The sequence below is a fragment of the Strigops habroptila genome, chromosome 9, assembly GCF_004027225.2.
Source record: "Strigops habroptila isolate Jane chromosome 9, bStrHab1.2.pri, whole genome shotgun sequence".
In the NCBI taxonomy this organism is placed as follows: domain Eukaryota; kingdom Metazoa; phylum Chordata; class Aves; order Psittaciformes; family Psittacidae; genus Strigops; species Strigops habroptila.
The window spans coordinates 8,285,965-8,426,172 of record NC_044285.2 but is presented as its reverse complement, the minus strand read 5'-3'; the positions used below and the strand labels follow the sequence as shown (position 1 = coordinate 8,426,172).

The 140,208-nt window shown below is 50.6% G+C and overlaps 4 protein-coding genes and 1 non-coding gene across 11 annotated transcripts; 2 read left to right on the top strand and 3 right to left on the bottom strand.

The window, feature by feature from the left end:
* Positions 1-43,585: 43,585 nt before the first annotated feature.
* On the bottom strand, positions 43,586-43,658 carry TRNAR-UCG. Its single transcript has one exon. It is a non-coding gene; the product is annotated as a tRNA-Arg (tRNA).
* Positions 43,659-43,754: 96 nt separating this feature from the next.
* POLG (DNA polymerase gamma, catalytic subunit) lies at positions 43,755-55,998 on the top strand. Its single transcript, XM_030497112.1, has 23 exons — positions 43,755-43,843; positions 44,917-45,541; positions 46,106-46,301; positions 46,710-46,877; positions 47,126-47,272; positions 47,876-47,955; positions 48,397-48,579; positions 48,689-48,852; positions 49,033-49,153; positions 49,225-49,449; positions 49,575-49,689; positions 49,879-49,950; positions 50,061-50,195; positions 50,433-50,593; positions 50,704-50,757; positions 50,855-50,972; positions 51,416-51,551; positions 51,636-51,882; positions 51,979-52,101; positions 52,392-52,563; positions 52,797-53,005; positions 54,050-54,210; positions 55,213-55,998. The coding sequence occupies exons 2-23, from the start codon at positions 44,958-44,960 to the stop codon at positions 55,272-55,274; spliced, it is 3,633 nt and encodes a 1,210-aa protein (XP_030352972.1). The 5' UTR covers positions 43,755-43,843; positions 44,917-44,957; the 3' UTR covers positions 55,275-55,998.
* Positions 47,042-80,999, bottom strand: FANCI (FA complementation group I). 4 transcript variants are annotated; one of them, XM_030497108.1, is made up of 38 exons: positions 80,841-80,999; positions 80,659-80,731; positions 78,975-79,105; positions 78,445-78,601; positions 78,309-78,366; positions 77,825-77,866; positions 77,219-77,342; positions 76,194-76,279; positions 75,615-75,747; positions 75,291-75,383; positions 74,672-74,808; positions 73,684-73,864; positions 73,042-73,129; positions 71,759-71,889; positions 71,035-71,105; positions 70,029-70,143; positions 69,241-69,363; positions 68,093-68,161; positions 66,741-66,842; positions 65,754-65,936; positions 65,538-65,659; positions 65,010-65,174; positions 64,315-64,494; positions 62,820-62,983; positions 62,341-62,417; positions 61,775-61,891; positions 60,743-60,794; positions 60,033-60,160; positions 59,831-59,899; positions 59,614-59,701; positions 59,132-59,316; positions 58,441-58,497; positions 58,297-58,356; positions 57,538-57,624; positions 57,125-57,220; positions 56,475-56,600; positions 55,616-55,689; positions 47,042-47,062 (listed from the first exon to the last, which is right to left on the bottom strand). In XM_030497108.1, exons 1-37 carry the CDS (start codon positions 80,922-80,924, stop codon positions 55,624-55,626), a joined length of 4,020 nt encoding a protein of 1,339 aa, XP_030352968.1. In that variant the 5' UTR covers positions 80,925-80,999; the 3' UTR covers positions 47,042-47,062; positions 55,616-55,623. The 4 variants fall into 4 exon arrangements, with proteins under 4 accessions (XP_030352968.1, XP_030352967.1, XP_030352969.1 ...); XM_030497107.1 differs by lacking the exon at positions 47,042-47,062 and having other exon boundaries at positions 54,786-55,689; XM_030497109.1 differs by lacking the exons at positions 47,042-47,062; positions 78,445-78,601; positions 80,659-80,731; positions 80,841-80,999 and having other exon boundaries at positions 54,786-55,689; positions 78,975-79,061.
* A 2,218-nt stretch (positions 81,000-83,217) lies between these two features.
* On the top strand, positions 83,218-88,184 carry RLBP1 (retinaldehyde binding protein 1). Its single transcript, XM_030497420.2, has 8 exons — positions 83,218-83,530; positions 84,367-84,410; positions 84,686-84,814; positions 85,036-85,237; positions 86,158-86,336; positions 87,015-87,173; positions 87,525-87,635; positions 87,731-88,184. The coding sequence occupies exons 2-8, from the start codon at positions 84,399-84,401 to the stop codon at positions 87,887-87,889; spliced, it is 951 nt and encodes a 316-aa protein (XP_030353280.1). The 5' UTR covers positions 83,218-83,530; positions 84,367-84,398; the 3' UTR covers positions 87,890-88,184.
* Positions 88,185-90,190: 2,006 nt separating this feature from the next.
* On the bottom strand, positions 90,191-129,558 carry ABHD2 (abhydrolase domain containing 2, acylglycerol lipase). Of its 4 annotated transcripts, XM_030497297.1 has the most exons (12): positions 129,471-129,505; positions 125,626-125,786; positions 119,748-119,834; positions 118,681-118,881; positions 108,386-108,561; positions 106,741-106,908; positions 103,755-103,938; positions 100,259-100,351; positions 98,480-98,590; positions 97,151-97,220; positions 96,234-96,318; positions 90,191-95,226 (listed from the first exon to the last, which is right to left on the bottom strand). In XM_030497297.1, exons 4-12 carry the CDS (start codon positions 118,872-118,874, stop codon positions 95,030-95,032), a joined length of 1,278 nt encoding a protein of 425 aa, XP_030353157.1. In that variant the 5' UTR covers positions 118,875-118,881; positions 119,748-119,834; positions 125,626-125,786; positions 129,471-129,505; the 3' UTR covers positions 90,191-95,029. The 4 variants fall into 4 exon arrangements, with proteins under 4 accessions (XP_030353157.1, XP_030353156.1, XP_030353159.1 ...); XM_030497296.1 differs by lacking the exon at positions 125,626-125,786 and having other exon boundaries at positions 129,471-129,558; XM_030497299.1 differs by lacking the exons at positions 125,626-125,786; positions 129,471-129,505 and adding an exon at positions 123,741-124,401.
* Between the last annotated feature and the right edge of the window lie 10,650 nt (positions 129,559-140,208).

The window sequence follows — 140,208 nt, the reverse complement described above, 5'->3', positions numbered from 1 at the left end:
TGCTGGAGGTCGCACCGCGACGTTCCCGGCCTGCGACTGCAATGAACCACCGTAACTCTTTGAACTGTGCAAATACTCTGCACTCTGGGGTCCAGGCTGCAATTTTCCTGGGTATTTTTGCTCTCTCTTAAAAATAGATCTTCTGTAACCCCTTTATTGCAATATTCATAAAGCACTTGATGGAAATCCAAGGAAAATCCCTTCCCTTTCGCAACTTTGAAGCGAGCCTTCAACTGAAGAGAGGGAGAAGCCAAATCCACCCCACGTGCATGGGTTTGGGGAACGACCATAGCCTGTCTTTGGAGAATTAGGGTGCTGGGAGGACGGAGGGGAGACCCTGGCTGCACGAAGCCAAGCTCAGCAGAGCTTTATCCTATGTGACATTAGGAATCCCCCCCAGTGCTGGCAAGGAAGTTGAGGTCAGGGCGGATGAGAGCTGAATGGTGGTGGGTGCTTTCGCAAGCACAGGAGAGGAGGAGGAGGCTGAATCCTTGTGTTTGTCATGGAAAACCCTTGCAGGTCAAGCCCCCTGCCCTCTGCCGGGGCAGGCTGAGCTTGCTGCCATCTACACTCTCATCTGTGGTGCATATAGAGAGGATGCTCATGGGTACAAGCCAACAACCTGCCCTGGAAGTTATGTCCTGCTCGCATGGTGGGTTTGCACCTTCTGGTCTTTAGGGGCAGGAAAGGCTGGACTGACCCAACTGGTTGCACATCAGCTTCAAGAAAGCCCAAACCTCCTGCAGCGCTTTCTCTGTGGGCAAAGCTCAGCCTAACACAGGGCTCCACCAGGACCCGATGCCAACCCAACGCTGCCTTCCCTCCTGGTGCCCTGCACAGGGATAACATCCCACAAGCAGCATATGGGTTCATTATCCCTCTCTTTTTTAAAAGATGCACAACTAACTGCAATCACAGCCCAGCCTCTGCCCCAGCGCTTGCTCCCGTGCCTCCCCGTGCCCTCCCAAAGCCCGCGCTGAGGTTTACAGGCTGACAAACTGCCCCGCCAGAGCAATTCAGGGCGGTGGGAAGGGCAAAAAAACCCCCTCGAATAATGGCAAATGGATGCAGGACGCGCTGCCTAATCAGATTCCTATCCCCTATTGAGGCCGGGAAGGAGGGACCCCGCTCCTCCCCTGCCCTCAGCCCAGCCTCCGCTTCACCGGCTCACACAGAGAAACTTTCTGGACAATTTAATCTCGCCGGGGTGTTACTTAGAAAAACCTTTTTCACTGTCAATTTTTTTTTTTCCTCCTTCCCCCTCCCTTCCCCCTCCTCCCCCTTTTTTTTCCCCCTTCTTCTCCTTCCCTCCCAGCCCTGATTGAATTTTGCAAGCCCCTGATATCTTTCTTTTTTGTAGGGATGCACGCTGCTTATGCAAATACCAGCCTTTCATACCGCCTCCCTGGCTCAAGCCCTCCAACTTGAATGTGACCAAAAGCTGTGCTCTCCCCTGCTAACTCCTTAGCACAATTACACCTCCATTCTGCTCCAGGGGCCCGGGGAGGGGGGGAAGAAAAATCATTTTAAACTAATAACACGTGCTGTTTGCTTTGGATAATTACAAGGGAGCTTCGGCTTCTAAGAGCTATGAAATACGCTGGTCGGTGGGGCGGGAGGGAGGCTCCATGTTATGCCTACACTGCAAGTTGTATCTCCTGGAGGAGATGCTCTCGAGGCTCCCTTCATCTCACACTCCTCCCGTGCACCTGGGCAAGCATTTACATTTCCTCCCGAGGAACTTCGCGGTGCTTTGGGCTACGGGAGAGTGGAGAAGGCGGCTGACATTTTCCTTATCTCAAGTCACAATTTCCTGCAAGCATCAAGATAATAAAACATTTGCAGAGGGGAAGATGAGTGAAATGGATGTGTCGGGTGGCTCTGCCGTGGCAGAGCAGGGAGGACCGGGCAGAAAGGACACCCGCGGGATGCGGCTGCTCCGCCGGCTCTCGTTTGCATCGTGGCCCTGCTGTTATTGTCCTCCCGCCTTGTCTGCTGGGGAAGTTTATGTGGAGGGCTTGTGGTGGGGTGAGGAGCAGGAGAAGGAGGAGGGGAGTTTTCCCCAAAAGCACCCAGGAATCTGTCAAAAGAGGGACAGAAAAGAGAAGAAGAAGAAGAAGGGAGACAGAGAGTGGGAACGTCAAGGACCCCTGACTAATGAATAGCAAGTTTGCCCTTGAACCTCCCTGGGCTTTGCCATTCCCAGGCTCCAAACAAGGGCTGATGCATGCTTGGGCCCAGCTGCAGGGGGACCGGGCTATGGTTCATCTCAGACACTTTGACAGCCCGGGCCTTTTCCCCGCATAGCTCAGACTCGCCTAACTACTCCCCTGGCAACAGCTCAGTGCAGGAACCTGCGCTGAGGCCCTGCCTGCTGCATACAGAAGGACGAGGAGGAGGGGAGCCGCTGGGAGAAATTAGCTGGAGACCGGCTTAACCCATCAAATGCTGGGCAGGCGCTGCCAGCCCTGGCACCCTCTGCTCCAGCCCTGGCTCAGCACTTGCTGGGAAGTGTCCATGGAGGAGCAGGAGAGGGGCAGTGGTGGGTTAGACCTGCCGAGTCGACGCGTATCGCAAATCCCATGACCTGCTGCTTCGCCAAGACCCAGTGCCTTGGAGCTGCTGGGGCTGAAGGTGCCAGGGATGTAGGAGGGGGCTGAAAGAGCTGGATAGGGAAAAGACCACTGGACATTGAGCGGGAAGGGCATGGTGCAGCAGGGACAGGGCATCCCTCTCTGCCAGCCAAATCCAGGGCTCGAGCTGGACAAGAGAGGCACAAACTTGCCCCGGCCGCTCTTTCTGCATTGCAGATCAAAGGCAGGGGACAAGCTGGCCTTAGGGGTCTGCGCTGAATGGCTGGAGAGAACAGGCACGAGCACCCGGCGGCTCTAAAGCACGACCCAGAAACGTTCCCACATCCCAGCCCCATATAAATCAAGGGGGAGAAAAGGAAAGGGGGGGTGGGGGGGCCTCTGTCCCGGCCTCTGTTTTTACAGAGCATCTTTCATGTGCAGCCCCTCAGAGAGACGGCTTTGCCGAGCTTGTTAAGGACAGCTCCTGCGCCAGGCAGAGAGGGGGACGCACCATATGGAGAGGAGAAAAAGAAAAGGGGACACTGAAAATGGAAAATTATGCAAAGCAGGAGGAGAGGCGCTAGGGGAAAAGGGGGAGGGAGGCAGCGAGGTGGTGGGGGATGGGGAGACGGGAGGCTGGGAAGCAAGCCTGGACTTGGGGGACACCGGCGAGCTGGCACCAGGGCAGCAGGAGCCACAGAAGTTCCCCATGAGCAGGCATAGGACAGCCCTTGGCACCCTTGGGTGCTGTCACCAGAGGGTAGCTCTCCAGTCTGGCCTTCCCTGAGTGTGCCAGGGCAATGCCTGGCTGGATGCATCCTGCATCCAGAGCTGTGCCATGCTGGAGATGCAGCGAAACGGGGCCCGCGGTGACCTACTTCAGAGGTGTCTTCAGGACCTCAGTTACTATGGCAATGAGGTTGCAAGCAAACATTATGGGGTTTTTTGGTCAAGGGTTTTGCTTTTAATCAACCACAGAAATCAGACTCATGTACCGAGGTGCCGGGGGCCTTGTAAGAAACGGCCCTGAACAACAGTAAGAGGAGCAAGGGCCTGAATTGCCCCTGGGTCTCGCTGCCCGTGCAGGGATGGCAAAGAGAATCTGAACACAGATAGCAGAGCTCTTCCCCTTGGTCCCTGCAGGGTCCCGGTGCCACAGGGGGGCTGCAGCCCCTGCGTGGCTCAAGGATGCTGTGCAGGCACAGGATGGAGAATGAACTTCCCAGGCCCTTGCACATGGTGCTGTCCTGTGCTCAAACTCCAGCATCTGGCCTAATGTGGTGCTTGGAGCAATGGCTTGGCTCTTCCCAACACAACCGTGGAGCTCGTTCTCTCTCCTGGAAACCTTGGTCACATCCCAGCTTCTGGGCTCAGCTCACCCTGGCTCTCTGACAGCTCCTCCATCCCAAAGCCACCCTGTGCCTCTGACTTGCAGGAATCTGTGTTGGCTCCCGGTCCATGGGCCAGGACCACCTTGTACATCCTCATTGGGTGCAAGCCCCCTTCTCCAGCCCACCTTTCACCCTAGCATGGACAGCCTCCCACTTGGTCCTCCAAAAACCCCGAGCTTGGTGCTCACTGCTCTGTGACCCCTGTTTGGTCCCCTCCATATCCCGTCTCGATAGCTTTTGTCCAGAGCAGCTGGTGCTTTTCCTTCACTCTCCTCAGCATCACCCAGCACCCAGAAACACAAGCTGCTCCTGGCTGCCATCCTTCCTTCCTCCCTTCCTTCCTCTCAGCCCTGGCACAGCCTTTGATCTCACACTCGTCTCTACCGCACCGCTTCCTTTTTTAGCTCCTTCTCCTGCGTGTTGCATCAGGAAACCTTCCCTTGCTGCACCCCAAATGAATCTCTCCCTTCAGCCCTTCTACCACGCTTTCCTCCATGGACCATCAGCCCTCATGGTCACCCTACAGCCCCAAACCCATGTTTGAGGCAGGTATGGGGCAGATTCACATAGAGTGAGTGCATGGTGATGGGCTGGCACATGGGCAGGAGTGGGACTGTGCCTGCAGAGATGGGCACGCTTGCCCCAGCATACACGTGTTCCTGCCTGCACATGCCAACACCTACATGTTCCTGCCCACGTTCCCGCTGCCGGATCCGTGGCTGTGGGATCTTGAGGGGAGCTCTTGTTTTCCCCCGGGGCACAGGCATTACCTACACAACACGGCTGCAGGCTGAGATTTGGGCCTTATAGTCACTAGATGAAGAAGATGCTGTGTCCATCTTCTAGTTTCTTCAAGAGCCATGCTGGAGTAAGGCTACGTGTGTTGGCCAGATCCTCAGTAAAGCCCTGGAATTAGCTGTAGGCACTGAAAAGGATTCATCTAAGCAGCACACAAAGAAAAATAGCAAGAAATAGAGTTCACGGGGGCACAAGGAAAGCAGAGCTTCCACCCACAGAGCAGCTGTGTGGGGCTCCGGGGATGGGCAGGCCACACGGGAGGTGTTTCAGAGCTTGCTCTCAAGACGATGCATTTGCAGCAACTTCCTTTCTGCAACCAGTGGAGGTAAGCAGAGCTACCTGTGCTGCAGACACACGTTTGAATCTGTGTGTCTTCAGGTATATGTCCTGGGCTCCTTTAAGGCTGCCAAGCCACGGCGGCAGAATGCTGCAGAAATGAGCTATGCCTTCATGGAGAGGAAGAAGAGAGATGTCTTCTACCCCTCAGTACCCTAACACAGGCAAGCAACTGCCTCTCCATGAACAATCCAGGCGAAGGGGCTGTTTGGTGTTCTCACTGCCAATTCCCACCCGCTGAAAATGGGTGTTGTGGGGTGAGCACACGGGATTCAGGGTGTCCTCTGGATCAGCCTGGCCTCAGCTGCCCTGCTGGAAGCTGAACCGCTTCCAAGGAGGATACGGCAAGAACAGTGAGTCCTGCCCGAGCGACGGTCCAAAGCTTTGGCACTTCGTCCTGATTCAACCTCGCCCCAGATTCCTGCCCCTGGCATGCATCCAGGTTTCTTTCTCCTTGACCCACCTCCGTCAAAAGAAGTGCTGTTACAAGTCCCTGCTCTCAGTTTATAGGCTACAAATAGAAGCAAAGCAGCGCCTGCTCCAGAGCTGAACATTTCCACTAACCCCTATTTTAATGCCTGTCCCAGCAAAAGGATTCTTTGGGGACCATGCCCCTTTGATGAGATGTTAAATATTTCAGCCTCCAGCAATACAAGACACCAACACAACATTCAACTATACAATTGCTGTATGTCCTTCATCCCCACCCTGGCTGCGGAGATGCCCCACGAGGGCCCATCGCCAGCAAACACTCCTCTGGATGGGGACAGGGAGCGCTGGGGCAGGATGTGTTTATGGGGCAGCAGAGCTGGCTCTGCCATCTCGCCTGGGGAAGCTGTGCCATGGGAGCTGATAAAACAGCATTTCATTTCCAAACGGGCCCCCAGAGACCTCTTGTGTGAGGGGCTCAACAGAACGAGCCAGGGGGAGAGCAGAACAAGGAGACATGACCCCAGGCTAAAAATAAGCCAGACCTCAAGGTTGTTGGACCTTATTGCTCTGCACCAGGGCTCAGGCTGGTCTGTCCCCTTGCATCAGCGCATCTCTCCTATGTCACCACCAATGGGGAAATGGAGAATTGGGATTTTTTCATCTCCCTCTTCCCCCCATTCCCCTCCCTTAAGTCCTTTTCCGCATCATAAGCAAAGTCCTAATAAAGCTCCCATCCCCACTGCCAGCCCTGCACCATGCTCCCAGCAGAAAAGAGATGCAAAGCCACGCTTGGAATCTGATTCCCCGGCTTTAAACGCTGCTCTGCCAGCAAAGTGCGACTTGAAAGCTCCCCTGTCACAGTTACAAAGCTCCGAACAGCCCTTCCTCGGATAATCACGCTTATCTCCAGATTAAGAAAGAGAGACCTGCAGCTGAGGCTGGTCACATGGGCTGGGATGTGGGCAAATCTCTTTTAAACAATCCCCATATAGCTGTGACCTCCACCGCAGCCCAAATACGCTGTCCCTCCCGTCCCACTCGACAAAACAGCTCTGGAGACATGACAGAGCGTGTGAGGAGACCACGCTCCAGGGGGAGGAGTGAGAAAGCGATGGAGAAGAGGAGGATGAGAAAGACGGAAGAAGAAATAAGTAAAGGGAGGATGTGGGAGAGGAATAGGATGTGGTGGAGGAGGAGGAAGAGTGCGTGGATGGAGGGGGAGGATGATGAAGGACAGGGAGGTCTCTGCTGCTCTTCCTGCTGGGGATTAGTTGTCCCTGCACTGTCCTCGGTTTAACTCTTCCCGCTCTGTCCCCGGCTGGCAGCCCAGCCCGATTACGTGACTCCAGCTGTGCCAAGCAGTCTTGGCAGGGTGAGCACGCTACCTACTTTGCTGCCACGGATTCATTAAGAGGCTTTGCTTGTGTGGGAATAGTCATCCCAATGGGGAAAGGGAAATGAAACCACCCTTCTGCAGATCAACCTGGCAAGGAGCTCTGACAAAGCGGTTTCCACAGCCCTGCCCAGAGCTCGGGAGCAGAATTAAGGAGAGGCAAGCATGTGCAAATGGGAGAGGAGGGCAGACAGGTGGCAGATCAGCTGGAAGGGGTCCCCAGCATGTCCCCTGCTCAGGGATGAATTGCCAGCCCTTTGCATGATGCTGGTGCCTGGTTCTTCTTTGTGATTAAAGGCCACCTTGCATCTGGGTCAGGCCTGGATGACACATTCATCCTGTGAGCAAATGAAAGATCCAAACAACCACAGAGTGACTTTTCCCAATGGCAGGTTCCCCTTTTACCTCTGTGTGGGATTAACACAATTACTTGGCAACGGAGGAGTCTGAAGGGCTCTGAGATGGGCACAGCTGCGGAGCACTGGGATGGACCTCTCTGAGGATGCCCATGATCTGCTGGCACCGGCTGGGGGTTTCCATAGACGGGGCTCAGCCAGCGGCTCAGCTCGCCGGAGGGACCGCAGTGCTGCTGCTCATTATTCACCCTGCACAATTAGGCACCGTTGATAAGTCACACGGAATTGCCTTTGTTCTCCAACTGGATGACCTGCGTGTCACAGGAGTCCCTTTCTCCTGCACATTACTCATGAGTTGCCCGCCGTACCTCCTGATGGATTCGGGGACACTCTTTGGGCTGGCTACAAATGCTCCCTGGCAGATGCCCTGTGCAGGTCCATGGGGAGGTGCAGCCTGGCCCTGGCTGCCTTCCTGGGCTTCTCTAAGCACAGAGGAGAGCTGCTCCTGCTGCAGCACACCCCAGGGGCTCAGCTCTCCCCCAGGCAGGTGGCTGTGTCGCTCCCTGGCTACCTTACCATCTCTTTGTGCCACCTCCCAGCAGCAGAGGAAAGCCCAGTGTAGCTGCAGAGACAGTGGGGAAAGAGGTGTCAGCCCTTGCCCAACTCAAGCCTTGCTGATGCCAATGGCCACCTTACCTCGTTCATCAGGGCCTTCCCTTTCGCCCCTAGTCAGCCCATCAGAAGGAGTCAACCCCCTGCTCTGCTGCCCTGACCAAGCTATCTCCTCCCCAGGCTCCCTACAGGACCAGCCCTGCACCACGGTGTATCTGCTTCCGCTCTCCATCCCTTCACCATCAGCACCAGGACCAAGTATGGAAGAGAAGGTAAAGTGGATGGGAACCAGCATGACAAGCCGTGCTGCAGCAAAACTTCCCCAAATGACCTCTGCTTCAGAGCAACCTTCCACCATGTAATTCCCTGCTCTTTTGGCATCCAGCAGCTGCTCGGAAGCAGACAGGAGCACAGGGAGAAAAGGCATGTTGTCCCATTCTAGAGCTTATTCCCAGTCTGCTCGAGAAATGTATGTGGGCTCTTAAGTCTTATTGATTTAAAGGAAAGGATGCAAAATTAATTTAGACAGGAAATTAATTAGATGTGAATTGGTGTTTACAATCCTGCATGTGCAATGAATTCTTGTGTGAACCCACAGAATGCAGATGGATGGATGGATGGATGGATGGATGGATGGATGGATGGATGGATGGATGGATGATAACAGTACTCTAGGAATGACATTATGAGCTGGTCCATACGCTGGGGATGTAGAAAGACTTTTCTCTGCATTGGTAATTAATAACTCTATCCTGAGCAAATGTTGATAAATCCTTTCTAGCACACGTTATCTCTGTCTCTCCAACTCCTGTTCTGCATTTCCATTTGCCTCTTTCCACTGCTCCACCCCTGGCACCCACACGCTTCACTTCCCCCCCATATTTTGTAACTGGTAGCGAATTTGACTCCCTTTCTGGAGAAGCAAGCGGAGGTTTTGTTGCTGGGGCTTTGTGTGAGTGATTGCATGTGTATATACAAAGATGGATACAAATCCACTGGCAATAAACACCTTTTAGGGGACCTGAGAGAGAGACACAGGGCACTAGAGAAGAAAGAGCCTGCAGACCGTCTGCCAGACAATCAGCAAAGATGAAGCGAAAGACCCAGTGAACCAAAAAAGGCCTCAGTTCTCTTTTAAACTCCACATTATTTGCAGCCAAAGCAGCAGATCCCAACGCCGGGAAGCCCAGCTCTGCCGATGCACCAGAACTCACAGCAACCCTCACCTCGCACAGCTCAATTACCCCCGGCCGCCAGGCTGCACCCCCCCAGCGCCCCGCATGTCCCCCGTCGCCCAGACAGCTCTCGCCGGTGGAAGGAGTACAAATATATTCATTGGCACCTTATCAGACATGCATGCAAAACTAATTAACATGGGGAGACATGCAAGCTGCCACCCAGCCACAAATACACACCCACGAGCATGCACACACACACGCACGCATGCACAAGGCAACCCTTGTCTAGGGGGGACATTCAAAAGGCTTTGTCACTAATTTAGGCATCTGTCTCAGTCTGGTCTGGTCCTCCTGGCTAGGCTGGAGTTGTGGGTTTTTTTTTTTCCCACTCTGTTTGACAATGCTGGGAACATGCCCGGAGACCCCTCATTCAAATCACCCCTTGACAATGGTCTCATTGTGTGAGCATATAGAAAAGGGAAAGGATGGGGGAGAAGATGTGGAAGGGGGGGAAAGGAATTAGAATGTGAACCCAAGGAAGTGTTTACTAACACAAGGCTCGCAGCTGCCCCGTCTCTCCTCCCCCCCCTTCTTCCGCCCCTGGCCACTCCAATGGCCCAGCTTGTCCTGTGCGAGGCAGGCAGCGGGATGGTGGGACAGTGGGACAGCGGAGCTGGAGCAGGAGCAGGGCTGCACAGAGAGATGGCAGAATACAGGGATGAAGCCTCAGGGCATTCGAGTCATCATCATCAGGGAGCAGGTATGAGTTTGGGAAGAGAATATGGAGCCAGAGATGCCTTGGAGAGGATTAGTGATTTAAAATGCCCTGGGAAGGACATCTTCATAGAGGAGCAAGGGATTTATTGATATAACCACTCCAAGGCTTTCCAGGCAGGGGCAAAAAGTGTTTAAACTTGGCCTTGTGGATTAGAGCAAGCGAGCAGGCTCGCCATGTGGTTTGGACTGCTCTCTTTGGTGCTGCTGCCAGGCACGCTACAGTGTGAGAGGAAAGGCAGGGAGCAGCAGGGTGTCAGGGCTGGGGGCTCCCTTCAGGACCTGCCTATTGCTAGTTATTGAATATTGGGAGAAAAAAACATAGGAAAAAATGCCCCCAATGCCCCAATCGCCCCCAGCCCCACCTGGGGAAGGAACCAGGGAAGGTGCAGATGGGGTGTTAGGCCCCAGCCCCACCGCGCTTGGCTGGCCTCGGCAAGCACCGTTCAGCTGGAAATGCCCAACGAGTCGGCAGAGAAAAGGGAACAGAAGCTGGGGAGGGGGAGAAGATGATGACAACGCTTTCCATATATGCAAATGCATCCACACAAGATACCCAGAGGGAGACAAAACAAAGAGACCTCGAAGAGGCTGGCTCCGAGACCTGCACAAAGCCAGATACCTCCGTACACCTCCAGTGTCTGCACGTGAAGACCTGCACAATGCAACATGCAGAGGTTCCCCCCATCTGAGCAAATATCAGCCCAAAGAAAGCCTGGTTGAGGAGCCCAGTAAAAGCTGCAAACACAAATGCCACAATCCCACGTCCTCCTACACAAACAGATGCACCTTAGGAGTAGGAAGCTATTCCTGTCCATCAGCTTAGTCAGAGAAGAAAAAAGCTGTGATGCAAACCCAAAAGAGCCCTGCCTCAGCTCCCCCGACATTGCTCCTGCAGCCAGATCCAGCACCTGGACCTTTGTTTGTTTTCCATAAGAGCAAAACGAAGAGATATCCGGACATAAACAAGGCATAAACATATATACAAGGCAGGACAACGTATAAACAAGGCAGGGCAAAACATTACACAGAAAGCCAAGCACATGCATGATGCGAAACGTTTCCTTCCCACAACCACTGCGACAAAACCAAAGTCACCTGTACAAACATATCTGCTTTGAAAAGGGAAGGTACTGCCAAGTAAGCAAATCTGTGCTTTTTATCCAAACAAGTGGTTGTGAGCAGTTTTATTGCCACATTCCTCTGCCCCAATACACAGGGATAAGCACTTGACATACAGTGACATGTAGGGACTCGGGGACGGAGCTGTGGTTTTAATAGGGCAATGCAGACACCGAATGAAATAAAACCCTACAGAGATCCACTTGCCAGGACTCAAGGCTGAGAAAAGCTATTCAATAGCAAAGAGGAACAAGGACACTCACAATTCTGCTCTCATTTCCATGCTGTATATTTGGGAAGCTTTTAGTGAATGCAATTAAATCCTCACTCAGGATTTAACCCAGTGAAGCTGAGGGCAGAGCTCAGTACAAGACCAGCCTCTGGGCTCTTCCCTCCAACTTGCTCTGCAGAGGTCAGCAGTGAAGTTGAGGGAAGGAGCAGGGGGATTCGTAGCTCCCAGCCAGTGTGGCCACTTCAAAACCCTCTCTAGCTCTGCCTTGGCTGTTCTTGCCCTCACCAGTGATTTGCCACTTTGCTCCCGAAGCCTTGGCTGCAGGGGAAGGACAGTACTGGCCTCAGAAGCACAGAGACTCAAAGGTGTTTGGGCAGTCCTTTCTCTGTAATGGGAGCTGAAGACCTCAGCAATCCTTCAATACATTGATTCCCTGCCTCTGGGGGCTGATCCTTCCTTTCCGGTACCCCAAGGGTCCCAGTGTGGATCCTGTGCAAGACCATTGCAAGAAACCACGCAAGACCCTCTGGTATTAACACTTATATGAGTACTCTTTTAATCTGACTTTATCCTAAGACAGTGCATGTCAAAGGCTCTTTTGCTCCTCAGCACAGTTCAACACACTGGGTTTCACAAGCAACAAGTGATAAAACTCCTCACCTACTTGCACCACACAGGTAAGGCCACACCTCTGGGCTATGGCCTTAAATCTATCCATGCTTTTCCCCTCAGATGCTGAGAGGTGTAAATCTCTACATCTCATTAAACAGCTCTGCAGATCACTGAGAAGCGACTGCCTCCCAACATAACTTTTCAGCTGGTCACTACCCACGAAAGGATGATTTTACATGACATTTATTCATGCAAATTGCAGGAGCTGAAGTCTGGTTACCCAGCAAGAGCGTAAAAAATTACAGTTTAGATGCATAAACGCTGGCATCATCACAGAAAGCACGACGAGACTGGAAACACATCCCTGGGTTTCAAATGCAGCACAACAACACTTCGAGCATCCTCGTCAGATGGGGGTTCATCAGGAATGACCCCCCCCCAAAATGACCCAGGGGAGGCGGAGAAGGGGACATGCAAGGCTGCAGAGGCTACAGAGAAATGAACTTCTCCTGCTTGCATGTGCAGGAACCTGCCATGGGGAGAGCACACACGACATTTTACGTCACTCACAAAGCCTACTCTGTCCAATAAAGTGTGGAAGTAAAACAAAGCATGAAATCCAGGCATAAATTAGCATCCCTCTAGTCTAGCTTTATTTGTGCTGCTGCTGCTGTGGATTAGCATCTAGCTGGCTGACAGGCTGATAGGCAGGCAGGAACAAGGAGAAATAAAAAAATGATAAGCAGTGGGTGTCTTTTTTTCCCCTATGGTTCCTGGGATGTCTGCTGGCAAAGTGCAGGCAGGGCTCATCCCTTTAGGATCTGAATTTTTCCATCTTCCTGGGAGAGCAATAGGCTCTGCAGGAAAGCAGATCCCCCGAAGAGGTTTGTGCCTGCACCCTGTGAAGCTGGCACCCAGCATCTGAGTGCAAACCCATCACATCCTCAGCCAGCATCCCTCCAGCATTCACAGTTTCACTCTGGCAGCGTTTATAGAGAGCCACAGAGCCCCTGGAGCAGCTAGTGCAGGGCTGGGAGACCTTGAGGATGGCACCTCACTGCAGGCACGTGCAGGGAGCAGACGCTGCGGGATTAGCTCTGGATCATGTTCACCAGTGCTCGGGGCAGCTGCTTCCTTCACTGCTTGCTGGGTTTGGTACCTGATCCCAGATGACATGACCGGGATCTCACACCGGCATCTCCTCTCAGTTCGTGTCAGAAACGTGTCAGCGCCAGCTCCTCGGGCAGGGGGACCTGCAGAGAGCTCCCATCGGGCTGTCACGCAGCATCCTGCTCCTCGGGGCTGCATGGCAAAGTGAGTGGTCGTCACTGGAGACATCCCCTTTCCCCAGGCTCGGCGGCCTCGTGCCCACCCGCCCCTTCCAAGCACAGCCACGAAGGGACAGCACTAAAGAGGTGCCAGTCCTGATGGCCACCAGCCTAGTTCTTCCCAAACCAGGCATCTCTGCCAAAGGACATGTTGCTGCCCTAGCAGCAGAGAGGAGCTGGGATGCTTAAGGAGGATGACACTAATGTAGGACTTGTGCCCAAACTAGGGGAGCAACAGCAGCAAATAACAGCAGATCACAGGAGATCTCTCGTCCCTGCCTGTCACTTAAGGAGACAAACACAGAGCTCGGGTTTGAGGCTACAGAAAGCAAATTTTCAGCCGTGTTCAAAGGTGGCCTAGAAAACACAGACTCATCCTGCATAGCCATAAAGAGAGTCCCTCAGGAGCACAGCACACAGTTCAAACACGCCGGTGTCCCTCTGCCTGCCAGCGTGACACTGACTGGGTCTGATCAGAGGACATAGGTGTGAAAATTCCACAGGATGTAGAGAATCTCTCCTCGGCAGAGCCCATGCACCTCCCAGCCCCGCAGCCAAGCTCTGCTTTTGCAGCATGGAGCAGGCAAAGCCTTGCTTGCAGCAGGCATCTGTGGCCAGCTCTGTATGCCCCGTGCCCAAATAGGTCCACACAGGCAGCTCTTCCCCAAGGGAAGGGTACTCCGCAGGGCTTTGAGACAGCTGCAGCTGGGAATAGCAACAAGCAGAGGGGATGTATCCCTGTTCTTCCAACCATGCCTCCCCCAGCGTGCATGACCGTAGGCTGGAATAAAGCACATCATCACCATCCTCATCCCACTGCACACAGCAAGACAGTCCCCTCCACATCCATGCACCCACAGAGGCATCTGTGGAAACATCCCGTGGTATCACCAGGGTGGCTTCTTCTAGGGGCTGGGAGGGAAGGGAAGAAGGATGAAGGCAGTGCGGAATCCTAAGCCTTTGTTCCCAGCACTCAGCCACATTGCATGCTGTCAATTCGGTAGCAGAAACCAGTCACTTCCCACCATATCCTCAAGCTCTTGCAGCAATAGCAGGCATTCCTTTAACCTCTGGCATTTGGGGATTGGAAGGAGGCAGAACTCGGTCAAAGCCTACAGAAATGCAACCAGATGAAGGAAAGACCTTCCCTCTGCAAGGGAACAGTCCCCTAATGGGCTTCCCAACCAGCACTTCTCTATGTGAACCATTTGTTTCCTCCCCAGGCTCTCAGCTTGCTCTCTCACATCACCCATCCACCTGATGCTAGCAAAATGAGTCTGATGGGTGCCAGCCTAGCACCCACTCATGGGCCCTTTGTATCTCTATGCTGCTTCTCAGTGCCACACCACCAGGAAGCCCAGCCTGGGGACAGTGCAGGGCCACAGTGCCTCAAATGCTTGTACAAGACCAGACTATTGCATGCAGTTTGCCCTTCGTTTTGGAGTGCTCCAGTACACTTCTGCATGAGATGTATTCAAACTTACACTGGTTATAGCACATTCAAGCGGGCACGGGGTGATGTCTATGAAATGTGTCACAAATGGACTGAAAAGAGCACACTGAGACACTGGTCTCAGTGGCAACTTGGGACAAGTCTCCAGCAACCTGGGGAGATCCAGTACAGTCCCCTGAGGACACCACAGAGTCTCTTAAGCAGAGCCTGCCACAGTGCTGCACACAGCACATGAACTCTCAGCCAAAGAAGGGACCAAACCATTTCAAATGACATTATTTCCCTGGAGTCCTGGCAGTGGAGAACTCAAATGCTGTTTGCAGGCTGTCCCCGAGCGAGACAGACCCATGTCTGCCCACAGGCACAGCCAGTCTGTGTCCGTACAGCCTTGTCCCCACTGCCTCCACAAGCACGTGCACAGATGTGCATCCCTCACTTGATCTTGCAGAATAGTGTGCCAGCGACCAACTTCACCAGTTGTTACCTTCCAGAGGCTGAAGCACACACCACACACCTTTGTTTCCAAGTTTCTCTGTGCCCAGGGCTGTATGACAGTGGCTGGGACCACTCCTGAGAGTCATCGTTATGTCTAGTGGCTTTAACAGGACCTAAGGCAGCACCATCCAACCCAATGCGATCCATGACACTTGGGGCTGGCAGGCTCTCTTTCACTCCCTGTTCAGTGTCACACAGCATCCTAGACTGTCAGCCTTAAGCTTTGAATACCAAGAGTCTGGATCCCCAAAATTGCAAAGTCTGATTCCAAAACCCCAAATATTTGGAGGGATTTTTTTCAGACTGGTGATGCCTAAGCCCTGTGAGGTCTTTGACTTGTTTCCAGAGTTTTCCCTGCAATGATGATGTCTGTAATGATATTTCTTGTTAGAATCATTTTATTACTTTCAAGTGAGAACTGAGACTTTCAAACAGCCCTTGGTTACAGTAGCTGGGGGTTTGCAACAGACACCCCAAACCTCAAGTTTTGCACTAAAACCTCTGTGAATCATTCTGATCCAGTCTTGCCAGCTGCTCTTCTACCCAAAAGGCTCCTGCCCTTGAAAGCAGGACAGTAGAAGGGAGGAAAGCTGGAAAAGCACCCTTTCTGGGACTACAAATTAAATCAGGAGGAACAGCCTCAAAACTCTCTCCTAACCTTGGTCACCAGCAGCAGCTACTCCTGAAACTCCCATCAAATTTGTTCAAACGAGTGCCAGTGGAAGAGACACATTGCTCCTGCCCTGCTAGATTTTCTGCCAAGCTTGTCAGCAAGGCACACTCAGATGTTGCTGCTCAGTATAAGCAAACCTGACCTGACATGCATGGCTTTCTGGACACCCTCCTCTGCCTCCCACTGCCATCCCTAAATCACAAAGCCAGCAGCATCACTTGCAAGGTGCACGCCATGCCAGAAGGAGCAAAGGTGTGCTCCTTGCAGCCTCCCAGCCCCAGGCCTGCTGCCAACACCATCCCAACATGGGGCACGCAGGCAAAAGAGCTGCTGGAGGAATCCACGCCAAGCAGCGCTAAGCACGACCTTTCTGCTTTACAATGGTAACCTGAATCCTAAATACTGGATTTCTAGGCACGCATTAAAGCCATGAGACAATGGAGATGGCGAGGCTGGGGCTGGCTGCAAGCCAGCTCTGTGCCGGCCCCACCAGCACCCGATGTTTCCTATTTCCTTCTTTTTTCGCCCTAAGCCAGGAGGCAGGTGCACGCACAAGCTCGCCCTTGACCTGGGGACTGTGCTTGGCTTGTGCCCCATGGAAAGTGGATGCCCGAGAAGACCCAGAGAGGTGGTTGTCTTCCTCTCCCACTCACTCTCTCTGATGAGCATTGCTTCTCCTTTAATTGGTTTCATTGATGGTGGCCCTTTGCGAGATATAATTATGCCAGGCTCTCTCCATCTGGCTGTGCTCAGGAAGAGCCATCGCTCTCAGTGGTTTTATTTTCAATCTTTATTTCTGCATTAATCCCCCCTCTGCAGCTCACATGCACAATGTCCAGGACCTCCTGAGCACATACAGGCACCAAATGAAGAACAGGGTTTGTCCCTGGGTTTCTCTTGGATAAGGATGATTGTTTTCCACAGGAAAATCCTCATACCTCAGTCTCTTTCTGTAACCACCTCCCTCTCCCAACAATACCTGCACAAGCCAGTCTTGTTGCAGATACTCAAGAGGTCATAGCTTGATTTTGCCTGCACCCACAGACACAAAGATATCTCTGCCCTGTCTTCCCAAGCCCAGTATCTAAAGGTAGCAAGATGTCTGCTCAAGTTGACATGGGCTGCTTTTCTCATGAAGACAGCATTCAATCCTACACAAACCAACGTGCTAATTTTCCTACCCAGGAACGCAGTCAGGGTGAACACGATTGAGCACAGGGATTAACACACCTCAGCTCTGCAAGGGCAGCTCATTGCTGCATGGCTGAGGCCGCAGAGCGCCCAATGCACCCAGAAGCATTTCATCCCTTGGGGTACATTACTGAGGTCCTTACACCTTCCTCAGCCAGGGGTAGGTAGATCTTGGGAGGAAAACACAATGCTAAAGGAGCTGTTGGCTTATTGAGAGACCAAACCCAGAGACACAGACCCTGGGCAACCAAGCACCATCTGGTGACCGCCGGCTCCCAACACAATAGCCCACGTTGGCATGTTTATGATAGAGACCAGAGGCGGATTCCCATTATCCCCATCAGATCCTGTGATGCGGTTTCAAGAGAAGGACCACGAGAAGCAGATGGGATGGCAGAAGAGAAAAGGACGCAGCGAGACAGACAGACAGGAAAGATTTATATGAAGCTAAAGCACATACCCATAAACATGGGATAAGTAAATAGCATGTAAGTATGAAATTAAATGCGGGGAATCCATGGCATCCAGTAATCAGTCAAATATCTCCCTTCACCTCTTTTTTCAGTTTAGCATCGGCATTTTAAAACGAGATATTTATGCCAATAAGTAACCCTGTTGTATATTGTAACCCTGCAAATATTGGCTGGGATCTGAGAGATTCGTCCCGACAGACAATTCATTTTTACAGTTATTTTTGGACTCCCAGCTTTCGTGGAACACTGGCTCTCTGTGTTGGATTTTATGCCCCTGAAATGTATTTACAATGCATGGCATCTGTATTGTGCATTACACACTTAAATCATTGCTTTTCATTCATTGCTTATAAAAAAATATATTGCAATATCCTGAAGCTCCAAATACTCAAATTCAAAATATTCCTGCTGCATTTTTTGGAGTAGTACTATAAAATAACGTTGTGGGTTTTTAGATAAAGGAGGGAAAAACTGATCATGAGGAACACGGATTCCCAAGATCTGAGGAGAAGGGGAGTTTGGATTTCACGCCACGATAAAATGAAAAGAATAAATACGAATAAAAGCTGAAAACCCCACAAAGGTTTATTTTCTAAACAAGAACATAGCAATATTTTGTCACTTAAACAAAGGGAGGAGGGCGGGGGGAGGCTCCACATCCCCGGCTTGCTCTCTGCAACGGACAAATACTATCAGAAACAAAAAGCATGGCATAGTTAGCAGCAGCGGAGCTCGGCGCTTTACATTTAATGATATGTATTTAAGTTCCTTTTAGGGGAAGCCTTCCACAATCATTGCGGGGGGGGGGGGGGAGAGGAGAAAAAAAACCAACCCCACAACATGGTTTTTAAAGGCTTCTGTCATTGTTGCCTACGAGCCGAAGAGAAAGGCGCTTTCTTTGTCATCCGGGGGTTTATGGCAACACCTTAACGTGTCGTTTCCATAGGTGAAGCAAAGGCGCACAAAGCAGCCGCGTGCCAACGCGTCCCCCCCCTTCTCCCTCCGCCACCACCGGCAAAATAAATAGATGGAGGAACGCGGGGACCGTCATAATCCCCCGGCAAAGCGGCGCGGATGGTGCGGCGGGGTAAATATCGCACGTCTCCTGCCAAACCCCGCGTGGGCTATTGTCCCGCCACCCCTTTTAGATGTCATTAAGGATTTTTCGCATACAACCAAACGAGCAGAGGAGGGGAAAAAGAGGAGGGGGGGGAGGAAAAAACTGAACGTTGCTCGTTTTTCTTCCCCAACCAGTTGGAGAAGCCATGACGAGGCGGCGCGGGGGAAAAACATGGGGTAAATTAAGGAAGTATGTTAATTCGGTTAATATCACAGAGGGGATGGCGGGCGGCACGGGGAAAGGAGGGGGGGGGGAAAGAGGGAGGTGTGCACGCTGATTTTCCGCCCGAGGAAGGAGGTGGCAGAGAAAGAACTGGGGCATGCCAGCTCCCGTTATTGTTCTGCCTTCATCGGTAATTAGCAAGATAAGGAGGGGACGGCGTGAGGGAGGCAGCGTGGCGAGGACAAGGCAGCGCTGCACCCTACTTCATGCCCATGCGGCCATCTTACAGGCGGCGCTTGCCTCCCGCAAAATGGCCGCCAGGGCCCACGCTGCCTCGTGCCAGTGGCCAGGCTCCCCTCCGCCTGGCTGAGGCGGCTGGCGCCCAGCGGCGGGCAGCGGCGGCAGGCATCCCGCTGGCCCGCGGGGAAAGGGGGGCGCTGGGACTCAGGGTGTCGCCATGGCGGGAGAGCGGCCATCTTAGCCCGAGCCCCGCTCATGGCGCCAAGGCGCTGGCTGTGCAGCACTGCCGCAGCATTCCTGACTGCAACGACCATGATACGCTTCTGCTTCGCTAGGCGATATCGCCCAGGGCCAGTGCCCTGGCTGTGGTGTTCCCCTCGGGCATAAGCGGTGTGGGAGCAAAGGCGGGGTTAGCCTCACTTTTGGGGTAAAATGTGTCCCAGTGAGTCCCGAAAGCTGCCGGACGCGGTCTGGATAGGTACAGTGAGATGGGTACAGAGAGCTACGAGGGGAAACATCGCCTGCCCGGGCACTGGGGAGCGAGTTAGGGGCAAGTTCTGTCTTTCTGTGGCCAAACCAAAATCAATCCCAAACTGAAACTGCAGAGATACCAGTAAAGATGTGAGCTTCCTAAATCTTAATTTAAACCAGGATCAGTTATAAAGAAAAGGCACAGTTACACAGACAACATAGACAAAGCTACACCGGCATTTCCCACTCCATGGGAGCTTTACAGTGTTGTTCCATTCTCCACATCAGCAACTCCAAATACCAACCAAAGAACCCTCCTCCTCGATCTGGGGCTGTCCTCAGAACACTTAGAGCAATTACTGACATTAAAGCAGTATTTGGGAAGCGTTTCAGGCATCTTTAGCCACGACGGGGCTATCTCACACCGTGCGATAGGCACACAACGCACACTGGAAGTTCGGCATCTGCTCCGGCACTGTGCGGAGAACCAGAGCATGAGGGTGATTGCAACCGCACGCGGACAGAGCCGTGTTATACATCTCGGTGAGACAGTGAAACATAAGGATGGCAGGCTAGCTGCTCCGCTCCGGGGTTGTCTACACGGAAAACCACGCCATTATAATGACAGCACTATAGGTCAACTGCTACTGCTCCTCACCACGCTGGTGCACATCTCCCCTCTTATATCAGCGTCCTCCAGTTTAGCTTAAACTGCTTCCAGCATGACATAACTGGTATACGAGAGAGTCCTGCCTTCTGCCAAAGTAAATATCCATGGAGATTGTGCACGTACAGCTCCTTGCTTTAAAATCCACCCCCCAACTGTACGTCTGTAGCTAGACCTGCCCCTCGGCTAACCTTTCTGTACTCCGCACACTTCTGGGCTGTTCACACTGCCCGTGAAACACTATTACACCCTGCTTCCCTTGGGTGCTAATCCTGCTTGTCAACCCAAAGGCAGAAGCAGACGGTGGCTTGGCATTTTGATTACGTTGTGATCTGTTTGAACCTTCCAGACTCTTTTGATGTCTGTGTAAATTTGAAAGGGGGAGCCTTCATCCTCCACAATGAAACTCCGCTATCGCATGGTGAAAACATCTCGGGACTCCTGCGTCCGTAGCCATGGCTAGATTTGAAGCAGGGAGGGGAGTTATAGCTCCTCCAGGAAGAGCCTGAATTTCAGACTAACCAGTTCTGGCCCTGAGTGGAGAACACCACTGGGACAGCGTGTTGCTCTTCAAACAAATGCATGCGTAAGGGCAGTGTGCGCATGCACAGAGACACCAGATTTATACAAATAGATGCATTCATAGGAAAATGCAAATAGCATCCTCTTCCGTCCCAGGCTCCCTTCGAGCTCCTGACATCCCAAGGTTTCAGAGGAGTACAACCGAGCCTCAGATCAAACATTAGCCCTGCGGGGGTTCCCTCAGGGAAGCAGCCGTGCACCGGGGTCTTTTCCCCGCTTCCATGCGAGGTTTCCCGACCCGGCCTTCCTTGGGTGCTGTGCTCTGACACGCGTACGACACACGCGCGCACATGCAGAGCCTTGCTAAAAGGCGCTCCGGGAATTGAGCTCTGCTTCCTCCTCCTTCTAAATCAATTGTTATAAACCAGCTTTTGTTTTATTTTTAACCAAGCGACAGAAATAACCTCCATGCGGAGCCCTCGCCACTCCCTCAGCCCTATCCTTTGGCACTAAAAGCTGCCCAGGGCCCCCGAGGCCATGGGCATGGGTAGACAGCGGGGAAAGAAAGACCAGGAGAGGCTGCTTTCTGGTGCACAGAAATCCGCTCCTCCTCTCTTGAGCCCATTGCTTGGCAGGCAGTGGGATGGGAAGGGGGCTGGATGGTGGGTAAGGCATTCCCAACCTCCCCAACCCAACCTTTGGCTGGCGCCTTCATCCCCAGCCCATTGAGGTGCTCACTTTCAACCTGCTTTTTAGCTTGTGCTCTTCAAACCACGGTTTCTCTTGCTCTTTGGTACCAGCAAGAGGTGAACCCCACAGCACCACTGCAGCAATCGATGGGCTGGTGTGCAACTTGTGACAGCCCGAGCTCTGCCTGCCTGTGGCACACCCCTGCTCCTAGCCAAGGACCTGTCTGTCCTCCTCCCATCCCACTCTCCCAAGTCCAGGACTCAAGACATATGGAGACATTTCTTGATGAAACCTATCAGTGGGTGAGTGGCAGCTGAGCAGGTACCGAGCAAGACGTGGGGCCAGACAGCAGCCAGGGGGGAAGGCAGCGGGTGGAGGGAACGTGCCTCGGGAGGAATACTCACAAAGGGCTGCTTTCATTAATAAAACATTCCCCCCTCGGTCGCCTTTTGATTTGGGTGTAAGAATTAACCCCATCTGCCCAACAGCACGCTACCTACCAAGTCATATCTGCTGAGGAAGGCTGTCTGGTGTGACGTGCTAAGCTTCTCCCTGCCTGAGCTCCTCGGCTCTCCAGGCCCCCTCCAAAGAGCTCACCAGCCTCGCTGGGTCTGCCTTATTGAAGAGATCCTCTTCCCACAACATAGATTAGACCCAGTGAAAATAGGCTTAGTGAAAATACCATTTCACTATTAACTCCCCCCCCCCCCTTCCTGCCCGCCTTCACACTCTCTCACACCCAGAAAGATTATAACAAATCCCAGTCACCTTTTGCCCCTGCTAACTACTGCTCCAGTCTTTGCACTGCATGCCTTCTACTGCAAGCACAGAGCTGGGCACAGGGTGGTACTTATATATATACACACACACATAAATACCTAGTCATCATTGGAGGTGTTCAGCCGCGGAACACAGATCTCCCTGCACAGCACCTCGCCTTGGCACGACACCCCAGCCAGCCCCTCTCCTCTGTGATTGCAACGCCTGCTCCTTGGGCACCAGCTGAAAGTTGCAGCAAATCCTGCCTTGGTTTAAGCACGATCTGTCCATTCGAAATTGGTGGGGGGGTTGCTTTTACATCACTGAGACATTTCTATTCTCTTTCTGTTTCAAGTAAAACCGAGATGCAGAGATGCCTTCGAACAGACAGCCCCTTCATTTTTCCAGAGGTGTGTTTTAATGAGTGACTCGCCTTCCAAAAAGGGGCCGGCGGAGGGGAAGGACGGCAGATTCTCCGCACAAATTCAATAGCTGGTAGGTTGCCATGGGCTTAAGCATTTCTTTGCACACATGAAGGGAAGGGACTCCAGAGCACTAAGGGTTTTGCCTCCCATGAGTTATAGCTCTACCCTTCAAGAGCGGAATAAATGCTTTATCCCATTGCAGCCTGCGATGTATTCTACATAGATGGATTGATTTCCCCTATTGTTCTTAATAAATCCTGGCGCATGAAGAAACTCGCTGCACAGCCATTTTTCCTGCCTTGTTCTACCTTGCAGAAGTAATAAGGGTCAGATGTGACTGCGGTGGGAAGCAAAGGCCGTACATGAGGCAGTACTTTGCTGGATGCAGTGGGTGTGCTTGCAGGGGCTCTGTGGGTACAAAGCAACACTCTTTTTCTCTGTTTATTCCCCCTTCTTCCAGTCTAAGCTGAGGAAAAGGGGATCCATGGCTGGGTACCGCAGCATCGGCGTGGCTCCGAGGGGAGCAGCCACTCTACAAGCTGAGCCTGCACAAGCTCCCCTGCTCTCCACGGGGAAAGGCAAAGCTTCGGTCCTCTCCAACGGGAGATCTCACTATGATAAATACAAGGCTGAGCCTTGCACTGCCATAGAGCATCCCTGGGCACACCCTGCTCCTTGCCATGGACCTTGCAGGTCCATCAGACCTGCCCTTGCCTGCACCCCAGCTGAGAGAAGCCCATACTGGCTCCCATACTGGGGGCTCCTCTGGTTTTTAAAAGCAAAAAAGCCCACCCAAAACACCAAACCACCCCGCTGATCAATGACCCCAACTGCACAATTCAGACCCCCCGGTTGTGGTTGAAAGGCTCTCTCCCTCCCTACCTCCTTTTGTACTCGCAAGGCTGACACCCATCCTCTTTCCCTGCTCCAGGATGGTGATTGCTGGCCACAGCTTCGTTGGTGCCCAGCAAGGAAGCGCTGCTGGGCTCCAGGAAGCAGGTGGCTTTGCACTGACCTGCCTCCAGCTCCTTCCAGGCTCCCTGGATTATCACTGCTGGCCTTCTGTAGCAGCAGCTAACAACTGGCCCTGTTTCAAGCGCCTGGCTGGGAAATTTGGCTGCGGGAAGGGAGGCAGGGATCAGGTAAAAGAGCTGGTCTCCCATGCATCAGTTGGACTCGATCCTTCAGCAAGACTCCCAGGGACTCACCTCTCCTTGCTCAGGTGGAGACGTCCCAGCCCTTCCCAAGGCATCCCACTCCACGAACTCACAGTCATGTCTGATTAAGGAAAAGAGAATTTGTCTCAATTAGAAAGAGGCTCCCATATGCATGGATAGATGTCAAGTAATTACCGCATGTCACTCACGGCTGGAAGAGAGACCTTAAATTTGGGACTGTGTAAAGTCGCACACACAATTGCGAGTGAGTTACGGACCTTGGCATGCTTCAGAGCATACCTTGTGCTTTCAAGCCCATCTCCACAGCTGAAATACACCCAGCCACGTAAAATACACCCAGCCACGTAAAGTACACCCAGCACGTAAAATACAGCCAGACACGTAAAATACAGCCAAACACCACCCTGTTCTCTAATAAGGAAATAAAGCCGAGTGGACCTGCGTTGCCAGAGCCCAGAGAGCAACACTGTCTCTTTAATTTTCTCCCTGGCTATCTCATCCTTTACACAAACTCTTTCCTCCCCGTGGCTTCTTCCAGCCTGGTGGGCAAAGTGGGAAAACATCATTAGGGAGGAAAAATAATTTAGTTTGTTAATCAGTATCCAGTGGTGGGAAACAAGAAAGACAGAGAGCAGGGCTGGCGGTTAGGGCTTAGGAAGGGCCAGCACAAAGCCCACCATTCATGACATCTGGGGCTGGGATTCTCATTGAATTAAACAGACACAAAGAGCAGAGGCATTTCATGCTCTCTTCACAAGAATTATCATATCTCCCTGGCACTAGGAAACCTTCAGCACAGGAGAGGGGGAGAGAGAGAGAGACAGAGGGGAAAGCGGGCAGGCTGGGTAGAAATATGGGGCAGGGTAGAAGAGGCTTTGTTCCAGGGTTGGATTTATGGATGGGATGCGGCGCGTTGCTTTGCGGGGAGAGACAAGGCCCTGGCGCGCTGGGTCTAATAAGAATCAGCAAATGTGAAACAGGGGGCCCCTGTGTACCATGAAGCAGGGAAACCCGCGTGTGACAAGCCAACAGAATAACCGCTCGCGTCTCAGGGCTGTGAAAGGATGCTGACGTTCCTACGGGATGTGTCGTCTTGTGTGTGTGTCAGCGAGGAGGGGGGAGCAGGGGAGCGCCGAGGAGTATAAACAAGAGACCAGGCAGCATCGTTCAGTCATGAAAATTAATTAGCTAATGTGCAAACCATGGCTGCCTCTTCCCACTGCCCTGCGAGCGTTCCTCATAAAGCCATGGTGTGTGCGGAGCCTGTGACTGGGAATGACAGGGGCAGATTAAGCAGCTCCTTGGGACACAAGAAACCCATGGCCTGTGCAAAAAAAGCGAGGAGGGGACATTTAGGGTCCTTGGAGAAGGGGCAGAGCCCAGAGACCAGGAGAAGGAAAAATGGGAGAGACCGGGCACCAAGCCGAGACCAGGCACCATGTTGCTGCAGCAGCATGAATTGGGGTGGATCTCAAAACCCAGCTATTAACAGGGTCTGGTGGACAGGAAAATCATGTAGGGTTTAGACCATGAGCTCTCTGGGGTCAGACCTGTCATGTCCTGCAGGCTCACACCATGGAGGCCCATCCTACTTAATCTCTGGGCATCACCAGAGGTTCTACTTTAAATACTAATTGCTCCATGACCAAGACCTATGAGCTGCTGGGACCTTCCCCACAGCATTACCTCTGGGAAGAGGGGACAGATCTCTGACCTCACATCCTCAGGGAAATTTGACCTCATGTACCAGTGCCACAAGCAGATATTGAAACCCAGTGATGAAGACTGGGTATCAACTGCATGTGTCCCAACCCCAAGCTTTCCGATCCCACTATAGTATCATGCTTATTCTTTGCTGGGAACAACCACAGGAGAATGAGGGTACATGCAGCAATTACCCAGGGAAAAAGGGCACAAAAAGGGAACGAGGAGATGCAGAAAACGATTGGTAGGGAGAAAAATAAAGAAAGGAGCCTCTTCAATGTGGGATGTGCGTGGTGAACAAGGAACGTGCTGGAAACAAAGGGATGCAAGGAGAGAGGAGAGGCTGGGATGGGCATCTTGGTAGACATGTAGGTAAAAGTTGAAAAGGAAGCACTAATTAGCACCCAGACCATCACTTTCCATTAATAGCTTGTCACCGTTTCCTTGATGTTGCTGAGAGCAGGGAAGTTGGTATGTGTGATGCTTACCTGTCTCTATCTCATTAACAGAAGTCAGGGTGAGAACAGATGTTTATTGCCTGCATCCAGACAGACAGGCCCTTTGCTGAACCGAGATGCAGGAGAGAGGGGGAAAGTTATCAAAAAGATGCTTGTGAAACACAAGCCCATACCCACACGATGGAAACCCAAACATAGGACACTTAGATACCACTTAGATACGATGCAGGAACAGCCCCAGGCAGGTATCAGGCTCCAGGAGTCCACAAGGCAAAAACACTAGGTCAAATCATTATAACCCAGGACAAATACACTGCTGGCTGGAGGGAAATACTCCGATATCAGCACAAGGTATGTGCAAGGGGCCATGACTGCATTAAACCCAGGAAAGTAAAACAAAAGACTGCTTAATTCCCCAGACAAATTTGCTCAACCAGAGCCCACTCTGCTAAAAAACACACAGCCAAATGTCTTGCTGAAAGCCAGGATGGAGAAACCCCCCAGTCAACAAGGAAAAAAGCAAGCCACAAAAAGCCATTTCAAGCAAAGATAAATCTGCATTGCATGCAATCACCTCCGGAGTAATTCTTCCAGCAGTTAAAAAAAAAAGAGATTAGATATCCCATGTAATAAACAAAGGCCTCTCTTTTCCCTCCAACATGTGCAACAGCTCCTGTCAGCGACACCGGCAAGAGGGAGTGTGCAAAGCAAGGCAAGGATGCCAGTCAGCAAGTATCTGTGAGCTGGTAGCACACGCCTGCTGGTGCATGTGCACATTCCTAGGGACACCCTCGCTTCCACAAGCACACAAATTCACTCGTCAAGCCTCAGGTTCCTCAAGAGCAGGAGACCAAACCTCCCAAGGAGTGAAGGAGGCAAAACCAAAGGCAAAGAAAACATCAAGGCCAGGGCTGAAGGAACAAAGGCTTCCCTCTCTCAGCTTGGAGACATCTTCTTGGCCATTTAGCTCAGATCAAGTGTAGGCTCTGTTGACTCCCCCATCTATTCAAACAAGCACTTTCAATAGTCTGATAGGTCTTTTCTGCTCTACGGCTTCCCTACCCCGGTATTTGCCGTCCCCGACCAACGCAGTTAATGCCACATGCAGAAATACTGCCCTGAAGAGCCCTCGTTTAGATTGCATGGTCAAGCACTTGCAAGTTAGGAAGTATCCAATTTATGGCTGTCCGTGCAACCTTAATTCCACCTCGCTGTGCAGCCACCCTGCCCAGGGAAATAGGGAGCGAGCTAAAAATAGGCTGTGACTGTGTCATTACAGCCTCGTAAGGGCACAGGCAGGGAGAGGCAGAATTCACATCTCATGGCGAAACTGAAAGCGGGTACCCCCCGACTTGCCAAGCGCTTGCTTTGGTGCCTTCAGAACCATGTTCATTTTTAATATACAGAAATCACGTGCGTTCTAAACATACAGAAAAATGCATTATTTATAGCTAATAAATAATAGATTGTTTATATAAGCAAAAAGAAAAACAATTGTAGGCAAGTGTAGCAAATTCCCCTCCCTCCACCCCGCACCCATCCCTGCCTTCGTCCTGCATGGGCACAGCGATTTCAAGCCCTGAGCCTCGGCACAGATTTCTGCCACTATGAAATCCAGGACTAATGTTATCTGGCAGCAGCAGAAGGCTGCTCTCCCGGGGCTGGTGGAGAAAGGAGACCACTGGGGCTGGCAGTGCCCAGGCCAATGCACTCACACCCCAATACACTTGCTCCTTCCAACGCGTGGACCCAGAGGAGTTTTCTCCCAGGAGATGGGGCCGTGCTGGAAGAATAGTGGAAGGGAGTCATGGAGTTGGCCGTAAGTGTCCTCCCACCTTCCCTGGATGGTCCAGAGCTCTGCAATCCAGTGGTGGGAGTCCAGAGCTTCACCCTCCTCATGGTTTGCTATTATTATTCCAGGAAAACAATAAATTTCAATTTTTTCTTTCTTTCCCCCCCCCACCCAAGAGGCAAGCGAAAGGAAATCACGATTGCGAACAATTCATAATTCAGCTAAACCTGAAAGGAATTTAAGGGACAAAGAATAGGCATTTCTCGAGCTGAAGAGCTTCCCCTGGCCGAATTTCAAGGGCCCGCAGCAAACAATGGGAGTGTCAGAGGTGCTCCAAAGGGAAAAAAAGTTCAAGAATCTTTACAATAAAAAGTGTTAGGCAACACAGAGGTCAGAGCCAGCTCCTCCTATAATAAATAGCACGACTACCCTACATTAACTATAGGAGACATTTTAATGCAGTGCCTCGGCTTCGTGCTAATTATACTTTTTTCACCGTATTTTGAACCTAAGGAAAAAAATGTCATCAGTTAATTATAACAGATGAGGGAGTGTGAAGACTTCCTCAATAAATAATGCCTTGATATCTCATATCCAACAAGCTGCGTGCTCTGCTCTGAAGGTGCCCAGAAATATGTCCTCTCAGGAAATATGTCAAGAAATGATGGTCCCATAAGCTGGCTTTGTTTCCAAGCCTTGATTTTCGGCCCAATAATTAAGTGATTTTTATGGATTGGGGAGAGTAAAGGTCGTGGGACTGCTGGAATGGCGCCAGACAGAGTCAATGTTGAAAAATAAATAAATCCCTAAATCAAAATGAGATACAAGAGACCTCAGCAAATCCCCCCCCCCCCACACGGCTGCACAGGCGAGCACACAGAAGCGATTCAGTTTCTGGACCCAGGTCCCATCCTTCCTTCTCTCTCAGCATCTCCACGGGAGCCTGGCATGCACATAAAGAGCCTGGTTTGAATGAAACCAAGCCACTGCTGCCAGCGTGCCACCAGGAGCCAGCCACCACCATCCACCTGCCCCGAGGAGGAGAGACCCCGTCCCCCTGCTGCCGTGCCACCCTGGGCGCAGCCCCCCATTGCACCCCAGTGAGGCTGGTGGGTGCCTGGGTCGTTATGTAGGTTCCTCAAGCAAACCATCTTTCTTTCAGCTCCCTTCCCCACCCGGCACCCCTCACTTCCCCCTCTGAAGAGCCGGGATTTGGCGTGGGAAAGATGTCTTTGGGCTTTTCACAAATCCAGTATCCCCTTGAACCAAAACCAATTAGCCTGGCCCAAGGTCCTGCCATTGAAGGACTGTCCCTTCTTTTCAAACCCCCGCGGGCTCAATTGCTCTAAGGAGCCTGGATGTGAATGAGCAAAGCCCACTTAAAGTGGTACTTAAGGCCAGACCAGGGTGAAGGAGAAGAGAAAGCCTCTATAGGAACAGCAAGCCGAGTTTCCAAGAGACAGCTAACTGCCGGAGATTGTGTTCTTTTGCTCCCCTCCATTTTCTTTTTTTTACCCCCACTCCTGAGCTTTCGAGGCAAACGCTCCAAACCAAACCCGAGCCCCTGAATAAATAGGAGACGGCACCTGAAAACCTGAAAGCCAGAGCCCGTCCCAACTCCTTGCGGATGCCGGGAGCCCGGCCATGGGCTGCGTGATGGCTCAGCCTTTTACCGGCACAAGCTCTGGTCCTGAACACATGCACCCGGAGGGATGGAGAGAGGGAGGGTGAGCAGCCTGAGATGATGCTTTTCCAACTGGGATCTTGGCAAATGTCTTCCCAGGCTCATGGGCATGAAACACCAAAATCCCCAACCTAGAAAAGGCAATTCCCGGCACCATGTGGCGAGGAAGCCAACGGGGCAGCCACGCAGCCATCTTATGCTCGCAGCACTTGAGGCCTTCCAGAAGCTTAGGGAGACCAAGGGGCCTTGATGTGGCAGCACCAGAGGCCCCTTAGTTACACACGGCACCCACAGCATGAATGGTGTTAATGAACGGCCATGTGCCAAGCACCAGCACCTCAGCACTTGCACCTAGGAGAAACACCATCACCTCCATAGGTGCCAAATTAGCCCCTTCCCTCCACCTAGACATGAGAAAGCATGTTTCCAGAACAAGCATCACCCATCCGCAGCCACAGGTGGGATGCATCCTCCAAGCCCCTGAGCTCTGCCCCTTCTCCGGTGGCACAGACAAAGCCAGGGCAGAGCAGCAGGTAAAGGAAGGCACCATGTGCCTCCAACAAGGATGTGGGGAGGGAGTGGGAGCCAAGGGAGAGAAAAGAAATGGCCGAGCCCGGCCTCGAGCATCGAACCCGCCATTGCCAGGCGATTCCGCAAAAATGCCCATTGATGGGATTTCATCCATAACCAAGCAGGAGGGCTCGTCCTAAGGTGGCTCCTCCAAACGGCAGGGACCCAACTTTTTCACCTACCCTCTGTACCCAGGTACAAAGCCACCTTCACCTCATGCCGTGAGCCCAACCCACTGCACAGTGGCCAAGTTTTAGGAAAACATGGGAAATCATGAGTTGGAGCACGCAATGTCCCAGTGTATTGTTTCCCTGGAGTGAACCCACAAATGATGTTTTCCATTTATCCCCGCAATGGCACACACCAATTCTTCCATTTCTGGCTCCCTCTGCCCATCCCCTGCTCTGCCTGAAGAACAAAGACAGCACGGCCCAGCTCCAGAAACCTCACCCATGCCTGGCCTACGCTGCATCCTATCGCTCTGCTGGGAGTCCCACCAAGAAGAGAAAGCCACTGGAAAGGGTTGGGAATGCCATGACCTGGGTTCTCCTCCCAGCACAGCCAAAAAAGACACCTTCCCTTCTGGGTTTGGGCTGCGCAGGGGAAAAGATCCATTCAAAGCCAACAGCTACGCAAACAGGGCAAAGAGCTAAGCCACAAAGGGACCCGTGTGTAGCCAAAATCCATCCCTGGCCCAAAGACGGACCCTTGGGGACCTTCCTTCCACCACGACACTTAAAATAGAAGACAGAAAGCAGAGACCTGGCGATGGGCTGCCAGGGAGCCTCCAACTGCAGCGGGTACCTCACAAGCAGGGATTTACTGAGGGGCTTTATCTGCTTCCTCGCCCCCCACCCATGGATGCAGGAGCCGGGGATGCTCGTACCACCGTCACCCATCACTCGCTGCCACCTTCCTTGTTAATTGAGGGGGGGTGGCCTCCAGCTTCCCCCAACACTGCGGGTTCACACCAACAATGGGGGTGAAAACGAAGCATTTAAGCACCCATAAAAATCCAACCGCGGTTCCTCTCTCCTGGAAACTAAAGACCAAATGGCTCCGTCCCTGCCTCAATCCCTTTCGGGGGGATCTGCTCCGGGATGAGCGAACCAGAAACGGGCTGAAAACCACTGGAAAAATCAGCTCAGAACAGGCGATTTTGGGGAGATAAAGAATTGCGAGGAGTCAAGGGTGGTTCCTGAGCAGCTGATGGAACAGCAAGGTGAAAGAGCTTGCATGGATCCTTTGTAAGAGTTCACATGTAGACACGGATTTCCACACTTCCATTTTATTTCATAAAATTATATATATATGTATTTATATACACACACACAAAGACATTTATTACATGTGTGTGTATGATTTTTTTTTTTTTCCCCTTGGATCCTCTTATTATATTTTCACCTTTTGCAATTACAAAAGGCAGGGATAGAAATACCTCCTGGGTTGTGCCAGTGCAGAAACACTCCCACCAAACAGATTGTCTCTACCACGCTGGTCGAATGATTCCTCCTGAATTATATTCATTAGGAATTTGAATGTTTCTTCCCTCCATCCCCCATCAAATCATTACTCCGGAATAAATGCATTCATCAACCACCTTGCTCAGTTCCCCCCCTGCTTTGTTCAGTCGAGTTTTAAAGCATCTCCACTGAAACCGTTTGCACCTGACTCGATGCTAACGTATGTAAGGGGAAGGGAAGGCGGGGGGGAAATAAATAGGAGAAGAATTGAAGTGCCACTCGCAATATGGTGGAAATAACTGGGAAATTATCCCTTAAAAATAAGCGACATAATTAAGAAGGGAAAGGGCTACATTCCCTCCTCCCCACCTCCGATCTCTTCCACAATTTCTGGGATTGCATCGAGCATACATATTCCAGATGGGCTGGAGAGAAGGAGGTTGGTTCTTAATGACACGTCTTTCGCTGCCTTTGGAATGAATGATTCATTCGGATCTCGCCGAGACTCGGTGCCACAGTTGAGTTACATTTCTAGAAAATCCGTATCTTTAATTCTGGCGCTGCGTGTGGGACCCAGCAAATCATGGAATTACTGCTGTAACTTCGGATTAGTAACGCTTTCTAAATGATAGTCTAATTCCAGGCCTTCATGCTTTTCAGCGTTCACACTCACACAGCCTTTTCCCTGGGAGGCTTCCTGCGGAATTAGTGCTGGCATCTTCGTCTTTCTCTGCCCTTTTTAATTTCTCCAATGACTTCTCATTAGAATATATAATAACAACAGCTCCTCAGAACTTTTCTTTCGCCCGGTATAGCCAAATTCAGGCTGAGATCCTTTTTCCTTACTGTGGTTATGGCGGTGCTTTGCTGGCCCTGGAAGGGTGCACAGGCATGTTTAGCTTGGCGGGCCTACGTGGCATCTGACGCCATTCCCCTGTGCAAGGGAAGGTGGAAAACCTGCCTCGGAGGGGCACAGGGCTCCCACCTCTCATTGTGGGTGCAGGGAAGCTCAGCCCTAAGGTGCTACCCTCATTCCCCAGCGAGGAATGCCCAGCTTCAGGGAAAAGGCTGGAGCAGGGCACCCGCAACCCACCTCTAGCGTGCTGGGAGCGCGGCAGCATCTCTCCCAGCCCTCCCCATCTCCCGCAGCATCTCCCGGGGGGCAGAGAGCCCGCAAACACCCCACTCCAGACCCCAGACACGGGAAGCTTTTCCTCCGCAGCCTCCCCGGCGCTGTCACGGCCCCGTGTGGGTTCGTGGCAGCGCAGGGATGATCCCTGCGGGATGGAACCACCAGCGCCGGGCGAGGGGCCAGTGGCAGTGCCCCACGGGCTACCCCGGGGTGCCGGGGGGCCCGGGGGAGCCCGGCCACGGCCACGGGCGCTCGCCCCACGCCAGCGGGGAAACGTGCGGGGAGGCTGGCGGCGAGCGCGGTGCTTTGTGTCGCCATGGGAACGGAATGCAGATGTGCCAATTGCTTTTTTTTCCCCTTTCTTTTCTTTCTTTTTTCTTTCTTTCTTTCTTTCTTTCTTTCCTTCCTTTCTGCCTTCCTTTTTCTTTTCTTTTTCCTTTTCTTTTTTTTTTTTTAAATAATTATTTGCCACCCATTGCAACACATTTTCTGTCTCAACTTCTGGGGCTTGCAGCGGAGGGTGAACGGAGGCTTTGTGCCTTGCCAACCGCTCGGCTCCCAAAAGAAGCCCCCGGCCGGGCGGCTGGACGCCGGAGGGGTGCACCCAGCAGCGGTACCCCTGCCCTGGGCATCCCCCTCCCCGGAGAACATCCACTCCCCCCTTCCCCAGCTACGGACAAAAGCAAGAGCCACCGCACAGGAAAAGTGATCACATTATCACCAACTTGACCTTCCGCAGGGAGGCCGGGATCAAACCCGAAGCCGAAAAAAAGAGAGAGGAATGGAGAGAGGAGAGAAGGGAAAACAGCCAAAAGCCGGGGGGAAGTCGAGATCTGGGACGGGAGGGTGATTTATTTAGGGAGGGCGCTCGCTCCCTCCGTCCTCCCCGAGCCGCGCACCCCGCAGCCAAGGAGCGCATGTCGAGGTGTGTTTAAGCGAGGGTTAACCCCCGGGTTTCTCTGGCAGTGAAAGCATCCGCGCAGGGCTCGCCTCCCTGCCCCTGTCCCCGGCCCTCCCGCCCGCGGAGCCCCCCGCTGCCGCTGCCCAGAGCGGTCCGACGGGGCGGGCGCGGAGCCGCAGTCCTTACCTGGAGCCCCGCGGGCGGTGGGTCGGGCCGTCTCTGCTCCGCCGGTCCCGGTGCGGCCGCTTCCCCCGGGCGAGCAGGTCTGGAAGTCATTTCTACTTTCGGTTATCTAGCTTTATGATGGCTCCACAACACTCATACAGCTAGATAACCAAAGACAGAAACATCCCTCCGTCGGGGATGCCGGCCATCCGTCCGTCCGTCCGCTCCAGGGTGCGGGCACGGCCGGGGCAGGGCGGCCGGGGGCTGCCACCGGGAACCACACACACACACAGAAAGAGAGAGAAAACAGAGGAAGGGAGGGGGAAAAAAATAGAGGAAAAAAAAGATAAATAGGAGCGGAGAGGACGAGCCGGGGCAGAGCCACGGCACCGCCAGCTGCGGGGCGGGCTGAGCAGAGCCGGGCCGGGCGGTGCGGGGCTGAGCGGGGCTGAGCCGAGCCGAGCCGTGCCAAGCCCGCCCCGGTACCGACCCGGGCGAGCGGCGCCCGCGCTCCCGCCCCGCTGCCCAACTTCTACTCCCCTCGCATGGTAATCGCCCCCTTTGGGAAGTGACGTCACGCCGCGCACAGCCAATCCCCGACCCCGCATTTAAATCAGCGCCCCCTTTCCCGCGCTTTCCAGCCAGCCCCGGCCCGATCGGGATTGCGGTGGGTCGCGCCGCGGCTGGACGGCGCGGGCCGGCACGGAACGGCTCGGCACCGGGCGGCACCGGGAGGGACCGGCCCTTCCCCCGCCGTGCCTCCCCTCCCGGCCTGCGCCGAAGGGGCTGCGCCGCGGGGCGCTCTGCTCCCCCCCCCACTCCTGCCCCGCCGTGCCCCTGCGGCAGCTCCGCTGGGCCGGCAGCTATGGGGAGAGGCGGCGGCAGCCCCGCACGGCCCGGACCCACCTGCAGTAACTTCCCTCTGCCTACCCTCGACGCTCCTCTCTGCCTTTGCCCTCTCCCCTTCCCTCTCTCCCTTTTCATGGCCTTTCCTTTTTCCCTTCCTTTTCCCTTTCCGTCCATTTTCCTTCCCTTTTCCTGTCCCCTTTCCTTCAGCCTTTCCCCGCCCCTCACCCCGCGATACCCCCCCCCAACTCGCCGCTCCCCTCTCACACCTTCTCCTCCCCCAGCAGCGCCCGCCCCGTCCGGCCTCTGCACCGGGGCGCCGTGCGGGGCCCTTTCCCCGCAGCCAGACGCGGGGCTGGGGACGCGCCGAGATCCTGTCCGGATCCTCCCTGCTCCCCTTTTCCCCCTCGTTTTAATTATTTCCCCTCCAGGTTCTGCTATTTCCCGCACAGTTTCTTAACGCCATATGCGTGTAGGGGCGAATCCGGTATGTACAAATGCTAAGAGCGATAATAATAACGAAATGCCAGGAGGTGAATGTGATTATCTGGGGTCCTTCCTGACCTATTCCTCGCTAGAAAGAAAATATAAATAATAAAAATAAGAATTGTGAACCCTGGCTGATTCTAAGCTTCGCCTTCCTTTAAATCCGAGGCGAGGGGGAAACGTGACCGGCTGCAAAACGAGGGATCCGCGAAACGAAGCGATCGCGGCGGGCGCAGCCGCGGCGGAGCTCAGCCCTCCGGTCCCGCCGGTTCCCGGCGAGCTCCGCTCGGGTTATTTATTTCCTGCTCTCCTCGCCTCCCCCTCCCGCCGTATCCTTAAAGGAAAATTTAAAAATGTAATAAATAAAATCTATCGGCTCAATTAGGCTGAAAGCTGCAGGACCGGCGCTGCCAGCCCCGCTGCTCCCGCCGCTGCTCCCGCCACCCGGGCGAGCCCGGCCGCTGCCCGGCTCCCGGGAACCGCCGCTTCCCTGCCGCCTCCTGCCTAACGAGAAACGGGCCCGGGGGTCCCCCGGCCGCCCCGACGGGGCTAGGGAAGGTGGGGAGAAATCTTTGCTCTGTCCCCAGCCCCCCGGCGCCTTGCCCAGAGCAGCTCGGGAGGGCGCTTGGCGCGGGTTTATTTTAATCTGCCCCGGAAAAAGGGGGGTAAAAAAACCTGCCACGGGTCTGATCTCCTTCATTTTCTGGCCCTGTATTTTCTCCTAATTTATCGCTGTTGCTGTTGGGGTGATCGCTGCCCGTACGCTCCCGGCCGGGCTGAGGAAGGCGCCTGCCCGCCCCGCCGCCTCCACGGGGCAGCCCGGGGGTGCGGGGCCGGCGGGGCTGAGCGGTTATGGTGGGATTCGCCTGGGCTACGGCTCGGCCTTGGCTTCTCCCCACGGGGGAAGGCCCCGTTACTAACCGGGGGGAGCAGCGTGGGGCACCGCCGGCAGCTTCACCCGTTCCCGGGGCCGCTCATGCGGCGACTCGGTCCCACTCCGGCCCCGCCGTCCCTGCGGCGGCAGCGGAAGGGCCCAGGTGGGCAGAGCCAGCCCCGCCGAGCCGCAGCTCTGCCCGGCTGCCGCCGTGCGAGGTCTCCTGCCAGCAGCACCGAGCCCCCGGGCCGCCGTGCTGCTCGGGTGAGGATGCTGCGGGTGAAGCACCGCATCTCGCCGGGCTGCTCGGGGCTGGGATCCCGCCTCTCTGCTGCTCAGAGGAGGCCGTTTTCTTGGCAGAAATGGATATAACATTGGGTTTTTTCCCCTGCTCCTTTTCGGCAAAGCCTGGCTCTGCTCGGAGCCCTCGCCCCAACCCGCTCGGTGCAGGCAGAGCCCCCGCACCTGGGAGAAAATCGCACCTTGCGCTTGGGGTATTTTGGGGGCATTTTTTAGGCTTTGGGGATTTTTTGTTATTTTGGGGTTTTTTTGGGGGGGTGTTTGGTTTGGTGGGATTATTTCTAGTCATATTTTAGGCGCAATTTGCGCAGGATACGTACAAAATGGCTCCTTGGCACAGAGCAGAGCACCAGCGAGCAGCCCAGGGAGGGATCGGCAGGGGCTGCCCGGGCTCCGGAGGCGTCCCACGGGAGACACGGGACCGTCCTTCCTCTGCACGAACCCACGAGATTAAACGACCCGCGGCTGCGGGCGGCCCGACGGGACGGGGAGGGGCGGCTGTGCCGGAGCGGCTCTGGCCATGGTGCTGCACCGGCCCCGGCGCTCCCGCGGGCCTTCCGCGCCCACCCGCGGGTGGCCCGGCCTCCGCTGCCAGCGTCCTCAGTGGGTGAAGCGGGGCCGGCCGCAGCTCGGCGAGCCCCGCGGCCCCGCGTCCGCCCGGGCACCGGGCAGCCCCGGGATTATTTAACGTGATCGCCCAGTACCGAGTCCGCTGCCTTCCCCTCTTCTACGTCCTGCGCGTCTGACGTCACTTTTCTTTAATTAGGAGAAGTTATTTTTAGCCAACCTGGAGTAACCCCCGCGCCTCCCCGCGCCGAGCCGCAGCTTCTCTTAATTGTACTTGTGTGTGTTATGGGGGTTTGCGGGTTTGGGGTTGGGGTTATTTTGCTTTGCCACCCGCAAAATCGGGGCTTCGCACAGAAGCGGCAGCTCCCGACGGGCGTGAAGGAAACGCGTCGCTTTGTTTAGCAATTAAAAGCCGCCTCTGAGCAAGCCCCGGCGCTGAAAAGGCAAAGCGGCGACGGCCCGGCCCCCGCTGCTCTTTTTACTCGCCGGCCGTCGAGGGACGGGACCCAGGCGGGGCCGGTCCCGGAGCCTCCCGGCTCGGCGGGGCGAGGGACTGCCCGGCCGGGACCGGGGTGGAGGCACGTCGAGGGGATCCGGCCAAGTGCAAGCTCTTGGGCCACCTGCACTGCTATGATTCGGGTTTCCTAAAGGCTGAGGCCTAAAATGGGTTTCACTTGCAGGGAGATGCGGGGGGAGGGAAAAGAAAAAAGGATAAAAAAGGAAAAAAAAAAAAAAAAAAAAGAAAGGGAAAAAAAAAAAAGAAAAAATAAAAAAAAAAAAAAGAAAACCCCAAAAGATAAAACCAACCTCAACAAAACCAAGCCCCAAGGAAAAAAGCGTTTCCGGGAAGGAAAGGAAAAGAAGGGAAGAATGAATGGGAGAAAAAAAAAAAAGGGAAAATGAAAAAAATAAAACAAAACAAAAATAAATGAATTAAAAATTGGGGGGAGAAGGATGAAATAAAATAAAATAATGATAATAATTTTTAAAAAAGGCAAATAAAAGAGACACAGCAGGTGAAAAATCAAAGAAATCCTCCAGCAGCAGAAGCCGGTGGCAGATCAGGGCACTGGCAGCGGCGGCCCCGCTGCTGCTCCTCGGCGGTAAATCCGAGCAGGGGAGCGGGGCGCCCCGGTGACCCCCCACCCCCCTCCGCGAAACGGGGCCCCGCAGCAGCACCCGCTGCACCGGGAGGAAGAACTTCGCCGGGAGCCCGGGATTTCTCCCGCGGCCTAAAGCCTGGGTGCCCCGGGAGGCTCGGCCTCGTCCAGGCGTTTTGCCCGGTGCCGCCTCTCCTGGGATCGTTCGGGGGCAACTCGGTAGCGCTCGGTCCCCGCCGCCCCGTCGGGGCTCAGCCCGTCCCACGTCCCGCCGCCGAGCTGCATCGTCCCGGGCAGCCGGGGGGAGGCTGCCGGAGCGAACGCGGCTCCGGCAGCCAAAGGTCCCCCGTGTCTCCCGTTCGTCCCCCGTGACGGGTGGGCCGGGGCCGGGGTGCGGCGCGGGGCGGTGCCGGTGCTGGTCCCGGTCCCGCGAGGTGCCGGCACCTGGAGGCGCCCAACTTCCCGGTGGGGACCGGCCCAACTTCATCTCCCCTCCTCATTCCTCCCCTCCCTCCTTCCCTCCTTGCTTCCCTCCTCCCCACCGGCAGCCGGTGTATCCCCCTCGGGGGGACAAGTCCCCCCGCGCCCTCCCGCCTCACCCGGGGCCTCCCCGCCGAGTCGGCGATGCCCGGCCGCGACACTCACTCTTGCTGCCGTGCCGAGGGCAGGACGGAGGTCCCCGGGCGAAGCGGGCGGTGGGAGCCACCCCCCCTACACAGAGCGGGCGTGCGGGCAGCGGGGCGGGCAGGGCTGCCCCGGCCGGGCAGCGGCCCCAGCCCCGGGGCGGCGGCGGCGGCTCTGCCCGGGCTCCTCGCGTCTTCCCGGCGGCTGCCGGTGCCGGCTCTGGTCGGTGTCCAGGAGCTGCCGCCGCCGGCAGGCTCTGCCCGCACTGACGTCAGCCCGGCAGCCTCCTATTCACTCCAACCATGGCGGAGAGGAGGAGGAGGAGGGAGAGGGGGAGGGGAGGAGGCGGGAGGAGGGAGGGGGAGAGGAGGAGGACGGGAGGAAGGCGGCGGTGGCGGCGGGGGTTGGTGGCTGCCAGGCTCCGCCGAGCAGAAAGCGCAGCCCCTTCGCCTCACCCCGTAATTACCCCCCGAGGATGGGGCTGAAGGGGGGGTTGGGGGTTGGGGGGGAGAAGAAGAGGGGCCGTGTCCCCACCCTCGCCCCCCCCCACCGTGAGACCCGCTCCCCCGGGGCCGCCGCTCACCTGCGCGCACGCCGGGATCCCTGCTCTGCCCCCCGGCCCGGGGAGCGGTTTTCCGGGTGGAGAACCGGGGTGTGTGCGTCCCCCCTTCATCCCTGGAACCCCCGTTCCCCTGAGGACACCCCCATCCCCGCCACAATGAGCAGGGAGCGGGCTGCAGCCGCCGCCTGCCCTCCTCTGCCCGGGCAGCGCCGCGCCGCGCTCCCCGGCCCGGCCCGGCCCGGCCCCGCTCCGCTGTCCAAATGCTGAACGGCCCCGCAGCTGCTGGCACGGCCCGGCCCGCCCGCAGCCGTCGGGCAGAGCCCGGGCACCGGCTGCTCCCCGGAGGTGTGGGTCCCCCCCGGAGCCGTGCCGGGCCGTGCCGAGCCATCCCCGCCCCGACGGACAGGCCGAGCCCCGCAGACGGCTTCACCCCAACAGCCGCAGCGCGCTGGAACGGGGGCACGGGGGTGCCTCCGTCCGCCGCTACCTTCCTCACCTCTTCCTCACCTTCCTCACAGAATCACACACGTATCGCATCGCCTGCAGCCTCGGCAGTGAGGCAGAAAAAGCTCCCAAACCCCTCCAGCACACCTTTACTTCTTCTCCGACCTACCCTTCTTTTCCTCCCTGCCTTTAACCGCGCTCCTATATTTTATCTCCGATTCACTCCACCGATGCCCCGGAGCGGCTCTGGGGAGCCTCTCGCCGCCCCGATGAACGAGCAGGGATCCCCGCACAGGTTTTCTATGTAGGGAAAAAAACCAGAAACCGATCGAGCCTGGGAGATGTGCGAGAGCCGAACACGCCGCCTCGCCTCTACATCCCTGCCTTTAAATTCCCCCGTTATTTTCCTTTTTGCATCTGCGACTTGCCACGAAAGGAAACATAACCCCAAATGCCACCGCCAGCAGAAACCGGAGCTCGTTGCCAAATTCCGTAGTATTTTATTTTAAAAGCGATTGACACCATTTAAAGAAAAATAATAATGATAATAATAAAGAAAGAAAAGGAATAAAAATAGCGTCTTCTCCTCTTCGCGGGGAGGGTGAGAAATCCTTTCGCTCACCCAGAGTCGCAAACCCGATGGCATTGTCGTTAAACACGAAAAGGAGAATATTAAGAAATTGCAACACTCCCTCCCGAGCGCTCCCCCCTCCCCACCTCCCCCCTCCCCAGTTTATTTGCGCTAATAATTAATTCACAAGAGCTTAACTCCGGTGTAACCCCGCGGTCTTTTCACTATAAAATCCCCGCGTTTCCTATTGAATTAGCTCTGCTCCATTGTCGCTGAAATGAAGACGCCAAACCAACTTTTACCCTGAGCATTTTCTCACCAGCCCAAAGAAAAGTCTCTCTCCTTTTGCTTTGCTCCGATTTTTTTTTTTCTTCTTTCTCCCCCCCCCCCCCCCCCCATTTTCCCCCTCCCCCTTTTTTGCTTTAATTCAAGCACCCAGCCTGGACGTGTCCTGCAATTTAACTACTTTCAAATTCTTTGTTCGGGTCCCACCGGGGCTCTATTGTCACCCTATTGAGAGAGCTTATTGCCAAGTCAAGCCTGAGCGAATTGAGACACGCACGGGAGGAGCCCCGGCGGCCGGGACCGGGCTCCGTGGGCCGCTCGCCCCGGGGGGACCCCGGCCCAGCCCCGAGGGCGCGGGCAGAGCTGCCTGCAGCTCCCGGCCCGCCATAACCGGCACCCATCTCCCCCGGAGCCGCAGCCGTCAAAGCAGCCCCGGCCCCTCAGCGCTCGCAGGACCCGGCCCCCGGCCTGGTACCCCCCCGGATCGGGATCCATTGCCCCTCCAGAAGCATCCTCCCCACCCCGCAGCGTCGGCACCGCCCGTGCCAGCAGCGCCCGGGCTCCGGTACCACCGGAGGGGGACTTACCTCGGATGCCCGCGGTGCCGCCAGCCTCCCTCCCTCGCCGTTTCTCCCTTAATCCCGAAAAGGACGATCCCCCATGTCCCCCCCCATCTCCATCCCACCTCCGACCCCTCCACCTCGGAGCCGGCGCCCGCCCGCCTCCCCTCGCCCTCTCCATCGCTCACTTCGGGAGCTCCGGGGTTCGTCTCCCGAGCAGGAAAATAGCGGGATATTGGGAGCTGCTTTTCTTTTCTCTTTTCCTTCTTCGTCTCCCACACCCCCAGCTTGGAAAAGGGGGTGCAAGCGGGAAAAGGGGGTTACGAGCTGCAGGGAAGGGTTATTTCAGGAGAAAAAAAAAAAAGCTGGAAGAGCGGTGCTGGGCACGGATTCCCACGTAAGCCCGTACGTCACCTATAAAAATTGCCCGTTTCTCCCGTTTCTTGGCTCCCGGGCGGGCGGCTGAGATACCTCTGCCTGCGGAGAAGGGGTAAAACCCCGTTAAAACCGGCCCCCCGTTAAAAACGTCTTGCTCCAGCCGGGAAAGAAGGCAGACCTGGGGGATGCTGGAGGGCAGGGGCCGCTTTCCGCATCTCCCCCCTGCCTCGGGCTGATGCTTGGCCGCCCCTTGCTCCCCTCAAAAGACCCACCCGGAGCCCGCCTTAGCGTCTCGATGTCGGGGAGCGATGGGGGTTCACGGGGTCCCACGCTGGTCGCACCGGGAGGGCCGCGGTGGGGAGAAGGGGAGCAGCGGCCGCCGCCCGTTCCCTCCCCGCCGCGGTCCTCCCGTTGCGAGCGGCGGCCTCTCCGCCGTGCCCCAGGGGGAAGAGGAAGCCCTTGACCCCTGGCCCCGGGGGCAACGGGGTTAAACAAAGTCCCACCGCCCCATTATCCGACCGACAGCACCGAGCCTCCGGCGGGGAGTGGGGTCTCTAAGGCGGGGGGTGTGTGTGTGAATATCGCATCTCCCACCGCTTGTACCAGAGCCCGACGGGGCGCACCGGGATGGGGATGCTTCCCCGATAGACAGAAAGACAAAGAACCTAGGGGGAAAAAAATAGAAGACCTTACGCACCTCATCCCTGCTTAAGCATTGTAACCAGCCCTGATGAAACAGCGGCTTTTTGGGGTTATTTCGGGTTTTTTTAAGGTGGTGGCTTATTGTTTTTTTGCCTTGCCGAACCTCCCTGCCCGCACTCGGGTGAGGAACAGGCAGCCCCGGCCCGGGCCTGCTGCAGGCAAGACAACGGGCTCGTTGTCATCAACATCAACCTGAATAATTTCAGGGTGGATTATTATTTTCTTTTTCTTTTTTCTTTTCTTTTCTTCTTTTTTTTTTTTTTCCCCCCCCAGCTTGAAGGGGAGATTTTTTATTTTTTTATTTTATTTTTTTTGTGGGGCTGCTGTGTGTATATTTTTATTATTTAATTTTTTTGAGACCACGCTAAAAATAAATAGATCAAAGACCCCAAATGAGAGGCGATCAGCGTTAACGTAACGTGTCGAAGGGAAGAAAAAGTCCTCCGCAACCGGCTCCTTCCCCAGAGCCAGCCCGGAGCGGGGGGTCCCCAAACCCTTCCCCAGCAGCTCACGGCTCTTTCCTTCCCACCCCCGAGCACCCCCAGCCCCGGAACATCCCTCCCCGCCGGCTTCGCACCCTCAGCTCCCTGCCGCGGGACCCGGAAACGTTAAGCCACCGGGATGGGGGAGCTGAGCATACCCCGTAGGCCTGGATCCCCCAAGGCTCAGGCAGCGGGTACCTTCTGCTGCTGCGGGAAACAGGGTGAAGCCCTGTCCCCACAATGGAATCCGCGGCTGGGGGGCAGCGGGTATTTTGGGAGACCCCGAGAGGCTGTGAAATGCATTCGAAGCCGCAGAAAACAGCATCGCGGCATGTGTGTGTGCGTCCCTCACCACCCCCCCACGCTGGTGCTGCCTGTCCAGAAAGGAGGGGATAGAGCTGCCCCTCCAACCCTGTACCCCGAGGGACGGGAGCGGAGTGGATTTAGGGGTCCCAGCCCGGGTTTGGAGTTCTGCAGGGACCAGAAGGGGCGAGGCGGGGGTCGTAGGCCCCGGTGCCCCCTGCCCGGTGCCCAGCGGGAGGGCGCGGGGCGGGATGGGGTCGGAGCGGTACCCGCGCCCCGACGGCCCCGGCGGAACCGGCCCGTCCCGTCCCGCACCGGCGGGCCCGCAGCGCCACCTGGCGGCTCGGCACGGCGCGGAACGGCTCGGCCTGGCACGGCTCGGCACCCCGCAATGCCAGGGGCAGGTTGGGCTCTGACAGGAGCCACCTTCCCGGGCACAAGAGTCCCTGCGGAGGGCAGGGAGCCCGCACCCACCGTGCCGACCCAGGTGGTTCCCTCCCCTTCGCCCTGCGGCCCCTTCCCTGCACCTGAGGTCCTGCCACCCGCCCCCTATGGCCTGTCACCCGCACCCCGCGGCCACCTTTCGCTCTCCAGCCAGCACCGAGTTGTCCTCACCAGTGCCTCTCGGCCGCTGCTGTCCCCACGCACCCCGGGCAAGGGGACCCTGCATCCCATCGCTTGCACCGACCCGTGAGGCCTCGGAGCTTGAAGGGTGGCAGAGACTGAACCCCGCACTGCCGGTCCCCACGGCTGTGACCGCCCCACTAGTGTCACAAGCGCGATCGGTCCCCGGCTCCACGTACTCAGCCGCACTCCTCCTTTTCTTCTCTCCAGTTAAACACAAAGCAAAACACAATCGGTGCGTACGGTGACGCCGGTAGCGGGAACCAGCAGCCCCGCACCGCCGCCGGTTCCCGCCCCGAGGCCACAAGCACGGGGGGAGCAAAACAGGCGGCAGAGTCACTGCACTCTAGCTCGACCGCGGCAGGACTCGAACCTGCAATCTTCTGATCCGAAGTCAGACGCCTTATCCATTAGGCCACGCGGCCGCCCCTCTATCGGGCTTTCCGCTCGCCATACTCAGCCGAGGGCCGGCGGACTGTACCATGAGCGCGGCCGGGGAGGGGGGGGACGACGGGACGGGACGGGACGTCAGCGCGGCCGGAAGCTCCCACGGGCGCCGCGGCTTGGATCCGCTTCCCGGGCCGGGCACGGGCAGCGTGAGCCGGGGCAGGTACGAGCGTGCGGGCACGGGCGGGTAGCGGGGGTACAGGTGGGTAACGGGGTGTATGGCTGAGTATGGGGGTGCTCGGCTGTGTAAAGGGGGGGTACGGGTGGGTGAAGGGGTGCGTGGCTGAGAAGAGGCTGCTCGGCTGAGCAAGGGGTGTGCGCAGCTGAGTAAGGGGGGTATGGTTGTGTAAAGGGTGCTCGGCAGTGTAAAGGGGGGTATGTCTGTGTAAAGGGGGTGCTCGGCTGAGTAAGGGGGGTATGGCTGTGTAAAGGGGGCGCTTAGCTGAGTAAGGGGGGGTATGGCTGTGTAGAGGGGGTGCTCTGCTGAGTAAGGGGGGTATGTCTGTAAAGGGTGCTCGGCTGAATAAGGGGGGTATGGCTGTGTAAAGGGGGTGCTTGGCTGAGTAAGGGGGGTATGGCTGTGTAAAGGTGGTGCTCGGCTGAGTAAGGGGGGTATGGCTGTGTAAAGGTGGTGCTCGGCTGAGTAAGGGGGGTATGGCTGTGTAAAGGTGGTGCTCGGCTGTATAAGGGGTGTGCATGGCTGAGTGTGAGGGTGCTCGGCTGTGCAAGGGGTGTGTGTGGCTGAGCAATGGGTGTACACAGGTGTGTAAAGGGGCGCATGGGTCAGAAGGGGTTGCTCGGCTGTATAAAGAGGTGCTCGGCTGAGTATGGGCGTGCTTGGCTGTGTGGGGGGGTGCATGGCTGAGTAAGGGGATGCTCAGACGTGTAAGGGGGTGCTCGGCTATATAAAGGGGTGCTCAGCTGAGTGTGGGAGTTCTTGGCTGTGTAATGGGGTGCATGGCTTAGTATGGCTGTGCTTGGCTTTATAAAGGGGTGCTCAGCTGTATAAAGGGGTGCTCGGCTGTATAAAGGGGTGCTCAGCTGTGTGAGGGTGTGCATGGCTGAGCAGGGGGTGCTTGGCTGTGTAAGGAGGGGTATCTCTGTGTAAGGGGCGGCTCAGCTGTAAGGAAGGGGTGTGCATGCAGGGGCTTGTTGCACAGTGTGGGTGCCCTGGGGGGGTGCAGGACAGCCTGGCAGCAGCACTGAGCTCACCCCTCGCTGTTGCCCTCCCTGCAGCTCCAGTCCGTGCTGGGGGCACATCCCCAGGGCCGGGCAGGATGAGGCGCTTGCTGTGGAGGCGCTCAGTGCGGGGCTGTGCCGCCAAGCCCCGGCGATGCACCTCCAGCTCCTCTGCCAGCCGCCCGCTGCCGGAGGACACCCCGAGCCAGAAGCCTGCCAACGACCAGCGGCGCATGAACCCCCTCAACATCCAGATGCTGTCCAGGACCCTCCACGAGCAGATCTTCCGTGGGGCCCAAGTGCACTACTCAGCGACGGACATCCAGAGGAGCGTGGAGCACCTGCAGCGCCACGACCTGTGGGGCAAGGAGACCTCCACGCTGCCCGACGTGGACCTGCAGCTGCCCCGCATGTATGGGAACAACATCGACGAGCACTTTCGCCTCCTGGCGCAGAAGCAGAGCCTGCCCTACCTGGAGGCGGCCAACGAGCTGCTGCGGTGCGAGCTGCCCCCTGTGCCCACGCAGTGGGCATGGCGGCTCGGCTGGACCCGCTACGGCCCTGATGGGCAAATGGAAGCTGTTGACTTCCCCAAGGAGCGGGCGGTGGTGTTGGACGTGGAGGTGTGCGTGGCGGATGGACACTGCCCGACGCTGGCCGTGGCGGTCTCGCCGCACGCATGGTGAGATGTGGGGCAGTGGTGATGCTGGGGGGGCACACAGATTTGGGAAGACCTCAGAGCAGCCTTCCAATATCTGAAGGGGGCCTACAGTGATGCCACAGAGGGACACTTCATCAGGGACTGTAGCAATAGGACAAGGGGTGATGGGTTTAAACTTAAACAGGGGAAGTTCAGGTTAGATATAAGGAAGAAGTTCTTTACCGTGAGGGTGGTGAGGCACTGGAATAGGTTGCTCACAGAAGTGGTAAATGCTCCATCAAGAACAGGATGGACAGAGCCTTGGGCGACATGATCTAAAGTGAGGTGTCTCTGCCCGTGGCAGGGGGCTGGAACTGGGTGATCTTAAGGTCCTTTCCAACCCAAACCATTCTATGATTCCTGCAAACTATAGCTGACTTGTGGCAATAACGAAGCCCTAAAGTGTGGCTCTGGAGTGTGTGATGTGTGTCCATGGGTCAATCACCTCCCTCCTCTAGGTGGGATCCTGCTCTCAGCGGGTGCTTTTGGTCCAGGGAGCTCCTGCTTTATTTCTTTCAGCTGTGGGATGCAATCTGTGCTCCGCAGGTACTCGTGGTGCAGCCGGCGCCTGCTGGAGCAGCGCTACTCCTGGTCCAGCCACCTCACCCTGGCTGATCTCATTCCCCTGGAGAGCCCGGCAGGCGCTGGCTGTGCTGGCAAGCAGGACTGGCCAGAGAGAGTGGTGGTGGGGCACAACGTGGCCTTTGACCGGGCGTTCATCAAGGAGCAGTACCTCATCCAGGTAACCCTGATGTTTAGCTGCAGCTCATTACCCAGATGATTGCTTGCATTGGTTCCTTGGGGTTATTTTGTTCTGCACAGGTACCCCAGGGTTGTGCTTACCTTGTCCTGCAGAGCAGGCTGAGGTCGGGTCCCTTTACAGGGAGATATTGTTGCACCCCATAAGGTTGCTGGAGGCTGCAGGCTTGCAGATGGGGATATGGCAGGAGCCTTTCTGCAGCTGGCAGCCTGCACTGGGGGTGCTCTTGGCTGTCAAAAGAGGGGTGCCTTGGTGAAGAGCTTTGTGATGAAAGCAGGGACTTGCAGCTCTGTAACACAGGTGTTGCTGGCAGCTGCAGGACGTTTGGCAGCACGTTTCTGTTCCAGCATCTCCCAAACCATCTCTCTCTTCTCTCTGGTGCATTCCCAGGGCTCCCGGGTGCGCTTCCTGGACACCATGAGCATGCACATGGCCATCTCGGGGCTGACGGGCTTCCAGCGCAGCCTCTGGATGGCCGCCAAGCATGGCAAGAGGAAGGGACTGCAGCAGGTCAGGCAGCACATCAAGAAAACACAAAGCAAAATGGAGGGGCCAACTGTGAGTAAGGGAGCTGAGCCGCTGGCAGAGGGTGGCAGGGGACTGCTTGATCCTGTAACAGGACCTTCTGCTCCTGTACTGGCAAATTAGGAGCTGTTGGAGCAGCTCTGCTGGGCGAAGCTCTCACAGTGCATTCCAGATGAGGAGGTCTTGGTTTAAAACAGGGCAGCAGCAGCAGCAGCATCCTTTGCCTCTCCTGATCTCATCTCATCCTTGTCCTTCACTGCCTGACGCCTCGTTGTTCACAGATCACTTCGTGGGACTGGGTGCACGTCAGCAGCATCAACAACCTGGCAGATGTGCATGCACTCTATGTCGGGGGGGAGCCGCTGGAGAAGGAGGCGCGGGAGCTGTTTGTGAAGGGGACCATGGCTGACATCAGGACTCACTTCCAGGTGGGGTGACCATAGAATCACAGAATGGTTTGGGTTGGAAAAGACCTTAAGATCATCCAGTTCCAGCCCCCTGCCATGGGAAGGGACACCTCACACTAGACCATGTCACCCAAGGCTCTGTCCAACCTGGCCTTGAACACTGCCAGGGATGGAGCAGCCACAGCTTCTCTGGGCACCCTGTGCCAGCGCCTCAGCACTCTCACATGGAAGAATTTCTTCCTTATATCTAACCTGAACTTCCCCTGTTTAAGTTTGAACCCATCACCCCTTGTCCTATCACTACAGTCCCTGATGAAGGTCCCTCCCCAGCATCCTTGTAGCCCCTTTCAGACACTGGCAGCTGCTGTGAGGTCTCCACGCAGCTTCTCTTCTCCAGGCTGAACAGCCCCAGTGTTCTCAGCCTGTCTCCATATGGGAGGTTCTCCATCCCAACATCCCGATGGGCAGCAGGAGCCGGAGATGGGAGTGGGGCGGGAGCAGCTGGTGGGGTCATTCCCATTTTGTTGCCCTTTCTGTGTGTGGTGCTGTGATATCCCGCAGCGCTTTGCCCTGCACTGGCAGAGGGGTGTCTGCTTTCCCTGCCCTCACTGCCTGTGCCCACAGGAGCTGATGTCGTACTGTGCCCGTGATGTCCAGGCCACCCATGAGGTGTTTCAGGAGCAGCTGCCGCTCTTCATGGAGAGGTGAGAGCCACTGAGCTCTTGGCCACTGAGTTGGCCAAGGGGCTGCAGGGGGATCCCTCTGGGGGTGGGATACAGCTCCTCTGATCCTTGGAGTGGTGGCAGGAAACTGGGAGACTCCTGAACCCCTTTTCAGGAGGGACTTCAGCCCCCTGTGTTGTAGGTGAGGAGGAATAAACAGCAGCACAGCGTGGCTGGAGGAGGCGAGCAGATGTAATGAGGTCGATTGGAGTGATACAGCTTTGGGGTGATTGCACAGGGTGGTTGTTAGGGCAGCAATTGATGTGCAGGGCAGGCAGGAGATACAGGGATCCTTATGGGTTTAAGAGAAGAGCGTCGAGGGTTGCGTGGGGCTGGGGAACTCCAGGTGAAGACACGTTCATGTCTGTCATAGGGCAAATCCCCTCCAGCAGACATCTAATTTCTCGCTGCTTTGGGCTCTAGGTGCCCCCACCCCGTGACATTTGCAGGGATGCTGGAGATGGGGGTGTCCTACCTGCCGGTCAATGGGAACTGGAAGAGGTACCTGGGTGATGCTCAGGGCACCTATGAGGAGCTGCAGAAGGAGATGAAGAAGTCCTTGATGAACCTGGCCAACGATGCCTGCCAGCTGCTGCATGAGGACAGGTACCATGGGCTGAGGGTGCAGGTCTCACAGGATGGAGACCAGGGGGGGCTATGGGATTGGTGCTGGGGATGGGAGCAAAGCTGCAGTGTGACTGTGGTGTGTCGGCAGGTACAAGGATGACCCCTGGCTCTGGGATCTCGAGTGGGACACGCAGGAGTTTAAGCAGAAGAAGAATCCAGGGAAGATGAAGAAGAAGAAGGATCAGGACGGCAACAGCAAAACCCCCCTGGCAGCGACGGGCACAGAGGAGTCCACACAGGAGTGGCAGGAAGGTGAGCACGGGTCCCTGGGGATGAGGGATGCTCCAGGGATGCTTAAGGGACACCTTCCCATCAGTGCTCAGATGAAGAGACATGGTTTGCTGGTGCTGGTAGTGTGAAGCATCACTGGCTGGGCCACATAGCAGGGTGGCACAGCGGACTCTTTGCCAGCTCTTCCTCCTTGCCCACCAGACCCTGGTCCCCCTGGTGAGGATGAGGAGCTGAAGGCTGCGAGCCAGGTCTGCCTGGAGCGCCTGAAGGAGACGGTCGCACTGCAACCCAAGAGGCTCCAGCACCTGCCGGGCCACCCGGGGTGAGTTGGGGACCATGGGTGCCCCCAAGGGCTTGCCCTGCACGCTCTGACCCATCCTTGCTGCTCCCCAGCTGGTACCGCAAGCTGTGCCTGCGCCTGGGGGAGCCGGGGTGGGTGCCGGGACCCAGCCTCATCAGCCTGCAGATGAGGGTGACCCCGAAGCTGATGCGCCTGGTCTGGGATGGGTTCCCCCTCCATTACTCGGACAAGCACGGATGGGGCTACCTGGTGCCAGGGAGGAGGGACAACTTGACAGCAGCCCCCTCGGAAGAGGAGGGTCCTTCCTGCCCGCACAGGTAAGGGGGATGATGTAGTGGGGTGTTGAGGTGGGGCTGCCCCATGGAGGGGTTTGGGAGCTCCCTGGGTGCTGCCCCGGAGCTTTGGGACCTCTGTGTGCAAACCCTGCCCTTTCCCGTGCCAGGGTGATTGAGTACCTGTACAGGCAGCACTGTCTGGAGAAAGGCAAGGAGCAGCCCCTGGGGGTTGCTGTGGAGGACAAGTTGCCGGTGATGGATGACAGCATGATATGGCAGAAGGTGAAGGAAGGGATGGATGGAGGGTCGCTCGGTGGGAGGGTGATGTGGGGCTGCCCTTCTGCCTGTCTGTGCATGTGAAAACCAGCCCCGTGTGTGGCTCCAGGGGCTGGAATAGATTTGCTTTACTAAGTGTTAAATCACCAGAGAGCTGGTGTTTGACTCGGCTTCCCCATGGTCTGTCTGCTGCAGGTGGAGGAGCTGAGCCAGCTGGAGGTGGATGTGGAGGAGAAAATGGGTAGAGCAGACCAGAGCCTGGAGCAGGTAAAGGAGGTTTCCTGTGGGATGGGGTGGCGGATTGGTCCCTCTTTCCTCTATTTCCCCCTCCTGCCATGCCTGATGCTCCTGGCATCACCTCGCATCGCTGGCTGCAGGAGGAGATGCAGGAGGAGATGCACGAGCCGTGCGAGCCGGTGAAGCCAAGGAGCCAGCCCTCATTCCACCACGGCAATGGTCCCTACAACGATGTCAACATCCCTGGGTGCTGGTTCTTCAAGCTGCCTCACAAGGCAAGTTGGGTGCTCCTGGAGCTCTTCCCAGCCACCCTGCACCCCACCTTCCCTGGTCCTGCTGCACAGCCGCATCCCCTTGCCTGTCACTGCAGCACTCCTGGGACCCCTGTGGTCTTGTCCCATGGGACTGGGAGGTGGAAATACATCTCTGTAGCTGGGGCAGGAGGATGCACAGACCGTTATTGATCAGGACTGATGGAATGCTGAGCCCTGACACCTCTTTTGCTGCTAAAGGACGGGAACGAAAACAACGTGGGAAGCCCTTTTGCCAAGGATTTCCTGCCCCAGATGGAGGACGGCACTCTGCGGGCTGCTGTGGGCCGCACGCACGGGACCAGAGCCCTCGAGATCAACAAAATGATCTCGTTCTGGAGGAACGCTCACAAGCGGATCAGGTGAGAGCTGCCTTCAGCCGGATCACAGCATCCCTATAGATGGAGGCTGTGTTGTGGCCAGGGGAGGTCGTGTGGGGCTCAGCATCTCACCTTCCCTGTGTCCCCCCAAGTTCCCAGATGGTGGTGTGGCTGAAGAAAGGGGATCTGCCTCGCGTCGTGACCAGGTATGGGGAGGGACAGCCCCGGCTGGGACCATGGTCCGCTATGTGCTGCTCCGGGAGGGCTGTCGCAGGGTGATGCTCACCCTCACCTCTGTGCCAGGCATCCCGACTACAACGACGAGGATGATTATGGAGCCATCCTGCCGCAGGTGGTGACTGCAGGGACCATCACGCGCCGGGCGGTGGAGCCCACGTGGCTGACAGCCAGCAACGCACGGGTACAGCTTGGGTCCTTGCGGGGTGGTTTGGGGCTCTCTGTGTGTGTTTGGGGCACCCTCTGTGTGTGTTGCACTGGTGGGAAATAGGAGCTGGGGCTGGATGCTGGGGTTTGAGGCGCTGGGGCCCTTCTCTTGCTGATGTGCTTTGGTTTTGGGAGAGGGGAAGGAGTCAGCAGAGGCTCCCGAGCTTCACCGTTTGGTGAAAGGAGAAGAAAACACCAAAGCACTGGTTTCTGTCTTTTCCCAACCTCCTCTTCTTCCATGCTGGAGAAGCCCAGGGGGCATAACCAAGTGGGTGATGCCCCTTGTGTGTGTTAAAGCCGGTTTTGACTTTGGGAGCACTTTTGGGCATGCTGATCAGGCAGAAGGAATTCCGGTCCTGTGCTGCCGAGGAGGACAGGACCATGCAGGGGTTGTGCTGAGCCGGGTGCCGTGTCCCACAGGCTGACCGGGTGGGCAGCGAGCTCAAAGCCATGGTCCAGGTGCCTCCCGGCTACTCCCTGGTGGGCGCAGACGTGGATTCTCAGGAGCTGTGGATCGCTGCTGTGCTGGGCGAGGCGCACTTCGCCGGCATGCACGGTGAGATGGGGCTGGTGATGGTAATGCTGTGACCCCCCGAGCCCCGTCCCATTCAGTGCCCAACCCCTGCTCCGCTCCCAACAGGCTGCACGGCCTTCGGGTGGATGACTCTGCAGGGGAAGAAGAGCAACGCCACAGACCTGCACAGCAAAACAGCCGCCACGGTGGGCATCAGCCGGGAGCACGCCAAGGTCTTCAACTACGGGCGCATCTACGGGGCCGGGCAGCCCTTCGCCGAGCGGCTGCTGATGCAGTTCAACCATCGGCTCACGCAGCAGCAGGCGCGGGAGAAGGCTCAGCAGATGTATGCAGTCACCAAGGGTGTCCGGAGGTGGGTGCTGCCCCCGGAGAGGCAGAGGGTGAGCAGGGATGGGGATGGTGGTGGTGGTGTTCCCATAGGACACCATGGGGCACTCTCGCCCTCCAGGTTTCATCTCTCTGAGGATGGGGAGTGGCTAGTGAATAAGCTGGAGCTGGCCGTGGACAGGGCAGAGGATGGGTCAGTGTCGGCACAGGATGTCCAGCGCATCCAGAAAGAAGCCACGAACGGGTGAGATGCTGTGGTCGTGCATGGCTGTGACGGCATTGGGGTGTGAGGCGGAGAGAGCTGCAGCCCCGTGGGCAGAGGAGGGAGATGGGTCTGGATAGTCCTGATCCTCTCTCCCTGCTCCCCCAGGGCAGAGCAGAGCAGGTTTGATCTGGGGCTCTCGGTTTCTCCAACGAGCAATGAGCCGCAGGGGCTCATCCGGCTGCCCCAAATGGGGGGAGTGTTTGAGGTTCTCAAACGGCGCCTGCCGCCTCCTGCCGTGCTTCCAGCACCGCTCCCCTCTGCCCTGCCAGGTCCCGGAGGAGGAAGAAGTGGAACTTGGTGGAACAGCGGGTGTGGGCTGGAGGCACCGAGTCAGAGATGTTCAACAAGCTGGAGAGCATCGCCTTATCGCCCTCGCCACAGACCCCGGTGCTGGGCTGTCACATCAGCAGGGCCTTGGAGCCCGCTGTGGCCAAGGGGGAGGTAAGGATGCTGAGCTCTCAGCTTTGCTTCTCTTCTCCAAAACGGCAACCCTACGTTTAGCCCTTCTTAAGTGCTGGAGACCCAGTAGGCCCTCAGAGCCATGCAGGAACCCCGTTGTCCCTTTTGTCTGCATGCCACCCAACAACCCTGAGGTTAACAGACTTCTCCCCGGAGCAATCCTATATCTGGACCCCAATGCTCTCTCAGCACCCATCCGTGTTTCCTTTCACCAGTTTCTGACCAGCAGAGTGAACTGGGTGGTGCAGAGCTCGGCTGTTGACTACCTGCACCTCATGCTGGTTGCCATGAAGTGGCTCTTTGAGGAGTTCGACATCAATGGGCGCTTCTGCATCAGCATCCACGACGAGGTGCGCTACCTGGTGCAGCAGCAGGATCGGTACCGGGCAGCCCTGGCCCTGCAGATCACCAACCTCCTCACGAGGTGAGATGTGACGCTGTGGTGTCTCCTGGGGACAAGCACCGGGGTGGGACAGGGACTGGGGTGGCAGCAGAGGTGTTGGCTGTGCCTCTGCAGCAGGCCTGGTGCAGGGCAGCTTGCTTCTGCTTAAGGGATGTTGGCAGCACTGCAGGTTGTAATTCCTTCGTGCGTGATGCAGGTGGCTATAAATGGAGCTCGGCTTCCTTTTCCAGGGATAATGTGCTGGCAGGAGGGGGATAGCGTCAGCTTTTGGCTCCTGCAGGGATGGGGTCTATCATTCCGCTCTGCTGGGATGCGAGCGCATCACCTCCTGCTCCTGTCAGGTCTGTGGCTGTTGCGTGGCAGCAGCTCTTGGCCTTGACTGAACTGCCGGGAGCCTGAAACTGTCCCCATCCCTCTCCTCCCATCCCTTGTCTCCCCCTGGCCTTCAAGCAATGGCTTGTCTCTGCTGTGAGCATCAGCACTGTTACCCCTTCCACAGTATGGGGTGTTCCTGCTGCTTCCCTGCCCCATGCAAAGATAAGCTCAACCTGGAAAGCTCCTGACCTCAAAGGACTCTCTTCAGTCTGCTTCCAGCACAGCCAAATCCCCTTCCTGGCACTGTGGGGTGTTTGGTTATATGGGAGCTGGCCAAAGCCTGGCTGTTTTCTCCTGCGCTGAGGCAGGGATAGAGCAAACAGCCTTCCTGTGCCAGTGCAGCGGGCACAGCGGGGCAGGCACCCCGAGGTTCCTGCCTTTGTGCCGGCTCCTGTGAGCACAGGGCTTCCTGCTGGGAAAATCCAGCATCTGCTCTGCCTGGAGGATTAGCCAGCAGCGAAGGGCTGGGCTCTTCCTTCTCTCTGAGGAGGCCCAAAGTGCAGTTACTCCGTTCCTCTCACATCCACTTTAGCACTACTTGACCCTCCTGCTACCCAGTGCTTAAAAGCACCTTGTCCTCCAGCTCCTGAGTGACGTGGGTGCACAGTAACCTGCTCAGTGAAGCTGTGGCTGCTCAGAGCTGGGTGTCACAAGGCTCAGGGTGATGTGTTGGGTCTCTTGTTCTTCCAGGTGCATGTTTGCCTACAAACTGGGCCTCCAGGACCTGCCACAGTCGGTGGCTTTCTTCAGCGCGGTGGATATTGACCAGTGCTTAAGGAAAGAGGTGACCATGAGCTGCACGACGCCATCAAATCCAACCGGGATGGAGAAGAAGTACGGCATCCCCCAAGGTGAGGGATACTTGTGCAAGCCAACCTCTCTGTAATCCCTTGTGCACAACCCTCCTCAGCTCATGCCTTGCTTCTTACCCCATGGGCCGCAGCCCACCACCCTGCCACCAGCCCCTTCCTTTCTCAATCCTTGAGTAGTTTGTGCTGCTGCTTCCAGCTGTTCTTGGTAGTGGTGAGCTGAGCCTGGCTCTGTTATCCCACACACTGTTGCTTTGTGCCCGTCGGAAAGGAGCCCTCCTGTGCCCTTGTAACAGCCTGAGATTGAATTGTTCCCTCTCTGAAATGAGGCACCTCAACAACCTTTATTTTGCCCTCAGTGCTTTCTCTCCTTCCCCACTGCCCTTTAGCCCAGCACAACTCTGTTCAGAGAATGGCCTTGGCGTTGCCAACCATCCCAAGGCCTGGAGTTATCCCTATCTGCCCTCACTATAACCCCCCAAGTGCTGCAAGCAAACATTTAACTGTTGGTTTGGAGCTGCTTTAACCAGCTCCTCCTCAATGTGTGTCCCCTTTATACCAGCCAGGGACAAGCCCCTGCCCTCAGATTTATTCTCTATCATTGAACACATCAGCCATTCCACCTTAGGTAAACTTTATTAGGAGCCTTACAGGCAAAGGGTGCTTTTAGAAACAGAATTTGTGTTATGTGGGCAAAAAGGGCACTTCTCACCAAGAACAAAGCAAATTAAACAAGTGCATCAAATAAAGGGCAACAAAAGCCTAACAGCAAAACCAGCTTTGCCTGAGGACGCTGTCTCCTCTCTGCTTCTTGGAGAGGTGACAGCAGCAACTTCAACTCCAAGGCAGGACAGTTTGTGGTTCCAGCTTCCTACTGGTGCTGGTTCCTGCGTTCACACCACCACCAAAACAAGTTTGAATAAATTGAGGGCTTTTTGTGCTACATGCACCAAACTAAAGCAAATCGTGACAGTCGCTGTCATGTTACACGGGCTCTGAGTGTGCTGCAGCACGCAGGGAACTGATTGTCCTGTTGTCTTCCAGGAGAAGCTCTGGATATCTATCAGCTAATTGAAATTACCAAAGGTTCACTGGAGAAGAAGTGATGACGCCAGAATGACAAGTGTCCAGCCTGTGCGCCAGAGCCTGGCTGGCCTTCAGGATTTGATCTTTGGCAGGGACTGATCCTGGTCACCCTGTTTCCTTTTTGCTGTAAGAAGGGATGCTCCTGGGGAGGATGATGTTGATAGCAGCGCATTGGAAGAGCAGAGGCACTTCTGAGGGCAGCAGCCAGCTGTAAAACCTGAGACAGGGGCCAGAGTCGCTGCTTGCACAGCCATGAAGGAAGAAGGGGTAAGTATTTGGTAAGAGAAACAACAACCCATCCTCTCCATACAAGTGGTTCTCCAAGACCAGACCAAGTGCTGTGGGAGAAGGCAGCAGCCACCCCAAGCTTCATTTTCTTCGCTGTCTCTTCTTTTTGGGTTCCTGGTTCTCATCTGTCTGCTCTCCTGTGCTGCTCTGGACAGGGGAAGGAGAGAGTAGAAATAACAGACTGTGATTGTTTGTGTGTGATATAGACTAAGGGAAGTTTACCTAAAGCAAGAAACTGGATGTGCAGAGCAGGATTTAGCTCTTTTTCCTCCTAACATATATGGCCTGAATATGGGATTCCTCTCACCCACTGGGACTTTCCTCAATTCATGCTGGAACTTAGACCACAGTTATCAGCGGCACAGGACAGGGACTGTTTGTGCTGGGTTTTGGCTTGTTGAAACACTCAGGAAAATATGGACAAAACCACCAATAAAAACCTGGACAATCAGCAAAGTGCTTATTTTCTTTTAAGCTGCACAGGTTGTGTTACCTTCACCAGCACTATCTCAGTAGAGATGGGTCTGAGGATTATGGTGCCTTGCAGAGTTTGTCCTGCCAGCTGCTTATCTACAAAAGTCAACCTGGATGCAAAACCACTTTGCATCATGCACAAACATTTGATCCTGACCAGCCAGTAGGTCCTCAGAGGTAACACTGACACCTCTCTGCTTGCTGGGGCATTAAGGACAGTCTCACTTCTCTAAGCCCAAAGATAGAGACAACTGGTGCATGGAAAAAAAGGTCACTCAAGGCAGAGGGCTGTAGTGTCGGGGATCATAGCCACACTGTTCGCTCCTTTGTCTTCCCTGGCTTAGCTCTCACTTTAATACTAAGCTGATACAAATGTCCTGATTTTACATGTACCTGGAGACAGTTGGCCTTAGAAGAGGGGTAAAGCTGTTGGTAAAAGCAGCTAAATGAGTTCTGACCTGGTCATTGTCAGGCTCGTTTTCAGCATCCTCTGTGCTGTGCTCCTGCAGCGTGCTGTTTAGCATGGATGCATTGATGCGGAAGTCCCGGGAGGTGCTTAGCTTCATATATTGCATCAAGTTCACCTGCAACAACCAAGGTGAAATCAGGGAGAGGATGTTATGCCAGCAGCATCTTCATTTAGTTTTCTACCCTGCCTAGCCCTTTGCACAGCACTGGGACTGAGTCCATCACAGCAATAACACAGGATTGAAGCAAAAGGTAGGTGAAAACCCACCTGCTCCCGTGTGATACAGTGGCCCATTTGTTTTCCCAAAAGCCAAGTGATTACCAGTTCCTTTTATATAGTACCTCATCATGGTATGTTTCCTGCTTATAAACAGGCTGGGGAAAAGGGATGAGGAAAGCTGTGGAAGTTTCTGCTCAACCAGAAACCATCTGGTGCCAGGTCACAGGCACTATTGCCATTGACAGTGTGGCAGCAATTCAGTGGGGTTGGGCCAGGAGCTTGGGCAAAGGCTGAAAGAGGTGTGAGGACCTTGAGCATTAATAGATGCTTTAGAAGGTGGCCCAGCAGTACCCCCCACCCTGCCACTGATCCCACTGTGCCACTGAGGTCCGGTCACGGAAAAGCTCTGCTTTACCTTACCTTTGATTTCTTGGAGAGATGGATAAGGAACTTCTCATATTGCTCTATTGCAAAAATCAGGTTTGGGATTGGCTTGGTCTCCCGAAGCACCTTAGCCTGAAATGCAGAAAGGAGAGGGATAGGTCAGATTTGGAAGTGAACAATGAACATAAGAATTGACCTTGTTTCATGTCTGTGAGCTTTTAGGCTGCATTTAGTGAAGGTGGCTTTGTTGTTGTTGTGGTTGGTTTTGCTTGGGTTTTTTTAGACTTCTCTCTGAAGTTAAGGCAGATTCAATCTGGTTTTTAAATAAAGGCCCAGATGACAATTTGTCATTGGTGATCTATAAGAAGCCACCAGGTAACACACACCTTGAGGTATGATGCCAGGTTCAACTGCAGCCCATGGGCTAGTGGAGAGTAAGTCCATCTTACCATGACTGTGGAGATTGCAGCAGATTCAGCCTCTTTCTTCTTCTTTTTCTTCTCTTCTGCAAAGCTTAAACTCTCATTGTGGATGTTCTGAGGGAGGATGCCAAAAGATGTGGCATTAGAAGGTAAGCAGGGAAGAAAGGCCAGCCAGGTAAGGCCAGAGAAGTCTTTGCTCTGACCAGCTAACAGCATTATCAGCTAGACGAGAGAAAGGTGGTGATACAAGAAAGATGGAATTGGGAATCTCAAAATGGAATCTCAAAAAAAGAAGGAAAGAAAAGCTAATTTCATGTTTTATATATTCAGAAATACACGTGTGTGAGAAGACACAGCTTCCCCAACATGCCTTTTGTACAGTTCCTGTGGTCCTCACTCATGTACCCAATTCCTCTTCAAGCAGCTAAATCCAATCTTCAGCACTGCAGTCCTTGGCACCCACGTTACCTTACACTGTGATGACTGCAGTGTTCTTGACCTTTATTTGCCATTGAGGTTAAAAGCAGTATTAATCTCATCAAAAAAACTCCCACCAACTAAACCCCAGCTCCTCAAACACTCTTCCTTCCCTGCTCAAGCAGAAATCAGCATGCTCAGTCCCAATGGTGCTGAAATGTCTCATACTATTATTTGACACAGTAAAGCTTGAACTATAAGAAACTCAAGTCATGTCAAGAAGATTAATAATCCCCAAAGGTGCCCATGCACCGCAGCTGATACATCAGACAGACTGACTGTGATTTTGCCTGTTAATTTAGGCCTTACCTGTACATAAGTAATGAATGAGTAACACTGTGGGGTCAAATGGGAACCTGAGAGCTTCACCTGTGAAGAAGGAAGCAGAGAGGTCTGTTTTACTCCTTACTCAAGGCAATGAGCCATTTCCTCCAGCAATTGGCTCACACTCACCAGCTTTTCCAGCCTTCCTGGAATCGTGTTTGAGGTGCTGCGGCAAGCTTGGATATACTGCAAGAAAAACACGAGAGAGATTCTTCTAGGGATGCTGTTCCCATCCTGCAACCTGTATTTCCAGCCTGGGCTCAAAGCAGCTCACCCAATGGCACAGTGGGGAGGGCAGGATTTGCAAGAACTATCCTCCCCAGTTGCTTGCTATACCCCAAATGCCATGTTTGTGTTCCAGAGCTAGATGGTATTCACCACCTTGTCTCAAACCAGCTCCACTGGCCTGGTGTCATGGCCCAGTTCCCCCCACATCCAATGCTTCAAGCCTTAGGTGGGAATGAGAGGCAGGGGCAGGATTGCTGAGCACTGTGAGAACACCACTAGTGCCCTCAGCATGGCACACAGCTGCGTGCAGAGGAACCCACAAGATACACTGGAATTTAGCTATGCATGGCCAAATTCAGCTGGAGAGCAGCTCTCCTTTATCTCCACCAATACAACTATTGCTGCTCAGAAAGGTCATGAAATTGAGGGCATGAAAGCCAATGGAATAAAGACTCAACTCCTGGAAGAGCTGAGACTCAACAGCCCAGTCCTGAGCATAGCTGCTGCCAGGGGTCACTCTGAGCTTGCTGCAACAGAAAGGGAAGAAGTTTTTAGATCCTAGCCAGCCCACTGTCAGCAGAGCAGCACTCACATGTTTGATGAGGGAGGTGAGAATTGCATATGTCTTGCTGAGGCTTCTCAGCAGCGTGTCCACACAGCTCCCTGCAGGCAGTGCTGTCTGTACCAGCTCGTGATAAACTGTCAGCAGAGTTCCCAGCTGCAGAATGACACCTTTCTCCAGAGCCTGGGTTTGGTTCGATGCTTGAGAAGACTCTTCTAGAAGAAAGAGATGAATTCCTCGTGAATGTGTGTCTAATGAATCCGGTTATGCAGGTGGGAGGCACAAAAGACCACCTTTGTGTCTGGTGCACAAAGCGCCAGTGTGGAACACAGAAAGTAACCACTGGAGGACTTCGTGACAACACTCTCTTACATTGTTCATGTGGAACCAGCTCAAGGGAGTTTAACCTGCCCTCAGATGATGCTACCTCAAAATCCCCACAGCTTTTTGCTCTTTGTCTTCATCTGGTTTTGACAGAGGTGTAACAGTAAGAAGTGAAACACTTTTATTACCTGATGTGTCCGATCCCAGACTGGTGAGTTTCTTGATAAGCCAATCCACCTCTTCAAGGACTTTATCTGCTTGACCCAGAATCAGCAGCTAAAGACAGAAACACCAATAACAAAATAGGTTTTTGGAGGAGTTTGGCACAACAGGCATCTACAAGCTGCTTGTGGCAGAGCAGCCCTGGACACTACAGGCTGTTCCATACATACTACTTTGACTTACACAGACAGTAGGGGCTGCGGTCTTGGCGTTCACTATGGCAAAGTGGGACTGACTCTCCAATTCTATGTCCTGGTTGGAAGAGAGAAAACAAATTCTGGTGAGTAAAACTTCAGTTGCTGTCACACAGTTTGCCCCAGAGATGCACTCAATTCTGCCCTGACAGCTCTAAGTGATGAGGAGTTAGGCTGCTTCTGCATCATACCTGATCTATGTCTCCCAGGCAAGCGTGGATGTCTTGTGCGAGCTCACGCAGCAGACTGACAGGACTCTTGTACTGAACATGGAGGCTGAAGAGCAGAGACAACAAACCCTTGCAGCAAGAGATATCCTCTGTGGGGAAGGGAACACAACCCGTTACCAGGCGCAGAGCTCCCCATGCTATTTAGGAACATCAGACATCCAGTGAGGGAACGCCTCAGATTCATTGTGGATTTAACAGGCTGCATTCCCAGAAACAACACCCAGGAGGTGAAAATCCCATCAAAACACCACAGTTACAAAAGCAGAGTTTACAACATTGGGCATCCCATATAACACTGCAAGGGGAAGTGTGGCACGCTGAAACCCTCAGCTCATAGAAAAATGATGACCAGAAGCACAATACAAACTCTGGCAAGAGGAGTATCTTTCCAGAGTATGGACCTGTTGATTTGAGTAACAGAGGTGCTAAATAACAAGGGAGAAAACTGAAGTAAGTGGCTTCTCTTTCTTCAGCAACACTACTATTTATAGAGATGGAGTTTCTTCCTTAAGACTTGTGCTAATAACTACAGTGTCATGGCAATCTGCCACGGGATGAGACCTGAATGTATCAGTAACAAAGAGGTAAAAACAGGACAGACAACAACAGAGCATCTAAGGGTCTGATATCTGACACATCACATCTAAACACGCTCCCCAAAGCTTACTTACCAAGAGCATTTTCTTTGCAAATTTTGACTGTCCAAGTCAGGAATTGAAGGAACTGTAGAAGGGGAGAAAATTGGTCATGGCTTTGAAACAGAATTCAAAGCACAAAACTAAAGCTAAAACTAAGAGTAAATCAAAACAATGAACCACAGCAAAGAAAGATGAGAAGCGTCTCCTCCTGGCAGAAAGGCACCAAGGCATGCTCTGTGAAGTTCCACAAGGGGCATTTAACCTGCTAACAAGTGAAAAGCTGAGATCCAGGACAGAGGAATGGCTATACATTCCCTTGCACAGAGTAACAGCTCCATTTAATTTAAGGTAAATGATGACTCCAGACTTCTGGCACACTTTTAGTGCAGTCCCTATCTTGTAAAATTGGGGCACATTTAGAAAATGCCTCCTTGCATGGAAGGCATGAGGCACCCAGCCAGTTTGGACTGGTCACACGTCTGCTGGCCTTGTTTGCCTCTATTCCCATGCGGAAGCTCTGCCAAAGCCAGGCTCTGTTAGCAGTCCCTGCTCAAGCAAACAAACAAGTCATTCAGACTCCAGGAGTCCAAAGAGAGAATCAGAACATGCAGGAGTGGGATAGGAAAACAAAGTGTTCTTAACTGTCTGTGTGTGTGACAGGAGAATCATAGAATCTCAGACTGGTTTGGGTTGAAGGGACCTTAAAGCTCATCCAGCTCCAACCCCCTGCCACGGGCAGGGACACCTTCCACTAGAGCAGGTTGCTCCAAGCCCCTGTGTCCAACCTGGCCTTGAACACTGCCAGGGATGGGGCAGCCACAGCTTCTCTGGGCACCCTCACCTGAAGCCAGCGCCTCAGCACCCTCATAGTAAAGAATTTCTTCCTAATGCCTAAATGCTTGGCAATGTAATAAAACTGCCCCTTTCCCATGGTGTGCTTTGCAGGAGAAGGCAGAACACGCGCACATGTCAGAGCCCTTAGATGTCAGCCTAATCTGATCATCTTCTTCCCACATCCGTGGCCACAACACCCATCCCTGCCACCCCACGAAGGCTGTCAAGTACCTGCTGAGAGGCCGGATCCAGGAGTTTGGACAAAGTGGAGAGAACCGTGATGAGCGACTGCGTTTCCTTGGAGTTGAAGTCATCTTCAGCACTGCTGAACTGGTTCACCAGGGACCTCTGATCATGGGAAGGAAAGGCAGAGGCCCTGAGTGTGCATGCTTGTTGCAGGGCCATTTTAAGAAGCAAATAACCAGAAGCTGCAGCAGATAAAAGAATCAGCAACAAGGAGAATGACAAAGAATGTAAAAAGAGGACTGTTCTAAAGAGCGAGTGCTGGGGTTTGGTATGAGTTCTTACACATATGACTCAGTGTGACTTTGTACAATACTCAGGTTAGTTTAAGCTGCACTGAAGGACCCTTTAAATACATGTGCACTTCAATCCAGCCCTGCACAGCACCCTGAAGAAGCCTTCCTTAGGGATGGGAAGCTTCTGAACTGCCAGTGAATCAGTGTCACATTTGCTGCCACACACTCAAGCCTGTGGTCAAGCAGCAGAGAGCAAGCAGTGTTTTCTGCCAGAATCACCAGTGCTTTGGAACACTCACGGCACACAGTGGTACTCACCTGAAACTGTCGGATCTGGAAGGCAGCTTTCTCTGTGACATTAATATCCGTTTCTTCTGCGTCACCATCAGTAATATCTGGCAGAGACAGAGAGGTGCAGAAAAAAGCTAAATGCCAAGCGCAGAACACAGGATTTATTTCCAAAAGTGGCAAAAGACTGCAACTGCTCACAGCTAGAGGAGGAATACAGACTGCAGAACCGTGCTGAGCACAGAAATGTGTTAAAGGCAAACTTCAAATAGACAAGTGCTATATCAGAACCCAGCTCTCCTCTGCTGACTGGGAGCTCTCTAAAAGCAGGTAAAGAGACGGTCTGGAACTTGCCTCTGGTGTGAAAATCAATGCTACTAAACCCACCTTGTTACTGACAGACAAGGAGCAGACCCTTCTCTCTCTAGTTATGGATAAAGGGTCCCCACCTACCCACACACGGGCTGGAACATGAAGGCTAGAAACCAGAGTTTGTACCATGTGCCTACCCAGGGCTTGCAGAAACTGGGGGATCCTGGCAGCGTAGAGCTGCTGCACTGTGTTGAAGATCCGCAGCAAACCTTCCAAGCACAGAAGCGAAATGCTTTTGCCCTTCTTCTTCCCTGACTCTTCAACAACAGTGGGAATTGAAGTGTACCTCCAAAGCAGAACCCTATAGGATGGGAGATGAGTTAGCATCACACGCTCCAGTAAAGCTGGCTGCACAGTGCCAGAGCTAGAACAGGGCTAATCACAGATTCTACTCCTCAGATCGTATTTTTGCTATAACTAAATTGGAATGTCTTTTTCCTATAGGAAAGTGGAGGGAGAAGAAATCAATTTTTAAGAAGATTTTGTTTCAATGTCAGCAAAACAGCTACTGCATTCTTCCTGCACAGCTAAATAATTTAATTCTTCCCAGGTACCAAGGGACCTTCCAATCCCATTTCAAATCCATCTTTATACACTCATTTCTTCCACCTGGCTTTTCCTTCTGTCTCCGACTATCCAAACACTGACCACTGGTGTCAAATCTGTCAGTGACAAAAAGCTTTTCTCTTGGCAGTTTGAATCTTGTGAAATGTCAGCTATCACTATAGGGCTCTCCAGTAATAAAACCAGAAAGGTAAAGGCAGGCAAAGCAAAGTGAAAAGCTTTGAAGCAAGCAAAATTGTTTGGCCCAAAGGAGACTTTTCTATTTGTAGGCAAACATCTTTTTTTCTGCTCCCCTAAGCCCACTTCTTCCCTTTTTTGTTCCCTCTCCTTTCTTCTCATTAGTTCTGTCTCCTGCACGGATGATCTTATTCTATTTCAACGTCCAATCACACAAAACATGTAGCTCACATGTAGTCCTAATGACTGCAACAAAAATAGCCTCTATTATTTGGGGCGAGACACAAAACGGGCATTATTCATGGCAGGGGTAATTTGCATTTTGCGCTCTCTGCTGACTGGGATCTGAAAAGACCCCATGCAGATATGACCTAGATCCCAAAAGACATTTACATGGTTAACATTCTTGGCTTTCCAAAGGATTAGATGCAGGATTGTCTTCAAGCATCTTGCAAAAGTCCTAAACAAACGTTTTCTAAAGCTTGTGTCTCTCTTACATCTGTTTTGTACTTTAGCTAGAAGTGAATTTTAACTTTATTGCATCCCAGAGGCCTCAAGAATCCAGCCTGTAACAATCCTACCTCCTCTGTGACAGTGAGCGATGAACCAAAAGTCACAAAGAGGCTGAAAATGAGAGTTTGATGGTGTTTGGTTCTTCCAGGCCAAGTACCATTATTAGAGCTGTATCACTCACTCTGGCACAGCAACTGTACTGCCTCCACTTGATTTCTCAGGAGCAAAGAAAGGCAATGATCTCAACCCAGTAATAATAACTGTTTGAAACAGTTACAGACTGCATTCTTCTTTCCAAACCCTACTTGAGAATCAGAAATCCTCAAAATGCATTGCTGCTTTTTAGTGCTGATGCCTCCACGTGCCACAGCGACTCACTGCGTGACTTTGCAGAGGTTCTGAAACATCTTGTCAGGATTCTGTCCGTCTGGTCCATCCGTTTGTCCCGTCTCCTCCAGCTGCTGCACCTTCTGCAGAGCTACACTGACCGCATAGCGCAGGAACTCCGTGCTGGAGCGCAGGACTGCCAGGCTCTCCTCATGGCTTTGGGCATTGTCCCTGGAGAATCGAGAGCACTGTCAGAGAACTGAGCATGCACCCAAAAAGCAAAGAGCTTCAGAATCTAAATATGCATTAACAGATAAAATCATTAGCTGGATTCAGGGTGGAAAAGACCCTTTGTTTTGGTAGCTTGTAGTGAACACTCGGAGGATAGAGTTCCACCAGCCTTTCCAAATATACAGCCGTGGTTTGAATTGATGTCTGGCTCTCTTCGCAGAGCTCAACCACTGGAGTTTGTTGTCTGGGGAACAGCCCAGGACTGGAAGAGCAGAGACTCTCAGAAGTCTTGCAAGTCTCAAGCAAGGCCCAAGAAAGCTGGTTTGTCAAGACCAGCTCTGGCTCCTGCCTGGACTATGATGTTCTCCAGAAAAGAGCTGTTACCATGCACGCTTTGTGCAGAAATCACAATGCCTGTACCCTGTATGCAGTGCAGAAGACAGCCAGCATGCAGGCACCACGAAAGCAGCTTGTGAATAGGCCTTAAAGCTACTCCAGATGTGACAGCTTCTCACCTGAACAGAGCTGTGAGCAGAGTAGATACAAAACCCATGGACAGGAAGCTCCGGGGAGTTTTGTTGCCCAAGGTAGATTTGTTCTTTCCAGCTTTCTCCTTGAGGATTTCAGAAAGCTTGTTGTAACATGTAAACAGGCCTAGGACATCCTCAAACTTGTTCTTACTGCAAAACAGTAGTAGAAAGCATTAATGGAGAAAATACAGTCTTATAGTTTCCCATTTGAAGCTTCAGTTACCAAATTACACAGTGGCACTTTCTAAGCCATAAAACCATAACATACAACATCTCCCCACCTCCCTAACAGCATGTACCTCATCCCTTCCTCCTTAACCTGCTCCTCTACAAAATGTCACATCCCATCTTCCACAGCACAAGACACTCCTCAAGGTTCTGTGCATGTCTGAGGCACTCACACTCAGAAAACATCCTGATTCTGCGCTGCCACTGTTACCCTGTGCTTGCGATGAGGCTGTACTCCAAAGAACAGGCACAGCTAGCGCTGGAGGGCAAGATTTGATGTTTTACCTGAAATTCCCTATGTTGAAATTGTACTCAATCAGGACCTCACAAATTCCCATCACCTGAATGGCATAGATGTTATTCTTTACACCGACACCAGAAGACAGAGAAAAATCTGCCGATTTATCCTAAGAGGTAAAGGAAACAAGTGAAAGATCTTCTCAAAACCTGACAAGAACTCAGCGTCTTCTTCCACTGAGTCAAACTGAGAATCAGATTTACCAGTTCAAAGTCTTCCAACTCGCTCTTGATCATTCGTCGTGTGACAGATTCTAACATGTCTTCAAAGTTTTGCTCAAATCCCACATCCTCCTCCTCCTCATCGTCATCTTCAGCTCCTTGGCAGAGATTCACGGTGCTCTTATACCAGGCAAGACAGTGCTGGATACAGCAGAGCAGATGGGCCTGAAGGAAGCAGCCACACAGTCACACTCAGCCTTCTAGCTGGAGGTCACTGGCATGGAGGGATACAGGCCAGACTATTATAGTTGGAGGCAAAAAGCTGCCTTCAGGGGTTCATGTGAGTCCCAGGAATATGCCTCATTCTGGGAACAAGGGTATCTGTAATCCTACACACAGCTACCCTGCCCTAGCTTCAGTGTCTGCCTCAGCTTGGCTATACAGGATGCAGAGACTTAAATCCCACTGCTCCCTCAACCCAGCTACCTCAACTGCTGAAGGAGATGGAAAAGGAATTCCAAAAGGGCTCTCGCTCTAGCTGAGGTGGGTGCTCTCTTCCTGGGTGTGCTACTGCAGCACAGCACGGAAGCTTCCTAGGGGAAAACATAGTGACTAATTTGAATTTGTTCCCTTGGAAATCCAAGGAATTGTTGAGGTCTCATCTCCAACAACTTCAAAGGAGCAAAACCAAAGGGCAGATTCTTCCCCCTGTTACGCACACACACCGCAGGACTATTTTATGTGGAATTAAGTTGAAGGAGGGACAAAAAGCCCAGGGTGAGTTCAAGAGAGAGTAAAAGAACTACACTATTTCTAGAGCATTTTTCACACAGGTCACCTAAACCACTGTGCTAGTGGAGCTCTAATAGATAGCCTGAGGCAGGGGTGAGATGCCCAGCTCTATTGTCATTAAACGAATTGCTTCAGGCTAGAAAAAGCTGAAGAAACACAAGGTATTCAGCTCATGTAGTAGCACAGCTAAAATGCTACAGAACAGATGAGCTTGCAGCTGTGGCCTGTAGCTCTTACCAGTGGTTCTTGCAGAAAGATTTGATCTCCTTGAGCCATAATACATCCTTCAAGTTTCAATGGAGGCAGGAGGTCTGGCTGGGGCAAGTAATATTGCTTTATCTGTCACGGAAAACAAGAAATAAAGATAACCAGTTACTTGGTAACTGAGCCTCTCAGGTTGTTTGAAAACAGAAGACAATAATCTTTGCGCTCCATTTCACAGAGCAAAAACTGGCACTGTAATAAAGAGACTGTACATGTACATGAGCCACGTCAGGTGCTCCATTAGTGATTAAAAAGTTGCTTATGTACCTCTCAGCCCTAAACCAAGTTTACCTGACCACTTGCTGTCGTGTTGCCTCCACATGCAACACCACTTGCACTTCACCTGTAACGCTACTCATGCTTTACACTGCTGCCTGTCACCTGCACTGAATGCTTGGCCCTGTTATGGCATCCAGCTTCCTGGCCTAAGGGTGCAGACAGCTATGGAGGCTACACTTGGCACTAGAACAAATCCATCAGAGACCATGCTTGCATCAAAACCTGTCTATACCCAAGTACTGATATCCTATATCAATACTTGGAGGATATCCCCTTCCTTTGGCACACCACAGGAAGGAGGTATCCTCCAAGTACTGATATAGGATCAGAACCAAACAGGGAAAGTTATATATACAATAATGCTATAAAATTTTATACATTTACACCAACTTCTCCTTAAGTGCCCTCTGCTACCCAAAAGCTGCCTTGTCTCTGTTCATGTTCCTTTCTCAGACCCTCTACTGTCATGGAAGAGCTGGAATTAGTCAGCATGAACTCTATGGATGATTAAAGGGAAGAAAATTACTTGTCTCAAAGGAAGCACAGCCTGTCCAATGGATTGAGGAAATGTGATTGTCTTGTTGCCATGAGCAACACTGTTGGGGGATGAGTTAATCCTCCCAGATCCTACGTGGACTTGGGTATTCTCCCGATGGGAGGACAGCAATAATAATTACTGTGTCAGCACACATCCTCGGGGAAGTATGGGAGGGTAAGTGCCATGCACTGCTAAGGAACAGGCAGTGCACAAAGCACTTCTCTGGGCTCACACTTCTCACAGCATCTCAGAAGTGAAGGGTTGGAAAAGACTCCAAGAGATCCTTTCTCTTCCATCCTGCGAGAGGATATGAACCAGTCTCCAGACGTTTCCCCAGTCTGCTCTCTCAACATAGCAGGGATTTGAACACCTCCTTAGAGAAGTGCCACACACTTAAACATGTTTCCAGTCTAAGGGAGAACTATTTCCCCAATATTTAACCTGATTTGTTTGCTAGACTGGTTGCAGTGCAGAATTCTTAGTCTCTACAGCCACAGCATTACCTTACCTGGGACAAGAGTGTTTCCATTATAGAGCTGGCCAGCTGGGAGTTCCTGCGAAGGACGTCATAGAAACCCTGGAGACAGGAAGGAAGGACAAGTTGGCTTCCATGGCAAAGAAAATGGACCAGATATAAACCAACAAGAAGTTGGTGTCACAAGACACCAGTGACCATTTGGCACTGCAAGGAACCCTGAGGAAGTAACAATGTGCTCAGTGTAAAACCCCATACCTGGCAAAGCAAAGGCACCATAGAAAGAAGGTATGAATCAGAAAGAGTATGAATTTCCTCACAGGGGCCCTCCTACAAGCTGTATCTCCCTAGCAGCGGTGGCATCAAGCCCAGAGTGACTTTCACTGCTATTTAACACTAGCACTAGATCCAACTTCAAACTGTGAAATCCTGCTTCAAAGGCAAAACAAGCCAGTGGGGAAACTGTAGGAGGCAAAAAAATCCTTCAGACTGAGAAAACTCAGTGGATGGATAAAGCAAGCGCAAGTCTTACAGCAACAGTGATGAACACACCCAAAACTTGCAGCTCACCAAAGGTCAGTCCAACCAAGCAAAGAAAGAAACAAAATCTCTCTGACCTGAATAGGTTTTTTCCTCAGGATGGTACTCCATGGTTACCTCAGGAGCTAAGATACACACCCAAAAATGGCCCTTTGTATTAGGCCACTTGTTACAAGAAATGTAAAGGACAGACAAGTCTTTATAGAAACTTGCAAAAGGAGGAGGAGAAAAGGCTGATCCCTGATGCAGCTCTCTTGGAGCTCACCATTAACTCCCAGCAACTCTGCATCCATCTGATGCCTGTTACAACACTCCTCCTCACTGGGCATCAACCATGCTTCCCATACCCTAGGCCATACCACAGAAAGAGACTTTGATGCGTTTTTCCCCTTAAGCAATGCAGGAGATGAGGAAGACACATCAATGTGTGTTTGGGTTTATAGTGATCCAAAATGAAAAGCAGCAGGAGGATTGAAAAAATAAATATAGTCCTTGGTACCTGCATCCGTTGAAGAAGATAACTGAGATGGTAGGTTGTTTTTGCACAATAATGTGATCATTACTTACCTGGGGCTACAGTAGAACCAGACTACAGAAGAGAGAGTGGCTGTTTAAAAGGAGATTGAAGGAACCATGTTTACCTCGTATAACATGAGCCGAACATCCGCCTGCTGGCTCAGACACCGCCTCAGGCTGCCCAGGATTTCAAGGCAGAAGGCCTCATTAGCTGCAGAATTATAGCAGGCATGAACATCTGCCTGGACCTGGGAGGGAATATTAGTCACGTTATAGTGGTTACAGTTCTCAAATTATCACAATACAGAAGCAAGGTGATAAGGGTCCTGGCCCCTAAACAATCACTGAAACAGTCCTTAGCGTGCTGCCATGCTCTTCATCATCATCATGGAGCAGTGTGAATGCTCCCTAGAACACTGGTGCTGTAAGAGAGAATGAGAAGCAACATCCTTAGGCCAGCTTCTCATTGCATTTCCCAAAGCTTTCCTTCCAGGACTAATCCTTACTGAAGTTTTATTTCCATTTTGGGAAACACTCCACTCCTAAATTGTTTCAAACAGGGACTCTTCATTAGTGACTGTAGCGATAGGACAAGGAGTGATGGGTTCAAACTGAAGCAGGGGAAGTTCAGGTTAAATACAAGGAAGAAGCTCTTCCCTGTGAAGGTGGTGAGGCACTGGAATAGGTTGCCCAGAGAAGTGGTAAGTGCCCCATCCCTGGCAGTGTTCAAGGCCAGGTTGGACACAGGGGCTTGGAGCAACCTGCTCTAGTGGAAGGTGTCCCTGCCTGTGGCAGAGGGTTGGAACTGGGTGATCTTAAGGTCCTTTCCAACCCAAACCATTCTATGATTCTATGACATTAGACATGAGACTGTCTCATCTGTCCACCCCAGGGACTGCAGAACAGCACTTACCTGAGTGGCACCAATGGCCTGGCTGCACTGGGAAGAGGCCAGGCTGCCCAGAATCTTAAAGTTTCTTAACAGAAGCAAAAAGCCAGCAACTGCAGCTTTCCGAGCATCGAGCTGCCTGTGAGGCAGGGGGAGAAAAGAGAAGCATGAGGAAAAACTGGAGCAAGAAGCTCAGAAGTAAATACAAGACCAACTCAGCAATGAGAAAGAGTCCACAAATACAGAGTGATTGGGCCCAATGGAACTGTATTCCCCAAGAGGGCAGCACAGTCGCAGGGAGTTGAGAGCTTGGCAGTTTGCTGGGAACTCCCTTGCTCTACACTCTCACAACATTCAAGTTCCTTTCTGTCCTAGCAGAGGACAAGACCCAAGCATTAAATGTCCCCTGAAAACTGGAATGGGAGAGTCTCACAGAGCTCAGAGTTGGAAAACTCTTCAAAAAGCTGGTGTTTTGCTTTGCTCACAGAAACTCAGGGTCTTTCCCAAAAGCAAGTCCCTTGCCTTGAATAATAATCCTAAATTATGAATTCTGTATTCACAACCAGACAGCCACTGCCAAACAAATCCAGTCTACGATCGCAGCATTATGAAGACAACAGGATGATTTGCTCAAAGCATTACCAAGACAACAAGCCTGCTTCTCTACCACCTTGTAAGGGATCAGAGGGAAGGTGGTAGCTCAGCATTCCACACTCTCCCAAGCATCTGGATGTACTCAGCAGTGTAGACACATGTTGGAATTGGTTTTAGTTTTGCCTACTTATTTGGAGTTCCCAACAGCTTTCTGAATTCCCAAAGCCCATTTAGCTGGGGTTTGGGATTTGTGTCTCATTTCAGCAAGCTGTGACTGTATTACATCCCTAGGCTAAAGAGTTAGGAGATGTCTCCATCTAGTTATGGGAAGAACATAGTAAGAAGAGACTCATCCAAAACAAACAAAACATACTTCCACTCCAAAACCATAAATGAGCAGTGGAAATCTTTTCAATGGCTCCCCTTCCCAGCTTACCTGGAAAAGATAGCTTTCTGGAGAACAAGTATCAGGGAGTCCCTCACTGACATGCTGACTTTGAGCAGAGGCTGGAAAGGAAAAGAGACTTTGGAGAGAAAAGCACTAAGGCATGCCAAGCCCTTGGGGCATATGAGCTCATCTTCCTCAGGCCCATCTGGCCCTGCATTTCCAATACTGTCATCAGTACAGTAGGAAAACCAAGCCATTTTAAGCCAATATAAAATTAAACCTAGAGAGCTGTAGCAGTGAGACACCTCACGGGTTAGTGAGGACACGGTGCAAGGGTTTGGGAAAAACACAGTTATCCCCAGATTGGACAAAGCAGGTACAGATTTAATACCAGGGCAATATCTCAGCCTGGACAAAGAGAAACACTGACATGAAGCCTGGAAGGAGAAAAATCAATATGACAGCTCCAGCTGTTCAGCTAAACACTGTATACTTAGTTTTGTACAGTGTGCAGCATCTGGGCATCTTCCAGATGAAAGGTCAGCACAGAGCAGTTTTGGTACCATGCCAGCCCACACCATATGCTTTTTGTTAGAGGGCACATGCAAATCCATGCTTGAAGAACAGTTCCATGCTACACCAAACAACCTACAGCAGAGCATGAAGGTTTATTTTACAAGAAGGGTTATTAGATCATGCATATAACTGTGGCCTAGTGCTGCCACTGGAACTAAACTAGCAAGGATATTCATGGAGAAATGCAAAGCTTTACCTGTACTGCCCGGAGGAGCCCTTGCACTGTGTCGATGGGCAGAAAGGACAAATTGTCAAAGGTCTCTGTGACTTTGGAGGATGAATTCTGAAGCACAAGAGGAGCAGACACAACAATACTGGACAGCAAGTCTGAAAAACAAAAGGACAAATGGAGCAGCTGCTGCCAAGGGGTAAGAAACATCTGAGCAAAAGATGTCTATAGAGCTAACGACTACAGAATACCAAAGCTCTTCCATCATACAGAGAGGTTGGGATAGGATGAGCATTGAAAATCTGAGCTCTGCTGCAGACACACGGTGTAAAATGCTCACAACCCAGCTGAAGGGCCTCACCCCACCAGAGGGCACTGAGGTATAAGAGAAGAGGCTGCAGCAGAGGCATTTTGGCAGCCCCAGTGACTCCCAAACACCTGCCCAAGGATAAGGAGGAAGGCAAGGCTAAGGAACATGGAACAAATTGCTGACTGATGGATACCAACTTTCTGTGCGTCAGCTGTGCCATGGCAACTGCCTGCAAACATATACTTTACTTGTGGTGAATACAAGGTAATCTGATGCAGCTGAAACCTTAGTAAGAGGGGAAGGAATAAGTGATTTTCTTGGCTTCAGGTCACTTCAGCAGGAACTTCAGCAAGCCAACTGTATGCTGGGCTGCATCCAAAGCAGCATGGCCAGCAGGTCAAGGGAGGGGATTCTTCCCCTCTACTCCGCTCTGGTGAGACCCCACCTGGAGCGCTGCATCCAGCTCTGGAGTCCTCAGCACAGGAAAGACATGGACCTGTCAGAGCAGATCCAGAGGAAGACCACAGAAATGATCAGAGGATGGAACACCTCTCCTAAGAATAAAGGCTGAGAGTTGGGGTTGTTCAGCCTGGAGAAGACTCTGGGGAGACGTTATTGCAGCCTTTCAATACTTAAAGGGGGCTCATAAGAAAGATGGGGACAAACATTTTTGTAGGGCCTATTGCAATAAGACAAGGGGTGATGATTTTAAACTAAAAGAAAGCAATTTTACACTGATATAAGGAAGAGTTTTTACAATGAAGGTGGTGAAACACTGGCACAGGTTACCCAGAGAGGTGGGAGATGCCCCATCCCTGGAAACACTCAAGGTCAGGCTGGACGGGGCTCTGAGCAATCTGATCTAGTGAAAGATGTCCCTGCTCATTGCAAGGGGATTGGACTAAATGATCTTTAAAGGTCCCTCCCAACCAAAACTTGTTTTGAGAAGCTATGTCCTGAGTGTCCACAGAGCAGGACACATTTCTCTCTTTCCTGTTACCTATGAAGTGGCTGACAGGAGATCCTGCTTTTGTGAGGACTCTGTTCAGGACCTGCTCAAGAATATTGCTTCTGATGGGCTCATGAACCTGAAATGAGACAGAACAATACATAAAAATCAAAACCTACAAAACCTGAAGATATTTCTGTACCTCCCAGCACAGGCATCATGTAGTACAAGGCAAATCCAGATCTGACAGGTAAGCTGGGACTGGCTGCCTGAAGTCCCCTTCAGCTAAATTCACACAGATGGATTCAGATTCCACCCCAGGCCAATCAGAACCAGCACATCAGAGGCACACACTTGAAACATACTGAGTGACATCAGTGGTGGGATGCAAATTTCCCACTTCAGTGAAGATGTTGGTTTCAATCCCACCTCTGACAGGTTTCCTTTGTCCCTCTGAATTTCTCTACCTTCTTTGCCGTGTTTTGGAAACTCTAATAGGGATTACACAAGTATCATGGTAACTGGAACAGATGAGGATAGTCTCTTCCAGTTGGACAGGGGCAAATAGGGAGGCTGAATCTGGTACTAGTTGTAACACACTCATAATGGATATGGCAAGCAGAGTTCTGACCCCATTTACCAACAGAGTTCTCTCCCCCACCAAAAAAAAACCCTCTCCAAAACATACAGTACCTTAAATGTTTCCAGCAGGATACTTGCTCCCAGTCTGCAAGCCTGCTGAGCTGGCATTTTTGAAAGGCCATAACTGGCATCAGCAGCTTTTCCTCCAAAGGGCTTTTTTGGTTCATATGATTCCATTAGGCTGAAGCCAAGATCCACCAGGCCCTGTGTAACATGGTCCCAGCCAAAGGCACTGAGGAAAACATTAAGCAGACCAAGAAAGAAACAACTTAGTCACAGAAAAGGTTTAGATTAGAGCAGTTTAAAGTAAAATTTTCTGCAGTCATTCCAGGGTCCAAAGCAGCAATGAGAGATGCTTGATCACATCACGGAAGATGACATCCCTCACAAGCCCATGATGGTCTTTATGCTGAGGGACAGGTGCTCAGCTCAACACAAATCCTGCCATCCAGACTTCCTTTCCAAAGGTTTCCTCACTATGGGGAATGATGTGCACTCAGGTCTGATCTGAACTGTGATAGGCTACAGCTATCCTACTGATAGCTGAGATCAGTATCCACAAATATCCTACTGATCCTGAGATCTTCAAGTCAGAGAGGAAGACAGAACAGGAATGCCTCACATCAAACTGAAGGACAACTGGTGACAGATCAGAGCTATCCCACAGGATGTTTAAAGGACTCATCATGTGGGGGAAGAAAACAGTGAACCTATCACTCATTCCTTGATCAGAACACAAACTACAGCCAGCAGCATGACTCACACCATCAGCTGCTTCACCAGTAAGACACAGATGGAGGGTCCTGATCAGTTTAGTCCTTTGTACCACCAGATGCTGAGATTTGAAGGAGAGGAGGCAGATTCATGCATTTTGTTGCCTTTCTTTTTAATTCACCGATATAAAACTGGGATAAAAACCTGAATTTCGACACTGTTTCCTGGCCAGCAGTATTTAGCATCCCAGAGCATTCTAGTGAGGCTGAAACTGTCCCCCTCCAAAAGCCCACCGAGTGTTCTGCAGCATGTGGCAACAACTCACCTGTTTTCCACCACTTCCAGAATTACAGCAGTTACATCATATTGTTGAGGAAACAAATCCTGCAGGAACTTGGAGGCCTGAAGGAACTGCAGGTCCTTGCAGCTTCTTGTGATTGATGTTTTCAAGAAATCAAATATCTGGAACATAAAATCATTGAGTGAGAGGAAATGATCTTTGAAATGGGACCTGTATAGTCTTGGGTATGTTCCAGTAAGAGCACAAGTTCCAGTAAAGCCTGCCAAAAGCTTTAACTCATTTCTTTCTCAGGACAAATACACCAACCTCATTAAGTGCCTCAAGGAGGGCAACCTGCTGACAGATGCTCTTCAGGTGGCCACCACAGAGCCAAAGCATTACAAAAAGAAGACTTTGCTTCTCATCCTATAACACCAAACCCCAGGAATCACAACTCTGGAAAATTCTGATATTGCTCTGGGGTCTTTTATAGTGTTCAGTAAACTACAGGGTACTAATGATCTAACTGCCTCCCCACAAGCATCATGGAACCATTTTAAGACTAATTCTGATGGGACTATGACCTAACCATGTTTCCTTTCCTTTCCAAGAAGTGCCGTGTACATCCCCATGGAAGTTCTCTGCAAGCTGATCACCCACATACCTGCTCTTGCTGTCTGTGTTTTACTGCAACCGATAGCAAAAGAGCCACGCTGAAGGGACACAGGGCTCTACCAGGGTCCTTCTGCTGCTCAGTCTAGAAAATGGCAAGCAACAGTCAGAAAGCTTGTTATCTTCAACTGCAGCATCCCACAGGCTCAGGAAAGCTATAAGGCACATGTGCCTTCAAACATATCAAGGCATTTTTACAAGTGAACATGACTGCAAACATAAAAATCATTAAATCCCTTCTACAGATAACCCGTTAAGTTTTAAAAGCCCTGCTTCAGCATCGTCAGCAGCAGTGCCTGCTCCTTCTGTGTCCTACCTTTAGATGTCTGATTAGTTCCTCGCCGAGGTCCTGATCCAGGTTGATAACAGAAACAATATGGAGAATAACGGTGCCTTCCACGTGGCGGAGTTGGTCCAGGGGTGTTGTGGCTACCTCCAGGTCCCCTGATCTGTAAGTTTCAAAACCAAGCCATCCAAAACCATGGATCATTTGTGTATCAAGGCGGACGTACTTGTACGAGGTTTAACAATATGAATTCAAGGAGTCCTGGGCAGGACCAGGGTGACTACAAATAGCATCACAGAACCTACTAGGTTGGAAAAGATCTTCAAGATCATGAAGTCCAACCTTTACCCCGGCACTGCCAAGGCCACCACTAAACCATGTCACTAAGGGCACCATCTACACGGCTTTTGAACTTCCCTGGGCTGCCTGTTCCAATGCCTGACCACCCTTTTGGTGGATATTTTCCTAATATCCAGTCTAAACCTCCCCTGGCACAGCTTGAGGCTGTTTCCTCTTGTCCTGTCGCTTGTTACTCGGGAGAAGAGACCAGCCACTCCTATACCTTTACCCAGGCAGTAAGAAAAGGGGATGACAGAGAAAAGAACTTACTGTGGAACCTTCTGTTCTTCCTTTTGTCTCTTATCCAACTGATTGAAAAAACTGATGATTCCTTCTAAAACAGTCTTCTTACTGCCCTGCAAGGGAGGACATTACATTAAGCCACTGCAGGGCCTGCAGTCTCCTAGAGAACTACACTCTATTCCCACACTGATTACAAATGTCATGATATCCTTCGTTTCCCTTCACCAATCCCTGAGGTGGAAGAGGGCTCCTGTACAGCTCATTTCCAAATGAAGCCACTCTGGTTTAGTTTGTGTATTTCTTTTGACTGTATTTATTAAAGAGTTGGAAGAAGCTGAAGCTTTCAGATGTTCTCAGGGGTTTTTTAAGTTGTCACTAATTAGAAAGGATCCTTTATGTTATAATCAATTGAGAAGGCTTTCAAACTCCTAGCCTTCAATATATGTGTATATATATATATATTTTGGCCAGTGGACCTGAAACCAGGTGGAAACCAGGAAAATCTCCTAAACCACACATATCATTTGTCTTTGACAGAATCATTTTTGGAATTGACTCAGTCACAAATGAAGCACAAGAGCCAGATCACCCTGTCAAAGGGCAGAGATGTCCTTGGCAGCCTCTGCTTGCAGGAAATGCCCAGGGAATGACACGTTTGCAGCACAAGTCAGACTACAACCCAGAAGACAGTCACACTGCATGAGCTATTATTATAGTGTGCAGACCACAGAGTGAGGAAAACCACACTTAAGAACACTGAGAAAACCCAATCCTCTCTGCTGTCTGCTAGGTCTGTGTCCATCCCTTATTTCCCAAAGGTTTCCTTCCTTCCCTACAAGGAATATCAAGGTTGTATCTATGTCTGAGCAGTCAGTTTCTTGAGGCTTGAGAGAGCTGGAGAAATAAACCTACTGATGTCCTGCTGTGTCCTGCTCCCCAAAGCACACTTTGGGAACAACCAGAATTCCTGCCAAAATCCAGCCTAGAGCTCAGTCTGTACATCTTTTTTTCTCATGGTACATACTTAGGGGGAGTCTCCCGTGAGCTTTTACCTTTGCAGAGAGCAGCAGCAGCTGATAGACCAGAGGGGGAATTTCCTGTAGGTCTAATTTGGAGAACATCCTGAGGACCTTTTCCACCACAAACTGCAGTTCCTCTCCCGACAGTGGAATATCCCTGTTGAATCAAAGATGCAGCCTCATCATTTCCACTGATTTCCTTCAGAATCCCACAGCAGATTCAACCCATAACTAGACAAAAGGTTCTAATGCACAGACAGGCAGCAAGTGCTCCCAGTCCTCACCAGAAGCAGTTGCCACAGATTCCTCAATACCCTACCCCTGTTCCAGGATACTCTTCAACTTTTCTGTGCTTACATCTCCTCCACATGATGTTCATTAATGTATTGTTAATTTGCCAAGGCTCACTCACACACAGGATAAAAGCCATGGTGCCCTGCACAGTCTTTGAGCCATCCCTGCCCAAAGCTGTGTTTTGTGTCCAAATGGATCCAACATGGATGTTCATTGACCAACCATTCATGTGGCTGTGCCTGGTATGGTCAGACCTATTCGTACTTGCCCCAAATTACACACGAAATAGGGCACAGACACAACAAAGCACATGGAAGTGTTGATGCTGAAGGGAAAAAGAATTACCTGAACATGTTGGCAAGATGTATTACACTCTGAGGATCCCACCTGGTACAACAAAACTATGTCAGAAAATTGGGAGCAAGAAGGATTACCACTTAGCCCTTCCCTCCTCAAACACAATTATTCAATGTCACCATTTCCCTGTTATTTTCTGATATTAAGATTAGAAGCCAGGTTTCCACCAGAAATCACCACCACCACCCAGACTGATAATGGTTCTGAGGTGCCCCAGCCCTCACAATAACAAATACCAAGAAAGGAATGAAAACAAGCACATCATTAGACCAGTTCATGCAATGCTATTACAAGATCTGGGAACAGGGTGTTCCCTGGCCATCCCAGCCAGAGAAGACACTGTCACGGAGGGCACAGATTCAAAGATGATAGAACAGGACACGGTGACATCCAGCTCATCATGATGCCTTTTTCAAAGCACAAGATGAAGCTGTTTTGCCATGTAACCCAGAGCTAGCAGAGATGTACGTACTTGCTGGAGCAGAGGGTATTTATCAGCTGTTTCTTAAACTCGTCCCCATTCAGTTCACCTGAAAAAACACGTGTCTTTTAGGAGCTGATTCCAGAGGAAGGGAGCACAGGCTGTAGAGAAGGAACTTTTTCATTACCTTTCCCATAAGCCAGGCTCTCCTTTGAACTGGCCAGTGCGGTCAGAACAGTGGAAAACAACTCCAAGGATTTCCCATTAGACAGGCTGCCACCTTTGATAACATCCACAAACAGGGTGGCAAGTTCAGCCAGCGCAGCGCCTGGCAGCTGGCGAGCCTGGGAGAACATACGGCACTTGAAAAGCCTGAGGCACTGCATGGAAATCCACATATACATCCAAACCATCACCAAAACCCAGCAAAGGATAACATTTCCTACTGGTATTCCCCTAAAAGGGGAATTCGGCCCTGAGATCTCTATTTTGTATAGAACAGAGCAGTGTATCAAGATGATGTAATTACAGGTTTGGAGTTAGGAGTCTAAATATCCAAAGATAATCACATTTACACAACACAGCAAATTCCAACACCTGCTAACTTAGTCCAGGGTGGATCCATGGAAAGGACACAACTCATCTTCCTCAGTGGCCTATTGAAGTATCTTAATCAACACACAAAGTGATACCCAGGAAAGCCAAAGGAGTCTCTACCTCCAGCATCAGCAGTCCTATGATTTCAGACACCTTGGCCAGATGCAGGTCCCCTGACTCCACCAGCGGGATGCAGTGCTTGTAAACCTGGAGCCTCCTGAGAACACCACTCTGCTGGGAACAGGGGGAGCCTTTTAAGGAAGAAATAAAGAAAACAAAGAATGGACAAAAAAAGTTATGCGAGTAACAACATGTTGCTAAACAACAGGAAATTAGGAGGGCTGAACTATCACCTGCCTGCAACTCCCTGCTTTATCTATCTGACACAACAGACAAAAAACCCCAGAGCACAGGAAATGAGAATCTCTTGGATAAAACACCTGAAGCACTCAACCCTGCTATCACACCCTGTGCTTCACTCAACCTGCTGCCAGAGAGCAGGAAGTGTCAAAATGCTGGGAAGAATCAGGTTGGCAATTAAGTCCCAGCTGGATCAGCTCTACTCCAAGGTGCCTGTGCTGTCCAAAGAGTGGATTTGTACCCAGTGTGCAACAAATCCATATGCTCAGGAGATATTGTGTTTAGTCAGGCCTGGGTGGGCTGTTGCACAAATCAAGCATACCACCAGCAAGTTTCAGGGCTCTTTTAGACACAAAAATCATGGATTGCATACTGCTTGGTTATTAATTAACATATGACTACGTATTCATTGATATAACTATGCATGCTCAGGGGAAGGGTCTTCACCTGGGTCAAGGCCTTTTGGATCTGTAGGTGTGATAATTAATACTATAATAAAGGCAGTTCACTTCAGAATGCCTTAAAGATTGGTTTCATTGCCAACTTGGTTAATTGGAAAGTCACTTTGCCCAGCTGGAAATAACATCCTCAATCCCAGACATTCTCCTTTGATCTTTAAAACAGAACCGGGTCCTGGTTTTACTCATTAATTCCTTTTGTTAATGAAGGTCATCTCGACCCAGGTTCAAGATCCTAATACGTACAGTAACTATGACTGCCATCAGCAGATGTAAAATGTACCACCTAAAGGGTGGCAAAAGTAAAGACCACTTACAACAGGCTCATTAAAGATGTGTCAGTCCAGTCTCCTATTTCCCTGTACCTATTTTCGGATGCTGTGCTTCCCTGTGGCAGCCCTGACTAAATGATTTTCATAGAATCACAGACTGGTCTGGGTTGGAAAGGACCTTAAGATCATCCAGTTCCAACCCCCTGCCACGGGCAGGGACACCTTCCACTAGAGCAGGTTGCTCCAAGCCCTGTTTAACCTGGCCCTGAACACTGCCAGGGATGGGGCAGCCACAGCTTCTCTGGGCACCCTGTGCCAGCACCTCAGCATCCTCATAATAAAGAGCTTCTTCCTTATATCTAATCTAAATCTCCCCTGTTTCAGTTTGAACCCATCACCCCTTGCCCTATCGCTACAGTCCGTGATGAAGAGCCCCTCCCCAGCACCCTTGTAGCCCCCTTTCAGACACTGGAAGCTGCTCTGAGGTCTCCACGCAGCTTCTCTTCTCCAGGCTGAACAGCCCCAACCTTCTCGTCCTGTCTCCATACAGGAGGTGCTCCAGCCCCTGATCATCCTCATGGCCTCCTCTGGACCTACTCCAACAGCTCCATGTCCTTCTTACGTTTGTTTCCACCAAAAGTGACCGATGACCACTCACCCCACCAACCACCAGCGCCCTCCCTCCCACCCCGGCGCACATCAGCGCTCACCCACCTCTGAAGATGCCCCTCAGCAAAGCTGCCGTCTCCCTGCCGTTCAGGGCCTGCCTTGTCACCATATCGCCCAGCTGCAAGGGAAGGGGACGCCATGAGCTGCGCCGCACCGAGGTTAACCCGCCTCCCCGCGCCCATCACCGCGCACCCGCCCCGCACCCCGGCCGCGGGGTACCCGCGCACCTCGCTCTCCCCCAGGCTCTGCAGGGCCTCCTGGAGCCGCTCGGGAGCCTCGTCGGCCGCCAGCGCCAGGATGCGCTGGGCCATGGTGCCGGGACACGAACACGGCGCCCCGCTCCCGGCTCCGCCGCCCCGAAATTCCCGCCCGGAAGAGCCCGCCCGTCGCCCGGGCAACAGTCCCGCCCGCGGCGCTCACTTCCCTTCCCCGCCGGCCCCGGCTGCACCGGAGACCTGGGTTCGAGTCCGAGTCCCGGCGGTGCGGGCGGGTGGGGTGCGGGTACATGGCAGGTACTGGGGCACTCAGCATAAAGTGCCCGTTAGCAAATGTTATTAGTTTGCTTGGTCGCCACTTTCAGAGTCTAAAAGCAGGTACTGTCATGTTAATGTAACCCAAAAACTGGGCTGAAGCATAAGAATTGCTCAGCCCCCATTTCAGCATTCAGTAGTTTCATCTCTTCAGACTTCTCTGGCAAAGCAGACTCTTCTGTCTTATGAAGACAGGATGAGAGTTGGGCTTATTCAGCCTGGAGAAAAGAAAGTTCCCGGGAGACCTTAGGGCAGCTTCCAGTGCCTAAAAGGGCCGACAGGAAATCTGGAGAGGGGCTTTTTTCAAGGCCATGTAATGATAGGACAAGAGAGAATGGCTTTAAGCTAAAAGAGGGGAGATTTAGATTAGGTGTAAGGAAGAAGTTCTTCCCTGTGAGGGTGCTGAGGTGCTGGCACAGGGTGTCCAGAGAAGCTAGCTGTGGCTGCCCCATCCCTATTAACATTCAAGGCCAGGTTGGACGGGGCTTGGAGCAACCTGCTCTAGTGGAAGGTGTCAAGGGGGTTTGGATGAGGTGAGCTTTAAAGTCCCTTCCAGCCCAAACCATTCTATGATTCAGGGCCACCCCACAGCAGCAGCAGCGCCCGGCCCCTTTGAGAGCCACCCGCATGGGGTGTGGACAGCTTCAAGTAAACCCCTTAATTCCAGGGGGATGAGGGGTGGCCTTGGGCACACGAGGAGGTTTAGCCCGTGTTTAAGCAGCGGGATTTATCCAGAGGATCTGGCCCCAGCACAGCGTGGGAGCTTTCACAAGCCCTGTGCTCACGGGGAGTGGGTTCACCCCAGGCCAAGGGCTATGGGGATGGGGATAACTGGACCTGGCTGACAGCTCTCCTAAGGGCTATGGCCACAATACTTTGGGGTGGGTTGTCCTTGGGGCTGCCAACCATCCCAAGACTCCTTTTCCCAGGACAAAGCGCCATGATGCTACACTGTCTGCAGAAGTATTCCATCTGTGATGAGCATGATGGCCAGGATGCCCCTGTGGCCAAGGGAGCATAGGTCCCTCTGCCATTCCCATACAGGGCTGTTGGGGAAGAACCAGACTGATGATGTCCCCCTGTCACACACTGTCTTGCTCTGCAGACAAAGGTCCAAAGAGCTCTAGGAGCTGAGCCTTACACTGGGGCTGGCATGGGAATGGGACAGGGAAGCTGGGGGTCCCACTGACGAGCAGCATGCAGTGCCTCTGGCCACAGCAGCATTGCTCGGGGTCTTGGCACAGGTCCGAGTTTTCCCTCCCTGCTCCCCCCTGCCCTTCATCTGGAGTCTCGTGCCTTCCTCCTCCTCCTCCTGCCTCGCAGCGGGGTCTCAGCTCTGTTTGCAGGGCAGCCCCGTGGAAACCAAATCCGTAAATCCCAGTGGCATTACAAAACGTGCCTTGTGTAAGCCCCTTCAGTCCTGCGCCGGTGCTTAGACTGGCCCCACCACCTCCCCAAAATCCCTATTGTGGTAAGAGCCTGGCTGAGCTCCGGTACTGGGCTTGGGAAAAGAGCCGTGCACAGCCCCATCCTCACCATGTCCTCACCCAGCTGCCACATCCATGGGCCCAAAGAGTTAAGGCTGCAAGGGCTGCCCTTCCCCATGTGGTGTCATCATGCTGCGGTAGCCCCAAAACACTTGTTTTGCCATCTCTCTGCACCCATACATGTGCTCAGCACCACCCCTGCCGCATCCTGGGCTCCCGTCACTCATGGCTTCACCCTGTGGATGGACAGGGTTCCAGTTCCCAAAGCTCCAAGCAGGAAATATCACTTGGAGCATTGTAAAACCATATTGATCTGCTCGTGCTTTTTCATTCTAAAAGCTGAAAGGGGCCCCATATGAATGCTGGTTTGGGAGGAGTTGGAGACCCCTGGGGCGGACCAGCCCTTGGAGCATCCTTTGCCATGGACTGTCCCTGGAGCTAGACCTTGCCAAGCCTTTTGGGGCAGAAGCTATGGAATAGCCCTGACCCGCTCTCCCCAGGGGAGCAGGCAGGGATGGCAGCCTGCCCCCCGCCTGCCCCTGCCCCGTGCTAATGAGCGAGTTACACAACAAGAAGCTTTTATACTTGGTTAATCGGGTCCGGCATCCCCGCTCGCCCCTCCACGCACGCTCGGGCTGGCCGGCGCAGCCCCAGCGCCCTCCTTCCCTCTCCTCAGCTGCCTTTTGTAATGTTTTAATGGGGTTTCTTGCCGGGGCTGTGCTGACTTAATTACAAAGCTGCAGTGAGTTGATGCCTTGTGACGGTCTAATCCCAACCCGGTGACTCTACAAAGCTTTTGCCTGGCTATCTCCCTGCTCCACTTCGGCCTTGCCGTCTGTGCATCCGTTTCGGTCCCCGTGTACTGACTCTTTGTGGACTGTTCAGCTTTTCCTCTCCCTGGTGAGTATCCAGGGCTTTTCCCACCTGAAATAACTGCATTGGAGACTGTCATCCATCCCTTAATGTGGCACTGCTGGGGTTGGGATTGGTTTTAGTGCCTGGGAAAAGGGGATGCTCAGCCATTCCCTGGGAGCTGGTGGGGAAGAGGATGTCCTTGGGAAGTAGTTGAGCTGGAGCCAAGCATCGCTTGCACTGTCTGGGCTTGGAATCACTGCAAAGGGCAGGGGCAGGGCTAGTGCTGGAGGTAGGATGAAGGCAGCCCTCCTCCTCCTCCTCGCAGGGCATAGGAACAAGGTGTTTCACCCAGTTTGTGATGGAAAGATGCCGCGAGGCTTGTGGTCCAGACTTGCAGCTGGTGATGGGCTCTGTGCTGGAGCAGTGGGGCTCGAGGGTTTGAGGAACACTTTGGGGATAGCAGGGTAGTAAAAATAAGAGGCAATAAAAGCACGAGCAGGCTGCCTGCCTGGCCAAAGCTGGGCACCCACCTCTGCCCATGTGAAGGTGGTCTGAGACAAACAGCGCTGGGTGAGCTCATGGGGCTGGGGGTCCCTATGAGGTGCCCCCAGCAGAAAGGCAGAGCCAGAAGAAGGATGAAGGTGTCAGATGATCAATACCCACATCTTTAAGCTGCTTTTGCAAACATCCCTTGTGTTTTTTAAGGCTGCTGCCAGGCAGAGATGCAGGCAGTGCTTGATGGAGCTGAGGAGGGTTGGGGGTGTCCTCTGGGCACTCATCTCCACCCTTGTCTGAGCAAAAGGGGCAGGGGATGGGGCATAGGAGGGATACAGAAGCCATCAGGATCCCCATCACTGCTGATTCCTCCTTCCCTCTCCCAGTGTCCTGCAGCTGACAAAGGACAGAGGACGACATGTCTGCGGTTGTGAGTACTGCCCCTGCGCTGCCCTGTCCCCTGGGCTCTGAGCATCCCCTCCCTGCAGTGCTGGCATGGGGTGCACCCCACACACCCCTTACCCCCCGGATGCTCTCAGCACACAGCCCATCCCCATCCCATCGCACCCCCTTGGGTGCATGCATGGAGGCTCTGCCCTTCCCCATAGCTCCCTACCCCAGGAAGGAGACCTGCAGTGGGGCAGGGAGCCGGGGGGGGGGGGGGGTGCTGTCTGTGGAGACCCCACATGTTCTCCTCACCCCCAGACGGGCACCTTCCGCATCGTCTCGGAGGAGGAGCAGGCCCTGCGCTCCAAGCTGGAGCGCCTCACCACCAAGGACCACGGCCCCGTCTTTGGAAGGTGCGAGAAGATCCCCCCACACACCCTGCAGAAGGTGAGGGCAGATATGGGGAACAGGGGGGCAGGCACAGCCTGGGGCTCCTGCTCCTTCTGGGGGGCCAGAGGAGACCCTCAACAGGCTCTTGCATTGGGTGGGATGCACTTACACCCAGGTAGGGTGACCCTGCCCTTCCTGCGCTAGGATGCTGCAAGGAGCATCACTGCATCCCCCAGCTTTCGGGAACCTAAATGGGGTGTTCTGGGGTGTGTTTCCAGGCGAAGGACGAGCTGAACGAGACGGAGGAGCAGAGGGAGGTGGCGGTGAAGGCGCTGCGGGAGCTGGTGCGGGAGCGGGCGGGCGGCGAGGAGGTGTGCCAGGCCGTGGCCGAGAAGGTGCAGGGCAAGGATGACTCCTTCCTGCTCCGCTTCATCCGCGCCCGCAAGTTCGATGTGCACAGAGCCTATGACCTGCTGAAAGGTGGGAGAGGTCCTGGGCTGGGAGGCTAGGTGAGGACAGGGGTACACATGCACCAGTAGCTTCCAGTCCTGTGCTTCCATCCCATGGCATGGGATGAGGATAGAGGATAAATAGAAGGCGGCAGGGCTGGGGAGCTTGTGATGCAGGGGAAAGAGTTGGGATGGGGAAGAAAATCAATGAAGGTGATACCAGGCATCCCACAATGCCAGGGCAGTCCCATTCCTTGCTGATTTACTGGACAAAATAGGGGGAAAAAAGCATTTGTCGGTGTTTCGTTTGTGCAGCAATCCCAGCTGGTTTGGGCTGCATACCCTGGGGATGCCCGTGTCCTTCCTATACATGCCACTTTGTGCCTCTGTAAGGAGCTGCTCCTGCATCCACCCTGATGCTTCTGTGCACGGTGCCTGGTGGGCTCAGCACCCCTGGAACCTTGCAAGGGCTGAGGGCAGATTGAGGGGCTTTGTCATCCCCTCCCCACGCTGGGAATGACCCATATGGATGGAGGTGGAGCAGGAGGGCAGCCCGGGGAGGTGGCTGCCTGCAGGGACCTGCCTGGCTCCGGCTCCACTCTTTGTGTCAGCTGGGGCGATAATGAGTTGTAATTATCAGCGCTGGCTCCCATTGGAGCTGTTTTGTTTGCCTGCATTTTCCCAGGAGGAGATTCCTTATTTCACGCCCGCAGGGAGCCAAGGGAGGGGAGCAAGGGGAAAGGGAAACGAGGAGGAAAACGTGCGTGTTGAGGTGTTGGAGAGGAGCCTGGTGCAGGATAACATGGGGAGAGTAACACTGAGCATGCTGGAGCTGGTGTGCTGCTGACCCGTGTGGACCCCAGGCACGGGGCTCAGGATGGATGTCCCCCCATCGCCAGTGCTCTGGTGGCTCCCAGCCTCGTTGTCCTGCTGATTCCTGCCTCTCTCCAGGCTACGTGGGCTTCCGCCAGCAGTACCCGGAGCTCTTCGACAACCTGAGCCCCGAGGCCGTGCGCAGCACCATTGAGGCCGGCTACCCCGGCATCCTGTCCAGCAGGGACAAGTACGGCCGGGTCGTGATGCTCTTCAACATCGAGAACTGGGACTACGAGGAGATCACCTTCGATGAGGTCAGCCCAGCAGAGCAGTCCCAATCCCGCCCCTTGGCACGTCTGAGCACAACATCCCTATGGACACATAGGCATGTGTCCACACACAGCCTCCAGCCACCCTGGTTGAAGCAAATCTGTAACCCTTTGCATTTATGCTTTGAGGGATCCTGGGAGAGCATGGTCCATCCCAAAGGGTTCCCTTCTGTGGTCCATCCAAAAGGGTTCCCTCCTTCCCCCTGATGTGGTGCAAGGTGCAGGCCAGATTTGGGGTGTGCATCCCCCAGCCCAGGTAACAGGGGGTGAAGAAAGTCTCCACACCATTGAATCAAGGTTATTTAGAAAGGAGGGACCAGCAGGGCCGAGGAGGAAACTGAGGCACAGGGCACAGAAAGGCCCTGTTGGCAAAGAGGTCTCCAGGCGTGTAACTCACAACTTCTCTTAGCTCTGTTTTCTGCTCAGCTCTGAATTTGACCACGACGTATCATTGATCCAGATCTGACTTGAAAGGGGAATGTGGTGGTTGTTGAGCATCCCCTGAGATGCCCTCCCTGCTCTGAAGCCCTGGGGCTGGCTGTGACAAGCAGGCTGGAGCCAAGCAGACCCTGGCTAATGCTCCATGGGACCCTTCCTGGGAATCTCCTGGGGTCTACAGGAGGGGAGACCTAACACCAGACCCTGCTGTCTCCTCTCCATCAGATCCTTCGTGCCTATTGCATTATCTTGGAGAAGCTACTGGAAAACGAAGAGACCCAGATCAATGGGTTCTGCATCATTGAGAACTTCAAGGGCTTCACCATGCAGCAGGCATCAGGGATCAAACCCTCTGAGCTCAAGAAGATGGTGGACATGCTGCAGGTGAGGGCAAACAGAGGGCCCTGGGGGAGCAGAGAGCTGAGGGAAGGGAGGCAGCAGGACTGGCAGGGTTTGGACCAGAGGCCAAAGGCACTTGGCTCTCCCCTGCGAAGGAGGACAGCAGAGATGTGGCCATGCTCATGGAGTAGGAGCTATGACCCATATGGAAGGCTCTTTAGCTTTCCTGGGGCTGGGATACCTGATCCTCCGGATCAGAACACAGAGGCCATCAAAGAGACAAAAGGAGATGGGGCGAGGAGAGCCGCGGCAGTGCCAGGGTGTCTATCGCTGCCTGCCCAGCTCCACACAGACACCACCATCTGTAACCGTCTGTGTCTGGGTTTGGCATCCCAGGACTCCTTCCCAGCACGGTTCAAGGCCGTCCACTTCATCCACCAGCCCTGGTACTTCACCACCACCTACAACGTGGTCAAACCATTCCTGAAGAGCAAACTGCTGGAGAGGGTGAGTGTGGGAAAGGGAACCCCGAGGCTGAGGCATGTCCCTGGGTGAGACAGCAGCTGGGAAGCTCTGCCCTGGTCGCTCCCATCTCCCTCCAGGTCTTTGTGCATGGGGAGGAGCTGGAGTCCTTCTACCAGGAGATTGATGCTGACATCCTGCCAGCAGACTTTGGTGGCACCCTGCCCAAGTACGACGGCAAAGCAACTGCAGAGAAGCTCTTTGGGCCACGCATCGAGGCTGAAGACACGGCTCTCTAACCCAGCACAACAGGCTCAGAGGTGGCTCTCTAACCCCAGCCACCTCCTTCCCGTAGCATTGGTTGGATGACTGCTTGTGATGAGGTTGCTCCATGCCTGTCCTTCCTCTTCCCTGCCCCAGACCAGGCAGCGGGCTGCCCGGTGGCTCTGTCTCTCACAGGCAGAGCATCCTTCCCTCAGGAGCCAGCACAGGAAGGAGGACACCAGCCCTGGAGCTGCAGTTGGGGGACAGGAGAGCGTCTGCTCTGGGAAGGGAGGGCTACAGCGAGGCAGAAATAAAGTGTTGAACAGCAGAGCTCTGGGGTCGCTTATGGCATGCGGCAAGGACCAGGGGTGCAGGTACACCAGCTGTGCTGCTGGTTCTGAGGAGGCCAGCAGTGTCAGTGCTTGGTAGCAGACCTCTGTCACCCCATCACTGACAGTCCTTTGGCACAGGGGCCAAGGAACCAGTGGTCTCCACCCTCCCTCCATCCCAGAATGAGCATCACCCCTGCCTGCACAAGGCCCCCCAGTTCCCAGGCATCTGCTCTAACCAGGAAAGAGAAAACAGCCCAAAAGATGCAAGACCCCAGGCTCTAATTCCTGCTCAGCCAGGCAGGGAAAAGGAACAGAGGCTGCAGCAGCCACCAAGACTAGGAGATGGATTTAACCACAGGAGAGCAAAGGACAAGCAGAACATACCCTCCTGCATCCTTCAGAAGCCTCAGCACGGCTGTTTCTCATAGCACTGTGCTGTGGGAGGGAGTTCAGCCAGGGGAGCCCTACCAAAAGCCACCCTGGAGGATCCTTGCCTGGAAAACCAGTTGTGCTGATGCTAAAGCCAATTAGCCCTTGCTCATGTGGAGCCAGCAGCACTGGGCTGGGGAGGAGGGAGGCAGAAGTAGCTGTGTCCCAGGCAAGGAGGTCTGTGGTGGTTCATGAGGCAGGCATCTCCACCAAGGAGCTGTTCCAGACCACCTCCTCCCTCGGCCAGCAGCGGGGCTTGCAGAGGAGCAAGCTGCTGGTCTCTGCCCAGGTTACCTTCTGTGTCACCCTGGTCCTGCAGCATGCCCTGTCCCGCTCCCTCCCAGCTCCACACGGGCACCTTTCACCAAGCAGAAGCCCAGACCCAAAGGCAGCCGGGCTGTTGGGTGCTGACAAGAGCCGCATTCATCAGGGCACTGGCTGCAGCTCAAACCAAACAGGACGTGGGCTCCGAAGCTGCGGGGAGGATGGGGCATGTCTGGGCAGAGGCAGTGGGGTTAAATGTGTGCGAAAGGCACCTCTCTGCTGCGTTTGGCTCCTCGCTGTGCAGGGCCGGGAAGCAGCTGGAGCCATCCCAAGGAAAGCATGCGTGACAGCTCTACAAGCGTCAGGCCAGAGCAAACACAACAGCACAGCTTGCTTGGGAGACAGAGCAACTGCAGCGCGCTTGTAAAAACAGAAGACAAAGGCCCATAGGCACAGAGGGGAACAGCACAGCGCTGCCTCTGGGATTTGGACGGGGATAGGCGCAGCTCTTGGGAGGTCCCTGTGGTTGCTTAACACTGCTGGGACAAGTTGTGAGCCGGGAGTTTGCTTTGATGGGGAGACAGGGAAACAGCATAGCAAAGAGAGCAGGGAGCATCATCCACGCATGCCTTGGCTTCCCCCCACAGTGACTCTGAAGTAGATCTAACAGCTAAATTACAATGGCCAATAAACTGGAGATGGAGCCCAAAACACTGCCTCCCACAGAGCAGTTCTCCTTACAGGGAGGAGCAGCAATGGTCCTGGTCCAGCCTGGCCACCCCAACAGCTCACCAGGCCCAGTGACTCTCCACATCTGTCTCACTGGAGCTGTAGGTAAAAAACTTGGTGAGCTCTTACAGCCCCTCGAGAGGTGCTTTTGGCAGGGCTTCTTCCTGGGCTCAGAGATGCCATTGTCCTGGCCTGAGCTGCTGCTGTTGTGTGTTTCTTCTGCCAGCAGCTGAGAGATTAGGAAATCCACCCTCTCTTAAGTAGGGAAGAATAATACATGGTGATTGCTGCAGAAACATGAGCCCAAAGCTTTGCCACATCCTCCAGGGAAGCTGTCATCCCAGAGGAGTCCTTCTGTGCACTGCAGGAACCGCTGGGCTAAAGGGTGCCTCTTGTTCCTCCTTCAGCTAAATCAGATCTCACGACAGAGGGAACATGTTCAGTTGCCCAGTTGCATTTGAATCACGATGTATTCCCCCATGAAATGATCCTCTCCCCACTGCAAAGGGAGCAAGTGAGAAGGCACGGCCTAAGAGCGACAGACTCCATCACCCCATAACACTGCACACAGTCACTACATGGAGCACTGGCTTCAATAAGTCCTTTATTTTTAAATAAAGAAATCCCACTGAATCAAAAGATAACAAAATCACATTTTGCTTTGCACTGATCTCCATTTTACACCACACAGAGAACAAAAAATCAAAGAGAAAAAAAATCAGACATTGTTTTATATATATTTATATATCTCATTTGAAAGGTAAACATCAGCAGATATAGAAAAATTGCATTGCTAGTTGCAAATCATCTCCCCTGCAGCCGTCAGCTCCAGAGAATCCGACTCAGAACATGGCAGCAGGGAGGGTGTCTCAGGATATGAAGCTGTTTCAGGGCAGCATTTAGGGATGGTTGCAGAGTATAGTTTTGCCAATTGGAAAGTATTTTGATAGCAAACTGCTCACCAAGAACATCAGAAGCCACTCGGCTGTTCCAACACAGCTGCATGGGCAGAACAAGGGCACAGGTCTGTTCCTTCCTGAGCTCTCTCCACACCTCTTTGGCTTGGGAGTTTTGGAGGCAGAGGTTATGCTTTCTCAAGAAGAATGTCTAGTGATCTGTCACTGGGAATTATAGTCAAGCTGATGAGTTACACAATGAGAAAACATGCTCTTTCGGGAAGCTGCTGACTTGGGCTGAGCAGTAGGGTTTGGTTATATCAAATACAAGTGGGATTTGTTTGGCCTTTTAAAGACTTCCCAGTTGGCAGGAGCCGTTGGAAGGGTCAAAATCCCAGGAGAACTATAGCAGAGACCCTAGAAGAAAGTTCTGTATCTAATCAAAGCTCTTGCATGACCAGAGACAGACAATGCGAGCTTGTCATTCAGACAGAAGCAAGAAGGTTTTGTGTAGAGCTACCTTATGGGATCAGACTCCTTACTGGCATAAAAACTACCTGGGTTAGGCAACGCTACTGGGTGAGGAGGAAAGAAAAGCCTTTATCCACAAGTGATGCAGGGTTGGAGCTTCTGGAGAGTGTTAGAGAGACTTGAAAAAGGCTGTTCAATCAGCAGAGCCAACCCGACAAACGCTGCCCTGGATTGCAGTGTTTGTGTCCATTGATTAACCAGCAAACCCAGGAGTAGACATGTTCAGAACACAACAGTGCAGGATAACCCTAGAAACCCTGCCACCACAGCATGGAAAAGCTGGCAGCTGCTTTGATTCATTGATGGCACTTAAGCTCCCCCACCAGCTGAGAAAGTTCAGGTCAGTGTAACACACATTCCCAGTGATAAAGGGGTTACAACAGTCACAAGGCACCCCTCCCTTGGGCTGCTGTTGCTCTGAGGCATTCTAAGCCTGCAGAAGGTCCTCACACCAAGAGGGGTTGTTTGCTCTTCACCTAGATACTGCTTTGAGTCACTGTGGCTCTGGGACCTACTCAACCAGCAGACCCACCTAAGGAATAAGGACACACGGGGCATGACTCAAGCCAGAAACAAGATGATGCTCTTCGCAACAAATGACTTATACACGCAGCACAAGGCAAGGGCCTTTTCTGGTCTCCTGGAAAAAGGCTGAGAAGAATTTCAATAAGCTCCAGGCAGGCATAATATTTCTAGAAAAACTTGGAAGGAATCCAGGTGACTAAACTGTTTGGCAATTAGATCCTCGAGTTGCTACTCTCTGCTCTTTCTTTTGAAGCAGTCACTTAGGCAACCTACCTCCAGCTACACTGCTGGAGAGTTAATAGACACAAGAACTTTGGGATTGTAAAGTAACAAATCACATGTTAAGCAAAGCAAACCCTCCTTCTATGACTCACTCCCTACTGCTAGAGGAGCAGAGAGCTGAAAGCGACCCACTGCTTACAGACACTGTTATTTTAAGCCTTCAAATAGATGGTAGCTAGTCATAGGCTGCCCACAAAGGTCGTTTAAGTCAAGACTCACTTGTACAGTGCACATTGCCAGAGGCGTCTCACATCCTAGTGTCTGAAAATTCATTTACTAAAAAGCAAAGCCCCCAAAGCTCTGAGAGAGCTGTTACTGAAGTCTCTAGATATGCTGATGCCAAGGGAGGAGGAAGGAAAGGGCAAGGCACCACATGCCAAAGGGCTGGGGTCTGAGAACTTGTGACAGACCCAGGACAGATGACACAGGTAGCTTGGCTAAATTCAGTACTGGAGCTAATAGTTCCCAACATCTTTGCTTAATGCCCTTTGTAACCTGCATCTTCACAAACAGGAACTGCAGGAAAACACTCAGGAAAACAACTGCAGGGAAGTTCATGTTTGCCTTTACAGCGCAACTACAACACTGCCAGACCCATCTGAAAACACCTTCAATTCAGAAGGGACCATTAAAAATGCTGGCAGACCTGATGTAGTGGAAACTGCAAGCACCCTGTGTTCTGTAAAGGGACTTGGCCAAAAAGCAAAGGCAAAACACTTGCTTTACTCAGCATTAACCTTCCCAGCCAGGCCTCACCCTCCTTTCATGCTCTGGGCCAGCCAGCTGAACTGTTCTGCCAGTCTGGGGTCCTGGGGAGTAACACAGAGCTTCAGCCACTTGGCGAGCTGAGCAGAGCATCCCTCCTTTTGACAAGGCTCTCAAGTTGAGGACAGCAGATACTTTGCTCTCAAAGGAGCTCAGGTGCACACTGATCTTTCTTTCATAGGTATCCACATGCTGGGTTATATGATGGGCTCTTCACCTCAACAGCAGTATCAGTACTAAGGACTCTTCCTCTAGAGCTGTCCCAAGTCGATACTTAGCACAGCAAAGCTGTATTGGGGAAGGACACATGAAGGATGGGAAGGGCAGCTTTGCTTCCTCAAGGCAGACAGCCACAACCTGCGTAAGCTACAGCTGTAGGATATGATGAGAGTTGAAACACTTCTGAAGTTGTAACCCACTGGAGGTAAAAATCACGTCCCTCTACACACCTAAATTTATACCGTATCTATTTGATGTGTACAAGTGTTGTTTACACTTCACTTCTTGCAAGCAAGAAGGTATTTAAGTCCTATCCAAAGAATATTACATGAACAGCTACTTAAGCAAAAACCTGAAGTGTCTTATGACAGATTTTAGCCATGTACAGATGCAGTATGAATAAGAGGGTAACAACATAGAGACCAGATATCCATCAGCTAAGAACATCCTTGCTAACTGATGCCTTCAAATAGTTCTTAAGGAATAGCCACAAGAAAGGCCAAGTCTTGCTATAGCTTTACTTGGCCACATCTTTTCTTTGAATCAAAAAGGAAACCTGATTTACTAACAAGATATCCACAGTTCATTGTAACAGGCCAAGGTGTCTGGCCTAAGGCAAATTAAAGGAATTTCCTGATATGATAATGCACCTTTGCTACAATAGTTCATTATTGCTTTATTAAAACCCACCTCTCCAACCTACTGAAGTTCAGGGACAGGGCAGTCCAGAAAGCTTGTTTCCCTATATTACCAGACTGATGTCTTACAGCTTGTTTCACCCTTAAGCTATAAACTAAAGTGCCTGGAACATAGACCAAGTCTGAAGCAATAAAGTGCTAACGGATGTGGGAAGTGTGACAGGAGAAGAACTTTACTGACACTGTGATAAAGCAGTCCTAAAGATGGATTAATGAGACTACAATATTGACAGAATAAACAGTAAAAAAAGATCTTTACCACAAAGTTGCAGTCTCCAGATTGTCATGGGACAACTTTCCTTCCAGGGGATAGACTAGAGTCATTAATAGCCATCTTGGCACAGACTATAACACCACTTGAGGGGAAAAGCACAAGTGAGTAGGCATCTTTCCTGCCAACAGCTTTAACACTTCACACATTAAAACTAGAAGAGGATGTCTGGTTGTGAAAAAGGAATCAAGTGAGGAAGAGCCCAATGTCTTACTGGAGCCAGCAATCCTACAGCCTTTACATAGATATGGAAGTAGTTAGCCATGCAGAGATACCATTTTAGTTGCACAGGGCTAGAAAAACCAGTTACCCACCAATTGTAAGGCAAGTCATGTGTCTGAAAACCATTTGAGAGTACTTAATTCTCTATGAAATATGCTTAAAGACAGACTGAGCTCATGGAAAGATCCTCCAGATTCTTGATCACTGGTTTCCATTTGGAAGCCAAAGCCAGCTTTAAAAAGCCCTGGGTGAAAGAAAAATCCAGTACAAAAAAGATGATTACGTTTAAAAAGAGGCAAAGGTGACTGACCTAGTCTTGGTGTGAGAACATGTTTACATAGAAACATTAAATGGTATTACCAGCCTGCGGCTTTGATTCTCAGAGTTCCAGCATAAAGACACCCCAATCCACAGACAGCTGAAGCATGGAAAAGTTAAGTATTGTTAAACTGATTCACTTGTGTAAGTGCATTCCTAGGAACTAAAAGGCTTCCCCTTGAGATGGTGCAAGGCTGGAACTCCATTTGCAGTCAAGCATCTGTTTTTCCAAGCCACATTTTAGTGGCTTAGAGACTGAACAACACTCTGGCCTGTGGCTTGGTACAGGGTTTTTCCAGCACCAGGACAGAACAGAGCCATAGTTACCCTGTCATCTACACCTAAACAAATGCTGCAGATCAAGGTTTTGACCAGCAGGAGAAGAGATTTTGCTATTTGACACTTCTGCTATATTAAAGCAAGCAGTGTTGGGCTCAATAACCCTGTAACAAGTCACAGACAGCAACCTCATTTTTCAGACAGAGCAGTAAATTACAAACCCAAGTGACTCTATATGCAAAAATGCTCTGACCAGATATTAACCGTTGCTTTAGCTCCACTTTGCAAGAAAAGATTGCGATCAAACCCCAGCCATAGGATATCAAGGAGAATGGTAACCTGAAGCAGCAAGTGAGGGAACAAGATGTTCCCAAAGGGGGAGATATACTGAAGTGATCTAGAGTCTTTGGGCCAATTACTCCGGGCCAGATACAGCCTGCTCTGTGTCTGAGCAGTGAGACTTTGTCTTCTCCCACTGGCAGATGGCATTGGCATACTGTACCACCAGCTTATCCATCCAGGTAAGAGGTTCTGGGAACAGTACAGACCCCTCAAAAAATCCCAGGTGACCTCCATGAAGGGGCAGCACATGCATGACATTTTCTCTTTTCTCTGTAAAACAAGAGGAAGCAGACAGTTCCAGAAATTTAACATCTTGGAGCTGAGAATGAAACCATCTTAAGTTGCAATAAATCAATTTGACCCTTAGCATAGCATCTGAACCAAAATCACTTGTAGGAAGCAGAAATGCAGAAAGGTCACAGCCACTTTGAAGTTGAAAGCACATAACATTACTGCTTCATGGAACAGGGCAGTCTGCAAGAGCAGATCCCAGTTAGTACAGAGGGTGTCTGAACAATGTCCTTATTTCCATAAGAATACTCATTCTTTAACAAATTAACATCTTTAACTCACATACACTGGAACTAGAACTGTTAACATCATGTCAAGCTGCACTAAGCTCTCATAGGACATCAGCCACCTTGTTCAATGTATAGTGAGAAAATCCCTGTGCTTGCTTCTATCTGGAAGCAGCTATGGATGAATTCTACACTCACGGCTTTCAACTTGGAAAAGAATGAACCCTGCTTCCCTCCCTGTGCACCCACTACTTGTGTGATGAAGCAGCAGCCAGCTCCCTCTTCTGAGCTTCTAGAGATAATTTGCCCTTTTTTCCTTGGCTGAAAATAGACAGCTCACAGAAGTCTTTTCAAGTTCAGTACTAAATAACACAGCCCCCCTGCTTTTTCAGCAAAGGGGGCTGTCCATTCATACCTGATCAGGAATAACACTGTAATTACCCACCTTTCTACTAAATCCCAGAGAGGAATGAAGACATGAGGAAGCATTTTTCTATTAGAGAATGTAACCTGAAGATAACCTGCTGGCTATCAACACCAGCCAAACCAGCAGAAAGCGCCTAAAAGGACTCAAGTTCCTCCTGATCAAGGTGAGCCTTGTTAGTTCTACAACTGGTGATTTAAAGAGGCTTAGTACACCTCACAGGATTACAGGTGTAAGGAGGCACATTAAGCTGCTTTGAAATCATAGATCATGATGTGGTAAGGAAGCTGCAGGTATACAAATATGCATAGCTAGAGGAGACTGTTTCAACATACCTGAAAGACCTCTTGGAATTGACAGAAGACTCTCATGCACAAGAGGGTCATCAGCAGCATTAACCAACAGAAGAGGAACACAGATCTGCATCAAGAAACATGGCAGAAAAGGAAAAAATCATTAAGGGATTGGTATTTCAATTTCAGTCTGCCTACTGTAAGAGCATCTTAGCTTAACTCAATTTAGACATCTTATTTCAGAGCTGCTCTGTACCTGGGGAAGCATCAGAAGAGCAGAAAAAGTCAGAAGACTGGTGGCTTTTCACCAATGCAGCACTTTTAAAACTCAATAATAACAAAGGAGCAGGGGTGCATCTGAACAAACACAGATTGATTCACAGATCTTCCCCATTCTCAGAATTCAAATAGCTACACCCTTTTCCACTCTGCACATCAGGCAGCTAGCACCAGCTCTGTTATGGACTCCTTGGTTAAAGTCCAGGAAACTCCCTTGGAACACCTCCATCCTCTGGCTCAGTAGACCAAGGAGGCATTAATCTTCCAGTTCCACTTCTGCAAAATTTTGGTCTGCTAAACATCTGCCTGCCAGACAGCATCCTGAGCCTCCTCCACAGTATCCAGAGTAAGCCCTTCTTCCTTGAAGCTGCAGGCTCTATGCCACCACCTATTTCCCACCTTATCCTCATACACTCAGAGCAGTTCAGCTGAATGAACAGCTTTATCTAGATCACTCGGGTGCCACTACTTGTCGGAGTTACAAGCTCTTAAGAGCCCAGAGCATTTAGGCCCAGTATTAGAGGTAACAAGAACTGAAATCCCACTATACTGTACCTGTTTATTTCTGAAAATCCCAGCTCAGACAGCTGGGTGTAGGTATTGACAACAGAAACCATGGAGCGCTTTCTCTGCAATAGGAAAATGAAGGTACAAGAGCAGTCTCTACTGCAAGAGCTTACCCTGTGCAAGTAACGCAGGCAGCTTTCTTCTTCATAGTATTCCTTCAGGGAATTGTAGCCATGGAACTTCCTGAAATAGAGAAGACTCTCATTGCAAACACCTGCCTCTGGTACCCATGTGACACTTAGTTCCAAGTGAGGACATACATGCAGGAATAGGAACGATGCCTCAACTTCACAGACAATGGGTTTTTTCACCCAGTGTCTCTGCAGAATTCACCTCTGGCAGCACGTGCCTTTGTGCTTTCTGTGCTTATTCAAACATTCTGTTAGCATGGGCAAGTTAAACATGCAGGTTGAAATCTAGCAGTATTCAGGGCATTTCTTTTAAAGTATCCCACTTATTTGTACATATGAAAGCAAAGTTAATCTTGTTCGTCTTTACCCAAAAGCCTTCTCAAACACAAACCCACCAGTTTATGAACCTTAAACATACTGGACAAAAAGGCCTGCCTATAAGCCACCCAGAATTCAATGTGGTTCCAGTTCTTTGTCAAATCTTTTGCACTCCATCCCAACCCAAGAATTCAGTAAACCTATATTCAAATGTTTGTGGTGATGCTTTTTGTTTTGCACTTTTGGGGGCTTTTTTTGACATAGGAAACAACAGAGCTGTTGGCCCAAACTAGAAAGGCCTCAGGGATGAGGGGACAAGGAGGGAGACTTTCCTAGGAATGGCTTTTATAAAGCAGCCAGTAACATTCCCAGTCTGCCAAAAGTGTTATAGCCATATAGCTGAGAGTTTACAGCTTCATCTTGGGAAGGTGTCAATGCCTGATACAGAACATGCCATGGTATGAACACTGCCACTGAAGAAAGCACTATGTTGTTTTCCAGGACACAGGCACTAACAGTCTATTGCTTAAAGCAAGGTGTTAGAATGACGAGTAAAAAAAGCTGCATTATCTCAGCCAACCCTAATGCTTACTGAGCAGGCAGTGCTGGTGTTTGGGGAGAAGGGTTTGTTTCCAAAGTTGAAGCAGGGCTAAGGACATTCATGAGCAGTTCTGAGCTGCTTTCCACATTCCGCACTGATTTTTGACAGAGGTTGCAGCCAGAGCTGGCCACTTCCTGCATTACTGGAGGCTGCAGGTTCAGATGTTGCTGATAACTAAATGCCTCCTGGAGGATTCCTCAGAAGCTGTGACTGTCAATAGCAAGTTTTTTTGTGGTAAGTTTTATTCAGCATGAAGGCAAGGAAGAATGTGAGGTTGTCAGCATTGTATTTCAGCAGATTCCTACAGGCACAGCAAGGGGCATGCAAGAGCAACACTTAAAGAGAAGGTGCTTTCAGAGTTCTACAGAGGATCAGAGAATTGCCCTTCATACCTCATAACGTTATCATCAATCTGCATAAGGGATGTTGCTGTATAGAGTTTGCTCAGATCAGCATCTGACAGGCTCTGTGGCTTCTTCGGGTTATCTCCAAAAAGAACTTGCCTGAAAGAGTAACATCAACAAAAACATCCAAATTACATGACAAGGGCAGGAAAGCCATGACCCATTCAAGGACAAGCGAGTTTACCAAGTGTGACAAGACAAGACTAGAAGTGAGCTACATACACATGAGGCTTTCTTGGGAACAAGCACAGCTTATTTATCCAATTCCCTTTGCAGCAAGGCATAACAGAAACCCTAACAGCCTCTTCATAGAGGAAAGTTTTCCTGTTATACTGAAAAGCTGCATGAGGGGCGTCTAAAAAGAATCTTCCCAGAATAGACAGCACTAGGGCATTTGGAACAGAGGCGGCATGTTAGAGGGAGGGTCCTTTGGCTTCAGACCAAACCTGTGGGTGGCTTGGGTGAGAGCATTAGGAGTCATGGGCATAGCACCTCCTTCACCATCTGGCCTAAAGTCTCCCCAGCACAGATATTAGGTTAGCTCACACAGCAGAAACTACTTGGGGCATTACCTTAGCAGAAAGCTATTTACTATGGACACTTGTCATGATTAGTTATTGCTCTCAGGAGATGATGTGTTTCTTTACCAGAACAAACTGCTCCCTTAACAGAGAACAAAAGCCACAAGTTGGAAAGGGGTTTGATTCCCTTTCAGAGGCAGCTGCAGGGCAGAGCAGGAGGGAGGTTAGGTTTGATTTGGGGGAGTTGCCTTAGAGCAGAAGAGATTGTGGAAAAAAAGTTTAAGAGACTTGCCTTCAAGCCAGCACTGGGTTTTTCTGAGTTATGAATTTAGGTACTTTTAATAGGGGCTTACCTAACTTCACATGTTCAATTTGGTCAAGTTGTCTAAATATTTGTCAATCTGGAATGAATTATGTGGCTCATCCTACACGTCAGCTGCCCTAATTCCTTCTACAGGTGTTCCATACTGCACAGGAGTGTAAATAGTGGAACAAAAGTTTGCGAGTGACACATGCTCTTAATTGAAATGGGTCTTTTCCTTTGAGTTAGGCAACTTCAAATATACATAGATGAGGTACTTACACATTTACGGCCCTAGAAAGAAGTACCCAGAGAACTTCTGATGGAGGAAACAACAACATTGAGCATGTCACCTATTTAACACACACATTCCTTTATGTTGAGAGCCACAGATCACAACAGCAGCACAGGGATCCTACAAGGGCACTTGCACTCCAGGAACAGCAACACTAAGTATTTTGCTGGCTACATGCTCTTTCTAGAGGAACAGCTAGAAGCCAGAGCTACAGTTTGACTATTTGCTTATTTGATAAACAGCAGATCTTGAAGGTTAGTCCTACCTCAAGTAGGTGGCAGAACAAGAAGCTCCTTGAATAGGGAATTCTTTGGCTAGGAGTGAAACAGATGCAGAACGCTCCACTTTGAAGTTTAATTGCAATGTTCTCCTGTGCGTATCTTGTTTATTCATTAAGCAAGTTTCCTCAGAAGGCACTAAAACAAAGCCTGCTTTCTTCTAACAAGATCATCAAAGCTTATTTATATATTTTACAGTATATGCATGAGATTGATACAGGTTCCCCTTCTCTGTTGATTGATCTAAAGACTACCAAACAAGGAACTGGTGCATAAACTTTCAGAAGCCCTGTTTTAAAGGGCTAAGATGACAAATGCAATATAGCAACTGACCCAATCAACACTATCAGCATAAGTGATGTCCTGCAGTACCTGTGAGAAAGGATGATCTTCTTCATGTTGTCTGCCATGAGGAAGTTATAAAATCTTCTACACTGATCCCACTGCATGAAGGTTTCCTGTGCCCTAGAAGAAAAAATACACATTGCACAACAATCAAAGCTGTTAATGGAGAGATCTTGAAAGATCAGATTAATCCAGTGTAGCATCCTATGGCAGCCTAGAGGCTATGTAAACAAACCTCCAGGCCTTCCCTGCCACAGCTTAACCTTTGCCAGGAAATGACTCCCACTTTGATGAAGTTTGTTAGTATCAGATACACAGAACCACGGTCTCATTTTGCACAATGCAATTAGCAGTTTGGATCAGAGCATTTAAAGAGCCATCAATCAAGATCTGCAACACTGACAAAAGGATTCTGGTATCCCTTTGCACAAGTTGAATGTAGTTTACTTAATGGTACTACCAAGGAAAGGACTAAAACCTGTTGCTGAACAAAGTGTTGTCTGTTGTGTAGATAGCTCTGCAGAGGAAACCAATGTGTGCAGATGTTTCCAATATGCGCAGACACTTATTGTTCTAGCTTCATTGGCAGGAGCTGTAGGAATAAATACTAGTTGCAGCTGCAAGTGGCATTTGAGTTGAAGTCTTTACCTACTCTCAAAGCAGAATAGCACTTCACAGCTTATCTGTTGTTAAAACAGAATTAAAGTCATCCAGACCTGTGAGCTCTGCCAGATACCAGCACTCCTTTGCTATGCGGGGTCATGGGCAGGTTATAGCTTTACACTTAGCAGGGTTTGCTGTTACTGAGGAAACACACTATCATTTACTGAGCAACTTAAGAATGCTGAGAGCAGTTTCACCTACTCAAGTACTCCTACCATTTAAACATTAACGTACCATGAGAGCTACAGCAGATTTAGCAGGACCTCCCAAGCCACAACCTTCAAGCCCCCTACAAGGGCAAAAGCAAGCTGTATCCATGTACATCTTCCATATCTTTATTTGTCTAGCCAGACTTATACCCACCACGTTTATAACCAGGGTGGGGGAATGAAAGCAGACAGGAAGATGCACATTTCTTTCTCCACAAAAAAGATTTTCCAAGCAAACCTAGTAAGTTATTACAAGTTCCTGTGGTGTACAGTGGTATTCCTAACATGAGGAGCTGCAAGCACTGGAAAAAAAGCAGCTTCCAGTATGTTGAGGGCTGCACAGGTTTCAAAAGCTGAAATCTCTCCCCACAGCCGTAGCTATGGGGAAGATGCATTCCACAAGATCAAGAAGCAGAATCAAGCCTGTGCAAGCAGAGATTAAGGAATAAGGAGATGTGTCCCCATTTAGCCTCAGGGAACACATTCCCCAGATTCTGTTAATTCATTAAACTAAGAGTCTTTCATTCTTCTGGCAGATCCTACTATTCCTGCTATTTTATTATGCCCAGCTACGGGACTCGTGCTTAATGCTCTGGAAAGGCTTTCATTTTTGTGATCCCTGGTTCACCTTGCTCACCACCACTTTTTTCCTTCACTTCCTAAAGTTATTTGAGGAATAAAGGCTGTACAAGCTAATATAAAAAGAAAATGGAATTGTAAACTAACTGGTCACGTATAACAGGATAATCCACTGTCGTGTAGCCCAGAGGGATGAGGCCAGTTATTTTAACCTACACACCAAGCCCAGGAAGGCTTAAACATTCCACCTTGAGGTGCTTTGTACCTCCTCCCTCCCACTTTTATAACCAGGGCACAAAGCCTTCCCTCTCCTGTGTTTTGCTTAGTAGTTATTTACTGATGTTGCTTTCCCATAGCTGTTCAGCTAATCAGCTGAATTAAAGCAGAAATAGACATGAGGTGGGGAGACAGAAGATCTCAAACGCCTTCCTGCTGACTGCCCAGTAATACACAGCAGATGCTTTGTGACTGGAGATCTGCTGCTAGGAGATGTTCACCCAGCAGGTGGAGTGCAGAGCTCACTAATCCACACAACCCACTGAAGACTCGCATGAAATTCAAGCAGCTGTAACTCTTCCACACGAACATCCAAGTATTGTTAAACAGGTTGTCCTTGTCTTGCTATTCTACCAGCACAACATGACACACTGCTACAGAAATCGGCTTAAGGGACAGCATCACTTGCAACATCATTTTGGAGACCAGAAATACAACAGTGTGTAATTGCAGAAGATGAACCAAGTAGACTGCAGCCAGATGTGATCCTTGCGAACCCTGTCTGAGGGCTGCAATTGAGAAGCCGGCTTCAAAAGTATCCTCTGTGCTCCATGCCAGAACCCCAAGACAACCAAGAGCATTTTACTTGAAACAAAACAGAAACACTGTTCCTGAAAGCATCTGTCCAGATTTTAAGGCTGTGAACTCATGGGGACCTAGCAGTAGATTATACGCTTTTAGCAGTAGTCACATCTGTTCTCACAAGGAATTAGGGATGCTGGAATATTACCAACATGCACAACAAGCTTTTAGTCACATCTTAATGCTTCCAGAAAAGCTTCTCTCCCACCTGTAAAAGCTTAGCTTATAAAAGGTGTCTTCAGACTGCTGAATACCAAACTGGTCTCCACACAGGCAAAGCATCACAGCATCAAGAGAGTTCCAGCTACCCTGACCAGGCTGGGAGGCCAAATTCCACAGCAAGCCCCTTACAGGGCTGCCATAGTTTCACCATTATCTGCCCAAAAGATCTTGACATAAATACCCTAGAGCCTCAACAACCCCTTTTGTCTTGCAAATAGTTTCAGGACTCAAAAGTGCAGTTTAATTAAAGCCAGCTACACCTTAGCAGTTGTTTATATGCATAAAGACTGAAAGCAGCAGCTTAGCCAGTTACACTGTTTAAACCTTCATTACCTACATATATGGAAAGTTACTGCACATTAGTTGAGCTACCAGTTTTCAAGCAGCATCGCTGTACCCAGGTCCTGCAGCAGTGTTAGCACTAGGTGGAGCCGTTGCAGCTCTTGAAATGCTACAGCCTTGGCTTGCAGGCAGGGAACCACAGGTTAACGTTTTAGGCAGACTTTAGGGCTATAATCCTTCTCCTCCTCACCTTTCCAAGTTGTACAACATAATCGCAAGCACCTCTCCATCTTCTCAGCAGCCCACAGCACTGTTTCAATGACACACGCTAAGAGGGGAGCATGGACTGACAGCCTTTGAGCTGTGTATCTTTTGTTCAGCCTCCCCAGCGAAGAGCTGCCAAATGAAACTGTGACTGAAGCCAGACAAGCCATTATGAACCAAGGGATACTCCTCAGAGCCATGAGAGTGTGTAAACTATGGCTTGCAAGCCTGGCATCATCTCAGCAGTTTGTCATGCTGCCCAGCCTGCCAGGTTAGTTACACCAGGACACTAAACAGGGAATGCCTCCTCTTCGGATGCTATAGCAATGAGACAGAGTCAGGCCAGCTCACACACACAGACCAGGACCTGCCAGCATACTCCTGGCCAGGTACAGAGAACTTATATTCCTTGTTAACAGAAAGCACGGAGAAGTCTCCAGACCTACCTCAGTGCACAGTACCCCTGGCACACACTGACACAGCACAGGACTCGCTCCTGGTTGGCCTGGCTCTCTCCCAGGTACTTGCACACGATGTTTCCACCCAAGCTGAAGCCCACAACCACCAACTGAGTCTGGGGATAGGTCTTCTTGATGTAATTAACCATGGCAGTAAATTCCCAGGTGCAACCTGAAAAGAAAGGTAAAGTCAAGAATCATCTTCTAACATACCTAGATTCCCACTTTGAGTTTCAGTTGTGCGCTTTAAGTTCAGCTTATTACCCTGACTTTTCAATAACCTTGAGGTTTTAAGAGCTCTGGTTCACACACGTGTTCATGTATCTGTTTTATGAGTCCTGCGGACCTTAGCTCATGCTTAGTTCTGACAGAATGCCAAAGTAAGATGAAATTAACTTGCTTAAAATTTATGGCAATAGCTAACGTGACAATCTCAACTCTTCCTTTCTAAAGCAGCTTAAAAAAGAACAGAGTCCAACAACCCTGGGCTTGACATTACTAAGAACAGCACACACTGTTACCTTCCTGAGCCAGCTTGCCACTTCTGAACTTCAGTGAGGTGTCTGAAAAGCAGCTTGCTCCTTTGTTTTTAGTAAGGCTGCCATGGATCCTTAAATCCATGCTGATGCAGGGAGGGGATGGAAATGCAGAGTTGGCTTGTCAGGACAAAGCTCAGTGGGCTGTTGCAGAGCCCGACTGGAATCAGAGGTCAGGGTTTAAGCAGAGGCAGGTAGCCCTTTCTAACCACTGAGGAGGTAAAAAGATACTGCTTCCTAGAAGACACAGGGGGATCCCCTCTTCAAGAGAAGAGGTAAGTGCTTCTATACAGGTCTGCTCTGCTCTCAGCTGACATTCACTTGCAACCCACAGGCTGCAGGCAAAGAGGGGTCCAGTTTCTGGCAGTACCAGGGTCCTCAGATGGTTTGACAGGCTTGAGGACCTCCACGCATGCACCACCACCACCTACAGCTACTTCTCATGCCTTTTAGTTTGGGGAAAAGGAAACATGAAGAAATGCAGCTGCAAAACTAATGGCATCAGGACAGTGCTTTCAACCATCTATGCGCTCTGTTAAGCTTCCCACTGGGTTTAAGACTGAAAACAACACACGAGGCAGCACATGAACAACGGCTGTTTATTCGTGTCTAGAGTGAGAAACTCAGCTCTATCCTGTGGAACTTGTTCATGAAGATAAGACCTAAGAGTTGGGGATTCTACCCTGTGCCAACCTAACACTGCTCGAGTGTGCTCCCACCCGAACTGTAGCATCCTTCCTAGACATCAGACTCAGGTTTTAGCTAGCTCCAGAGTAGACTGAGCACCAGGGTTTGTGTTTACTTCAGTGAAAGAGCAGGCTTCTGGCTGAGTGGTTCAGCAGGGCTTGGGCACTTCCTTGTGAACATTCCTGATGAGCTATTTCCCTCGAGATGACAAATGCTGCATTGCTTTAGTTTTCTCTGGAAGAAGGAGCAGTCTAAATACTTTAGTGTTTGACCTTCATGATTTGAGGGAAACTGGTAATTATTTCAGAATAGCAACAAGTCAACCTTGATGTAAAGGCTGGAGGATTCAGCAAATCCCAAATCTAGGCTACTTTCTCCTCAACAAATACATTAGGAATCCAGCAAAAGCTGGAAAGACACTGGGATATTTGGGTTGGAGGCAGAGTAAAGGCTGCTCATGGTCTTACTGGCACTCCACTGAGCAAGCAACTCTGCCAAGTGATTTACTGTCTTACTCAAAGGAAGTGCTAGGCATTCCTTTCCTTTTCCAAGGCTATAAAAGACTCACAAAGGTATGTCTCAAGAGATGCACTATGGAGTAACTCCCTATGGTCCAAAGCAAAGGTCCATGGAAAAAAGCTGTCAACTTTTATCAAAAAAGCAAATGCTTCAAGGAGGCCAAGCTTAGTTCCCAAGACATGGTAGGCTTAAAGCCATTAACAGCCTAGGGCCTCAACACAAATCAAGGTACTTGGTATTCCTGAAGTCTTTTCCACCGAGCAGTAGATTCAACAACTATAAAACAAGCAACAAAGCATTACAGCCTATTTGCCTGCCCAACTCCAAATCTCAAAGCACAGTATTGCTACTTTGGCAATTCAACTGCACAAGATAAACATTCAAACTGTTAATCCAAACTCTTAGCAGTAAGTTTGAGTTCTCTTTAAAGAAAAGAAACCCAACACCAATGTGCTAAACCCACAATTGACTCCTGACATAAGGTACATACAGATGTTTGCAGTAAGGAGTGACATGAGGGCTCAGAAAGCTCAGGAACAAGCAGATCGGGTGGCAGGTGAGAAGGCCACATTCTACAAAGATCACATTACTCACTAGCAGGGCAGTTAAGAATAGCTGGAGTCACCCTTAACACAGTTCCTTTTAATTTCCAGGTTCAGATTTCCTTATACTCAAGATGGAAACCCAAAATCATGGCAGTTAAGCACTAACTTCTGTAGCTTTACTGTTATACTGTGGAACGGTTGCTGTTCCTCGGCATTTGTGTGACATCCAGGGACCAAACCTCACATGCCCCTCCTAGGACAGAAATGTACTTTCTGGATAGGCTGGTACAAAACCCTCTCATACTGCATTTTAAAGCCTCAGAAGCAGTGTTTATTTTTCAGAGCCATGTTTGTTTCACATTCCACTAAGCTGACATTTTGGCACCTCTAAAAATGATTGGAGCATGCTCTTAGTAGTCACAAGAGTTCGGGTTTCCCCAAAAAGGTTTTCTTTCCAAAAACCTGCCTCCTGGATTAGGATACCTGTGTAAGAGCTGGGAGAAAAGGAAAAGTGAATCCCAGTATCTTCCTCATGTGTAAGTTCAGTTTAGCTCCTAAGAAACAGTACAACATTATCACTATCCTCATTCAGCGTAACAGCAGTTGTGTTATGCTGAAGGAGGCTGATGAAGCCCTCGAAATTCCACAAGCTTGGAAATAAGTCCCCAGGTGCCACGAAGTACCTACCGTATGTGAACATCCGTGGAGAAGTGAGCTCAATGTTTGGCAGGGCTCCCAGGTGATTCAGGACAGCACATCTGTACCCATTCTTTTGGGCATAGTCAACAAAAGTGCGGATGTACTGCTTTTCACTGTGGTTAGCAATCCCGGGGCAGATCACCATCGTGACATCCTCTGTGCACAGAAAGAGAGGGAAGTTAAGTAAATGTCACTTCATGCAAATTGAGAGAGTCAGAAGGGTTCCAATCGAGATCCATGGGAAACCACCTACCAGAAGCAGGCTAAAAATCCTGCTAGCCTGCCAAAATTCCACTATGGGACAGGAGACAAGCAGCTCTAGCGCTACAGATGTGAACAAGTAATTCATGTTACAGTAGATGAACAGTTCTCTAACTTCAGGGAAATCTGCCCAAACAGTTCTACAGGCACTGCCTAGAGACCAAGAGTGAATTCTTCCCTTTTAATGTGTTTTTGACATTACACAATTTCTGCCTTGTGACAGCCTGTTGTGACTAAAGTGAGTGGAAGCTCTGGAGCCCACTGCTTGCTCATGCACCAAGTAGACCAGCTATGCTATTTTTCCCTCATTTCTCTTCCAGGGTTGAGTGTAATGATCTTCAAAGTGAAGCACAGACATTCTGATCGGCTGACACGAACCATCATCTGCTTTGTGGCTAATCTAATTGTATTTGATGTGCTGACACTGTTCACTAGTTTAAGATGATATCATTTCATCAACCAAGAAAGTACTTCTTGTAATTCAAGTAAGCACAACAAATTACATTCAGGATTAATATACATACTTCAGATTAGCTCTCAGACACGTGCAAAGCCCCAACATCAGCAGCTCTAGCCACTGAATTTTTGCCTCATTAGGAAAGCACTGTTCAGATTCTCTTCAGAGGTAAAGACTGTCCTAGCGCAGCATTATACCATGAGGATCTCAACGCTGACAGTTAACAACTCTGTTTTTTCTGAAGGCCAAATGGGAGTCATGACATCGGCTACTGCAGCAGTAAATTGTATTTCTGAAGTCAAGCCACTGTAACTCAGTTTTAAGTACTGCTGTTATTAGCAGTAACAGTGAGTTTAAAGCTGACATTCGCTCTAAATATACATACGCAGTGCTGTAAGGAATCACCATGATGTTCTACTTTTTCATGAATTCCCTTCATGGACTTCTTCATACCCTTTGCACATGGAGTTTGTTTTCATGCAGATATTCAAGCACATATTGTTAGTAAAGAATATCAAGAATCTGTTTCTAAGGGGGAAGTAGAAGTCTAGTTTCATGAAGGACTTTGTGTAGCTAGCCTCTGTTCCATGATCCCACAGCCTTCACAGGCAAAGGGCACCTCAATCGAGGCTTACCACCAGATTCTCTTTGCCAGCCTCTCACTTGAGGCACTTCTGTTCCTTAACTCCCCATCCCTTGCCACAAACAGTTAATTAGTCTAGTAGGGTCTCTCCTGATGTCAGAGTATAGGTATACAGCAAGATGGCCTCACAGCCTCCACGCACGGGTTCATATTGCTTAGCAACCCCCCTTCCATGACCAGATTTAATATCTATCCCTTCTGATAAATCAAGTAGCAGCATCCTCATCCATCCCCCAGAGCACAGGATCAAGGCCAGCAGCTATTTGACTGACCTCCAATGCAGTGCTCAGACTGCGGCTCAAAGAGATCAAAGGTGGCTGTTGCTCCATCCGGCATCGTGAGGTACTTGCGAAGTCCATACGGATGCGGTGATCTCACTCTCCCCATTTTTCCGTAAAGGGCAGTCTGGATATGTCCACTCTTTCCCCAAATCAGGGGTGGAACATACCTGAAAGAGGCAGTAATTTAATGGCTTACTCCTGCTGTGTAACAAAGCCTTTGAGAAAGCAGATAAGCACTCCCATAACAGATCTCCAAATACAGTAACAACTATGACAAGCTTTTTGCTATGGTTGAACTGGCAGCACTGATCTTTGCAGCTTTCCACAAGGAGAGACCGATATCTCTCAAAGCTGACAAGTCAGCACTTATAGAGGCCAAAACCAAGACATTCCTCTATGTTGAAATGTTACATGCACAAATGCTTCTTGCCAAATACACAGAGCCTTGTGCCGCGGTGACATTGGGAAAGCGTGTTGCCAGCCAACCACACTGACCTCCAGAACCTGTAAAACATTGTAAATCTGTTTTAATTGAAACACTGAAGCCTGCTGGGTTGAGCCACATGAACTTGTGTAAGCACTTGACTGTACAAGCCAGTGGCAGAAACAACAGGGTTCATAGCCAGTGCTGGAAGACTGAAAGTCCCAAGACTTGCTGGTTGGGATGATTTCACACAGAAATGCTTTTCTCAGTTAAGGAAGAGCATGGTACAGGGTGATTTTGCCTCTCAAGCAGAGATAGGTAAAGCTGGGTCAGCTTTAACAGGATCTGTCAGAATTGGCCAAACTCCAGTGAATACTAAATCCCTTTCAACAGAAGAGGGGTGAGTCTACCAATTATGTTTATCAAGGGCATATTAAAGCTATATGACAAAGCAAATTGTCTTTCTTTTCCTGGCTCTAAAAAGACATGGGAGAAACACCAATATTAGCTGAAGGCATTAAAGGCTTAGTTATCAGGGTTTTTTCAGTACAAGCCAAGCTGTAAGTGGTAACAGGAAACATCCCATTGGTGGTGGCAGAGCAGTCACCTGGCCACTCTGCAAAGGAAAGAGTGAGCCAGTGCCTTGAAAAAGACTGTTACATCAGCTCTGAACAGGAAAGCATGAATGATTTATTGTGTGGAACAGCAGTCCCAGGGGACGTGCTTCCAATCAAGGAGCTGCAGTCTCTGCTACACGGAGCAGGGTACCCAGAAGAAGCTTGAGAGCTGACACCACCTTGGATCCTGAGAGATTAGCAGCTCCTTCCCTCTTGCGTTTTTTGGGCTTCCTGTAATTATTTCCTTCTACTTCTTGAGACCACACAAAGCAGAGATCATGTTCTTCCCTATTTATAGAGGACTAGATAGCTCAGAACTCAGAGTTCCTACTTAAGCCCATAATCCACTAGAATGTGACAGAAACCTTGCCTTTGTGCTCTGACACTACCTACTCACACAGCTGGACCTTCTTCCCCATGCCAGCTCTGATGTGTCATATCAACAACTCCCTGTTCCCCCTACACACTCCTCAAAAAAACCCCTTTCTGTAGAAATTCAAACTATCGAGGCTTATTTATGAAGCCAAGAGGAGCATTATGCTCTTTCTCCCTGTTCTCTTCTATCATCTATGAAGGAGGCTTCTTACAGTCAAAGCAACACAATAGTTCTTTGTACAGCCTGTTTTTGCAAGTGCACTTCCCAAACAGACCCAAAATAGATTCCACAGAAGTAGATACCACTTCAAAAAAGGCTGCAAAAGCTGCCAACTGATGCTTGTAACCTTGCCCTCAGTTCATCCTGGATTTGATCACTTAACTATAAAGCTTTTCAAAGAATCTGTGTGAGGCCAGTAGCACTATTTATCACTGATCACGGGTGATCAGAGCAGCATCACTGAGAGATGTACACTGTGATGTGCAGCATCCCAGTCATGTAGAGCCTCCCAGCAATGATGGGCAACTCTGGAATTGCTGGTAGACACAGAAAGCAGTCAGTGGATACATTTTCACAATTCAAAGTAGATATCCACTGGGATTTCACAGTCAATGTAAACAAGGACTACAGATGGTTCTGCTCAAGTCACATACAGCTCACTGCATAGGGTTTTGAACAGCAATTCTTCTGCCAGAAGGAAGAGACGTCGCTCTTCTAAAATAAGAAGCTGCAGCTAGCTTCACCTCAGTCATGTACTTCACAACCAGTTCAGGGCAGTAGCCATACCCCACACTGGACAGTGCTTTCTGGGTTGTCTCTTCCACTGAAGTCCTTTGCAGATGGGTTTTGCTAGCAGCCTGTGGGGAGCTTCATATACAACCTATACTAAGAATTCACATCTCTTAAGAGACTCAGATGTCAGTGTTGTTGCTTGGTTTCTAATCTTCTAAATCTTTCTAAAAACATACATTGGAAAGTTCTGGTGATTCTGCTTCTATACAGCGCTTTTCAAATCAAAGATTATTCCAGGTAAAACCCAGAGTCTTACTGCACAGGAAAGCAATTTCTCCAGCTACAGCAGCTGTGACTGATGACTGCTACCACCTTGATGAAAAAACAGAAATCAAGGATCTCTGCCAGCACCAACCCTTTCTTCATGTTTACCTACAGTTCCGTTTCCAGCTCTAAGTCACAGTCATTCAGTGGAATAGATGCTGCAGCTGCAGCAGCACATACCACAGGATGTTGTTAGAGAGGAAATTAGAAGAGTCTTCAAAGCCTCACCACTATTGCCGGTGTTTAAATGAAGACAAATGGCTTCAAGGCTGCTGCTTACCAAGAGTGTAGTACTTGCCACAGCCTGCCTCCTCAGGTCACAGCTGGCTTCTCTGAGGAAAAACACCTCAAATCTGCCTTCAAATAACCTGACTGGAAGTTACATGAAGTACTAACCTTCAGTCAATCCTTTACCCTGCTTTTACACAAGCAAAGAGCAGATGCAGTTTCATTGGCATGTTCTTCATTAAAGCCAGACTAAAACCAAGGCAGGAATCCCTGTGACTGCATCCATAATGATGGACAAATGATACCTATGGGTTCTACATTTCTCTCCAAGCTAAAATTGCTTTAAACCCTACAGACAAGGGTGCATGCACTGCTTGCTCCCTTTTGAGTGGACAAGCCAGTGTTTCCAAGCATCCTATGGACCAAGCAAATGAAATGCTCAGCTTATCTTTTAACCGCAGTCAGTTAAGCATCACACTGCCTGCAGCAAAGATGTGCTGGCGTCAGTCATTCTGCATGTAACTACGCTCTTCAGGTAAACAGTCAAAGTTCAAGTTCCAGCATGAATAATGTGCACAGGACAGTGCTCTGATGCAGAGATTTATTACTCCTGCTCAAACTTAAGCATGTTTATTTCTGCATTTTGCACTTAAAAATAAAGCAGTTAAAGCTCTGAAATACATGCAAAGTGTGAGAGCAGCAGCTTGGTATCTTGCCTATCTTTTCTTCTACTACTGTACATCAGCCTTTAAGCAACAGGTTTGTGGCGAGATAAATATCCTAAAATCCCTTAAGCATCCAGGCTCCAGGAAACCGATCACAAGACTTCAACAGGGAGGGGTAGGAGTTGCCCAGATTTTATAGATTTTGCATAATCAGTGAAAAAATAAGACAAGTTGAAACTCCTCTTCCCAGCCTGATGCAAAAGCAAGCAGCTATTAAACACCAGACTTTCATTTACTAAGTTGCCAATCTTACCTATGAAGCCTTGACAGTAACAAAGTGATGCTCTGTATCACTGCATTCCAGTAAAAACTGTCCTCAGCTGAAGGCCAAGTTTGACTTGCAAAGTATCCTTCTAATCTATAGAAGAATCAGGCATATGATCTGACTATTTCTGTTGACTCTCCATTTTGGCAACAGATAAATCTGGTTTTAAAAGTCTTCCTGTAAATAACTTCGATCTACATCTTTCAGTGAAAGTCTACAGGAACTTTCCAAGTACTGAGCATAATAGACTGTACAGGACTGAAGGGCATCTTTTCATCCAGGATTTATGTGGACTTTCAGCTCTGCTTTTACTAAAACTGAAGAGGAGAGCATAGAAAGAACTCTTTGGTCATGAAGGTGCATGATACCACACTGGTGAGGGGGAAAAAAAGCTTGCCAGGAATTGTGCAAGAGTCTTCACCCAGTGAAAAAGCACAGATCAGATTTTATTTAAGCCTATTATGTAGAAATCAGTTCCAGAGACAGTATCATATTCAACCTACCTGAAAAAAACCCCTTAACTATCCAGTGGTGATTGCAATAGCCAGCACAGACTGTTTCACAGTGAAAACAACATTCCTCATGGCAAAGAGCCGAGAAGAGACGATCCTGTGAACAATCATCCATAAGCAGAAGAGTATGTACTCAGGGGTATTTTTCTTACGGCTTACCTTAACGAAACGAGCTCAGCAGGGTGTGACACGTGGAAACACAAACTAGGTATCATGCAGGCTGAGCAACTATGTAGTGTTCAGTTTAAGCAGCATTCAAGTATTGCCCTTTAGGTTTTATGCTAAAACTATTACTACTGCTAAATCTAATCATGTCTTCCAAACAAGGGCCCCCCACTCATAAAAGCAGGTGGCTTCCCTCCAGCTCTAAGGAGAAACAGGGAAAGTGTTCAAGGACATGACAGACTCCAACTCCTCTGTAATGCCTGCTATAAACCAAAGCAGATTTGAAAAGCAGTGTGCTGTAGAGATTATCCCAGCACACCAAATTTCACTAAGTATTCCTCAGGGTGCCCTGTTCCAGCACTACGTCTATTGCAGAACAGTGGAAATGCTGCTTATAGTTTACAGATGACAGGAGCAGAGTTGTGAACAGCAGTCAGGAGGACCTCTTGCAGAGGTATATACATGCCTACAATAGGATGAGGATGATGTACCACAATAGCATAGACAGGTACTGATAACACAGGAGAGCCAAAGGCAAAGTTGTGATGTACTATAAACCAAAATTTCTATTTTGCGAAATAAAAACAGCTTCCCAGTTTGCTCCAAAGGCTTTTAACTGACTCATTTTCCTGTTTTGATTTGGTCAGTCGCAATAGGTATCAGGCACTCTGAGTAAAGACAAATATTTGAGGCAGTTAGTTACAGCTTCCAGTAGCCAGTCCTGTAACCTCCAGTAGCAGGATTCTGTAACAGACAGAACAGGTCTGGAAATGCCAGTTACTTATTATGGAAGCTGACTTATATAGCACAAGTACAAAGTTCAGTCTTAACTGGCTAAGTGAATCCACAGCCAGTTACATAAAGCTGATCACAAATCCCAATGTTCTAGCTCCAAATGCTGCATTTCAGCTGTGTAGCACAGCCACACATATCTTGATAGGTGGCTGTCCACGACAGAGCCTGAGAGCAACAGAATTCCCAGGTGCTTCACAAATTTTCTCCTAGCATTTTAATATTAAACCCAATTCCAACATGTGATTGTAGGTTACGTTTTAGTGGTGCTCAGGCAGCAGATTATAATTTTAGAGCACATACATTGCCCAGTACGCAGGAATTTAGGAAAGCAGCAGCTGTATAAGCAGCTCACACAAAGCACATAAAAACTCTGCTATTTTTATTAGCAAGCATCAGCATTTAGGTCCTCAAAAAGATCTGAAGTGGAAGTTCGGCAACAGGCTTATTTCTGGAGCATTACTTCATTTCATCCGAGGAGATTAACACTTTCAGCATTAACTCTCACATCACCTTTCATGTGCTGCAGAGCATTAGATGCCGATGGCAAGAAAGCAGAGCCCACAATTTGCCCATGTCAGGGGACACCAAGAACCACTGCCTGCATTATAGCAGGAGACAGGTTGTTTCCCCCTGCCCTTTACAGAGGAGCCTGAAGGCATTTAAAGGATGCTTTACAAATCAGACCTTGTTTGAACCTTGTCCTTCATTTGATGCTGGGGAATGCAATTTGAATTCCAATCAAGAAAGCTCATCTAAAAGTCTGCAGGGTTCAACTCCCTCCTCCCGAAACATGTAGAAAGTGGCTTTTTCTGCATCAGTGCAGCCAGGCTGTTCCATGTGCCAAAGAGAAAATGTGTAACAGCAAAAATTTAAAGCAGCTCACAGAGCTTACATGTCCCCTGAGCTTCTGAAAAAGAAACTAACCTAAATGGAATGTTTGCTGCCCATAGAACCTGTATGAAGTCAGAACTGTTTAAAAGTACAGACTGGCCTCCTTGGTTAAACCACCTCCTTTTCAATTTAGGCAGCTTTTACTTAGTAAGGGGCATGAGTATCACAGCATGTCTTTCTTGCTGATGAGAGCTGGAGAACACAAAGCTTCTGCTGATGCCACAGCAGAGCACCTAGCAGGTACTTAGGCTTCCCCCAGGGCTGCTTCACTCCCCAAGGTCAATGCTTCAACTTCCCAATAGGGAGCTGCCATTCTTCTCTACCTCTTAACATGTTCACCTGCCAAAGCTTCGGAAGCAACACTGTTCTTCTAGTTTATTATTCTCCTGGAAGTATTCCTCCCAGGGTAAATCATGAAGGAGCTGACAGGAATCAAACACTACTTGCTATTAGATGGAAGGAAAGAACATTGAAAAGCTTGAAGACAGCTTTTCTGACTACTCGTCTCCTTGCATCTAGGAGAAAAGCAATGACAGTGCAAAAGAGTCTTCTGGTACCAGGCAGCCTGCTCATCCAGTGCAGGTTACCCTGCAAACAAAGGATAAGAAGGATCCAGGCTGGATCCTTGACAGTGTTTACTAACAGGCTTGACAGTCATTTGCCTCAATCTTTGAGGAGTTTGCCTTTATTAATGATAAAAGTGCAGACAGCAAGGATAATTATTTTCGATAAGGATGACACTTGTGCCACACCTCTGCAAGAATAAAGACACACACAGACTTGACAGCAGGAGAAACTGGGAACAGCCAAGAAAATAGCCCAGTACAGCAAGCACTGGCCAAATTTGTCCTCATGAATCAAAGAGCCAACATTGCATTTCTACAGGAATAAGATGGCAGACTTCCTGTACCAACTTGGGAGACAGGAAAAGGAGACAGCTGCAGCCAGGGGTTAGGCCTAAGTGCTCATGGGCACCAGTAAGTGTGCTGATTTGCAAGAGCTTCCATGCAAGAAGCAGTTCTCTGAATGAAAAAGGGTCTAATTATGCTACTCCACTCGGCAAGCCAAAATGCAGAAGGTAGAGGAAGGGAAATGAAGCTCTAGGAAGACAGAGTCTCTTGCTTACCAGTGTTTACTAGGTAGGTAGAAAGCTTCTAGTAGTTGAGAGAACTGCAGAAAGCAGTACTAACATGTGCAAGTATAGGGTACCTGGCACACAGCCATTTCGGGGAGCTTTACTATGTAAAGCTCATACATTATTCATCCACCACCACTTGGCTTACTATGGTTACAATGTACTGAATAAGTACATAGGTAAGGATGGTGCCATGAAGGGGAAATAACATCCAAAAGTGGTTTTTCCCCAAATATTTTTGCACAGCTGCACAGATGGAATAACTTTGCTTCCTTCTGCTTCCTCCCCTTCCAGCAACACCCTCACCCCTTCCTCCCTTAAGCATGAGGGAGTTGAACAAACCAGGTCTGAAAGCCAGTTCGCAGCTGTACAGAAGATCTGGTCTTTAACAGACCTCAAACAAACCCAGTAGTGATATAACAGGAGGGATTGCAGGGCTACTTTTTTTGCTTTCATGGTAGAATCTGAAAAGAGCTGCTTAATCAGCTTTCCCAACACTCGGAATAATTAGCAAGTAATCAAAGCCCTGCAAGATTTTGCAGTGCAGTATGGCACAAGCTGTTTGCACATTGCTTTCTGCTAATTAGTCCTACAAACTGTTTTATGCATAATTGCAGGCATTCAAATCTATTTGTTCCCCTTTAGTGTCCAGGTGACTTTCATGCTAAAGACAGGATTTCTTTGATTTTTTTTTTCATTTCGGTATTGAAAAAAGTCTGTGATATCATCATTAGAATAGAAAACCCCCACATATATCATCTTACAGAGTTGTCTTTCCTGTAAACTCTTTCAATCCCCAAGAACTATTATATTCCCATTTTCCCTAACATAGATATAGAGGTAACAAGACTGAACAAGTATCTATGGATATATTTTGTTCTAGTTAGTTTCAGCTGAGTTTGCCTCCTGGGGTCATGCAAGCCTTTCAGAGGATGTTCAGCTCAAGAACCATGCGTTGGAAATCACTGCTCCAGTTTTCAGAGAAGCTGATCTAGAGAAAGCAAACAACCTGAGCGCACACTCTTAACACACCACCAGGGCTCTGCAAGCTCTTCACTCCTGCAATTAATGCACAGCAGATGCACTGCAATTTTTAGACACGTTCACTCTTTCGGGAATGGTTTGTTCCCCAACTGAAAGTAAAGAACACTGCTCTAAGTAGTGCTAGGAGTTTGTGCCATGAGAACAGAGCTAAAATAGGAGTAAACCAGACTGAATTAGCTTACAATCTGTTCCCAAAGATTAGCCTAATGCTAGTAAGCCTTCAAGACTTGTAATCAGCACAGCTTCACGTTTGCTCTTTCAGTGACTAGGGGCATGTCAATCTGGAGTGCCAACGGTGAGATAAGTGTCCAAGGTACCAAGTAACTAGAGACTCCTTAGTTTATTTCTTAGGGAAGCAACTGCTTTGCAAGTTAAGGCACTAGACATAAGAGTCCAATTTCAATGCTCAGCTTCAACACATGCTTATGTTACTACCAAACTGAGAGTCTATCAGGGAACCCTCTCTGGGCTCCAATTTAAAATGGATAATGCTTTGTTTCCTCCAAGAGTTTACAGATCCTGTGGCCTAAGATCTTACACCTTACATAATCAAGGCACCTAACACAGCACTGCTAAAAGCCTCTCATCTCCCCTAAAATGACTATCATTAAGTCAGCTTGACTTTTGAGATCCAAAAGGAAGGTTCATGCAGCTGCACTCAGCACTTACTAGATAATTGATGTATTTAGGGCTTCTAAATAGGACTTGCAAGTTCTCAAAGTGATTGCAGAAGAAATACTGTAATCAAAGTCCTTGTCCCTCCAAAGCCTCATGAAATTGTAGTAAATGTTTCATCTTATTGCTGAGGGTAAGGGCAGCTGCACCGATTCTGGAGGTCCTACAATGGAAGGTCAAGGATCAGCCCACTTAAATACACAGTTGACATGAGGTCAATTTGAAAGTGGATTCAACAGGCTTAGAGTTGGCCAGTATGTCATTGCTTTGTTAAACTAGTTATGATGTGCTCTACCAGTAATAAGTTTCATTAGTCTTCAGTCAACTTAAGGCACTTCAAGTAAGAACAGGCACTCTAACAGCCATCCCTGCCTTCATTAAGTGCACAGACACACCGTGAAAGTGTCTCCTTCCTGTGAGCCCTGACAGATTTCTTTCCTAATAGAATGGGGAGCACACGAACAGGAACAAGTGCTGACTGCATCCATCCCTCCCCCATTTCTGCAGACAGTGGGCTTCAGAGTGCTGGTATAGTACAATTATCAGCATACAGCCACTATAGAGAGCACAGTGATGACATTCTATACATCCATGGAAATCCCTGCTCAGCAAGGCTTGGTTCTAAACCCAGGTACCTGGGACACTAAAAGCAATGAAATGCTTGACTTGGAACACATTTATTTTATCAAGAGAATACCCTGACATTCATTTGTACCCAGATTTAAGAAACACACTAGGCAGAAGAATGGTTAAGCGCAGCTCTTCTCCACACAAGACAGGTGTCCTGGGTTCAGCTATAGCAGTCATTTTTCTCCTTCTTAGTAGCTGGTGCAGTGCTGTGTTTTTTAACTTTCAGCCTGGGAACAACGCTGATAACACCGATGTTTTTAGTTGTTGCTAAGTAATGTTTATTCCAACCAAGGACTTTCTCAGTCTCATGCTTTGCCAGGGAGGAGGGGAAGCCGGGAGGAAGCAGAGACAGGACACCTGACCCAAACTAGCCAAAGGGGTATTCCATACCACAGCACGTCATGCCCAGTATATAAACCGGGGGGAGTTACCCGGAAGGCCCAGATCACTGCTCCGGTCGGGCTGGGTATCAGTCGGCGGGTGGTGAGCAATTGTATCCTCTCCCCTTGTTATTTCACTAATCATTATCATCACTGGTGGTAGCAGTAGTGGTTTTGTGTTATACCTTAGTTGCGGGACTGCTCTTATCTCAACCCGTGGGAGTTGCATTCTTCCGATTCTCGTCCCCATCCCTCCGGGAGCGGGAGGAGGAAGGGGGGGAGTGAGCGAGCGGCTGTGTGGTTCTGAGTTACCGGCTGGGCTCAAACCACGACAACAGGTCAGCATGGAAAACACACATGCTACTTACTCTTTGGTCAGAAGTGGGCAGGATTTGAGTAGAAAGCGTGCCAAAGCAGAGTCCTGGTAGATGAGCTCAGGAGGGGCAGTTGGGCTTTTCAAATTCAAGCAGCGAACAATAACATAGAGAACAGCAGCAACCGCAGCTAGCTTCACCCCATCAAACACCGCTGGCAGCTCAGAGGTTTCCAACATCACACTCATCTTGAACCTGTAGATAAAAACAATATCAATATTAAAGCTTTTTACAATATATTGTTGGATATGAACATTAATACAAGACTGTGCTAACCAACTAGATTTGTCACTCACCACTGCTACAAGAACTCTGGCATATCAAGCCAGACTAGCGACTTCCAGGATGAAAGGAAGTTTCTTTTGTACTGCTCTAAACACGCCAACCACCACAAGAAACAGAAACCGAATGCTCAGTTGGGAAGGAGATTTATCCCTAATCAGTGCTGCACTAAAATTACAACTGTGTCTCAGGTGTCAAACCCTCCAGTCCTTAGTAGCCAGTCAATACTTTGAGGATCTTGGCCAAGACTACCCAGCTCAAATAGAAGCTGAGTGAAGAACCAAGCTATAGAGGCATATCAGCAGCTTTGGATGCCTGCTTCCTCCCAGATGTACAAGCCAGGCTTCAAAAGGAGAACTTGAAAGAACTACTGTGTTAGCTCCTCAGCCTGAATTTTGCAACTCCATGAGTTGCAACTGGTACTAACTCCTGCATGTATTTAAGGTGGTCACTTTATGTACCAGCGAGTTCAGCATTTCTTTTAATTCACTGCAGTTCTGCAGCTGAAGGAAGATTAAATTAATATTTAGTCTTTCAAGGGCTTCAGAGTAAAGGAAGTGAGCCAGGGGAGGGAATTTGCAAACCCACAATACAGCGATATGCTTCCAGCTTGAAATAAAGTTCTTTAATTGATTCAGCTTCTTTTGAACATATGGTTCAAATAACTGGCTGCAGTTACTACAGGGACATTTCATTCATGTTGATAGGGCAGGCTTTTCTCTGGGTCTCAGTCACATGGCTAACCCAAGCAAGATCAGTACTGACAAGTCAAGTCTTACCAATTTCACCTTTCCTTCAAGCTAAGAAGAATTGCCAGTCCTCAGTACAATTGTCACTGTCTGGATCCACGTGCTCTCCGAGTTATCCTGTGAGGAGATGAAAAGCAAATTGATTGTTAGCAATAGGGCCACATCTCTCAGCTGGAAGGGAAGAAAACAAATGTATACAAAGGTCCCATCACAGACATTCCAATTGATTTGTGTATTCAGTCCTAATTGCTTCAACTCTGATGCATCTGCATTAGAAATCTCCTGCCTGTGGACAGATTCCAGGCTAGATCAGTTGCCTACAGCATATTAATTCATTTGCGGTATGCAAATAACCTTCATCAGCAGAGATAGACAGAAAGCAACAGTGAAAAGAAATCAGCACAACTCCTGAGGAAAGCCAAGCTATGAACTTCCAGAAGACCACACAGTCACCATCTTTGCAAGACAGTGGCATTGTGCCCATTACAAAAGCTATACAAATCCCTTCCTATTTAAGACTAGAAGTCTACTGATCTTCTCAACTTTGTGCAGTATCTACACTGCTCCTGAAGTGTGAAGCCAGTCTGAAAAGAAGTTTCCTGCTACTTTTACTCAGGCTTAGGGAGGCAGCTCACTCCCACAGATGGGAGCCTGTAAACAGTCTCTGCTTGTTCCCACACTTGCTTTTTGAGACATTACAACATATCACACTTCAACAAGATGGTGAGAGCCACCAGGAGCCTCGGATACAGCCACCTAATTAACACCAGTGCACACGCACCGGGGCTTGTTACAGGAATTTGATGATGCCAGTAAAGGAGTGAGAGCTTTCAGCCTCCAACCATAAAAACCTAAGTGATATTTACACTTAGAACTGATTCCCTACAGGCTCAACAAACCAATGGGGAATCAGAGCTTCCAGTAAAAAGCTCCACAACAGTCTGCTCTCTACCATGGCTGCTGCTTCCAACACCGAGAATACACCAAACAGGACAGGTCATACCAAAGCCTTACTCAAAGCCTCAAAAACACCCTTAAAACCTCAGCAGTACTTTCTGTACTCAATGCAGCCACACTGAAATCCCTTGGAGGAAAACAAGTGTGACATCAGCTGTTGATTAACAGCGTGCTGGAAAGCTGCAGGTTGCTGCCACCACAACTCCCTGTGCTGATGGAGAACAGAGGGTGAGGAAAGCGAAGACATTTAATACTGAACAACTCCGAAGGTTTTGTTTTCCATTTCTGGGCTTCACAGTAGAAGGGAGAGGAGTGGGCTACAAAAAGGCATTTATTTTCCTAATGAGAAGATTACATTGGCATGCATCTCAAAGAGTTTGAGTGTAGTACGGTATCTCACTTCCATACTTAGACTTTCACCAACACTACCACCAACTGAACAGGAGAAAACAGGCAAACTACAGCCATAGCTTCTCCAGGGAAAGCACAATAGGCAGAAAAGCAGACCAAGCTGCTGAACTCACAGACAACCAGGCACTTAAGCAAATCTTCCCCAGCTGAAACTCCCATAAGCTGTGTTGGCATCTTCCTTTCATCAGAAGATACAAAAGTTACCCAAGGCCTTCCCACCACTTGGGTTTTAAGCCAGTTCTCTGTTTACAGCTTTCATGCTATTAGTGAATTTGTTAAAAATAAAACTGGCACGGATTAGTCACTAGCATTTTATCCGAGTTACTCAGTAGAACAGATCCAAGTAAGCTGCATCTTCCCGAGATTCTTCTCTCCCAAGTGATCTTCAGATTACAAGCACATCTTCTCATACTTCTATTTTAGCCTATTGCTACTTTAAAAAAAGCATGGTTTTTTGCAGTTACATTCAGAAAAATCAGCTGTTAGTAAGCAGGATTATGCTTCAACACTTCTGAACTAATATTTTTCTATTTTAGACAGTCTAATACACATTCACTGCACTTACACACCTCAAACATGTGCTAGAGGTTCATTTATTTGACAGTATCTCTACCTAGAAGCTCAGATCAGTCTGTGTACAGCTAACACAAAGTTGGCATTGCAGTTGCACAACTGCCTACACTGGTTTACTAAGCAATGGATCTAGTCCATGAAGACTAGATGGGTAAGCTATGGATCCAGCTGTGGCACTTCAGGTACCTCCTCTAGAGTCTCGTCCTTCTGAAGACCTAAAGAGACCTGTCTCAACCACGGCAGATTTGCAGGGGCTGATCCAGAACATTCTGCTCTGAAATGTTCAGCTCACTGGAGTGGATTTGGGAGCTCTGCCTCTATAATCACATAGGTCAAATGCCTCTCTATTTATAAGCAGGGGCGAGGTCACCTTGCTTCTGTTTTGTTAAACCTGTTTTGCATTGACCCAATAAATTGGTGTTTACAAAAAGCACAGATAACCAGTGTCAAGCCAGCTAGCTTTTAATCTAGAATGCCCTCTTAGTCAGCATTAATATAAACAGACAAACATCTGGCCTTTTCTGTATACAGAACACTAGATTTGCTCTTAACAGGCTAGACAAAATGAGCAAGAGGCAGTAAGTGCATCACTGGAAGCAATTAAGCCTGCCTTTTCACCCATGACAGGGTCTGAGATCCACATTCAGGAACACAAAGAAGTTGAAGCTCTTGGGACTGAGGATGTTATTTTGAAGCACCTTAAGTGTACAATTCTTTTTATAATTCACTTATAGGCACTAAAACCCCAAAGACTGAGAGTCTTTTCAAGCAATATTCTTAAGTCCCATTTGTGACTGAGGACTAAGTGTAAAATCAATCACTTGAAGGCAAGAGCTGGATTTGCGGCGTCTTTTCATTTGCCCTTTCATTACAGAATAAAAAGCTGAAAGTGATGTTAAAGGAGGAAACACTTCAGCATTACTGTTAACAGCATGCACCTTACCCCTACAAGTATAACTAGAAAAAACTCCATGTCTTCCCATTCCAGACAGGAATAGAAACAAGTACAACAAAAGCCGGAAGAGCTGCAGCAAATTCTTTATGCCTCCTTTCAAAGACACTGGGTTTTGGGAAAGCCATCATCAAGACACTCACTTGTAAGTGAAATAATGACTGACAACAAATGAGACCTGTACACATTCCTGGTCCAGGCTTCCCAGGGAGAGGAGAGTCTTCCAGGGACAGAAGTCACTTCACCCCATGACTCAGGGCACCATGCACTGGATTCGGTAGCTCCCAAGCATTAAAGCTTCTCCACCCAAGCCAAAGCTGAGCCTGACTCTGCATTCTGGAAAGCCAGCATTAAAAAAGCAAAGACATTAAAGGAAGCCACTCCCATGGGGTCCTTCCCTCAGGCCTTTTAATGAGCGACTGAAAGCCAGGCAGACATTTCACTGAAGCATTACAGATGCTTTGGGCTAAGCTGAAGATGCAGCCGTATGGAACTGCCTACAGACAAGAGTAAAGGCAGCCTCTTTAAAAGCAGCTCCACTAGCAAGATACTTTATGCTTTTTACAGTCACTGAAGAATCTTGAAGGAATCTTGTTTCCAGGAATAGCAGTTTGATACAAAAGCCTCCTAGATGCCTTCCCACCAGTCAGCATTCTGGCTCACTTGCGCTACCAGAGCTCAGCTGAACATCAACATACTGGAGCATGCCTGGCCAACACTGAAAGCCTTTAAAAATCCCCTTTCCTATCCTTCTTTCAAGTAGTGTAATACCCTCTCTCCCCCACTAAGACTCAGAAGAGCCAAAGAGGCTGTTTCTAGACAGATTAAGCAGACAGACTTTGTCAACTAACATTCCTTGGACTGGTTTCATTTATCTGTAGTGCTTCCTTGGGGAACAAAACTAAGCAAGTCAGCTAGACAAGAGGAAAGCAAAACATCCCACTTTCAAGAGTTGTGTCTAGGCAGATGGGAAAGTATTCAGCCTAAACTGCTATGTCAAGGTGTCCATGAAGTTATACAGATAGATACAACTATTTTAGGGCCACACCAGTACTGTGCCTCATGGGCTTAGCCACAAAAAGCAAGGCGTCACACCACTTGAGACTGGCATCCAACCAGCCCAAGCTTACCCCATGCAGAACCTCCTATTATCTTCAGTGGTAGCTCACAAGAGAAGCAAATGCTGAGATCATCTTGATGTATCACTCTATACTTCTGGCTATTTAAAAGAACCAAGTCCCAGACCTCAAGGCACAGAGGGAATAATGAAGAATTAGCTGAGCACTTCAAGCACTTAAACTTAGGTTTAGATACGGCCAAAAGTGATGAAGTGCAGTTATCACCAGAGTCATCAGGAGCCTGCCAAAGTCCACCACAGTTTTGTTGTCTAACAAACATCCCATAGATTCTTATCTCCAAATAAAGAGGGCACTCTGACATGTCCCATCACAAGAGTGCTTAAAAGAACATTACTTGGAAGTCTTTGGTGCAAATCCCTCCACCTTGTGCCAGAGCCACCACCCGGGCCAGGATCTGGCTGGTTGGTAAGTATACAAAGCAGGGAGTACTGTTTACATCATGTCCCAACAGGAATTTCTTGGCTGGAGACTTCAATGGAATTTGACCTTTTCATTGGATACAATACTTGGCTCATACACTAAATTCAGAGGTACTGTGAGGTTACAGGGACAAAGTTCATAGCGCCAAGCACCACACACACTGCCAGAAGGATAGGTGCCTTTAACTGGAGATTTTCCTCCTCTTCTGACTTTGAGACGTCCTACACCTTCAGAGCAGATATATCTCAGAGGATAGAAGTACACACCAGCTTGCTTAAGAAAGCACTCGAGAATAATTCTCTAGCCATCAGGGCCATAAACTCTCCAGGTTTTTCACTTCCCCAAGAAGGCTAATTTACAGTCAGATGAGCCTTGGATTTCACTTCCTTCCAGCTACAGGAACTGCTTTTGTTTCTTCACAATATCATTTTAACTGATCAAAATGGTTCTACTGCCTGACAGGCGGATTTTGTGTATTACCTAAAGAACATTGTTATATAGACTCCCCGTATGTCACCTTATCTAGTTCCCCTGCTTGTTTCAGACGGATTGGAAAACATTCCCTTAGTTTTTTATTGCACATGCCTGATATACAAGGTTAAACTAAGACTAGACTCTGATGACTCCACACAAAGTCAATTAATTGCATCTTATCTTAAAGGAAAGACTCGTGTTATTTAAACAAACATAATTATTTGATTACTGCAGAGTCTTTAGGACTTTGTCCCACTCTAATCGCTGCCTTACGGAACCACAGCACAAAGCTCCAGCTGCTTATTGAAGGGCGATATCCCTCACTGATATGGTTTAGTGGTGGTCTTGGCAGTCCTGACATAATGGTTGGACTTGATGATCTTAAAGGTCTTTTCCAACCTAGTTGATTTTATGACAGGTCAAGCTTAGTTTTAGGTACTGAGAGAGAAGAAATACTGGCTAGCATCTTTCCACAATCTTACAGTATTAGCAGGTGTCTCTTGCCTACCACATAACTCTGTCAGCACACAGTATTAAGCTCAAGGGAGGAAGTGGAACAAACACACTGCAGAGAACCTGACAACCCATGCTCCCTCGTTAGGGAACGCTATCAGCATCAAGCCAAAGATAGTCAAGTCAGCCAATACAAACTGCATTACAGACAAACACCCCCATCCCCGAAGGGCTCTGCTCTGTTCCTTCACTATATTTTGAAACACATCATCATACTGTTGAAGATACTCCAACCCCTCCATGCCTGCAGGCACAGAGCTCAGGTGTACATATTGAAGGAGCAGCCCAAAGTCCCAGCACATCACAGCTGTGTGCTCGGCTATAGGGTGCACAGCCAAGTTAAGTGGGGAGCATGCCCCACACCAGACTACCTGCACAGCAAGGAAAGACCATCTATCACCAAAACACACATTAAAAGAGCAGAGAAGCTTTATTCAAGATTGGTCCAGTTCACGCAGTCTGAACACACCTATATCTGAACATGATCAAAAGCTGAGGTGCCACTTAACTGAGGTCTTCAAACCCCTGCTCATTTTGTTTCCCCTGACGAGCAGCTCTGTTCCACAGCAGCACAGAAGATTTGCAGAGTCATTCTCTCAGAGTCTGTCCGTGACAGATCGAAGGCTCATGCTAGAGAAGTTTAATTCATGTAATTACATTAAAAATGATGACAAAATAACCGAATACAGAGAGACAGAACCTGACCAACACACAGCTACTGCTAGTAGTGCAGAATACTCAAGTTTTACCAGAATGCCTATTAAAGCAAACAGAGATTTGGGAGCACTACAGCAGTCACCAGCAACTCTCAGTTTGAGGAGCTACATCACCCAATCCCCTGCCGAACCTGAGCGGGAGGTTAGGGATATCACAGGTCTCCTTACCTCTCACAAGGATGCTCTCTGTAAATGACTGTGCATCTTGCTACTTCACTTAGTACAATCTTGCACATTCACATATGGCCAACCAACACTTCCCAGAACTGGGTGTTCCAGTTAAGGGAGAGCCAAGCTTGAACACCCTCAGCATAATCCTTCTGGAACCTGTATCTCTATGCAAAAGCATTTTTGAAGATGTAAATATGCTTAGAAGTGGGACAAATTGTTGAACTCACTAGCAGCCAGCCAGTTGCTTTGTCCTAGCTGACCCTTGCCATAAGGAGCCTGTACTATGCTATTTGAGCACTCAGTGCCCTGAGCAGGGCTGTAGGTCAATTGTTAGCAACTAGTACATCCCAAGTTTCAGAGGGTTTTGTGTCTGTAAGAGCTCAGTCCATATTAGTAGAGGAAGTTGTCACTGCCTTTTATTATAGTCAGACCAAACCCAGGATGACAAGAAACACAAATATTTCTCAACAGCAGTAAGTGCTAGGCAACTGCACTTCTTAGTCAATCTAGAGATACAGATTAAAAACTTCTGTAGATTGCAAAGTGTGACACTTCCTTCTACTGCTGTTACTGCTAACAGAGCAAAGGCACAAAGATGTTCCAAGCACCTGGTTTGTACAGAACTGCTTTGCAAGGCATTTTGAATTACTGCTGCCTGATGCTGGCAGTCAGAGACAATCCTTATTAGCAAATCAACTGATACAGCTGTGGAAGAGACAAGCCCTTGGGCACAGAAACTCTCCTAGAGCTAGAAGAGGTTGATAGCTGACTGACTAGGTTAGCATCATCGCCACCCACATATGCTGGGCAAATGGGACTTCGCTTCTCCGTAAGAAGGACAGACTGCCCTTGCACATTGAAATTAAATCAAATTGAACACAATCAGCTGAGCCTGATCAGATTTTTAACTGCATATAAGCTTAAACTTCACCAGCCATTTAGGCTGAAGTGCAAAGATTTGCCTAGAAGTTTGGCTGATCTATAGTACACATTAAGAATAGCAATTCAGAGCTACAACACATCATGAAATACAATCTTCCAGAGAAACTCAAAAGTGTAGATGAAGACTCCAATATACCAGCTATGATAATTCAGGCTTTTGCTGGAAAGTCCGGAAAACCACTTCCAGGCTGTTATCTGCATCTGCACCTTTCAACAAGGATTACAAGGACCAAAGACCCCAGCATGTACACCCCTACTAGAGACTTTGCTAAATCCCATTCTTCCTTAACTTAATCCAAGTTCTGGCACTGTTAGAGCTGGCACCATGAAAATAAGGGTGCAGAAGCTGGACATACAGAGCAAGAAAGGGGAGTAATAGAGCAATGTGAATCTAGGAGCACCCAGGACATTTCCATTATCAAGTGAGGTTCAACTACACGCACACAGAAGACAGTGAAACTACAACCACTGGAGGTTTGATTCACTGTTCTAAAGCCACCATTTTTGCTAGTACATCAAATTACCCCCAGAAGTACAGTTGGAACTTAGTAGATGGGGATAACCTCTCCACGTGCCTGTTGCTGAGAACAAATGTTATTCTGCCACCTTTCCTTCCTGATACCACATCGCATAACAGTGACTATTTCAGTGTACTAATCTCTCGGTTTTCAAGGCAAATTTAATAACACAGCTTTATGAAACACTAAGAGCCGAAGCTGGTGTTCATTTCCTGTATAGAAAAAATACAGCTTTTACAAGAAGAGTAGAACATATTAATTTTTAAGTTTAACTTCTTCCGAAAAAGATTTGCAAGATGGAAGGTTTTAGCTCTAACCTCCATGGCTTTTCCGGCCCTAGAAGAAAAGAGTCTGGCACAATCTCGAGTGAGCCTCATCCCCTGTGTAGCTATTTCACCGAGTAACAAAGAGAAGCTCCCGTGCAAAAGCTGAAATACAACTGGTTTTAAGATGAAGGCAGGAGAATAGAAGAACCCAAACATTAGCTCTTTGGGTTTTTTTATAGCCACCTCCTTCTTACTCTTAAGACTGAAATAAGTGATGTCTAGAATAATAAGGCAACATGTCCACTGATCCAAGAAGAGACAAGAGAATGTATTTAAGCTTCTTTTGCAATGTGAGAACTAAGGAAGTAGGTGAAGTAGACAAACTAAGACAACAATAGAACAATCCAAGACTAGTTGTCAACAACAAAACTCCCTGCACGAGAAATAAACATTGTCACATAAGGTCTGAAAATAAGTTATCACGAATGCAAACGACTGAACTGGGTGTTCTGTGAACACCATATCAGTGATTGACTACAACACATCAATGTAAGCAACATTATTAACATGGCTGAGCATGATAATAATTGATAGTCATGGTATGCGAGATGAACACGATGTAACAGTTAGATGATTAATAAGCCACAAACATTTGTTACAGGAGGTACCAGTGCTGTGGAAGCCAAACAGCAATGTCTAAAAGGGAGACAGGAATCTTCAGTACTTACCACGCCAGTGACAACTGTACAACAATAAGAGGAAGCTGTTATGAATTCTCTGATAAGAACTGCATGAGAATGCAACCCCTCCAGCCATAACTGTGGCAATATAACTGCTGCTGACATGCCTCTTAAGAAGAGTTAGTATCAGGGGAGGGATTTCATGAGCTGTAATACATCAACTAGGATAGATTTATCTACCCATCCTGTGCTGGAGTCACACAGTTATACATGAAGTTGTAGAAGGGAGCCTTGTGTAAACTGCTCTAGGTGGCCCTGCCTTGGCAGGGGGGCTGGACTAGATGATCTCCAGAGGTCCCTTCCAACCCTAATGGTTCTATGAGCAGACAGGGTCCTGCCACACAGGCTAAGAGGCAGCTACACAGTACACACCAACAGAAGGAAGCCTTTAAAGCTGTTATGAAATGCTAGCAGCAGTGCGAGGACCCAGAATCACGAGTAACAGAGAAGAGCCCCACTGAGGAGGAGCAGCGCAACCTGGCAGACACCAGCCAGCACTCACCTGGCTGTAGCTCAACCAGTATCACCCCGCAGGGTAACACCGGTGTGAATTAGATACTCTCATGCGGACACTGAGCCCCCACCAGCTTACACCCGCTCCCCACCCCAGCCTTCACCCCGGGACCACGGGCTGCTCACACACCGCTCTTCCTGCCCCGCACCGCCACACACGAGGCGCTGGGCAAGGCCGTCACCGCCAGCCACGCAGTGCTCCCGACCCCGGCGAGAGCCGAAACGAGAGGCACCGGCAGCGGGGAACCGACCGACCGATCGACCACAACCGGGCCGGGCCACCGCAGCGCTACCCGCGCCTCCACTCGCGACACAAACACGAGCCTGCTGCAGAAAGGGAACGGAGAGAAGGCGAAGGCCCCGTACCGCTGGGAAGGAGGGAGGGAAGGGGTCCCGGAGGAGGGGGGTCCCGGAGGAGGGGGGTCCCGGAGCAGCGCCGCCGCCTCACCTGCGGACCCGGCACCGCCGCCGCTCGCACCCGTCTGCGGCAACCCCGCTACCCGCGGCCCAGCGGCAATCACCGTCGCCCTCCCATTGGCCGCTCCGCCCTGCCGCTTCCGCCCAACCCCGCTCGCGGATTGCCTGGAAGGAGAGAAGAGGGTGGGAGCGTGCTCTAGCCGGGCTGCTCGATCGCCATTGGTTGGTGGAGAGGCAGCGGGGCGGGGAACCGCTGTGCCATTGGCTCGGGAGCTGTCAGTCAGGCGGTGATTGGCGGCAGCGCGGGGCGGGCGGTGGGGGCGTGCTTGGGGAGCGGGTGTGCCCGGGGTGCCCGGGGTGCACGGTCACCCCTCAGTGACATGGGTCTGGGATGGGATAAAACCCCTCCAATGTGGCACAAAGTGCTTGTGGTCCCTGTGGGTGCGCTCAGGCGCTGAATACTGGACATATAATACTGCATTATAATAAAACAACAGGAATAGAGCTTAAAAATGTTGGGTGTCTCTGTTTCTTACTGCCCCCGGGTCACCTCCATGTGATAAACGTGGTGCTGGGGTCTCAGGAGCGATGGGCTCTTCACCCCTCAGAGGCGCAGGAGCCCCTGCCCTGTTCCCTCCCACCCAGCGGGATGTATGACAGGGACAGAGAGCTCGGCTCACAGGTACATGGGAGCCTGGCGCATGTGGAAAACCAAATAACAACACAAGAAATGCCCGCGATGTTTATAAACTTGCTTTTCTTGGAGCTTCCCAAAAGAGCCGCGTGTTACGTCGCTGGTAACATCAACTGTTCCTAGCGATGGTAATGGTTGCTTTATATAACTGGATGGAAAAATCCTTTCCCTGATTTGAGACGTTTTGTTTCCTGTGTTTACAGGGAGTGGGGAGCTTCCTACGTAGAGAAAGCACTCAAGGAGCAAGTCACATTTTCCAGAGAGTTATGTATCTGGAGATGAGTAACTGCTATAGCCTGAGTCACGGCGAAGAAGGGAGCGATGAGGAAGGACAGAGAGGGGATTGCTGAGATGATGGTGGCAGAGCAGAAGCAGCAGCAGCCCTGCAGCGAGCATTCCTCCTTGCTTTCTACAGGTGTGATCCTGCACCACTCGATCAAACGAGAGATGGATTCCTTATCTTCAGCTTTTAATTACCCTTGTGGGAACACCCAGGGTTTATACTGGATGGTAAACTTGTCAGCAGCTCAGCTGGGCTGAAGTTTGGTATGTTTGAGGCAACTGAGTTGTGTTTGTGATCAAGCTACGAGATAGACTTAGTGGATAAACTTCCTGTATTAGCCTCTTAACTAAGTATTTGAGGAATGTGTTTGAATTTGATTACAAAGAATTGCAGTCCGGTTGGTTCCAGTGGACCTTGGCTCTTCACCATCGATCCAGGCAGGAAAAAACCCAATCCAGGCAGGAAAACACACGACAAACCAGAACTAAGCCTTCCGGCAAGGCTTTTATTTTAAATCCTTGAGGCTGTTGGAGATTCCTCTGACCTGAGAGAAGCTCAGCTATTAGAAGAGAGCTTTCTCAAGCCCATGTCACAAAGCAAAGCAAACCAAACTCCTAGCTGCCCACTTGCTGAGAAGTGAAGCATGGGGTGGTCTTTGATATCAGGGTGCTCAGGTACACCAGTGAAGAATGAGAGCTGAGAACTGGAGGGGACTAACACTGAGGCGGTGGCAGCACAAATTCAGGTGGCTGTGGCAGTGGGAGCCAAACTCCTGAGCTGTGCTTATTACAAGAGGAAGGGATGTGGTGGAAAAGGTTCTGTGACTGCAAAAAGGAGGAACCAGTGCAAGCCAGTTCGTGTTTTACTCTGGGTAATGTTGGGGGTTTCCAGCTGCACCTTCTGGACTGGGAGCAGAGGTGGCTGGGAGGGAGCAAGCGTGTTGTGTGAATACAAACCCAGCTTGAGGCTACTAAACTGGCTTTCAAGCCATGGCTTGTAAAGGAAGCTGCCCTCCCTGTGAGTGTGCAGGGAGCTGATGCTGTGGTGGTGCTGGTGTGCTGGTGAGCACGGCAGGGCTGGTTGGTGTGGGGAGGGTGATGTGTGCTGTAGGTGGAGCGCTGTGGCCCGGAGCCAGGAGTGAGGCTGTACCACTCACAGCAATCGGCTCACGCTCGGGAAATGCCATCTGAGCAGTAGCACAAACCATACCAGAAAGGAAGGGTGCTGGGAAGAGCTGAGCTTCATTCCCAGCCTCCTAGGGAGGGATTTGGCAGCTCCAGCCCAACAGATGCTTCCGTCTGGTGTTACTGTGGAGAAGTGGGATGGGGTGTCCAGAACACCCTAATGCTTCAGAGACAGGAGGATCCCTCTTTGAGTAGTGTGGTTACTGCAGAAGAGGCCAAACGTGTGTGCTGGAAACTGTAGGCACAGGAAAAACACACAGCTTTGCCTTGTCATTTGGGCAGGTACTTACCTCTGTGCAGGGAGGCCAAAAAAAGGCTTGTGATAATTTCACCTTTTTAAACCCAGTAGTTGGAAAGGTACCAGACAGGGAGAGCTCCATGTGGTGCTGAGCCAGCTTGAGACACCCCATGCAACACCGTGCTGACAATCACCTTTTGTTCTTCACATCCCTCTCATTTGGCTGTTGCTGCCACAAGGAACTCAAACTCTTCTTCTGCCTCATTTCCCCTGGCCCGGGTTTCCTCCTGCTCAGCAAACTCGCCGTGTGCTGAAGGACTCTGAGGGACTTTGCACCTCTGCAGACACCTTTTTGCTGAAGGAAACACGAGGTGTTGATCTCTGCCACTGCAGCGGGAGCAAAAAGGAAACCATCTCCTATGACAGGGTTTGATTGCCAGCTGAAAGTAAGTGGAGTGCCTGTCAGTGACATGTGAGCGCAAAAAAGCTTTGCAGATGGAAATAAAGGCAATGCTTTTTCCTCCTCTGCAGTGCCAGCAAGGCATTGCAGAGCCGTGCTGCTGGAGAGCCTGTTGGATTGGGATGCACAGTGCTCTTTGGACTCTTCTGTTTACTGAAAATGGTGTCTAAAAGCATAATGGGCACTTTGGAGATCTCTAAATAGAGCAGCCTCTGTCCTGAAGAGCTGACAGCATCAGGAGACAAGTGCCAGGGGTGGGAGAACGGCTGCATCACACGCACCACCCGAGGAGGTGGCATGTGGCCCACCTGCTCAGTGTTTTTCCATCACATTTTCATTCAGCTGTTCCTTGCCAACTTTCAGCTCTGTCACTCTCCTCAACTGCTTCTGCTCCGGGTTTATTTAGCACGCTATTTATTTCCTAATTATAGAACTTAACTGACTAACTCAGCCCTCCTGGGTTACTGCTCTCCACCTTTTTGTCCTCCGTAGGCCAGAGGATCTGGTCTCTTCTTAGGGCTGAAGGCAGTTGCTAGAGACTTTATGTCTCTCTTTTTTTGTTGTTTTTCTACCAAACTCAAGAGGGCCCTGGCTGCTGACACAGGGACCTTCAGCGATGGTTTCAGAGCAGATGGGCTATTGCATTCCCAAATTCTTTACCAAAACAGAAATGCCACTGAGCTGAGCACTTTACCAGGCTGCGCTCTGCTGCTTCTGTCCATGAGTTCCCGACAGCCAGCTCACTCCTTTTACCCCACATCCAGCCACAGCTGGCTGGAGGAAGAGGGTTTGAAACCAGTTCCCCAGCATCCACAGCGCTGCTGGTCCCACTTCTGGATGCGCTGTGGCACATGAACACTGCTGGGCCCCAAAGCAGACTAGGGGAAGGGTCTGTCTGTGTCTCCCTGAGATGAAGCTGTGCCACAACACTCCAGGGAGTCTGGTTAGGTTAAATTCCTACCTCCTGCACCAGAAGCTGCCAGGCTGAGCAGGCCTGTCCCCTGCAGCTGCCTCCGTTGCCACCTCTTGTTTGCTCACAGCCATTTCTGCCCCTTTATCACACATTGTGGTAAATCAAGACACAGCTGCAGGGGCCAAACGATGCTTTGGTGCAGCACCTCTCCCTAGAGGGATCTGCACAAGCAGGGGGGTTACATGCAGGGGAGTCTGCATGAGAGCAGCAGGTATCTGGCAGGCAGCAAGAGCAGGGAGAGGAGGTGGAAAGCAGGATGGATTGGAACAATGAATGCAGTAAAGCCAGAAGGATGTATGAGCTGCTTCTGGAGTGTTTCCAAGATGTCATACTGAATAAAGGAAACTATTTGTCTTCTGTTTAATTCCGAGTGGTCTGTCTGACATTTGCCATTATGCTGTGTTCCTGAGGTTGGAGTTTGGAAGGACTATGATTATCCAGCCTCAGGAAGCCAGCGAGGGTGACTGCTAAAGCCACAGTTTCTTCAGTGGCTCCTTGTGAAATGCTTTCTCTGGAAAAGCTGCCACAGAAGTAGCGGTGCATGAGGAAAATGAGGGGCTGCAATCCTGAAATGCTCAGTGAAGCAAACAGTGGGATTATCAGACCTCTGTAAGACTCCAAGTGTTAGTATTGCCTAAGGAATGGGGAAGAGGCTTTTCCTACAGAGCAATATTTATGGAAATAAAGTGAGTGGAGGAGGAAGCTACTGCCTGGTGCCAAAATAGTGGGAATTGGTATGGCTCTGGGAGGTAGGGAGCACACAACTGTGTGTGGATGAGGGAGTATGAAGAAATCAGTTATGTTTCCTTTGGGGGAAAGGGTGATGGTGTTAGGGTGCAGAGAGCCACAGCTCTGTTTCCTGGAGGTGTAGAAGGAAAGCAGGGGTGAGGGGAAATAGGCTTGATGTTGGTACGGGGAGGTGGGTTGTGGGTGAGGCTGCTGGGGACCACGGGGATATGGTTTGGGGAGGAGGCAGCAAGGAGCAGTGGGCTGGCTGGGATGACATATTAATCCAGAGCATCCCCAGTCTGCCGGATGCTTTCCTGGAGCAGCCTCCCAAGAAAACACAGCGACTGCAGAGCTATTGCCGTCACTGATCCCGTGCCACTCCGGCAGCTGACCTCCCCTGGCTTTGCAGGAGCAGCACTACCTATGGAAAACCCCACCTGTACCATCACTGAGGTGAATATCGCATGGGCTGGAGGAAGTAAACACTGCTGTGATGCTGTGTGATGATCCCTTCTCCAGGCTGACACCACCGTGGCTCACTGCAGGCTCCACCTCGCAAAGCTGATGTCTCAGCCTGTTGGAAATGATGCCCGATTTACCACACGTCTGCTCAGAACAGACCACCTTGAAGATCCTGGTCCGTGAAGTTCCCATGAAATCCATCCTTGGATGTGGCCGCAGGTGGGACATTTGCAGGGCTGGACATGTAGGGAGCGTTGCAGGACTGGGAGGACACATGGCTGAAGGATGGTGATGGAGGTCCTTCTTCCAGCAAGGAGCTGCTGCCCCAGCGGAGGCTAGAGGGTGCTGTGCTGCAGGGAATGGGTGTCCTGCTCCCTCCCTGCTCCTCATCCCTTCACAGGCAGGTAAAAATTGTCAGGAATTGCTGCCTTAGAGCTGAGGTGAAGACCAAGGTGCTGGCGGTAGTTACTAACCACTGCAAGGCTTTCTTTAGACTAAAATATCAGCTAATATAAATTAGTTAGCACCCAGAAGGTGACATACATAAAGGTGGCTTTTCTCAGATGGGCGAGAAAGCAAAAAGAAGGGGGGAGAAATAGGAGTGGGGAAAAGGAGTGAGAAAATGAGGAACAGATCAGGAGATAAGGAAGCAGAGTGGAACAAACCCAGTGAATAGAAGAATAAAGAAAGACAATAGAAGAACAAAGACAGAAAATAGAAGATGAAACCAATGCAGATGATCATATCAGCTGCGGTGTCAAATTGAGGGCTTCGGACCTGCTGAATGATGAAAAGGGAGATTTGCTTGGGAGAAAAATCAAGGAGCATTTCTGGGTTGTGGTGGCTGAGGCTGAAAAACCCTCACTGTTGAGGCATGATCAGCTCCTGTTTACCCAGCTGAGGTGTGGTTAATCCTAAACCCAGCATAAGAGAGACAGAACAGGCAAGGCGGGGGGGTGCATGGAAGACAGGGCTGTGTTTGTACAGTGCCTGGCAGGCAGCTGCAAGACCAGGCGAAAACACAACATGCTCCCAAACAAGCAGCTCTCTGAGCAGATTCCTGCTCCCGGGAAAGCCGGCCAGCTAACCACAGAGCGAACATGCCTCCTGTGTGGGGCTGCATGTGTGCAGCAAAACACAGCCCTGCCACCCCGAAACTGCAGTTGTGGGGTCACTGTCCTCACCGCTGGCAAACCTGCTCTGGCTGCCTGCCTGCAGCACGTAAGGCAAATAGGCAGGCATAGACAGAAGAGGAGGAAGCAGAGGTAGATGTTTTCTTACAGTCTTAGGTCTTGCAGAAGACAACCTAGCAAAGAAGATGCAGATGTGACATAGGAGGAGGAAGACCACAAAGGAGCCCCATTTCACAGTACCCTAAAGGGACTGCACCTACCTCTGGGTCATGGAATGGGTCTGGTGTTCTTTTAGGTGAGCAGTGTCCATAGAGTGTGGTGTGCCCATGAGGCCAGCTCTGCTCATGGAAATGAGCCACGTCAGGTCTTGATGTAGGTGACCTCGCTCCTGTTTTCCACCTTTAGCCTAAGGGATAGCAAAGACTGGAAGGGAACATCCTAAGCTGAACACAGGTTACTACACAGGCCCACCACGTGTGCCAAAGGAGGTGCTGGGGCTGCATCCGTAGGTCCCTGCGGAACATCTCCAGAAGGCACAAACAAACCAAAGGGAATGCTCTGAGAGGATGTAAAGCCCCATTAGGAGCGATGAGGTTGCTGGTTGTGAAACCAACATGTTTTCGCTCACTGTTTCTAATCTGGATGTCTCTAGTGAGAGCTACTGGTTTTACTGCTGGAGCTGTCAGGGCAGCAGCCCATTGTCAGCTTGGCAATGGGGACTCTGTGCTGCAGCTGGATCTGTTTTAACTCTTCAAGAGGCACTGGGAGGATGCATAACAGTATTTCTGGGATTTGCATCCAGTATGAACTGGGCTGTGGGGCAGGACAAGGAGTTGATTTGGAACAGTGAAATGGGAAAATTCCTGGAGGGGGTTTGGTTTCAGAAGGCAAATTGGTTCATGCTGTAATAAAGGCTCTGGCAGAGGTTGGACAAGGTAGTTGATGTGATGGGAGATCCCTTTGAGAAGGAGGAGTGGTTGCAGAGGACATATGGGCTATGACTAACAGCATGCGTGTCTTAAAAACACATTAGTGTAAACTTCCCAGCTGGGAGGGAGAAACACTTGGGAGACTTTACAAAGGTCTGATACAAACTAAGCTCTAGGAAATACAGGAAGGAAATACAGCATAACTATATAGAAATATGGTTCCAACCCTAACCATTCTATGTAATCTCCTTTGGGGGAAGCTTGTGAAGCAGCCAGGGGATGGGTGGACACCCCTGCCCCTCAAAGACACTCTTGTTCCTGCTAAGGAGGTTTTCACCGCTCTGAACAGTGTGTATGGAAACTATGGAGATGTCTGTGGATGTGCAGAGCTATCATCTGGCTTCTTTCCCGGGAGCTGTTGTTGCTGCTGAGACAGGAGGTAGCACAGCCCCAGGCAGAGCGCTTGGGGAGGACACAGCTGCCCTGTGTCCCTGCTCCGGCCTCATGTCCCTTTGGGATGTGCTGCCCCTGGGGCTGGCTACGTGCGCTCCTCCATGGTGGGACCACGCACCCTGACCAGGCAACAGCCCCCGTCAGGCCGTGGCCATGGCTCTCACAGATGGGTTTCACTGAGGACACATGGAAGGCTGGCTTGGAGCTTGTTTTCATTTCCTTTTGAGGAAAGGAGGAGTCATGGGAGAGGAGGAACTGAGCGGCTGAGCCAGCTCTCCTGGACAAGGACCGCGGTGCCAAGCGAGCTCCTGCTGCGGTTTCCGCTGCGGCTCTGGAGCCTGCAGCCCAAGGGGCAGGAAGTGGTAGAGAAGGAGCTTCAACCGGTGTGCCAGCAGTGTAGGATCCATCCGGGATGGGAGAGAGGTTGAATCACGAGGGAGAGGCTCTGGTGGGTCTTGGGGTGAGTAGATGTGTGGCTCATTGCTAGCACAGGAGCTCCTGCTGAAGGCACCGGGTGCCAGGAGCTCCCTCCCATAGCAGAGGTCTTACAGGAGCCAACATCCTGCATCAGTGGTCACCAGCCATCCCACACAGGGGCACAGCTGGCTCCGAGAGCTGCTTTGGGCTGGAGGAACCAAGGGAATAAGGAGCTGTTTTTGAGGTGTGATCACCCTGGATGCCCCCACTTGGTCATGTGCTTGTGCGGGACAGAGGGAGTTGTGAGGGAATTGTGCATTCCTGCTGCAACCAGCCATAGATGTGGGTACTGAAGCATGTATTAAAGGCCCCAAATATGCCTCTCTTCAGGAAGAAATTAACCCTGGAGCTGTGGCAGATCTCCCCTTGCCTGCCTGACTCGGGGGGATGAGAGCAAGTGGGAGGCACACGGAGGGTGGGACAGGCAGAGTTCAAACCTTCTCATTATGCTCCGAGATACAGAGATCAAAAGGCAGCTTCACAAAATAATAAGGCCCCCGCCTGGGCAGAGCCTCTTCCTGGCATGGATGGGCGGGAGGGAGCATGCATGAGCAAGCTGCCTCTTCTTCACCAGCCGGTAAGACAGGTTCCGGGCTCATGCAAACCCCATGGCCCTGCTCTCTATTAGTGTTGTTACATATTCATATAGCATTAGCACCACCAGGCTCCTGATGTTTAATCACGATGCAAGCTTGCCTTGAGCCCTGCGGGTCCTCTAGGACCTTCCATCAAGCGTATGCCAGAAGCACACACACCAAATTGATGGCTTTGAGTAAGGAGGGGTCTTGTGTGCGTGATAACAAGACGACGATCTATCCCTTGCCACAGAAACCGGTGTTATCAAAGGAGCCTTGATAAAGTTATCAAGTCCACAATTTAGTGCTTTGTGTCAAGGCAGGAGCTTGCCAAGAGTTTCCTGAAAAAGAACAAAAGAGCCAGGGCTTATCTGCCTAAGGCATCTCCTTGATGCTCAGCAGGGTCATGCTGCTCGCTGCTGCTAATCCATAAGCAGTTTCAGTTGTGCACCACAGTGTACCTCACAGCGTCAGCTCCTCTCACCAGATGGGTGCTTTCAACCAACAGGACAGAGAGGGGCAAGGCGAGGCAGGGATGTCCGCTGAGATGGGCATCACAGGAACCACCACCACCACACAAGTGTTCAGTCATGTCCAGTGGTCAGTGCTGATCCATCCTCAGCAGGAAGACAGCTATTTTCCCAGTGGGATTCCTCCTGTAGCACATACAAATAACCTTTGGAAATGGTGCTGTTACCACTGGCTGCTGGGGAGGTGTGTGTAAGAGGCCAAGCCCACATGCCTACCTTTTAGATGGACAAAATAAAGGCAGACATGTCCTTCCCTCGAGCCCATCTGTTTCCCATCTGCCAAGTGGAGATGAAGGCAACACCTTTTCAGTTGGAGACAGGCATGGATAAATCCTTAAGGACTGCAAAGCACTTCAATTCACAGAAGGGGGTTATATAAAGGTGCTTATATTAAGCACCTTACACAGACACACCAGCTCTAAGCTGGCTATTATCTTGTTTATTGAGGTTACAGCAAAGGACTTGAAGTTAAACTGGCTGGGATCTCATTTGAGCTCTGATATGATCCGCAGTGGGAATGGAGGAGAACTGGGGGTCAGTGCTGCCCTTTGCCTTCTTCCTTTCAAATCACAAAGTTTTATGTACCCCGAAGGGCACTCGGTAGCTATACCAAGCTTTCCATTCCCTGAGGACATTCAGTATCTAGGTTTCTTCAGACAGTCCTGAAGTTCCTGGTACCTAAACATTAGCATCCCTAAAAGCAAAGCCTGAGTTTAAAGAAACTGTGCCCATTTGGTGGAAAAGGCAGAGACTGTGGAAAGCTTTTTTTCCTCTAGAAAATAAACAGGGGAGTCCAGCTACATGCAAGGATTGTCCCGGCCAGTGGCTGTTGGAAACCACACGCTGGCACTGCCGGCAGGCAATGACGCTGCAGGTTAGAGATGCTGGCACTGAGCACTCGGTTATCCTGTTAGAGGGATCAGGAGCAGGCTGGGGATTAATCCTGTGTGATGGTACTACAGATCACTTCTCCTTCCCACTTGGAGTCACTGACACGTGTGGCAGGACAGGAGGCTTGATCCCACAGAGCAGGAAACCTGCCCAGGACTTGTGCTGTGGCCTGAACCACAATTCTGGGCTGTAGGAAAGAGCATTGCCTGCAGGGGATAGGGCTGGATACCTCTGCCAGGAGGTTTTTTGGGCCCTTGATGCTAGGGCGAGGAAGGAAAACCATGTTGCAGGGAGGGTTTTGGGAGTGTTTTAGGTGCGGAATCCCTCCGGGGTGTAACAGCTGCCTTTATTCTGAGATAAACATAAGCCAGTGAACTCCTTTATGGAACAGATAGAGGGGCTGCCACCCAAAACCGATCCATGCAAGGGCTGAGTGGGACTTTGCTAGGGGTGGGGGTTATCATTGCTATGTGATAGCGGAGGGAAGAGGTCCTGTGGGTCAGAGATGAGTGTCTGAGAGGGAGTGGAGAGAAGGAACACGAAACTGTGGTGATACCCAAGCCATCACTGCAAACTCATCAGCCATAAGGCACAGTTTTATGGCAGATGGGGGCTTTATGCTTGAGCAAGGGGCAGGCTGCACATTGTTCACCTCCCTTGTTCATGCAAAAACACCTTTGTATAGGCTTGGAAATAAAGAGGATTGCATCAGAGGAACGTGCAGCACCATCGCCTCTTTTCCTCTTTATCGCCCCAGC

Coding starts and splice junctions, on each gene's coding strand:
- RLBP1 (XM_030497420.2), top strand. Junction 87,174..87,524: donor AGATGGTGGACATGCTGCAG/GTGAGGGCAAAC, acceptor TTGGCATCCCAG/GACTCCTTCCCAGCACGGTT. Junction 87,636..87,730: donor AGAGCAAACTGCTGGAGAGG/GTGAGTGTGGGA, acceptor ATCTCCCTCCAG/GTCTTTGTGCATGGGGAGGA.
- POLG (XM_030497112.1), top strand. CDS start 44,958: ATGAGGCGCTTGCTGTGGAGGCGCTCAGTGCGGGGCTGTGCCGCCAAG. Junction 52,102..52,391: donor CAGAAAGAAGCCACGAACGG/GTGAGATGCTGT, acceptor CTGCCCTGCCAG/GTCCCGGAGGAGGAAGAAGT. Junction 53,006..54,049: donor ATCACCAACCTCCTCACGAG/GTGAGATGTGAC, acceptor TTGTTCTTCCAG/GTGCATGTTTGCCTACAAAC.
- ABHD2 (XM_030497296.1), bottom strand. CDS start 118,874: ATGAGTGTGATGTTGGAAACCTCTGAGCTGCCAGCGGTGTTTGATGGG. Junction 97,221..98,479: donor ATTGATGATAACGTTATGAG/GTATGAAGGGCA, acceptor TCTCTATTTCAG/GAAGTTCCATGGCTACAATT. Junction 96,319..97,150: donor GCCTGCGTTACTTGCACAGG/GTAAGCTCTTGC, acceptor TTCTTGATGCAG/ATCTGTGTTCCTCTTCTGTT.
- FANCI (XM_030497108.1), bottom strand. CDS start 80,924: ATGGCCCAGCGCATCCTGGCGCTGGCGGCCGACGAGGCTCCCGAGCGG. Junction 65,660..65,753: donor AGTTGGAAGACTTTGAACTG/GTAAATCTGATT, acceptor TTTACCTCTTAG/GATAAATCGGCAGATTTTTC. Junction 62,984..64,314: donor AACCTCTGCAAAGTCACGCA/GTGAGTCGCTGT, acceptor CCCATCCTATAG/GGTTCTGCTTTGGAGGTACA.